The sequence below is a fragment of the Doryrhamphus excisus genome, linkage group LG12, assembly GCF_037039965.1.
Source record: "Doryrhamphus excisus strain RoL-2023G ecotype Guam linkage group LG12, RoL_Dexc_Guam_v1.1, whole genome shotgun sequence".
Taxonomy (NCBI): Eukaryota; Metazoa; Chordata; class Actinopteri; order Syngnathiformes; family Syngnathidae; genus Doryrhamphus; species Doryrhamphus excisus.
Genome location: NC_136368.1, coordinates 17,526,582 through 17,631,219, shown reverse-complemented (window position 1 = coordinate 17,631,219; position 104,638 = coordinate 17,526,582). Strand labels below are relative to the sequence as shown.

Below are 104,638 nucleotides of genomic sequence, written 5' to 3'. Positions count from 1 at the left end.
TTTTTCCTTGCAAAGATGGCCTATAATGGTGAAAAAAATTAAGTCACCAGTTCGATATATATATATATTTAGAAAAACACAAATTTAGGAATTTTTTTAAAACGTCCTGATGTGCTGGCTCTAACAAACAAATGAATGGCGAGGCCATCGTCTTATCACTTCGCCGCTAGCCCTAAAATACAAGAATAAAAAGCACAATTAAATCCCTGTGCCGAGTACGTGTGAGTATAATGTTGCAGGATAGTTTGGTTTCTGCCGCAGGTTGGCCGTGCTGGAATTTATCTCTGAATAAATTAAGCCATTATTGTGGCCAATCGTCTCACACACTCTGAAACTTCTGCCTTTAGGATACACGTTTTAAATAAAAAGGCGTTAAAAAAATATTTTTTAACGTTTTTTTTCTTCACCTGGTTCACTTCAATTAATTTCACTTTTGCTTTCGGCATTTTGAAATCCGAGTCCGGACACGACCCTGCTGTCTCATGCCCTTTTATGGGCATTGATAGGCTGTCAGCTTTGCTAATCACATGTCAATTCAGCTCACTTTCAGCTCACGGTGGACGAGTGGTTAGCGTAAAGACCTCACAGCTAGCAAACTAGGGTTCGATTCCACCCTCGGCCAATTCTGTGTGGAGTTTGCATGTTCTCTCCGGGTTTTCTCCGGGTACTCCGGTTTCCTCCCACATTCCAAAAACATGCTAGGTTAATTGGCGACTCCAAATTGTCCATAGGTATGAATGTGAGTGTGAATGGTTGTTTGTCTATATGCCAACCTATGAAAAAAGTGCAACTTATAGTCCAGAAAATATTATTTCTTATGGGAAAAATTTATTTGGTTAGCATCTGTTTTGGTTAGAGTCGGACCTTCTGGAGGAGATTAATGATGTTAACCAAGGTTCCACTGTATGTTCAAGCAAAAAACAGTCACAAGAACAGCCAACCTATGAAAAAAGTGCGACTTATAGTCCAGAAAATATTATTTCTTTTGGGAAAAATGTATTTGGTTAGCATCTGTTTTGGTTAGATTCGGACCTTCTGGAGGAGATTAATGATGTTAACCAAGGTTCCACTGTATGTTTAAGCAAAAAAAACAATCACAAGAACAGCCAACCTATGAAAAAAGTGCAACTTATAGTCCAGAAAATATTATTTCTTATGGGAATAATGTATTTGGTTAGCATCCGTTTTGGTTAGAGTCGGACCTTCTGGAGGAGATTAATGATGTTAACCAAGGTTCCACTGTATGTTTAAGCAAAAAACAGTCACAAGAACAGCCAACCTATGAAAAAAGTGCGACTTATAGTCCAGAAAATATTATTTCTTATGGGAAAAATGCATTTGGTTAGCATCCGTTTTGGTTAGAGTCGGACCTTCTGGAGGAGATTAATGATGTTAACCAAGGTTCCACTGTATGTTTAAGCAAAAAAAACAATCACAAGAACAGCCAACCTATGAAAAAAGTGCAACTTATAGTCCAGAAAATATTATTTCTTATGGGAATAATGTATTTGGTTAGCATCCGTTTTGGTTAGAGTCGGACCTTCTGGAGGAGATTAATGATGTTAACCAAGGTTCCACTGTATGTTTAAGCAAAAAAAACAATCACAAGAACAGCCAACCTATGAAAAAAGTGCAACTTATAGTCCAGAAAATATTATTTCTTATGGGAATAATGTATTTGGTTAGCATCCGTTTTGGTTAGAGTCGGACCTTCTGGAGGAGATTAATGATGTTAACCAAGGTTCCACTGTATGTTTAAGCAAAAAACAGTCACAAGAACAGCCAACCTGTGAAAAAAGTGCAACTTATAGTCCAGAAAATATGATTTCTTATGGGAAAAATTTATTTGGTTAGCATCAGTTTTGGTTAGAGTCGGACCTTCTGGAGGAGATTAATGATGTTAACCAAGGTTCCACTGTATGTTTAAGCAAAAAACAGTCACAAGAACAGCCAACCTATGAAAAAAGTGCAACTTATAGTCCAGAAAATATGATTTCTTATGGGAAAAATTTATTTGGTTAGCATCAGTTTTGGTTAGAGTCGGACCTTCTGGAGGAGATTAATGGTGTTAACCAAGGTTCGACTGTATGTTTAAGCAAAAAACAAACCGAAGTCACCTTTACTGGAATATTCCCACTGACGCAAACTCATGATTGTCTTGTACTACAGTTCAGTCCATAAAATTAATTAATTCAAGTCCTAGTAAAGACTAATTCCCTGTAGAATTGTGTTCCCAGACCAGTAACTAATTAAGCTGAAAACATTCTCACATTTCTACAAGATGACATTTTTTAGCTGCTTCGGTTTATCACCTTGTTTGTTTTCAGAAGAGTCAAGTGTCATTTCTCTGCCACTATGTCATCAAGGAAAGTTATTTCTGGTGCCTGCCAGCACATCCTCCTCTCACTGGAGGTTTCGTGCTGAAGTGTGGGAGGATCGCGTCCCTCCGTGTCACTCCTTATGTTTACCTAGGTAGTTTTTCACCATAAATAATATTTCTGACACATTATCCTGACTAGTGGCTTGGTGTGGATATCACTCTAATTGAGGTTTTAGTAAAAAAAAAACATCTTGTATGTGTTCCACTTGGTCTGTTTATCTGTTTTCTTATGGGTTCTAACGTTTTACTATTGTAGCTTTGATACCTTGTTTAATAGCATCTTATTTTCTGGTAGGATTTTGGGTCATAGCTTCCCCTGTGTGTTGTGCTGATTGTTTTCTTCTTTTCACCTAATCTCATTTGTCATGCTCTGTTTCATCCAATCAGCTCCTTACGTCCTCTTGGGTTTTGCTCGGCTGTTCCTCGTTTTGAAATTAGTCTTCGTATTTATTTGTTCTTTCTGTTCGCTTCTCGACGCTTTATTGTTGTTTCATGATGGTATGCTGTTGCAGTGCTGTTATAGGTTTCTTTGTTCTTGTTGACTCTGGTTTTTTTATTAGTGCATTATGCTATGAATAAATGTTGATACATTTTGGTTTTCTTCAATAACTAGGGTTGAAACTGTATTATTTGTGTTTGTACAACTCAAATACTTATTTTGCCCTTTTTATGTATATGGTTTTCATTATCAATTAATTCCAAAAGGTTAAATTTTTTTTAAAAAACATTAACAAAAAAACACATTTACATTCCTTTAAATGACAATTTAAACATCTATTTTACCTTTACTGAATACTCTTGTTGGAGTATTAGGCAAAAAACAAATAAAGAGAAAGGGACACCATCAATAGTAATTCTCACCTATTTTATCAATTTACCAGGACTCGCAATTTATTTATTTTTTGGCCCCATGGCAGGTCTAGTTAGCAGTCTCACTCAATAAAAATGCACAGACATTCACGCTGTAAGTTGTTGAGGCACACGATTCCACAGAATGAGAGTTGGTTTGTTTTGCACAATATTGTATCATAACAGAGGCAGCATATAAAAAATGGTGCAAAATTTGGGCAAAACTTTTCCTCCAAAACTGAATCACATGAAACAGGGGTGTTCAAAACAGGAGTATGACTATTTTGTTGGTTTATTTGTCATGGAAAACGCAATGTACAATATATAGGATTTTCCAGCCAAGGCTACTTAAGCTGATTACCGACTGTTCTTTAATAGCTATAATTGGACGATTAAATGGCCCCCGGGATTAATCCATTGGGCCCTACACATGCGATTTAAAAGTTTAAAAGTCCATCCATCATTCCAATTGTGCATATAGAACATCTGCAATCAGGTTCGGTTTGGTTTTAGCCAAGTTTTCACCTTTACAATAAATATTCATTATCCAATATTCATCTTTGTTGGCAACTCCAAATTGTCCATAGGTATGAATGTGAGTGTGAATGGTTGTTTGTCTATATGTGCCCTGTGATTGGCTGGCCACCAGTCCAGGGTGTACCCCGCCTCATTAGGATAAGCGGCAGAAAATTAACAAATTAATTTCTGTTGCAAAGATAATATCTAGTGTCATCGGTCATCTCTGTGTGGAGTTTGCATGTTTGCATGTGGGTTTTCTCCGGGTACTCCGGTTTCCTCCCACATTCCAAAAACATGCTAGGTTAATTGACGTCTCCAAATTGTCCATAGGTATGAATGTGAGTGTGAATGGTTGTTTGTCTATATATGTCCTGTGATTAGCTGGCCACCAGTCCAGGGTGTCTTCTCGCCCGAAGACAGCTGGGATAGGCTCCAGCACCCCCGTGACCATCGTGAGAATAAACAATAGAAAATGAATGTCCTCCCTTTGATAAAATGTCAATTTAATTGTATTTACTGTATTTTTACACACTATTTGTTACTTTTGATTATATTTTATTCACATTGCATTGCATTTTATTGTTTATTGTTATTGTTTATTTAGTGTCTGTCTTTTTCTTCTGCAATTGAACAACTATAACCAAACAATTTCCATTGTAGATCAAGAAATTGTATAAGTCTAAATCCTAAAAACCTTGTGAGGAAAAAGCGGTAGAAAATGAATGAATGAACATTACAGTTTTAAAATGTGGGTGAGTGAGAATTGTCAAGTACACACAAAAAGGAGAAAAACATGGTAAGAACAACAAGCTGTGCAATTCGTGATGATGATAGTGGATTATTACGATGAAGACTTTCTGTTTAAAGGTCAAATACGATGTTGGTGGCGGTATTGTGCTGCAGCACACAAAAGTGGTTCAGAACACTGCAAATGTCCTTGAGTTGTCCAGCAGGAGTCCTGACTTTGACATCTCTGGAGAGACCTAAAAATGTCCGTCCACTGTGTCCCCCACCCTACCTGACTGAGTACAGAGAAGAACGGACAACATATTATTGCAGTTTGCACCCGAGCCAAAACACGTTCCGTTATTAACCAGTAGGAGTAACAAATACAAAACACAGAATGGAAAACGTAAAAGAAAGTGGTGTGATTGTAGAAAGAAATACAATTACGGTCTGCTCCGTATTCACAGATCACTGCCTTAGATAATGCATAGGCTCACATACGGGGGTCACGGTTCAATGTCCGCTCCTTTCTCAAACACCCTAAGGTCATCATGTAATGAGACTTTTCTTGTTTTCATTAAAACAAACCATGTCACATTCCATTATTCCATTTTATCTTTTCAGTGTGTATTTTGTACCCTTACTGGTTTCTCTTTGTGTTTTTCTGCTTAGATGGTGGGGTGGAGCAACCACAAACACCCGCAGGCACTTTCCAATTATTGACATTCTTGGGCAGAGCGGCTGCAGTAGGAAGATGCTGGATTCTTCATCGTGTCTTCTTCTACAAGCTGCGATCGCTGTTAGTACTTCCATGATGTAGTATTGCTGTTTCTTCTTTATCCTTGCATCTTCGTTTTTAGTTTAGTCACTAGTGAGTTTGTGATTTTTGTACATTTTGCTTTGTGGACGACTGTGCTCTTAGAGAACCGAATATAAAATACTTAATACTCCAAAAATGATCTATGATCTCAGGGAAGAAGTACATTTGAAACGCTTATATGCTAGGACTACGTTAAAAAGCCATAGCATTTCAGTATGTGGAATCAAACTATGGAATGGATTGAGTAAGACCCTCAAACAATGCACAACGATGAGCCAATTCAAGAAACAATACAAGCAGTTGATGTTTGCTGAAGAGGATGAAGAGTCTTGAACCAGCCATGATGTGCTATACATATCACTATATTGACACTTACTATGGTACCCATTATGTCATTGGATGCTCATATCACCTCGTACTTCGCTATGGGAAGTATTTGTGATTTTAGAAATAAGGAGTTAGTATGTTCTCTGTAGGCGGCATTATGAATTATCCTTACTGACCTTTTTTGCAGTACATTTAGTGAGTGAAGATGGCTTTTATAGTTATTACCCCATATTTAGTCCGTTAAATGTTTTCATCCGGCTCGCTCAAATTCGAAGCTGATGGTCATATCACCTCGTACTTCGGTACGAGGTGTATTATTAAAAAAAAAAAACTTAAACTGTATTCGGAAAGCAGGAAGTGAGCAAATGTAACAGTTACTGATTGTAAAAGTACCAGATGGAGGGGTAGGATTTAATAAGCTTTGCTTCTTCCTACTCCTTTTGGACATGTGGAACTGTGAACTGATTATGTGATGCATTCAATTGTAATCTGATGCATGTTCAAATGGAATAAAACCATTACCATTACCAAAATCATTGCTATACATGCTATGATCATGCAAGAACAAGTACTTAAAAATGTAAATGTAGTATAAATAAATGTAGATTTGGTGTTTTTGCTGTAACTTAGTTAATATAGAAGTTTGTTATGTAAATGGGGCACTGTTGACGTTTTTTTTCGTTTTTTTAGTGAGGGCTTTAGCGTCTTTTCCCATGACGTGCATTGTGAGCTAGCTCATATTAACTTGTTTCTTGTTGGCACTAGAATGCACAGAAAAGAGAAATAAATATGTGTTCATGTTTCATATACGGATTGTGAATAATGGGCAAAATTCCCAAAAAGTGAAATTCCGCTTTAAACTTGTGGAACATGAGCTCCTCACCTGGCTGCGTGAAAGGTTTTTTTGCTATCTCTGTTTTTGCATCGAGTGACCAACCCAGAAAGGAAACATTGCAGCAACAGACAATAAGACTCAATAATAATAATTAAGCCGTGTATTAACGGAAAAGGCCATTTCGCAGGACGGCATGTCACCTGGTGCCTGAGAGACAAACCCACCTGAGGTAGCAATAAAGTTGATTACTGTGGAAAGAAGGAGTGAAAATACAAAGCTTCAGCTTTCACACTGTAGCAATTAGAGGTTGTTGTGTAACACTGTTTACTCCCCCCTGCTTCATTCCCGCAAGCAAGGTTCAAGCCGGTGGACAATTGAATGATGCAGTCGCTGGCTGGTAGATGAATAACTGCTCCCCCGAGGTGCGGTAGGATGTCCCTGCATTATAGCCCGGCAATCAGCAGATCAATCTCAACACATTCACACTTGCAGAACCAGAGGCGGCCTATCATTCCCATCCATCTCTACAGTCAGAATTTATAATGTCATCCATCACTTTACATAGATTAGGTCTGCTTCCAGTAGAATCCCTGATGTAATCAACGGTGCGTGTGTATTTGTGTACGTGAACACGTAGTATAATGACGATACCAAAGGCTGCTTATTCCTTGATGAAGAAATCAAACACAGTCCATCGTTATGTACTGTATATTATTTACACTATTTTACTTTCTTTTGGGAGTGTGTAACAACAACAACAAACCATTCACACTCACATTCATACCTATGGACAATTTGGAGTCGCAAATTAACATAGCATGTTTTTGGAATGTGGGAAAAAACAGGAGTACCCGGAGAAAACATGCCAACTCCACACAGAGATTGCCGAGGGTGTAATCGAACTTTTTGAAAAACCATGATACAGGAAGTAATGTCCCTCTGATGTACTCATTCATGATCCTATCCATCCTGGTCACTCTCAATGTGAACCTCAGCATCCTCGTCTCTGCTCCCTCCAGTTCTGCGTCCTGTCTTTTGAATGATACAATGCTAGTGATTGTCCAGTTTTTTTTTAACAACTCTGTTCTTGCCCAGAGGCTCGGTTGTATTTACCAATTCCATGAACGTATCATTTTCACTGCTGCTTACTCAGGGGGGTTAGGTTAAGGTCAATTTCATGACTGATTTGGTTCAAAATCTAATAATTTACTAAATATGAGATGAAAAACAGTACAACATTCAACTGCGTTTTATCCATGGGTTTTTAAGAAATCTGATTTTGAAAGTGTGTTCACATTTTTTGTAATGCACAAAAGTTTAAGAATATGTAGTATTTTTAAACCGTTGCCGTTTATGTCAGAAAGATAAGAGCCTGTTTATGGTTTGGACATAGTTTGTTTGAAAGATATACAAAACGATACACCTAAAATGGTAATGGTAATGGTTTAATTTCATTTGAACATGCATCAGATTGCAATTGAATGCATCGCATAATCAGTTCACAGTTCCACATGTCCAAAAGGAGTAGGAAGAAGCAAAGCTTATTAAATCCTACCCCTCCATCTGGTACTTTTACAATCAGTAACTGTTACATTTGTTCACTTCCTGCTTTCATAATATAATTTATTTTTTTTACTTTATTTTAATTTGTTATTTTATTTTATTTTATTTTATTTTATTTTATTTTATTTTATTTTATTTTATTTTATTATTATCATTACTATTATTGTTTTTCTTTTTTTGTCGAGTACAAGGTGATATGACCATACAATGACGTACGTAATGGGTACCAAAATAACTGTCAATATAGTTAAGCTTATTAAATCCTACCCCTCCATCTGGTACTTTTACAATCAGTAACTGTTAAATTTGTTCACTTCCTGCTTTCCTAATATAATTTTTTTTTAAACTTTATTTTAATTTTTTGTTTATTTTTTTACTTTATTTAATTTTATTTAATTGTATTTAATGTTATTATTATCATTGTTATTATCATTACTATTATTATTTTTCTTTTTTTGTCGAGTACAAGGTGATAAGACCATACAATGACATAATGGGTACCAAAATAACTGTCAATATAGTAATATATAGTAAAATAATCTACTAAAAGAGCATTCTATTCCTTCTTACGTCTGTGTCGCTCTCACTACATCTGGTATACAACCTTTTCTATCACACCCTTGAAGAAAATTGTGTTCTACAGAAAGACAAACCTGATACCTTTACCCTCAGACAAATGTTACCTCTGTGCAGAAAAGGTCAGAGCAAGATCCTTGACTCTTGTGTGTTCCTCCCAGACACAGACACACACAATTCACCAAGCGTTGGATTCTTCACCCACTAATAGGGAACGTGTGCTGGGATTAGGCTGTCATGAGACAGGTGAGGTCTACCCTTCTGATGATGTATTGTTGCTATAGTAATCCTGCTCTGTTATGCAATAGTTTAGGTGCACACAATATTGTGCTTCTGGTTATCTCTGTGTGTCATGTTTTGCTCGATTTTTCTGTTTTTCAAGAAAATACACAAAGCCGACTTTAGCTGGGGAGGTATTTTGTATTTTTTAAAGAGTGAGCTTACCATCATACAATACAAACTATTGTTGCAATTTTTTTTTTTTTAGCACCTTACTGTTAAATATAGAGCAGAACTTGTTTGTGTGTGTGAAAGTACTTGTGTGTGTGAAGTACTAGTTTGAAGACATTCAGTATTTATATTGAGATAGCCTGTAAGCGTCTGTTTGATTCCCAATTAACCTTTCTTTTGGTCACTTCCTGTTTTTTTGTCTGGTATTTCCAGTCCTCTATTCTGTTTGCAGGCATCTTGATCTGGTAACTTGGAGGCAGAGCAATTAGACGACTAAAAGCATTCATAAATCCTGCCCAAAGAAGGACTGGGCATCTGAAGAGAAGTGGTTCTTCTTCAGGGTCCTCAAGAAGAAGAGGCTTCTTTAAGTATGGCGGCAGCACCAGTTTTCAGATTGTACCTCACTGCTTCACCTGATCTCCACGCAGCCCAGCTTCTTACCTTGTCCTGGTGCCTCACTTTCTGGCTTTTAACTTTTGTGTGAGTGTGGAGTCCCACTTGGTTTCTCCAGCAGCGTTTTGTATTTTTGTGTTCCTGCTTGGATTTTCCAGTACTGCTTTTTCATCTTGTTCAGCCTTTTGCTGTCAGTTTTTTTTTTTGTATGTATTTTTGGACTCTGATTTTGTATTTTAGTGTATGTATATTTTTACCTACCTCCTTGTGAGACACCGTTTGTATTCAAGTATTTTTTTTGTTCCACGTTGGATTGTGTCTACTCTACTCATCCGTCCTGACAGACGACATTCTTGAGGTTCACTTCTTTCCAATAAGGAGGCTGTTGAGTCTAATTTGGCTTCATTGTTAAAAATAAGCATCACATGATTGTACTTGCATTCACAAAGAGTATGACAGTTATTTATGCTGATTATGATGCTAACGGTGCATGTCTTTCAAATCTCTGATACAAAAAATGATGAAAAATGTACTTATTTGGTACCTCTGTAACATCCTAGATGTATGATATATATAATCAATATATATGATGCTAGCTGCTTGTACAGAGTAAATAATTTTGTCAATTTTGTGGACAACAAAGAGACACCATAGAACCTGGTACTGCAGGTGGGCCATGAGAGGTCATTAAAAATATGATTCATTTTTGCAAATATTATTTTTAAAATTATTTTTAATGTAAAATATTTATCGGTTATATAAGTAATAACCTATTGAGTGTTATTGACCTGTCACGATATTTTAGGAACCTTATACAGTTTATGATTGGAACGTAGCAATAACGTAGCGTAACAACAATAATAATAATAATAATAATAATAATAATAATATAAACAATAATAATAATAATAATGGCGGCGCGGCAGTCGAGTGGTTAACAGCTGGGATAGGTTCCAGCACCCCCCGCGACTCTAGTGAAGAAAAAGCAGTAGAAAATGAATAATAATAATAATAATAATAATAATAATAATAATAATAATAATAATAATAATAATAATAATAATAATAATAATAATAATAATATCATGGCGGTCGAGTGGTTAACAGCTGGGATAGGTTCCAGCACCCCCCACGACTCTAGTGAGGAAAAAGCAGTAGAAAATGAATAATAATAATAGTAATAATAATAATAATAATAATAATAATAATATAGACAAACAACCATTCACACTCACATTCATACCTATGGACAATTTGGAGTCGCCAATTAACCTAGCATGTTTTTGGAATGTGGGAGGAAACCGGAGTACCCGGAGAAAACCCACGCATGCACGAGGAGAACATGCAAACTCCACACAGAGATGGCTGAGAGTGGAATTGAACCCTAGTCTCTGAGCTGTGAGGTCTGCGCGCTAACCACTCGACCGCCGTGCAGCCCAAATAATAATAATAAGCCATTTACTAGAATCAAACTAGAACGCTCATTTATTGTGTGCTTACAACAATTTCCGGACATCTCCCCAAAGATTGTCTCATTCCGTGACAAGTGGCCACCAACATGTTGTTTTTCTTTCGCCGGCCACACCAAGCAATTCCACTGTGACTACATCCGGGGGACACACCCACCAGAAACATAAATAGAACTTTATCAAAGTGAAGAAATTGCCCTTCTGGTTAAGATACTTTGGACTGACAAACCAACTGGCCTTCAGATGTTGGCTTGAGGAGGTGAGAAGAATAACATTAGAGCGTATTTCAAAGAACCCACTCCACTTAAAGCAATACTGGAACCCTCTCTACCTTGAAATGACATGAATGAAAGTCCTTCCAGTGATTATTAATAAGACAAGATCAAAAGTCGCAACTGCAGAGCATTTATATGCAAATATGATACAAGGCTACACAAAAATATTAAAATCCCTCTTGAGGAGTGTTTGTTCATGCCTGATTAATACAATAATTCATATCTAGATTTTGACGGTGGAGCATACATTAATCATGATTACGTAAAAAATATCAAAGACTTGCTCATTTTTCTTCTGCAAAATAAATTAAATATTTGGTTGGTGGTAACAAGAATAAATGATTGTACATTAAAAACGGGGCTGTGTTCATGCACTTTGGTGGTAATCCAGCCAAACAAGATGACAGCAACATTTGTCTTCAACTTTCATGAGAAAAATGCCAGCTTCGTGCAGACTGGAGCCAAAGTAGAAAGCTGACAAACCGAGACAGAGACGTGTCTGATATATGTGACTGTCTCAAATGATGCACTTCCTGTGCTTTCGCTTTAGTCTTTTCAACACACAAGTGTGTTCACACTGAAGTGCGGCAAGACAATGTGAGTACACGCTCGTTGCACTAAAAGCACTCAGTATGCAGTGCTGGGTACATAGTGTACCACCGTCAATAGTCACCATCTTGGACTAACTTGAGTATTGCAATTCACTATTTAATGGAAATGGTAATGGTAATGGTAATGGTTTTATTTCATTTGAACATGCATCAGATTACAATTGAATGCATCCCATAATCAGTTCACAGTTCCACATGTCCAAAAGGAGTAGGAAGAAGCAAAGCTTATTAAATCCTACCCCTCCATCTGGTATTTTTACAATCAGTAACTGTTACATTTGTTCACTTCCTGCTTTCCTAATACAGTTTAAGGTTTTTTTTTGTTTTTTGTTTTTTTTTTTAAATAATGCACCTCGTACCGAAGTACAAGGTGATATGACCATCCAACTGTTACATTTGTTCACTTCCTGCTTTCATAATACAATTTTAATTTTAATTTTAATTTTAATTTTAATTTTAATTTTAATTTTAATTTTAATTTTAATTTTAATTTTAATTTTAATTTTAATTTTAATTTTAATTTTAATTTTAATTTTAATTTTAATTATTACCGAACTACGAGGTGATATGACCATTTAATGGAGACCTATTGTGCTTTTTTCACTTTTCTGACCTCTAAATGTTGTTACAAAGTTGTATTCTGGTATTAAATTATGATTCATATCATGAGGTTTGTGCATTTGGAAGTGAGCCCTGAAAGAAGTTTAGGATGGCTCTGGACGCTCGGTTTCAAAGTGTGTTTTTTTTTTCAAACACTGGCTATACTGGAGTAATCAGAGGCGTTTAAGTACCTTGGAGTCTTGTTCATGAGTGAGGGAAGGATGGAACACAAGATCGAAAGACAAATTGATGCGGCATCTACGGTGATGCGGACTCTACGTCTGTCAGGGGTGGGTAAACTAGGGTCCACATGTGGCCCACCAATCATTTGAATCCGTCCTGCCAGTTTCTTAAGTATTTCAACTTTTAACCTACAAACTGGCAATGACTTGCAAGTCGGATGTCTTACTTAGTAAAAAAAACAAAATTGTAAAATTTAATTACGTATATAGTTTGATGTGGTCTGATGTTTAAAGTGCCCCTGAAAAAAGGGACACGATAACATACAACACTTTTACAGATAAAATTTGACAAATACTTATAATTTATAAATATAACCATAAAATAGTATGTTTGTGTTAAATTTATGTTCTGCCCCCCGGACAATTTTGTTAACTCAATGCGGCCCATAAGTCGAAAAAAAATTTGCCCACCCCTGGTCTACGTCTATGTTCCGACCCTCACCTATAGTCATGAGCTTTGGGTAGTGACCGGACGGACGAGAGAGACTGGGAGTGGAACCACTACTCTTCCGCATTAAGAGGTGGTTTGGGCGTCTGTTTCGGATGCCTCCCGGACGCCTCTTTGGTATTCAGGGCACGTCCAACCGGTAGAAGGCCTCGGGGAAGACCAAGGACACATTGGTGAGACTATGTTTTAACTGCCTGGGAGCGCCTCTGGATCCACCGGGAAGACCTGGACAAAGTGACTGAGGAGACTGAAGTCTGGGCCTTCCTGCTTGGGCTGCTAAAATGGAAAAAAAAAAAACTGCAGCGTCTCGGCTCTTCAATTGATAAGTTTGCTTTAAAAGTACTAAAATGTCAAACCAAGCTGGCGGATTTTTGAATTAGTGTTGCCAAACAGCAGGGAAAAACCAAAGTAAAAGCAAGACATGCACTAAATTAATCCACTGACACTTGCCGAGTTGAAGTCTCGTAAAATTGGGTCATGCACAACTTTTTTCGGAAATCCCGATTTTAATGAATATGCAGTATTTTCACTCTGATTTGACTTGACGTCTCACTATGATTGACTGCTGAGTACTACATTAAAAAGCCATAGCATTTCAGTATGTGGAATCAAACTATGGAATGGATTGAGTAAGACCCTCAAACAATGCACAACGATGAGCCAATTCAAGAAACAATACAAGCAGTTGATGTTTGCTTAATATAAGGATGAAGAGTCTTGAACCAGTCATGATGTGCTATACATATCACTATATTGACACTTACTATGGTACCCATTATGTCATTGGATGCTCATATCACCACGTACTTCGGTACGGGGTGCATTATTAAAAAAAACAAACAAAAAAAACAAACTGTATTATGGAAAGCAGGAAGTGAACAAATGTAACAGTTACTGATTGTAAAAGTACCAGATGGAGGGGTAGGATTTAATAAGTTTTGCTTCTTCCTACTCCTTTTGGACATGTGGAACTGTGAACTGATTATGGGATGTACTCAATTGTAATCTGATGCATGTTCAGTCCTAGCATAGAAGTGTTTCAAATGTACTTCTTCCCTGAGATCATATTTCTCCTCTCTTGTAGAGAAGTATTGGATGATATTTTTAGCTAATTGGTTATTTTTCGCCTTATGCATTATTTTTAGCTGTTTGAAGATGAACTATATCAGCAAGTTTAAGTATTTGTGGTTTTAGAAATAAGGAGTTAGTATGTTCTGTGTAGGCGGCATTATGAATTATCCTTACTGACCTTTTTTTGCAGTACATTTAGCGAGTGAAGATTGCTTTTTAAAGATTGTTCTTCCACCTCTGCTGTTACAAGGTGGGAAAATAACAGACCAATTAATTTTTTTGCAGGATTTCAAGCCAATCGCAGCTTATTAGCTTATCTTGATATGAGGCCATAGTGAAGATAAACACCTGTAAATACAGAATATTACACATTGAAATATTGTCTATATTATTTGAGCAAAACATGAACATATTAGCTTTGTGTTAGGCGACAAAGCAAATTAGTAGCATATCTAATAATGTATCGCATATAGCTTCAAAGTGAAGTAAAGACACACCAGTCTGTTTTTTTTTCCAGGCACAGATGAACACCGCAGGGGAGATTTTTCTAACAACGAGAATAAGATCTCGCTAGAACAGGTGCGACATGAAAACCACACTTCCTCTCCCTTTGGGCTGTGCCTACAAGTTAAACCATCTTCTTGTGAGAGTTTGTTGAAGCAGTGCAATCCAGACGCCACTTGGTCTTAAAAATGTGTCCCTTCAGCAACCCGGCATCTGGATTAATGAGAACCTGCAGTGCTGAGCCAAGCAAAGGCAGCTCATTTGTTTGGTTACTCATCTCCATTTAGCAACAATAAGAGCGGGGGGGTGGGGAAGTGTCGGCAGATCCTGCATGGAAGGATTTATATCACGGCTAAACTCTGGAAACCAGCGACAGAGGAGTGTACTACATTACCAGGACAGATTAGACAATCCGCCATACTGTGGATGGTCATGTGGATGTCTCCAGGACGTCTGATTGGTGAGATGTTCTTTGCATGCTTAACAGGGATAAGGCCTTGGGGGAGACTTCAGACAAATGTGTACACTACTAATTAATCACAAAATCACTTTAGCGAATGAAAATACCAAGATAAACATGACCATATTTATCATCCGGTACCACCCATAGTGTCTATAAAAGCAATTAGGTTTCATTGGCATTAATGAACACGAGATTAATGAAAACATTTAGGAAGAGCCTATATGTTTAAAATACAATTTTTCTTAATTCAATATTTTAAGAGCTTTAATCTTCCTTAGCGCTGCATAGTAGTTGAGCGGTTAGCACGCAGGTCTCACAGTTAGGAGACCCGAGTTCAATTCCACCCTCGGCCATCTCTGTGTGGAGTTTGCATGTTCTCCCCGTGCATGCGTGGGTTTTTTCCGGGTACTCCGGTTTCCTCCCACATTCCAAAAACACGCTAGGTTAATTGGCGACTCCAAATTGTCCATAGGTATGAATGTGAGTGTGAATGTGTCATAATGTGGTGTCCGAAGGCCAAACAATTCAGGGGGCAGACTTGCAGTTTGCCCAGTCTAGGCACATTTATTATCTTAGCAGAGAAACTTATGGAAAACACTAAAAATAAAAATAAAAATAAATTGGGAAAAAAAATAATCACTTGACTTCCCAAAACAACAAGAAGAAAAACATTTCTTCGCTCACATCACTGAAATCTAGTACTGCAGCCACCCCGCCACACATCCCCAGCTGCTCCTCTTATAGGGCTCCCAATCTGCCCAGAATGTCCCACTTTCATTCATAGGTTAGTCGACAAAACACATCTAATCATGAAACTCTTAAAACTGGATTTCAACACCATCATCTGATGCGACCCCACTGCTACTACAACTCTCCCTAAAACATTAACCCATAAACATATTTCCCTACCCAAACCAAAGATTAAATACCCATCCAACTTTACAACCCCCTCCCCCCATCCCCAGTACATGGTATGGGCTGATGATGTCACTAATGACGTCACCAAATCTATAAAAGCCAGAGTCTCATGGCAGCTCCTCCCCAAACATTCCCTTGGTAAGTATCCCCAGGTAAGACGAACTCTGTACACCTGTTCGAATCCCAATTTAGCTTGGATTAATACAGCACTATTATCAATGACATAACTCCACAAACAATGAAATCCTGAATACAATAATACAAGGGACAAGTGATGAGTTCTAACTCATTCACTTTCTCACAGAATTCGTCCGTCAATGAATTAAGTCTGTTAGCAAAGATTATAAACTTGTGTCAATATATCAACAAACACAAAGCTATTGATCAACTGTTAATAAATAAGGTATCCATTGATAGTGTATTTTCAAAGTAAAATATTTATAATGGGAGTTGAATCATTTCAACTTTCAGTAACCAGTAATTCAAGAAAAACATTTTACGCCAGAAAGCGAATTTAATGTTAAATACATACATACATGCTATGATACGCTGTGATGTTCTCCTCACTCTTTTCAGGCAGCTTGGTCTGGCGAATGACTCCAGAGCAACAAGGCAGGTGCATTTACAGGTTTTGACGCCATATTATTCGTCATCTACATACATTATTCTCCTGTCTGTACCACAATTTCCCCAAGTACCCCTTTTTCTGGCAAATTACTTGCATATTAAGTACTTATCCTGGTAGTTTTTTCCATGTTTCTTCGGTGTCTGTCATCTGTTTCGAATGAGTATGAATGGAATGACTAGGAAGGCTGAAAGTAAAGGAACTACAGCAAACTGAAGGTTTAAGAAACAAAAATGAGCCTTTATTGGAATGTTGCAAGGCGTTAAATACACAAATCCCATTTTTTTCCCCGCATCATTTGGTATTTAATTAAAATGGACTTTTAATCAAATAATACTGCTCATTCAGTCACTCTGATTCATTATATCATTTCTGCATCATCGTTTGGAGTAAAAGCAGATATGATTGATGCTTGTGACTGTGTTGACACAATGGGAAAAATGGGAGTTATATGGAAGTTGGGAAAATACGGTATGTCAAGGCTGCAACCTCAGTTCAAACAGTCACTTGCCCTCACGTTTAATAGTTTTTCAACCTCTGATTTCATCCTGGATATACATAAAAAAATGTGCACAAAATATACACAGGTGCTGTTGAGGTGCATTTAATACCAAAACTAGGATCACCTTGATTGTTCGCCATCACCACTCACTGCATGGAGTTTAGGGGGAACCGCCCCTCCAAAAAAAATATATATAGCAAATGGTTTTGTAAAACTTTAAAACCATTTGTCTCGGTTTTTTTTTCTCAAAAGAAACAAAAAGCAAGAAAAGATTTAGGAAAAAAATGCAGACATACTGGTTTCCTGTTCTCTCTATATACTGGGTTGGCTAAAGAGCATCACCTCTCAAAGCTCAAAACTTGACACAACCTGTACCCCCCCCCCGCTCTGAGACGGGTTAAGACATGACTCCAAACACAGGGTTGTGGCGACAGATGCTAGGCCCGATCTCTTCATAGTCCTTTTTGGTGTGGCATACCTGGTAGAACTCAGGCTGTGAAAAAACAGTTCAAGATAGGATGATTTAAAATACGTACTGAAAGGAATAACAGAATCATTGAAAAAAAAATTAGCATAATCAAGTGTGTGCTCTCCTGATTGTTGACATTTTGAATCAAACTGCTACAAACATGATTGGAGAAGTTTGAAAGTGCTGCTTCAGTTGTTTAAAATTCAAATGGATACCGAATGGATGAACTTTTAACACAAGGAATATGTTAGTGAGACATACAATAATCCCTGATAGCTGTTAATTGGTTCCAGATCCAACCTTAACAAATTGATTTCAGCCAAGTAAAACTCCTTATTTACAAATGGAATCTTGTTAGAGCATAAAAAAACTTGTTTAGAAGCTTTTTAGATATGGTTTTTAATATTATTATAGCCCTCTAGACATGAACCAACCACCCAATAGTCACCTTTAGTACCCAATGTAGTAGACATGAGTAAATAAGCCATTTAAGACAATGATCCACCTTTGTTGATGGCTTGTATTTAATTACATATGAGGTGTTATGAAATGGAACCTGCAATCATTGCTACTTGAAAGTTGGCTCTGTGTGATTAACTCATTCATTACCAAAGATGTATTGATAGTTTTTTTTCTAACCGCACGCCCAATCCCACAGACATATTGATACGTCTTTTACATTTTTGACGCAAGTGCACAATAGAAAAGATCATGTTTTTTGTTTGCTACTTACAGTTGATGCTAACATTGATCCTCCAAACCAGACCGCATATCTCTGCATATGATGAGTGATAACTTGGACATCAATTGGTTTGGGCTACGGAGAGAAGAATGTTACATTATGAAATGTTGTCTGTCCCTCTTGTATACAGTAGAAGATGATCCTTTCATCGATACCACTGCTCAAATAATATGTGCTTTGCAGTCTTTGCGGTGACGCTCACCTTCAGTTTGCCACCACTCAGCTCCTCGCTCATCTTCAGTCGGGCATCAACCGTCCTCTTTAGGTCTCTCTGCAAACGACGGCCAAAGTCCCTGAACATGGTGGAGCCTCCAGACAGAACAATGTTCTAACCAAGAAAAAGATCATGAATATGACTGGTATGTAATTGTGTGGTGTTTGTGAAGTATTTGCCCGCAGACCTTATAGAGAGGACGCCTGACATCAATAGGACAGTTCTGGATGACTTCATCAACAACTTCAGAGATGGGCTGGGTGAAGTCTGGGTTGGCAAACTAGGATAGTAGGAAACAAAGACGACAGCCAACATGCTGAAGAGATCTATAGACTAGATGGACAAAGCTGTCAAAAAGTATGAACATTTTTGGATTTAATTACACAATGTAGATGGAGGAAAAAAGTAATGGCTGATTTTTTTTAAGTATGGTGAAACCTTGGTTAGCATACGCCTCAGTTTTCCGGTTAACATGAAAAATGTTTTTGCGTAGGTTAGCATAAAATATGGCGCCAGTCTTGTAATTGTTATTGATACAGTGTGTGCTCAAATATTAACACTAAACATGTTTTGATAGTTCTACAATAATCATTTTTTTACACACATAATTCTAAAGGCATATCCATGATAAATGAAAAGAACGAATGAACTTTTAAGGTTACTTTTACCTTCACTGAAGAAAAACATGATGGTTGAAAAGACACCCAGTGGCAGCGGGATCAACATGGACACAACTTTTGTATTTTGCTTTAAATTGATTTCTTGAATTCAATAGTTCTCTTCTCTATCAAAATTCTGGCACTTGCAACTTTCTTTGGCACCATTTTTGGGTTATTTTACGGACGTGATCAAATAAAAGCAGAGACTTGAGGTGAGAAACACGACTTAATTAAAGGAATAAAGGCTCAAACATGAAGTTGGTGTCCAGGTTGATCGTGCTGCCACATTGCGTCTTTGACAAATATCTTCAGTAAAGGTGTTTATTTTCCCCTTTCATTCAACATTCATATGAATTTATATGCATTTTTAATTGTTTTTTTCATGTAAAACTATAATTGTATTATATTTTGTGTTTCTGTAATGGATTAATTGCATCAACATTATGCTTTGGTTAGAGTGCACCTTTTGGATCGGATTAATGATGCTAACCAAGGTTCCACTGTATTTGACTGTATTGTCCACATTATTAACACTAACCTCCGGGTGGAAGAAGATCTCAGGCCCCAGGAAGCGCTCATAGCCCACATCAATAGTGAACTCTTTCTTGCTGATGGTGTTGATGCCGGTGTACTGCTTGATCCACTTGGAGCCGTCTGTGTCGTATTTGTTGAACTCTTTGACCAGGTCTGGGCACACATAGCTGAAGCGCTCCTGAGAGGGGGTAAACATTTAGACTAGCCTTAAAATTTGGACAGGAAAACCAAGAAGACATGACTCATTTAATGAACACTATACACTACTACTACGCTATGTAGTACTATTTGAAACCTGCTGTCATAGAAGACCAATGTTTGTTAGTAGTCTATTGCCATTAAGGTTTCATTTGGACACAGCCATTAATGTCATGTCTCGTCTTGAGCCTTATGAAAGTGTGAGAAGATATTGATAAGATAATGAGAAGATATTAAAATATGGTTGCCTAAATGTCCATCCATCCATTTTCTATATCGCTTATACTCACTAGGACATGCTGGAGACTATCCCAGCTGTCTTCTGGCGAGATGCGGGGTACATATAGACAAACAACCATTCACACTCACATTCATACCTATGGACAATTTGGAGTCGCCAATTAACCTAGCATGTGGGAGGAAACTGGAGTCCCCGGAGAAAACCCACGCGTGCACGGGGAGAACATGCAAATTCCACAGTGGGGGAACCAAACCCAGGTCTCCTATCTGTGTGGCCTGTGCGCTAACAACTCGTTGCCGAAATGTGAGGGGTACAATCAATTTTGAGATGCTGTAGCTAGATAAAACCTTTCAAGTTTTCCAACAGAATATGAGTGCCACCTAGTGTTGTCAAAAGGAAACTACAGAAAACAAAAAATATGTACAAATTAGAGCTTTGTACATTGCATACCGTAAACAAATAAAAAAAAGGTCAGGTGAAAAAGATGAGGCCATACCTTGACTGCCTTGGCTGTCTCCAGTGATTGCTCTGGTGGGATGCCCACCTCCCGATCTCTTAGAAGCTGCTGCGTGAAGTAAGTAATGTCTCGTCCTGCGATGGGAATGTGCTTTATACAGCTGCCAATAACATAACCTTCAGCCTGAATTAAAAAGAAAAAAAACATCACTTTACAAGTATGATGCAACACAATACAATACAACATAGCAGCACAACATGGAATACTTGTCGGACACTGTTCTGGACAATGTTTCAACCCGCCAACATGGCAGAGGTGTTAAAAGGTCTCGATTCCAGATTTGATACCACTTTCAAAGCTGGAAAATTGCTCTACCTATTTCTTGGTTGGTGGCATTCACAGACACAACAGTGTGACAAGAAAAAAAATCAACTTTTAGAAGCAGTTTGAATGAACATGACTCACCACAGGGATGACATGGGTGACACCGTCCCCACTGTCGATAACTGTGCCTGTCAATGTTCTCTCTCCCACTTGTCTAGACGTCCAGGACGCTGCAAGAGCAAGCACGGCCTGACACATACAAATACTGCATAGTCAGTCAAACGGAAAAGGTTGCAAAACTTATTATTAAAGATGAAAAGTCAAGGTTATCATTCAAGTGAACAGCATCTTTATTAAACAAGCTTATAGATTGAAGCATATATGCCTGACCTGCACAGCAATGTACAGCCCTGGTACATTGAAGGATTCAAACATGATCTCGGCTGTGTATTCTCGGTTTTCTGGTGTGTTCAGAGGAGGCTCTGTCTGTAAATTGGGGGAGACACAAACATACAGACAATAATTACAAAACAATTATTAACAGTATCGACGGTGCAACTTTTCTTCTAGGTTTATTGTACATATTTGTGTAGTACCCATAAAAAAAAGAACATGTTCCGTGTACACATGTATAAATATATAAAAAATATATTCCTATACATTTGTACCACATATTAAGGATTAACATTGATATGCATTTTTTTTAAGTTGACACTGTTTTCCATGAGCAGAAAAGTGGTCTCACCAGGAGAAAGTAGTGGTCTTCAGGTTCGGCCCTCAGGTACTTGAAGATGATTTGTTCCATAAAGCGCTCCATTAGGTCCCAGTCTTCTACAATCCCATGGCGGATTGGCCACTGTTGATATGAACATATGGTTTCATAGAAATGTGCAATGGTTTTGGAGTCTTTGTATTGATTTCTATTATGACAGCTAACAAACGCAACAGGGTGTGAAGTACCTTTGTGGAATATGTAGGCTTATCTACAGCTTCATCTCCTATGTAGAAATCCAAATCATCCACCCCTTTCATCATTCTTCGCTGAGCTTGGTCTCCAACTTTAGCAGACTCTTTGATGGCAATACCTGACAAAAAATTGGAATTAATTAGAGTCTGCAAAAGGATACAAATGATTAGATTTATGTTCCTTCATTTTCTTGTTTATTTTAATGCCTGGTACAACTAAATGTACATTTGTTTGGACAAACATAATGAAGGCAACAAAATGATCTCAGTTTTTTTTTTTTTTTTACCACTGTGTGGTATGCTGAATAAATAGTGTTAGCTGAATCTAGCGGGTAAAACTCACATGATGGAACGATGAACTGTGGCTCTGTGTTCCCAGCATACCCCAGTTTGGTGTACCTGCAAGAGAACACAATTAGGAACAAAATGTGTGACTTTTTTTAGTTGGGGGTGCTTTAAGAGAAGCTACTGGGAAAAAAACTGCTTACATTGACTGTGTACCCTAAAAAACTATGATGTTAAAAAACACATTAATTATTCAACATCAGCCAGCAGGAGCAGACTCTCCTGTCGGGGTGTAATGTTACATGTATTAGTTACTAAATTTTTCAGTATAGAATATTCAGTTCTGTACACAAGCACACCAATTTCCCACACCAGTGGTTACCCAAATTGAGGAAATGTTTGAATGCAGACTTCTCAGATGCCTTATTGATAGTGTATTTATTTATATGTTACATTGAAAAAGGGACCATTTGCAACTGTTACACGGCTGCCTCGAGGCTGCTAACTTTTGAAGGTGTTGTAGGAATTATAGCCTACCCTCTTCCTGTTTTGAGCATGGAAGCTGTGCCCCAGGTAACACACACATGTGCAGCAGCCTTTGCTAAGAGCTGGCCATGTTATTTAGAGTTGCAACCAGTCCTTTTTGCAGTTAGAATTTGAGATTTGCAAAACAAACACAGAGGTACGCACACCGAACAATGATTATGACATTTCTTCAATCGCTGTGCATTAACGACTCAGGGTCAAACTTTATGAGAAATCTTGGCAATGCATTCAAAGACACCATTTTGACATGATGCAAGATGACTTGTATATAACACAAACACAGATGCACAGAAATCTTTAAATACCATTGAACAGTCCCGGCTTGCCCACTTTAACATGCCCCAACAGGCTTGAAATACACCCCAAGTCTGAGGGAACATATTTATGCACTGGATGGCTGAAGTTGAGTTAAGACGACTGAATTCCAATGCTAAACAACTGTTAACAAATTATAATTATAACAAGTCTTTGAAGACATTGTTGTGTATTAAGGTGATTAAGGTTCATAACATTATAGTGGGCCATCTCGTAAACTGAAGGTTGCCGGTTTGAACCCCGCTTCCTCCACACCGGTCAGCAGCTCAGACGGAAGTCATGTTACACTTGGCGTGTCCTTGTGTTGTTTACAATGAACTCACAAGCGCTACTAATGCTAGCTGAGCGGTTTGCACCTTACCATTGTTACAACACTGGTCCTACTGCTGCTGTGTTGTGCAATACCTTCTTAATAAATGACCCAGTCTTCAAAGAGAGCTACATTATTTTTTTCAATTTTCTCATACATGTAAAATTATTAATGTAAAAAAATGTACTGCAACAACTTTACATATTTATTTAAAATCTTTTTTGGAGTAGTGTTCTCATAGTAGAAGCATGGGATGCGAATGCAACACAGTATATGACCACACGTTCTGCTTTTTTTATTTAATAGGTATTGATATTGGGACAAATATTGTGCAACTTAAAAGTGTTTGACAGGTAAAAGCAACTTAATAAATTGCACTTTCTACTTAGCTTGTATACTTGAAAGTGCTTGAGGTATGTAACGTTAGGAGTGCCTCCTTCAAGTCTCTACATGAAAGCAAAATCTAAAAAAAAAGAGCTTGCAGATTCAGACTGTTACAAATAATAGCAAAGGTAGTATACAACATACTTCTAAAATGACAGTTCTGTCAATGCGATAACAAAATGTATGTATAAATCTGTGTACTTCTGTCTGATTTAAAACAATGTTTTCTGCAGGAAACAAGTTTGAAATCCAAAGGCGCACAATATGGAATCCAGAAAAAGAAGTGACTAGTCCAAAATACGTAACAAAATGTATAAAAACAATCCAAATGTTCCAAGATGCGATTAATAACCATATATGGACTAAAGAATGAATGAGGAAGAGTTGCACCGCGCATGCGCAGAGTAGTCTTGTCATTCATTTAAGACGGAGTAAGTGCGACATTAAATATACTGTCTGCAAGAACAAACTTATTTTAATTGACTGCTAAATTAATAATACCGATGACAGATAAGAAATAACTGACAGGTCTGCATCACAATCCGATCCAGTTTGGTGCTAAATCACTACCAAAGGCTGCTAAAGCTAGAATGTAATGGGTCCAAACACGAGAGCACCTATAACATACGAATATGTTTAAATCATGCTTTAAAGCTGCGCTGTTAGCTTGTCGCGAGCCTTTGCAGAAATACACACCCCGTTACGGTGACTGCTTTGTATCATTGTTAAACGTCTTACCCTGTACCACAGTCCACGACACACGCCGGTAGCCGTCCAGCCATATTTTCCCAAGTTTCTGTTGTATACAAACGTTGAAATTAAGTCTTAGACCGGCTGTGTCAGCTGGCGAGCTGTCGACAGGCGGAACCCAGAGCCCGCACAGTGACGTTTCCACTTCCGTACTCTGCTTCCGGTAGCATAGCGGAGGCAAGATGGCGGAGGCGGCTGTCAATCACCTGAGAAGACAACAACCAAGTCTTATTCCGAGTCTTATACCGACAATGTTGTGCATTTTGTGTAAATACTGATTATAATCACAATTAAACACAAGACAAAATAGCAGGCAAAAATATGTTGTATCAATAAGCTATTATTTGTGAATAATTGCACAATATACAAATACAAATGGGTATTTGCTAGGTATTCGCTGCTACTTCCGCTTGAATTATATAGTATAATTGATTAAAAGAAAGCCAACTGTTATTAAAAAAACGTAAAGAAAAACAATAATATTTACACAAACAAACTAACAATATCAACATACTGGGCCTATCCTCGCCGTCTATAAACAGGAGGCAGGAGCATTCCTCTTTAGAGTCGCAGCAGTTTAATTTCACTCAATTTGTAAATAATATGATTTTCGGTCATTTAGGTCATTTCCGCCCTACTCAACTACCAGCTGGGGGCAGTATTTCTTTTCTATGTTGAAGTCCAAAGAGCGAAGAAGTAGACCCAAGTAGATGAGTGTGTGAATTCATAATAATACTTTGACAAATATTTACACATAACGTACAGAATATGGCACATTTCCGAGGACAGATTCGTGGGCCACACTGGGGCGCTAAAAGGGACAACATATTGATAGATTTCTGGAAAAAGCACGAATGTCTGTTTAACTCCTCGTTGGAGTCTTTTTATGACAAGGAATTGAAGACGAAGCTGTGGTCCGAGTGCGCATTTTTGATTGGAAAATCTGGTAGGAATGAAGGTTGTATATATTTCTGGAACTTGTGTAATGTTCGTTGTTCTCATGTACAACATGTCTAGATAGACTGATAGATGGATGGACTTGTTGTTGTTATGCTAACGATTATAATGAGTACCATTAAGACATTAAATTGTCATGAACACTTAAAGGTTGAGGTAGCATTAACACTGTGTGCACTTTACAGCCCAGCAAGCAGAATAAAAATATAATAATAAAGTAAGAATAAAAACAGCCGTCAACGTAAAATAGCACTTTATCCATTTTAGAATGTACATACAAGACAATAATGATTAATGGAGGCTTACTGTTCATTCAATAGTGTGTCATGTATTGTAATTTAACTGTTCTTATTGTATATATATACATCATGTATATACATCATTTGCCTCTTCACTTCAGTATCTGATGTTGAGAGAAGATCCAGATCTCTGCGAACTCAGTATGGACGGGTGTTATGCCACCCAGAGAAGGTCAACACTTTTCAACAAAGGATGCTGAGAGAGAAATTGAACTTTCTGAGGCCGTACATTGTTCGTAGACGAAGTGATTGCTGTCCAGTAAGTACAGACTAATGTGTCATGGTTCTTCTGTAGATCCTGAAAGTTAATTTGAAAGTTCCCAAACAATTCTCTTGCAGGAAGATGAGCATGAGGAGGAGGACGGCGAGCTCGAGACTGAGGGGAGTGTTGATCACGAAACAGGAAGTACATTGGATGTTGATGAGACACTTAAGGACAGGTTTACATCTGGGGCATCCACCTCAAATCCTTCCAGCTGTCCATATACACAACATCATCCTGCAGATGGCACGTCCTTAAGCTTTGAGCCTCACGGTGACAAAGTTCCACCAGATGTTTGTGATCCATTAACAGCAGCAAATCTTTCTAAAGAACACATACTCCAGCAGTTTGTCAACATCATGCTAGCAGATATGCAACAGATTAAAAACCACATGGTGCTCATGAAACTTCGCCGAGATATCACTGACCTGGTGTTCAAAGCGGTGGAGGAGGACATGCAGGGACGTATTCAGGTGTACTTTACGCAGCAAGGAGAAACCGCACCGCTCCACAGCTCCTTCAGAACCCAAGCGTCAAGTTCGCACAGAATTTTTAGGAGAAAAAACAAGATGCCTGAGAAGCACATCGGGAGGATGGGTGGCAGTGTCCCTCAGGCTGTGGCACAAGTTTCTGAGATGAAATTAGAACTAGATCCACAGGTGATTAAAAACGAGGAGGAGACGCTTCCTGTGCTTTGAAGTTTTAATTTTTTTATCTAATTATGTTTTGGAACGCATGATTCTGACAGGACTCTCAAATGATATGCCATTACTGTGGTTTTAAGGTCACGGTTTGGTTCAAAAGGCGAAACTGTTGGTGATCCACCTCCACCTTCTCCTTGGCACTATTGCTAGCCATGACATCCCCTGGGAGGGTGCACACCTGCCAACATGTATGAATCTCTTGTACTCAGCATGCAATTTGACTCGTGAATGCGCTTGTATGCTTCACAGCTCTCCATTTTGTTGCATTTCACTGGTTTCAGTTTTGATTTCAGTCTGTCCAGTACAGATGAATAAATACATACAAGTTTCTCAAAACTATTTCAATTCCGGGGTGGTGCAAAAACATTTCTTTGACATTTTATGACAGAAAATAATTGAGAACCACACTCCTTTTCACAGCTTCACTAGACTTTCACTTTCATTTTGTTGGGAAACTCATTATCCAGTATGCTTGATGTATCCCTTTAAGATTACCAGCTCCATTAAGAATTTTTTTTTAATTTTAATTGATCTTTTATTGTTGGTTAGTTAAAATAATTGGAACTTCCTGTTTGATCCGCATACTGATTTTTGGCAAGTTGCATCACTCACAACAGAAAGACTGCAAAAAATGTAAAATGTATGGCAAGCATACTCATATCGATATAATGTTGATCATTGTCACTGGAGACAATTTATACTATAAATGATCCTGTCCAATGAATTTTATAAGATAGCTCGAAGCTATCATCTTCATGTATATTCATTTGCTGAGTATTTTAGTTGGGCAGTTGCGTCCCACGTTGTGGGGTCCTTGACATTTTAATTCAGGCAAATCTCAGGCCGCTTCTTGAGCTGGTCCTGAGTAGCACACGCATACACGTGTGGAGTGCAGTCAACATGGCGGACATGCAGATGAAGATAATCCGTAAGAAAATCCAGAAAAGAAACGCGAAAAATAAAGAGCGAAAGTTACTTAGGACGCAGACAGAAGATGAAGAGACTGGTAAGTGTCAAATACTAAAGTGTTTTGTTAGCTTTTTTTGTAGCGACATTCCGCTTTATTTGCTTCGTTAGCTTGTGACATTAGCATCAATTCTGGCTCGTACTGTTTCATATACAAACACAGAACGACAAACATTAAGCGTTTTTATGACTGTATTACATTTGTTATAAATTAAAGTAGTCGCTAATTTCCATAGAGTCGACTACAAACACAATAACATGAATAAACCGTCATATATTGTAAATACATAAGTATTGATATTGTTAATAATTATTGCGATGTTGCAACTTTTCGATTCCTCGCAGTGCAATCAGACGGATTGGGGGACAAATCTTCTCAAGAAGCAGAATCTCTTTGCACAGCAGAAACCGAACTATGCCAGGGCGAGCAGGGCAAAAACCCATCTGCTATTCAAACAAACGGAGAGCAAAGCTCTGTTAAACAAAAGAAGAAAAAGAAAAGAAAGGCGCCTCTTGCTATTGAATCACCAGGTAACACACAACCCTTCGACTGTAAATATCACAACATTTATTTGTGTTTACTCATTTGTATACCATCTCAACCTCCTTAGCTGACAAGAAACCCAAAAATCAAGACCAGGTCGATGAGGAAAAGGAAGATGGCAGTGAGCAACAGTCTTTAGATGTCCTGGAAGATGAGGAAGAGGAACAACCTGAACTACCATCTGGTTTGACAGGTACTTAAAAAGCGGCTATGTTGTAGTCTTTTTCTAAGGAAAAAACACATCATGGTTACAGGGAAGTGTCTTAATATAGCTGTTTCTTTCTGCAAAATATAAATAATACATAAGCATTGGCTTATTCAAAAATTTTTGCAGTACTACATGAATACCGTTGCCTTTAAGTGTTGCCCTTTCAATGTATCCATCATGAGAGGGGTGTCAAATAAGGCGCACATTGACTTCTTGTGGTTGTCTTTTTGAGGAGAGTCATCTCGGACCTCTCTGACATGACTTAACTGCAAGGACATGTTTTATTGAAGCTACTTGCGTAGCACATTGTAATTGTATTAATCTTATATGTACCATCCCAAATTACCGTATTTGGTAACCTCCGTTGTCTGCTGTCTGTCAGGAGCATTTGAGGACACCTCTTTTGTTTCTCTTGCTGGGCTGGTGAGTGAGAACACGCTGAAAGGAGTGAAGGAGATGGGCTTCGAGCATATGACCGAAATCCAGCACAAAAGCATTCGTCCTCTGCTGGAGGGAAGGTGGGGATTATATTAATTCACTGTTAATTAAACTTTGGAATGTGTGGATTCTGATTTGTTTTTGTTTTGATGAGCAGAGACGTGCTGGCTGCTGCCAAAACAGGAAGTGGTAAAACCTTGGCCTTCCTCATACCTTCCATAGAGCTCATCTATAAACTCAAGTTTATGCCCAGAAACGGTAATGACTATCCACTCATTATTTACTCTATTGGCTCCACATTATGCTCTTACATTTTGCATGAAAATGCCAGTTTACCTTTTAGTTATCTTCTGTCTTAACCATCTTCCTACAGGGACTGGTGTCGTGATTCTTTCCCCTACACGTGAATTGGCAATGCAGACATACGGTGTCCTGAAAGAACTGATGACGCACCACGTGCACACTTACGGCCTGATTATGGGTGGCAGCAACCGCTCAGCCGAGGCCCAAAAACTTGCCAACGGTGTCAACATTTTGGTAGCGACGCCCGGTCGTCTGCTGGACCACCTCCAGGTGAACGAACATCGACCTTCAGTGACATGAAGCTCTCATATATAAATATCAGAAATTCCTTTAGTAATGGTAATGGTTTTATTTCATTTGAACATGCATCAGATTACAATTGAATGCATCACATAATCAGTTCACAGTTCCACATGTCCTAAAGGAGTAGGAAGAAGCAAAGCTTATTATATCCTACCCCTCCATCTGGTACTTTTACAATCAGTAACTGTTTCATTTGTTCACTTCCTGCTTTCCTAATATGGTTAAAGGTTGTTTTTTTTTTTAATGTTTTAATTTTTTGTGAGTGATTTGCAATACAGCATGAGTGAGATGCTTAGGCCAAAATTAGCTGCCAAAAAATTGGAGCAGTACTTTTGCTGCATGTTTGCCTGAGAACAGACTTCCAAGTTCAATATCATTTACTTGCAGTGGTGACACTGCTTAACAATGTGATATTTATAATGACATGTATACCTTTTTTAGAACACACCTGGCTTCATGTTCAAGAACCTGCAGTGTTTGATTATTGATGAGGCGGACCGCATCTTGGAGGTGGGCTTCGAGGAGGAACTGAAACAGATCATCAAGCTGCTGCCTAGTATGTTTTCGTTTTTTTTTTTTAATTGTCTGTTTAGATTTTACTTGTTTTAACGTCTTGGAGATTTTCCACCCTACAAATGATTCTGCTGCAAAGATGTAGCTACTTCTCTTGGGTAGAGTATTGGTAATTTATGAGGGTGTGTACGTAACCATGAAATGTAACACAAGGCCAATATGCTACTTGGTTTGGTTTATTTAAGTACTAGGAGTACTAGTGGATTTATTGTAATGGTCTGCTGTTAATGACTGTGATTGATTGTGTGTGTGTGTGTTCCACAGAGAGGAGACAGACCATGCTGTTTTCCGCCACACAGACCCGCAAAGTGGAGGACTTGGCCCGTATCTCTCTAAAGAAAGAGCCGCTGTATGTGGGCGTGGATGACAACAAAGACAATGCCACGGTGGATGGCTTGGAGCAGGTAGCGTTGGCGCACCCACAATGCCCACACACGCCTGGTGTCTTCATACCCTCTCATGATGCCGACTCCTTCTCTACATCCAGGGCTACGTTGTGTGTCCTTCAGAGAAGCGTTTCCTGCTGCTCTTCACTTTCCTCAAGAAGAACCGCAAGAAGAAGCTGATGGTCTTTTTCTCCTCCTGCATGTCTGTCAAATTCCACTATGAGCTACTCAATTACATAGACCTTCCTGTGATGGCCATCCACGTAAGCTTCATCTTGCATGATCTATGACTCCCACGTGTTTCAGAAGGTCCATGTATCAATGCCAGCTTTGTTTGTCCATCACTTAGGGCAAACAGAAGCAGACCAAACGTACCACAACCTTCTTCCAGTTCTGCAACGCAGACACTGGCATTCTGCTGTGCACTGACGTGGCAGCTCGAGGTCTGGACATTCCTGAAGTGGACTGGATCGTCCAGTACGACCCCCCGGATGACCCCAAGGTCTCGTTTTGACTCTTTTATAATATGGGTCTTTTGAATAAATTCATATATTACATATATGGATGTGTCAAAGCTGGGTCTTCAACACTGAAGACCCTTTGATTGCAATTCCACTTAAAGCACGGTTTCTCTGGCCACATCATCAATCTACAGCAGATAAGAAGTCTTATTTCTTCACGCTTTATTTCCTCCCCAACAGGAGTACATCCACAGAGTGGGCCGAACGGCACGAGGCATCAACGGCCAAGGCCACGCACTGCTGATCCTCCGGCCACAGGAGCTCGGATTCCTACGCTTCCTCAAGCAGGCCAAGGTATTGTTGCTACTCTGGTAGGCGCTCTGCTTCATTGACTGTTAGACCCTTTCCCGCTGACACAGATGCGTAAAATACGAACACACCTTTACTAAGACTGGATGGCAGCACCGTGCAAGTTACGTCACCATATGCCTATGGGGACGTAATATGCCATATGTGTGCTTTATGGTGTGCGGAAAATTCAGTAATTAGCAATTTTAGCCACTATGATTGAATGCATAGCCTATACTGCTTTTGTGATGTGTTTGTGCTAAATCATGTATGTGTATACGAGCGCTGTGAACGCCAATTTACAATTTTTATGCACTTTAATTGGTAATTGTGAAAAATATCAACTTTTTGTACATTTTTTTTTAACCACTATTGGTAACATAGCCACTAGCCAGCTGAGACGGGCGGTATTAGGATTTAGAAAGTACCATAAAAGGTATCTTGTGTATTGCAGGTCCCCCTGAGTGAGTTTGAATTTTCCTGGAGTAAAATCTCAGATATTCAGTCCCAGGTAAGAAGTGCGATGAACGTCACTGAGATGTTCAACCGTTTGACTTGCACATAACACAAATGTGACCCAAATATCTGCTTCTTAGTTGGAGAAGCTTATCGAAAAGAACTACTATCTCCACAAGTCAGCCCAAGAGGCCTACAAGTCCTACGTGAGGGCTTACGACTCCCACTCACTCAAGCAGATCTACAGTGTCAACACGCTGGACCTCCTCATGGTGGCCTTGTCCTTTGGATTCAAAGTTCCTCCCTACGTCGATCTCAGTATCCTTTTTTGTGGTTTGATGCGTTGTTGTATGGAAAAGGCGTTGCTGTTATTTCCTTCACCGAAATCTCCCCCACTCAGACGTCAACAGCAGCAAAGGCGCAAAGCTGCAAAAGCGAGGCGGCGGCGGCGGATTTGGGTACCAGAAGTCCAAGAATGTGAACAAATCCAAAATCTTTAAGCATGTCAACAAAGGGAAGAATGACAGAAGACAGTTCTCTCGCTAAACCCGGACTCTAATTTGTTGTCAGCTTTTTTCCTGCTCACTCCTTGGAGGTGAGTTCAAGTCCAGTAAACCTGCAGGTCCTGGTGTGCTTCATGTGTATGAATTGTATTCTGTTGACAATATTTCCTGGATGTTTTTATATGGAAGTCTGCAGAATCACGAAACTCAAGTACTTTGCATTGAAATATGAAACACTGAAGAATCTAATTGACTTTATTTGAGATGTGCGTTTCCACCTGTGATAAGAAATACAACTTTTTATTCCACAAATAAAGTCTCCATTCCAGGAATCAATGCATTCTAGCATACTGCTCTAACTTGACTAGCTACATAGAATTTTTTTTAATCTTAAATATATGTAACTAAGAAATATTGATATTTGTAATTTATATTAAATATTTGCATTTACTTAATTATATGTTTTGAATAATTGTATGAGTTAAAACCTGCATATTGATACATTTTGAATCATGTAGTTTACTACATACACATTGGAGGCCAATGTATTTTCCTTGATTATTTTAAATATACAGTTTCACTTTACTAATACATTTCCTGATTATCCAAATGCTAAAAAAATGAATGTAACATTTTCAATATATTATCCTTGACTATCAATATTGGATTATTATAATTTATATATATTTCTTTTTTTTTATATGCCACAGGACAATGATGACCAGAAATAATGTCCGGTGTCTGCCATTGCCGCCACAGCTCCTCTTTAAGTATAACAGTCCAGCTCCTGACCATGTTTCCCTTTTTTAAATAAAGATGTCCACTAGTTGCTCCACAATTTCCACTCTTCATTTCCAGCTGCCACTTGGTAGACAATAAAGTCACTCAGTCTTTCTCCATGAAACATCCTGATGCCAATTTCCCCCATCATTGATGGTTATCTGTGGGCTTCACAAAATACATGAACAATGACCATGTTTCCATGCATACATTATTGGGTTAAAGTTGCATCCACATGCAATAAGAATATAGTAATGAAATCTGCTTATTGGTCACATTAGGCGCTTGTTCAGATTCAGAAAACTTTATTTATCCCCAAAGGGGGCAATTAATTTGTAGGTCGCCATAAGCCATGTTTATGTTTCACTGAATATTGAAGGAACATTACTGAAGAATACTCCATCTTTGAATGTCTATTTGGATTTTAGTTCATTTCACTATTTTTGTGTGTATAATTGCTATATTTAGGTAAAGAAAATATGTATAATTTGCTTACATGTGCATATTTTGTAACTAATAAGCTTCAACCATGAAACAGAATGATTTCTTAATCTGTTTTGGGGAAAACGGCGAATTTAGAATTGTGATGCAACTGTATTCCAATGTACGTGTTCGTCCCCACATGTTTCATATACTGGTATCAAAATCGTTCATAATGAATTCAATTTTATTGTGCTTTTTATCTTCATGATGAAGTGAGCCCATTATTCATCCACGGTAATCTACATCTGTAGTCTCAGCCGCCCTGGGGTAGCCTAAGGAGAAAATGTTGCTGCCAATTCGCACCTACAGCTTCCCTGACCAGTCTGTCTCAAATGTTTATCTTAAATGGTAAATGGCGGTACATACTAACATACCGTTGTCCGAGCAGCCTGGCTCTGTGGTCTCCCAATTCATGGATCTTTGGACAGCCTTCTTCCAGCGAGCAAAGCGGAAGTCGCTTTCTGTGACAAGATGACATTTCAGGAGAGTTGAAGCCTTTTTTGCTGATATTTTCTTACCATCACGGTTGATCTGAGGCTGGAATTTTTCACAAGCGATGCGAGGAAGATGATCGGGGCTCAAGCTCCACACGTTGACCCCCTCTGCGGCCCCTGCCGCCATTGCGGCCCCTAGAGCCGTTGTCTCTGACATGGAAGGTTTCACTGGGCCAAAAGAGTGAAAAGAAATTACTAATTTGATTAATAAAACATCTTAATAAATATTTTTTACTATGTGTGCATATTTGTAAATATTACATGTTTAATACTACAATGGGCGGCACGGCGGATGAGTGGTTAGTGCGCAGACCTCACAGCTAGGAGACCAGGGTTCAATTCCACCTGTGTGGGGTTTGCATGTTCTCCCCGTGCATGCGTGGGTTTTCTCCGGTTTCCTCCCACATTCCAAAAACACTCCAAATTGTCCATAGGTATGAATGTGAGTGTGAATGGTTGTTTGTCTATATGTGCCCTGTGATTGGCTGCCAACCAGTCGAGGGTGTGGGAGACAACTGGGATAGGCTCCAGCACCCCCGTGAGTTAAAAGTGGTAGAAAATGAATAATACTACAATGTTCAGGGTGTGTAAGTATGTTTTTTGTTCATATACTGTTTGGTACACACTGCTACTTCCTTTCTATGTGTGCCATGTTGACAACACTTAAAGCAACAACCTTTGAGAGTACTTCGATTGAATTATTTTTAACATTATGGGAAGGTGCACCGTTCCTGGAGGTACTGCAATACCAGGTCGATGCGTGGAGTGGACGGAGCAAGCCCCTATTCCATCTCCCTGTTCCAAAAATCAATTTAATATATGGTCTCCATATAGGAGACGTATCAGATATTAAACTGATAAGAACAGATACTACACTTGATCTTAGCCAAAAGGCCGAGAAGCGATAACTGCATTCGCTTAGACAGGAGGACCTGATTCCTGAAACTACAAACTAAAGTGATGGTTCCACTACCGCTAAGGTCAGCTAACGACGTCACTCATCAATACGCCAGACAAAGATGCATTTTAAAGCAGTAGTAATCTGAACTATTGATTTAAATACTTTAAATGACTGAAATACAGGCGAAATGCTTAGCTTGTTAAAGTCACGTGGTTACCTCCCATCCAATAGGAAGCGGTGGGAAATATATTTCATAGAACCGCACCACAGAGCTTACCCAAATAACAATACCAATAAACAGTGAATTCTAATCAAACTGTGTGATGTTGTTGCAAAGTTGCTGCGGGTTAATATTTAATAAACGTAATCAGCCGGCCTCGACATTACTAGTGATGTCTTTCTAGTGCCACCCGGTGACACGGAGTGCTAACTACATAATTCCTTTCAAATATTCCTGGATCCAGACTGTGATCCGGATCACTCCCAAAATTTAACCAGTTCTTCACATTCTTTAAAATTTCATCCAAATAGATTCATAACCTTTCAAGTTGTTTTGAACACAAACAAACAGATAAACACCAGCAACAAAATAACCTCATCGGCGAAGGTAAGAATAAAGAATAAACAGTGACATCTAGTGGTCAACATTACAAACAACATCAAGTAGTCGAGTAGTAGTTTTTGATTCAAGTTAAAATTCGTGAAATATACTGGAAACGACTGAAACGGGAGGGTAACATGCAAAGAAAGGAAATATCAGAGTTAGCAGGTATGAGTGTGTGTTGTCATACCAACACACACTCCGAGGATGTCAGCCTGTAGCTGCATCAGTAATCTGTTAGACGTCATGCCTCCATCCACTTGCAGCTGCACCAGAGGAACGCCGCTGTCCTGGTTCATTGCGTCGAGGATCTACAAGAGTACATGAAGAAGATTCGTACATGCACTGTTGGATAAACTGATGACTTGCAGTACAAGGTTCCCAAAGTCTGGACACAGGTAAAAATGCATATAGTACACAATTCTGTCATGAAGAAAAATATCCACACATACATATATGTTTAATTTGTTTCTCACTTGAAAGAAAATATTATAGTAAGAAACCAATTAAAGCAACAAAAATGTCTGAGTAGCAAAAACTTAATAAAAATAAAATGAACAGTTTCACACAAATAAACATACCATGACAGTAATTATGAATGAAAGACTATTTAATGTATACTATATATGCATACTTTATGTCCAGACCCTGTAGAGCCACAATGTGGACATTAGTCATGATGGAGACTAGATACCTCTCTGGTTTGGAAGCAGACGGCCTCCAGAGCAGCGAAAGCCAAATGGCTTTTGTTGGTAAACTGTGTGAGGCCACAGATGATGCTACAAAACACAAAGGAAGCTTGTTGACTTATGTGCTCACATTAGCATTGATATTTTGCACTAGTTATATGTATTGTATTTATATGTACTGTTTATGTTGTGATACATACACTATGCTGTTATTGTGCAACTGTCGCCATTTCAGGTTACTTGTAAAATGGACACTAGGCTTGTCATGATGATCTATAAATCAATTCAAGAGATATAATGTGGATGTAATGATGTCATTGTGAAGAGAAGGAACATTGGTGTGGGGAAGTATTTCCCCTTCACAGACACTAACCACCACCTCACCTCCTTTGTTTTTATTTATCGTGCAGTTAATTGATTACGGTGTCAGGTCTATGTTTGCGGGTATCAAACAAGAACATGTCTCACCCACGTGCACTGGGCTCCCAATATGGCGCATAGAGGCCGGAGAAAGCAGGCACAAAATAACAGCCATAAGACGTTCCTGCGGTGGCAGCCAATTGCTCTGGAATCACAAAGTAAGATAACTGAACACGCCTGCTTATGTGTACTGTAAATGACAAGCTCCTGTCAGAAGGAAGTTAAATTGGAAAATGCCTTGTGAGTACTGAATACCAATTTCCGAGGAAGACTGCAGGATGCCCATGTTGTCCTTCAGCCATCGAACCACAGCCCCAGCGATGGCCACAGAACCCTAGAAGAGAGCGTGTTGGCGTCTAATGATGGAGAACGTTTATGGATCACGACAATAGATGTTACATACCTCTAAAGCATAGCAAGTAGGCTGGTCTTTCCCCAGTTTGTAGGCCACAGTGGTCAGCAAACCGTGCTCCGATAACACGGGCTGGAAGAATCCCAAGAACGTTAAAAACAAGCGGGAACAACACAACACATGAGCTTACCTTGTGTCCTGTATTTCTGAGCATGAAGCAGCCTGTTCCGTATCTGTACATGACAATACAAGAATCCAAAGAAAAAACAATATTAGCAACATATTATAGACCAGGGATGGGCAAATGAAGGACAGGATGGAGACTTCCGTCAAAACAATAAACAAAACAACAAAAGTGGTCCGAAAACCCAAAGGTTTGCCCACCCCATTGTGACTGACGTACGTGTTTTTGGTCTGGCCTTCCTGGAAGCACATCTGACCAACCAGGGCTGCCGACTGATCGCCAAGACACTGAGAAAGACATTGTCATTCTAGCACACATTATTTCCAATTCATTGCAATTACTAAGAAGATAAAGAAGAAAAATTGAAGAAAGTTAATTTTAAAGCGCTGCACTGTGCTTTTTCACTGATATCAGCCGATACCAATCAATAGCTGATCGATCAGTCACCGATCGGTATAGTGTAATAAAAATAATTGTATACATTTTTTGTGAGCTATGTCAAAATGACAGAGCAACAGAACATTTAGTAAGGTAAATAAGAAAGAAAGGCGTTACCCCAGAGATTGGCACTCCTTCAAGTTTGCTTGTTTTCTGCCAAGAAGAGTAACAGAATGGTTAACATTTAGAATATATTTCTAAAATAGAAAAATGTGGAAAGAGTCACACAATGTGTAAACTATTGATTTGAAACTGTGCGTTGATGGTTTGTATTATGACGAACAGAACTTACCATCAAGCCGTATATTTCAGAAGAGCTTTTGACTTTGGGGAGAATTTCCATTGAGATATCAAAGTAACTAAAAGAAGCAAGAAAATTAATGAATGAATGAATATTCTTATTATTACATATACAGTGAAGAAAATAAGTATTTGAACACCCTGCTATTTTGCTATTTCTCCCACTTAGAAATCATGGAGGGGTCTGAAATTTTCATCGTAGGTGCATGTCCACTGTGAGAGAGATAAACTAAAAAGAAAAATCCAGAAATCACAATGCATGATTTTTTAACAATTTATTTGTGTGATACAGCTGCAAATAAGTATTTGAACACCTGAGAAAATGAATGTTAATATTTGGTACAGTAGCCTTTGTTTGCTATTACAGAGGTCAAACGTTTCCTGTAGTTTTTCACCAGGTTTGCACACACTGCAGGAGGGATCTTGGCCCACTCCTCCACACAGATCTTCTCTAGATCAGTCAGGTTTCTGGGCTGTCGCTGAGAAACACGGAGTTTGAGCTCCCTCCAAAGATTTTCGATTGGGTTCAGGTCTGGAGACTGGCTGGGCCATGCTAGAACCTTGATATGCTTCTTACGGAGCCACTCCTTGGTTTTCCTGGCTGTGTGCTTCGGGTCGTTGTCGTGTTGGAAGACCCAGCCACGACCCATCTTCAATGCTCTGACAGAGGGAAGGAGGTTGTTCCCCAAAATCTCACAATACACGGCCCCAGTCATCCTCTCTTTAATGCAGTGCACTCGTCCTGTCCCATGTGCAGAAAAACACCCCCAAAGCATGATGCTACCACCCCCATGCTTCACAGTAGGGATGGTGTTCTTCGGATTGTACTCTTCATTCTTCTTCCTCCAAACACGCTTATTGGAATTATGACCAAAAAGTTCTATTTTGGTCTCATCTGACCATAAAACTTTCTCCCATGACTCCTCTGTATCATCCAAATGGTCATATGCAAACTTAAGACGGGCCTTGACATGTGCTGGTTTAAGCAGGGGAACCTTTCGTGCCATGCATGATTTCACATCATGACATCTTAGTGTATTACCTACAGTAACCTTGGAAACGGTGGTCCCAGCTCTTTTCAGGTCATTGACCAAGTCCTGTCGTGTAGTTCTGGGCTGATTCCTCACCTTTCTTAGAATCATTGAGACCCCACGAGGTGATATCTTGCATGGGGGTCCACTCCGATTGAGATTGACCGTCATGTTTAGCTTCTTCCATTTTCTAATGATAGCTCCAACAGTGGACCTTTTTCACCAAGCTGCTTGGTAATTGCTCCGTAGCCCTTTCCAGCCTTGTGGAGGTGTACAATTTTGTCTCTGGTGTCTTTGGACAGCTCTTTGGTCTTCGCCATGTTACAAGTTAAAGTCTTACTGATTGTATGGGGTGGACAGGTGTCTTTATGCAGCTAACGACCTCAAACAGGTGCATCTGATTCAGGATGATACATGGAGTGCAGGTGGACTTCTAATGGGCAGACTAACAGGTCTTTCAGGGTCAGAATTCTAGATGATACACAGGTGTTCAAATACTTATTAGCAGCTGTATCACACAAATAAATTGTTAAAAAATCATGCATTGTGATTTCTGGATTTTTCTTTTTAGTTTATCTCTCTCACAGTGGACATGCACCTACGATGAAAATTTCAGACCCCTCCATGATTTCTAAGTGGGAGAAATAGCAAAATAGCAGGGTGTTCAAATACTTATTTTCTTCACTGTATCTTGTAGTGCAGATTAGGGTTAGGCATCACATATCGAATGGAAGCAGTTCTGATATTCAGATTCTCCCGGAATCGTTTTTTAAACGTTCGGTCTCTACGTTCAGTGATCGGCCAGCAGCATAACACCAAACAAAGAAGATGTGGCAGGAAGTGTTTGTGTTAATTCATTTTTTCATGTGGACAGTGTGCGACGGCGCTCACGAGGCTGGCTGAAATTGTTTGCATTTTCCACATACAAACATATGATTCAGTAGAATAATGAATGTACATTACAAGAAATATGGTCAAATGCATTCTGGCTACATTTTCTAATTACTTTTGTTTGTGTATGTTTGAGTGAGGTGGTTACCTGCAGAGCTGAGGATCCCAGGTCATAGTGTGAATGTTGAAGAGCATGGTGCGACTGGCATTAGAAACATCTGTGCAGTGGACTCCTCCATTCTTGCCACCTGTCAGGCACTGAGCAACCAAAATAACATGAAGTTAAACCTTTTAAACAACTATATTTTTTATGTTTCAGATGTTATTATTTCAGCAGGAATTTTCATTTAATTGAATACCATACCCAGATGATCCAGGAGTCCACAGTGCCAAACATGGCACGCCCACTTAATACCGCCTGGTGCACCTCGTCCACATTGTCCAGCAGCCAACGGACCTTCACTGCACTGAAGTAGGTGCTGATGGGAAGGCCTGTCTTGTGCTGCAGGAAGAAGAATTGATCAAAACTTGCCACATATACAGTATAGACACATTGTACCTAAAGTCTGGATAATTTGTATACATTTTACATAGCCTATATATACTGTATAACATAATATATATTGTATTTTTGATCCATCCCTCTCACCTTGAGGTGATTCTTGTTTTTGCCTGGTGCTTTATTAATGAGCCTCTCCACAGTAGACTGTGTGCGCAGGTCTAACCAAACTACAGAGTAAGAAAAAAAAGTTAACTGGCAGGAAAATGTAGAAATACTGACAATAAATATGGACAGGGAGAACATGCAAACTCCACACATAGATGGCCGAGGGTGGAATTGAACTCGGTTCTCCTCGCTACGTGCTAACCACTCGACCGCCGTGCAGCCCATGTTAAGACATATATGTCCAAAATTTGTGTACACCCTGTGTAACCATGTGAAGCAGCTGCTGATGTGATGTGTGGTAATGAAAGTGAAAATACACTTGAACTAACATACCGATAGCATTGTAGAGAGGTTCTCCTGTCTCTTTGTCCCAAACAAGCGTTGTCTCCCTCTGATTGGTTACTCCCACCGCTGACAAAACAGTAGTAGTAATAGTAGTAATAAACATCACAAAATTAGGCTTATTATTATTATTATTAAGTCCAACCTTTAATGTTGCTGATGTTGATGTTGAGCTGGTGAAGCTTTTCACAAGTCCTTTCGATACATTCATAGACTGACTGTATAATCTCCTTCGGGTCCTCCTCCACCCACCTACAGCATACAATGTAGCTTTAAGGTCTTTCTGAGACACACTTAAATTCTTGCTGGTTTTCTCATGCCTGAAGTCATTTTTCTCTAATGGTGTCCACAATGCACTAACATAGTGTGTAGCAGCATACGTTGAATCGGGACATATTGTGTTATATTTGAGGATATTTTGAATGCCAGCAATCCTTACCCCTCCTTTGGAAAACGCTGCTCGATTTCAACTTGGTGTTGGCTGATTAATTCTGCTGTCTTGGCATTGAACACCTGTGGGGAGAAACAAGAAGAAATCTTTTGAGATCGTGTGGAAAGACATCATCACCAGAAAATATTAGCATATTGGTCCAGTATTCAGGTCTCTGCACTGACATCTTGTCTGTCGTTCAGAGAATAGACATTAAAAGTCTTTACATGGTCTTGCACCAATGTACATGTATGACATGTTAGAGCCACATCAACTATCTTATCACATTAACTGTCTTCCAGTAAATGTGTGACAAAGATGAATCATTTTTTAAATGATTTTATAATGATCTATGTTTTTATGGAATGATTTTATGTCACCCTTCTTTTTCTGTAAAGCACCATGAATGACCTTGTGTAGGAATTATTTTATAAATAAGCTCGCTTTGCCTTATAATATAAATATTGACATACCAAAATCAGGTCGAAATGGCCCCTGGGCCGCACTTTGGACACCCCTATCTAAAGGTAAACTACATACTGCAGATGTCATTAGTCTTGAAGTAAGTGTGAAAACAACAAGTCTGTTTAAAGTTTAACCTTTTTATGAAAATGTTCTTTGCCTTTAAAACTTCCAGATGACCTACATTGGATCATTTTACTTTCATTTCATCATTTCTACTTCACAAATTTAAATGTAATTGTATTTTTTGTCATATTTTTCAAGCACATGAATGCATACTCAAAGCAATTTTTTCTTTCTTTTTTGTTTCCAACATTCCACAGACAAACTGGTTACTTGTTAACATGTGATAGCACCATAGTTGTGTTTTGTTATTGCCCTGCCTGTAGAACAGCCAACAGACAGAGCTAAATACTTACGTCTAAATAATAAAACACTTTTATTCATTTACTTCTCAGTCACCCATTGGTAGTGAGTGGTAATGTACAGCTGTAGTCACAGGTGCCATGGGATGGTCTGACAGAAACATGGCTGCCAATTTGTGCCTGCTGCCTCTCCGACCAACACTAAACATTCATTCACATTCATACACCAGTGTGGGCAGCGCTGGAGATGAGATGGGTGAAGTGTCTTGCCCAGGGACACAACAACAGTGATTGCCAACCTTACAGTTTCTGGACAACCTGCTCTACCTCCTGAGCCAAGTTATAGAATGACCCTAAAGTCAATAGTTATAAAAATGGAGGCTAACACCATGCTTGCTACACTTTGTTGTATACACCACCCTGTATACACTTTTGATGGCTTTGACGTGAAATCAGCATTGCATCATCCTTGCATTCCCCATTAATGCCAACCCTTATACTAACCAAAAGAGCACTGAAGAGGCTGTCCCACTACCTTCAGCACAGAGATGTCACAGCGTGGACAGTCAGGCGTGTTACAATGTCTTTACAAAAGCTGCAGGACCCACGGTAGATGTGATCAGTGAGATAATATCACGAACTTCCTAATGCGACTCAAAGTTAACTTCGCTCCGGTCACGTGACAGCAAAAGCCGGACAAATGATGGTGCACGAGCCCTTATTAAAGAAGCAGAAGATGGCGAGAAGGCAGTACAGGGAGCTAAAATTAAACACTCAGTAATTATAGTTTTCGTTTAGTGTCCTGAAGTGTTTATTACCCATTCCAACAATTTATTCTTATATATTTTTAATGATAATCCGAATTGTATACAAATATTGACCATAGCAGTCACAATGACTTGTAGTTTCAGAATTCCTGTAGACCGAGTGTTAAAAACCTACCTTTTTTCACAGTAAAAAGTTGCAATGTGACTTACCAGGAACCTTGTAGAACTCGTACCCTGGTCAATGGCACCCACGAGTGGATCCATGGCTGTATTTATGTCTTGTTGGTCTACTGAAAGTACAGCTATACATATAAAAATATACTTTTTCTCTTCACAAGTCACGTCTTGTTGGCATGAGGAGGAGGCGGGATTTCGGCGCGTGAATGGAGCAGTCAGACCTGTCCAAACGACGCTGCCATTGGCTCGTCCAACCAGGCGTCTGCTGCGTTGTACCCAATCAGATTTGGGGCGTGTTTGTCTCCTCATTGAAGACACGCACGTGGTGGATGGGCGTGGGGACTACCGTCATTATGTAAGTTGTGGCGAAGACCTTGTGATCAAATTGAAAAGCAGAAGATACCAAACAGAAGCACTGTGAGTTTTAAATGTGTCTCATACAACTTTGTGCTTGACTTGAACTCGTTAAGGATGAGGAAGACAGGGAAAAAATCTGACTGTGGTAAGCACTTATCACTTATTGACGTAGTGGATCAAACCAAACTGAGTAGTGGGGGTTAGAGGTTCGCTCAACTTCAGCACCCATAGGTTAATTACAAAGTGAATTGAAACAGTAACTGCTTAAAAAATAAAACATATGTCATTGTTAAGATAACAACATTGAAGAGCCTAAACTATATATTTTTTACAACAAAAATGTTAACGAGGGAATTGTGAGTTGGTATATCCTTGACTTTTTATTGATGCGTCAAGTCAACAGGGGGCTAACGTCCCACGATGCGTTGTTAAAGTTCATAGTTCAAGCTCAGTCGCTTTTCTGTGGTTAGCACACACAGAAAAGGTAAAGACAAGTTTTCATGTTTCACATAAGGATTGTGAATGATGGGCAAAATCCCCCCCAAAAGTGGAGTTTTTCTTTGAGACAGTTGTAAGAGTCATATTGCATGGAGGTGTGTTTGTATGGAGGACCAAAACTGCCAAAATAATACATAAATAAATAAATACAAGTGGAAATAAAAACAAAAATGAAAAAAATCAAAAAATTAAATACAAAAAAATAAATATAAATGGAAATAAAAACAAAAATATATTTTTTTTAATTTTTGAATCTTGTTTTTTATTTTTGTATTATTTTTGTAAAAAAAAGCCATGTGCCCCCAACAAGTAAGTATCAGAAGCACATAAATGATTACAGTAAGGTTCAGCTGTTACAACAGCACGCAATGTCAAAAACACTCCAGGCGCACACAGTAATGCCTTCTCTTCTTTCAGTCACACAGTTGCCCTTGAAAGATGATAAAACATAAAAATAGAACACATCCACCAGACAGATAACAGCTGGCCATAGGGTTAAGAAGTATTTCATCTCATGCTGATTTTTTAGGTCTACTCCCTTACAAAGATTGTTTGTATTTTTGTAGTTTTATGTACTTGTAATAAAGAGAGACAGAATATTAGATATTACACACTAGTCCATTGGCTATATGAAACATACAAATTAGTATTTTGGATAGTAGTACTAATCTCAACTCATTAAGTGGATAAAAGACAATATCGTAGACCTACATGAGCCTGAAATGGACAACAAGACAATCATCAAGAAGCTTGGTGTGAAGCGCTACTGGTGCAATAGTTCATAAAGAATGGAAAATCCAACATAATATTTGAGCTCCATGTAAGATTTCTCATGGTGGGTTCAGGGTGATTGTGACAAAGGTGAGGGATCAGCACAGACTTATAAAGGAGGAGCTGGTTAATGATGTCAAGGGAGTTGGGAGCGCAGTAAACTGCTGTCTATGGTACTGGTTTAAAATACGTCACATCATTCATTCTTTGTATACTACATCTACAGTTCATGGTTATGAGTGAGCTGGAGTCTATCCCATCTGACTGGAGTCTATCTCAACTGGTCACCAGTCAGTGACAGTGCAATTAAGTTTTAATTAATTTAATTAATTTAATTAATCAGTCATCAATATTTTAAAAAGATGGTTATTTATTAAATGTAGTTGTTCACAATAATATGCTCTTAGCAATCAATTGAGTATTTAATTATTGATAATTATTCCCATTGTTGGCCTATATGTGCAGCCCCATAAACAAAGTATTCATCACAAAACTGGCTTGGTTCAATTAGTTATAGTTAGTTGACTGTGTCTTTTTTCAAGGCCTGGTGCTCATCTGTGCTCTGCAGGTCGACTGGTATCTCCTTGTTCTTGACTGCTTTTTCACACTGAGCACGGTTCTGTTTTTCTCTTTCCAGTGCTTTCTCCATCTCGGTATAGTAGTCCAAGGCTTTCCGCACCGGGTCAATTATGTGTTGCTGCAGCATTTAAGAAAAAAATCAGAAATGTCAACTCAATATTGTATATAAGAAGACATATCGCACATTCCCCAAGACTTAGATCTAAATGGTTTGTGCTGGTAAATGTACAACAAGTAACCCTAACATGCATGCTTTTAGACTATGGCAGGTAAGTCTAAACCGATGCAGGTGGGATATCCAAGCAGGTCTAAGCCAACTTTTCTTGACACCATGCTCCACTGTGCTCCCTACTGTATCATCAATTTAGTGAAGGACTTAATTTACCTCAAGGCAGGGAAAAAGGTTGGCCAGCTCGATAAAAAGAGGCAACAATACAAATCGGATGAAGCCAGTTTGCGATGAGGGTTTGGTTATCTTGTCACGATCCATGAAGGGGGTGACGGGAAGACCCTCTAACTTCTCCACATCACTCTGAGAAACCCATCAAATGTCCATAATTAGGTCTATCATTCTTTTAGTAGGCAACAAAACATATATACGCAATACGCAAAAAGAGTCAGTGACCTGGTTGTAGAATTCCTGCAAAAGACAATCCAGCCAGGGTTCAGCCACCTCCATGGGCCGAGCTTCATTGGAAATGTCGCTCACTTTGATCAGAATCATCATGAGCTGCAAACACAAAGAATAAAAAACAATCACACAGTTCTTTTTGGGGGCTGCTTGTTGTTTATAAAAAATACGAAACTATTATAATACACCAGATTGTTTTTTTCTGGGTGCGGGGTGTCCTGTCGTTGGGTCTACCAACCTTCATCGTGTTATGTTGGTTTAAAATTCTTCTAAGCTTCTCAGATCGACCTGAGACACACAGGATGTTATTGCATCTGCTACTGTTTTATTCCTCATCCGCATTGCATTATGATAGTTACAGAACAAAATGCGTTTTTTTTTTTTTTTTACAAACAACCAGCTGGGATAACCACAGGTTTTTACTACTTATGCCTCTGTTGCCTCATCTTTCTTCCATCATCAAAATAAAGTCACTTTTGTTTAGTCATTTTGGTCTTGGTGCAACTCTGCATTCTAGTAATTGACATTGGAGTCACTTATGATCCATTGTTTTATGAAATTATGCATGACACATGCTGGCCTGCTTATTTTCACATTTGTCCAGTAAAACTGCTTGTGGATTGGATTGGATTGAGCTTTTAGCTGATATACCTACGCACATTATACTCAAAACAAATTGAGTATAGTAATGTAACATAACTTACCACATCTCTATGGTCCTTGTTGGTGAAGTCAAACGCAGAAAGAATGGACTTGAACTTGTTGAGGATCTCATTGTGTCTTGTCATGTCAGTGGCCAGAATACATCTGCAGTTTTAAAACAGTTTGCTGTTTCATCAAATCAAGACAGGATAGAACAAGGACATGTAACGCAAATAAAGTCATCAGAAAGATTATCTCACTTGATGATACCTTCCCTGATACGTTTGTACTGGTCCAAAGACACGTTTCTGAAGATGTTGCTTTCTGTCTACAAACAAGAACATCATCTTGTCACTATTACCACTTCACATTTTAATTGGTCATCTACTGGAAAAAAAAACAACTGCTGTACAAAAAGTACCTTCCAAAAGTTCAATGGCACCGTTGAAGAGTTTTACCTTCTCTAGTATCTCAAAAGCTACGGCGCAGTGGTGGTTCTCCAGTGGAGAGATGTCATTGTAGCGAAGAGCAAGTTCGGTCCGAGCATTGATCTACGACATGGTTATGTAGAATGGCGTGTTTAGACAATGTTTTTGTTGAGCATTTCTGTTGCATTACGCAATCTAAATACATAGTACACAGTCACACCATGCCTTCCATATCGCCATCCATCTGATCCTCAATAGGAAAGCATAGGCTTCCTGGTCTCTGGTCACCTCTTCCAGTTCCACCGGGAGAACACCAGGGTGTCCCCAGGCCAGCTGTGAGACATATTCTCGCCGGTGTGTCCAGCCCTCTTTTTCTGTCTTATTTTGATCTTATTGTTGATTTGTATGAAGGACTTTAACTTTAACTGGCTGTGGCCCCATGGATTTCATCCAAAATGGACTGAGTTCTTGCTGTTGGACCTCTGTCCAAATTGAAAACAAATAGTGGGTCCTTCGGGCATCCAGGCTTTACTTGAAGTAACCCTGTACCCCATTTCATTATGCAAATAGTTTGGCACTTTTGGAACCAGGGGAGAACCAAAATATTCAACCTTATAGTATACGACACCTTGATAATAGAAGACAAAAGCTCTGCTGGATTCTCGGAAACCTACTCTGAACCAGCCACAGTGGTAAGGTTTCAGCTTACGTGGGCAGTGGTTATGGGGTAAGCAGTCTAAGTAGGGAAGTCCAGACTTCCCAGTGGCCGGCCATCTCCTCCAGTTCCATCAGGGATACACTGAGACATAATCCCTCCAGGGTACTGGCTCTTCCCTGGGCCCTCCTTCTAGCTGGGCATGCCTTGAACATCTAATCAGATGTTCTAGAATCAACTGAGTGAACTCCAGTTTGAGTTTTTGGGCTGACCCAATTGTTACCCTTTGTATGACATAAAACTCTTGATTCATATCAGTTGTTTGCCAAACACGTTGAGTGTTGATTTCCAGAAAAATGTCAGATTGGGAAGAACACTTATATGTTATTTATCATTATTATTATTGTTGTTCAAGACCCTATGTAAGTGATTGTTCAATAAATTAGCTTGTTCCTTCACTTTCAACATCAGTTGCATCTAAGTGGAGTTATTTACCATTCTCACAAGTAGATATCTAGCTCCTCCCAGATGACTGAGCTCCTCAGCCTTTGAATTGTCTCAGTGGATTCACCTTCCTCCTCTTTGCAGCAAATGTGTACAATGTGTACTGCCAAATGTGTACAAACCATTCCAACACCAAAACATTTAGCTCATTCAGGACATTCGGGCCGACAATTTTCCACATCTCTAAAATCAAACTTATCCCGATATTCCAGATTTCCAGTCCATTATAATAAATATGTTGTAATACTGATGTCCTCCATCTTTGGATATTTTTGTGTGTTTTAATGGAAGAGAGTTTGTACCTGGTAGGCGTTATTGTAGCCAGTGTGGTCAAGGTCATGGCAAACTGCAGACGTCAACATGATGAGCAAGTCAATGCTGTCCATTTTACTTCTCAGATCCGTGAGCCATATTAAACCATACATCTGTACAAGATACAAAACACAGATTAAACCATATGTCTATACTATAAATTTTTCCATGTTTGAGTCTTATCGGCGTTTTCAGTGGTCCTGTTGGTCACTCTCCAGGAAGGCAGGGCGCTGATCTAATTCAAATTTTTTACAAGTCCCTAAGACCATCTGTGATCAACGTGTTGGCGATCCCTGATCTGCAGTTAGAAGTTATCCTTTGATGGATCTCTTGGTTTGGTTCCCAGTGGAATCTTGACCTCTTCCGAGTTTCCGCTTGACTTATACCTTGGAATCAGGATCTCGTTAAAAAGGTTTCAATGATGGTCTGACTCCACAGCTTGGATTATCTTATCTTATCACAGCTTATCTTGAATAAACAAATTCTCTAATGCCTAACTAATCTACTCTGTAAAACATATGATCTACTGCCGAGGTCCTGGTTTTCCAAAGCTTTTCATTTGGCCTGCCAAACCTCACCCAACAAATGTAAACCATTCAGCCTAACTAGAGAAGTACTCCTTCATGCAGTACTTCCTTCAAAGACGGGCAAAGAAAGAGCCCACCAAGAGCCACTCACCATCTGTGTGACACAGAAGCAGTGCTTGAAGTTGTGAAAAGGGATGTTGTTGTATCTGCGGTAGACTTCAAACAGGAACTGTTGTAATACTTCAGGCTCGATATTGTAGGCGGCAATGAAATCTAAGTCTGAGTACATGACTTGAAGGAGCACCATGATTTCTGCATCCTCCCACTGCCTGGAAATATGAAAAATATGAGACAGTGCTTAAGAAGAAGCAGTAAATATCTCATATTGACCACTAACATTAATGGTAATGACTTCACTCATCTGTCCAAAACATGCAGCCACAGGACTGTTGATACAACTCCAATTATACTGTATACTTGTGGCCTAAGGTGTTCTGGTCAAGGTGCACTTATGGATAGTGATGTTACAAGAGGTGCCGGGGCTTCGAAGCGTGTGTCGAGTAATCGAGTGGGCACTTTCGCTTGATTCATTGGGGGGAGGGGCCGGAATTGATGATGTCCGAAGCCTCGCTGCCCGGCTGTACCACATGACGTCTTCGGGAAAAGGTTCAGAATTTGCCGTGATGTTTGCCTGTCACTCAACGACATAAACCCCTCAGGCTTAAGCATTAAAATGTGGGATTTTGTGGTGAGAGTCAGTCGATGGTTTGGTTCCTATACGGTTACGTTAGTTTGGAGTTCAGAGAGAGAAGATATAGAGCCAGCTAGAAAGTACAGTATTACAGTATTACCAACACAACCATGATGAAGCTAGCCATATCACATGATACATGGCATTTATGGACAAGAAAACATTCATTTTATATATACTGTATATTTTATCTCACACTTTGTAGATTAATCATTTGGTTATACAATTTTTTGTAGTACATAATCATTTCCAAGAGCCAAAACGATAAAGATACATTCGCCTGTAATTGTATCCAAGGCCAGCAGATGGTTTCGTGTGCACATGAAGCTTCAAGAAATGAATCCATTCTCGAACCAGTTGACCGAAATGGTTTGAAGCCTCATGGGGCTTCATCTCGCCATCACAACTTATGGATATACTTGTGTTTGAACATTATGTTTGTTATGGACAAACTGTGGTTTACTCACAAGTCCACTAACTACACCGGATGGGATGTTACTCCATCCCGGTCACACTGTTGTTGCCAACATTGGCACTGAAACTTCCAAGTAGAACCACAGAGTCCGCAAAATGGGGACGCTGAACTGTCCAAGTATGTCTAGTCAAAACTAATTGGTAACTTATGCCAAGTGCTTTTAGATGTTTTGGTTTCAAGATGCAATCTATAATATGGAAGTCTATAAATCCAGGATATCATAGGCTCCAGTATATCTAGGATATCGATCATTACCATTCCAAGTCAAACAAATCCCTTAATCCTTTACCATCTGAGCAATGAGCATGCTCAAGTGCATGCATTGAAGTGGAGTTCTGAAGGGAATGTATAATGTAACAATGTCATGTGGTCGTTTGTTATTGTGTGGTAACTAAAAAGGATATTGGAATATTATACAAGGAGCGTTTGAGAACATGATCATTAAAAGCGCCCCCTCTTCAAACCTGGTGTGTTGATGAAACCTTTTCGGAAACCTTTTGATATGTGAGCACTCCTGCAAGCCTATTCATATTGAGATGAGCGTGGCAACCAAAAGAAAAGCACGAGGGACCGCGTGTCTTTTCTAACAAACATGTCAGGTACTTGCATGTAGCGCATGACTGACATTAGCAAATGCACATTGTGGATACTTACCAGTTGTCAAACGTTGGGGTCTTTAAGTACTGCCTTACTTCCTCCGATACCTCCAAAGAACTGTGAAGGTGAGATAAATATTAACCATCTGAACCATTTCTTCAATATATTTGATCAAACTCTCTCCCACAACTGCAGTCCTCCATTTTGATGACATCTAGACTAATCTAGTATTCCAGTTCATTCATTTTCTTTCTTTTTCTTCACGAGGGTCGCGGGGGTGCTGGAGCCTATCCCAGCTGTCTTTTACATCTTACACATAGTATGTTGAATGAACATGCTGAGCATTTTATGCTTTATTATCTCATTCATTCTTTCATTTTCTACTGCTTATCCTCATGAGGGTTGCGGTGGTGCTGGAGCCTATCCCAGCTGTCTTTTACATCTTACACATAGTATGTTGAATTAACATGCTGCGCATTTGATGCTTTATTATCTCATTCATTCATTCATTTTCTACTGCTTATCCTCATGAGGGTTGCGGGGGTGCTGGAGCCTATCCCAGCTGTCTTTTACATCTTATACATAGTATGTTGAATGAACATGCTGAGCATTTTATGCTTTATTATCTCATTCATTCATTCATTTTCTACTGCTTATCCTCATGAGGGTTGCAGTAGTGCTGGAGCCTATCCCAGCTGTCTTTTACATCTTACACATAGTATGTTGAATTAACATGCTGTGCATTTTATGCTTTATTATCTCATTTATTAATTCATTTTCTACTGCTTATCCTCGTGAGGGTTGCGGTAGTGCTGGAGCCTATCCCAGCTGTCTTTTACATCTTACACATAGTATGTTGAATTAACATGCTGTGCATTTTATGCTTTATTATCTCATTCATTCATTCATTTTCTACTGCTTATCTTCGTGAGGGTTGCGGTAGTGCTGGAGCCTATCCCAGCTGTCTTTTACATCTTACGCATAGTATGTTGAATTAACATGCTGTGCATTTTATGCTTTATTATCTCATTCATTTTCTACTGTTTATCCTCATGAGGGTTGCGGGGGTGCTGGAGCCTATCCCAGCTGTCTTTTACATCTTACACATAGTATGGTGAATTAACATGCTGTGCATTTGATGCTTTATTATCTCATTCATTCATTCATTTTCTACTGCTTATCCTCGTGAGGGTTGCAGTAGTGCTGGAGCCTATCCCAGCTGTCTTTTACATCTTACACATAGTATGTTGAATTAACATGCTGTGCATTTGATGCTTTATTATCTAATTCATTCATTTTCTACTGCTTATCCTCATGAGGGTTGCGGGGGGTGCTGGAGCCTATCCCAGCTGTCTTCGGGCGAGAGGCGGGGTACACCATGGGGTGGTCGCCAGCCAATCACAGGGCACATATAGACAAACAACCATTCACACTCACATTCATACCTATGGACAATTTGGAGTCGCCAATTAACCTAGCATGTGTTTGGAATGTGGGAGGAAACCCACGCATGCACGGGGAGAACATGCAAACTCCACACGGCGATGGCCAAGGGTGGAATTGAACCCCGGTCTCCTCGCTGTGAGGTCACTCGACCGCCGTGCCGCCTCTAGTATTCTAGTCTACTTTTTAAATGTATTGACACAAAAAAACGTGCTACTGTCACTGTTACTGTTATACAGTTTCACGTACCTCATTTGAAGGAACTTTTCCCGCACATGCTCACATTCTTCTTTGGTTTTATGTAAAGTTCTCTTGTGGTAGAATGGAGAAGGCTTGTGGGTTCCCTCTGACAAGTCCTTGAACAACCCAAGCCAGCTCAGATGCTCCACACTCTAAAAAAAGACTTCACATGAGATTTTCTGGTGGTAATTATTATAGCTAAAATAATAATAATAATGATAATAATTCTGCAGGTGTTTGCTGTATGTTTAGATCATTTCACTGAACCTCCAGTTTCTCCCGGAATGAATCCACCTGTTTCTTCATCTCATAGACGACCGCAGGCGTGTCTCCTGCTTCAATGAGTATTTTCTTTTCCAGGCCCTGAAGTCTGAAGTCACATAACATCTTCGTAGTCACAGTTCTTGTACAATAATATAATATATAAGTCACATTTGTTGCCAACAAAAGTGTTGTAAAATGGTTTTTCAATTCAATAAATGAGTGGACAGTTATTTTTGTTGTACTGTAATGTTGTACCGGCCCTTGGCCAGGGTCAGTTAATTAGACGTAATGGTAATTTGAACTATCATTTAATAATCATCCATGGACATCACCAAAGTCCAGTGGTGTATATTACTATAGTAATGAAGTATAAATACTTGACTTCTTTAAAATGGCTTTGGATTACGTACATAAAACTGCTATTAAGGCATTCAAATAGACTTATTCTCCATAAAGTATCTTACAAATCTTGAATTTTGTGTATACTTATTGAATTAAAACTGAAAATGTACACTTCAATGACTTGTTCATTATTCTAAGTCCTAAAATCTCTGGATAGACACTGAAATGCTTTATTTTTATACCTTTTCTCCATAGACGAGAGGTCAAATCCCAGTGCACCAGCAAGCTCCATGCCTGATTTGTTAGTGAAAAAGTAAATGTCAAACATTTGAGAAGGAAAACTAACATTTTTGCTTTGTTGTCGAGGTAAAAACGTACCTAACGGCTCACTGTTGCAGTCGGAAGCCACCACTTCCAGTTTGTAGCAAGAGTTGGGATTGTTAGGTTCCAGGTTAGGTGAGATGTTGATGATGTTGCCTTTGGGATTGTACAGCTTCAGGATGTCGTGTGGTCCGGCTTCAGCTGCTGAGCGGAATAGATCTGAAAACATGGCTTTGGTGTTCATTTGAGTGTTCTTAATGGCATTCTAAACATTTATTAGCATTCTATACTTTATACAGAACACATCACAGGTCATTAGATGGAATGCAGTCACAAATTTGATTGTGTCTGCCATTTCCCAAAATACAGGAAGCAGAACATGCTGAGGTTCTCAGTGGGAGTGACCAGGATGGATAGGATCAGGAACGAGTACATCATTACATGTTAGAGGCCTTGGAGATAAAGTCAGAGAGGCCAGACTGAGATCGTTCGGACATGTCCAGAGGAGAGATAGTGAAAAGATTGGGTAGAAGAATGCTGCCAGGTAGGAGGCGTAGAAGAAGACCAAAGAGGAGGTTTATGGATGTAGTAAAGGAGGACATGAGGATAGTTGGTGTGAGAGAGACAGAGGGTTGGATGGAGGAGATTGATTTGCTGTGGCGACCCCTGAAGGGAAAAGCCCAAAAAGAAAGAAGAAGAAGAAGTCTCTAATTTCCCAACACAAATATACAACTTGAACATTTGATTTTTTACAGTTTTTAAAACTTTGTACATCCTTGATGCAAGATTCTCCTACAGCGTGTATAGATTCTACTTTCATATCCAATGAGGATAAAAACCATCAATTTACAAGTGATTTAACGTGAAAGTTTGTCGGCCAGAGAGGTGAGGAGCTGTCAGTGGCAGCTGTTGAAAATGCAGCAGGCCATCATTGTGCCTGTTCAAATGTTTCGTTTCACTTTAAATCAAAACAAACACTTTCATTTAACAACGGTAACTCATTCATAGTCTGATGAATTTAAATCTTACCAAAGCAAAATGCATTCCGAATTATAAAAATGTCCACATGGAGACAATTCTCACCTTTGACATCCTGAGCAGGGCAGTCCAATGGGAACTCGGCCCGTTCTGGTCTTCCATTAACTGTGAAGTAAATCATTTTTGTCTCCATCTTCCTCATTTATGCCTGCTTATGTTTCAGTGTGTACTGTTGGTCTGAATCGTCTCACCTTCATTATCATACTGAAGCAACACTCCACCCCCATTTTTTTTCCTTCCTCTACTCCTCCTCCTCCTCCTCTTTCCTAACAACAAAACTAAATGCACACAAACAGCAGCATTTCATTTATGCGCTGCTCAGGATCTCCATACGAAACATATTTACATGAAAAGAAATCACTTTTGCGTTAAAACTAACTGCAAATTACCCCTGGGTTCCACTTTGGGCACCCCTGCCCTATAATGTGTGTGGCATAGTAACTGTTTTTTGTCTTTTGATCAATTATTATTAATGAAGAAAAAAATCAACAATGACACATTTCTCCTCCACACCGCATGGGGACGCTGTCTATTGTCACCGTTGTATGCAGAGACTTGTCTACTCTTGCAAACCTTCCTGATTCGTTGGTGTTCACCACGTGGTAACCCGGAAACTAATCCCAACGTGGTGAGAAGAAAGAGAAGCAGCTTGACTCTTCGCTTTTACCTGAACTGCATAAAAAATATATGTCACGCAAACTTTACTGATCGAAATGACTGAAAGTCAAGGAGAAGTACCCCCGAAGACGGCGAAAGAGCTGCTGGCATTGAATCCTCAACAAGAGTGTGAGTTCAAGAAGAAAGTACAGGCCGTAAAGAAGAAGTCGAACACGGTGAGTTCGGACACGCTTGCTTGCCTAACGATACATTTTTTTACTCGTGTGCTTAATTTTAATTTAACGTATTTTAATCTTATCTAGATGCCTGCATATCAAATAAGACCATTGCTAACATGCGTGTGTGAATGATGTGTGAATATATATATATATTCGATGAAAACTCTGTGGCCATTTTACTAATCAATTTTACCAGCGCTGTTCTTCAAAACAATTTAATTTGCTTAAAACGTCATAGCTTAATATCATTTGAACCTGGGGTGTTCAAAGTGTGGCTCGCTACTAGATTTAATTATCCCTCGACATTAGCCCATTGCACAGAAAACATAAAAAAACTAGAAATGACCAAAAGGTTCAACAAGTCTTGATGGACATGTGTTAAATTCATGGTACAGTATTGATCACTTTCTGGAGAGGGCGCTACTGAGCAACTGTCCCAAGACAATATTTTCATGTACAATATTTGTGTAGTTCAGCACTCAAATACTGCATAGTGCAATATAAGTGGATGTGCATTGAAAAGTTAACGTTAAGATTTAATTAGCGTAACTTCCACTATGTCAGTATGTTAATTTGCTGGACTGGGAATGCATGGATCACATTCAAAGACTGGTATTTTTTGTCTTTTTTGTCTCCTAGGGGAATTCTTTGACACCTGGGGTTCTTTATGTCGGCCATTTGCCACTTGGACTCTTTGAGCCACAGCTGAGAAACTACTTTCAACAGTTTGGGACAGTTTTAAGGCTGCGATTGTCCAGGAGTAAAAAGGTAAGGACCAAGTGGACAGCAGCCACTATGAAGTCCGTTTCCATTTAGATCACCCACAAGCTCATCGATCTGCTCAGCTTTTTTTATGTTAATATATGATTGGTTGTCCTTGCTGTCACTCCATGAACAGTGCAGGGAGTCTGTATTTGCCATTGTAAATTAACATGCTGGGTGTTTGGCCTGGGCTATGTCCACTAGACGGAATCAAAATTTCATCCTTGCTTTTATTAGGTTAGGTATTTTTGTACCTAATTGTACTGAATATGGTCAATTTCATATATCTAAAATATGCTTTTCTAAACTTGGTCTTTTCACTTGTATTCAGACAGGTGGAAGCAAAGGTTACGCGTTTGTCGAGTTTGATTGTGATGAGGTAGCCAAGATCGTAGCAGAAACCATGAACAATTACCTGATGGGAGAAAGACTCATTAAATGTGAGTATTGTGTGGGCATGCATAACAGTGGCGTAATGACATAGGTTGCAAGAACTCTACCTCTAGTGGGATGGAACCGACTACTCAGATGGATTGCGTCTCAATTCTATCACAGATCGAATTGTGCATGCACTGATTGGATGAATGTTCTGTCAATCAGATATTCAGTCTCTGTTCAATAAACCTAATATTAAAGTGATGTACTCTTCATATATTTGTAAGGGGGTGGTCAACTTAACAAAATCAGCAGAAGAGCCTGCTTTGCGTTTGGGAGATATAATGAAGTGCAATGAGATAACATAAGTGATGTCATCCTTACTCAATGAATCAGGCGCATACTGTAACACCCTAATAGTTATAATTCATTGCCGTCTTTGAATATAATTTACTGTTATTTGCAGGATACTTCAAATATTGACTTTACTTTCTCACTATCATTTGATAGGTCATGTGATTCCGCCAGAAAAAGTGCACGAGAAGCTTTTTGCTGACTGTCAACAGGCCTTTAAGAGGCCGTGGAATCCCGCTGTAGCACGCTACAACAAGGCGCACACAATTGAGGAGGCCGCCAAGATAACAGGGAAGCTGCTGCGTAAAGAGAGGAAACTCCGCAAGAGGCTTGCAGGACACGCCATTGATTATGACTTTCCAGGATTTGTAAGTACTTCCGATATCACTGCTTACAGTTTGCCATTTTAAAAGTAAAATGGATGCACTGTTTCTCACTACATTTTTGCTCCTTTGAATGTTAAGGTGCTTTCTGTGTAGTTATTTTCTTCTCTAAAAGCACACACAAGCAAACTGTACAGTAAATGTACCGCTGTATGATACTGTACCATGCATACATGGTGTTTTTTTTTCCGCCCCAGTCTGCCCAAGTGCCCAAGAAGAAGTCTGATTCCTTGAATGCATCGACATGCTCCTTGAGTACCTCCACATGTAGTGACGTAAGAGACCTGATCATGTATGTAGATTTGGCACAGACTGAAAATGAGCTCAGATCTTCTATGTGATCTGGGGTCAGATAACTGTGCCCAAAGTATTGTGGTGCATTGAGCTTATCCGACCTGTCTCTTAGTGGCAATGTGATAAAACCTATGCACCAACATTTTGTATGACCTTTTAGGCATTTTAACCACACCCCTACTTTACATTTCTGCAATGTGATTGGCATCCACTTAGTACCACAATGACCTGAACTTACTTCTTGCCTTTTAGGACACCACACCAATGTGCACGCCATCTTTCCTGGAGAGGAGGAAGTCCATGGTCAGTGATGACGATGAGATAGTCATCAAGATGCCTCCTGGAGAGCAAAATGAGCTAACCTCTGACGAAGAAGAGAACCATGAGGAGCCATCTGAAGGAGAAGAGACTGTCTGAGACTAAGTCTTAGTTTTATTGTGCGCTTCAGAGACTTCTACTTGGAGGGTTTGTTGTGAGAACCCCAAAAATGGGCCCTCTTAAAAAAACTAATTGAAGATTTTCATAATCATGCAGAAACCTGGTATGTATGTGAAGAGCATGCATGATGAGTTCATTGTGTGTTTACATCTGTGTCATCAGGTGAAACTGATCAGAGTGTATTGTTCAGACTTGCTTTATCCATTTTCACCTTAATGCCATATTATGCAGTCAAATGATAATCTGATATTAATTCAGGAAGTGACATGAATAATCTTCAGGTGTCTTCATAAGCACCAATTATGATATTACCTTGTGGAGTTGAGTTAACGGCCATCAAATTTTACCATACACCACCCACATCCTATGGTGTAGGCTAAAATCCTATAAACTATACAGTCATCTAGTATGTGTTGAGGTAGTGTTTTGTCCAAGTACGACTTGTTTTTTTGCCTGAAAATGACCCACTTGTGATATTTTCTTCACTTGTTGTATACCTATTCAGTGAGGAAATTGTATTACAATTGAATTGTAATATATTACGCCCGATTAAAGTATCACAGTTGTTTTAATGGCAAAAAGTTTTATATGATACTGCCGTTTTGGGGAACCCATACCTGGAATAGTCATATAACTCATGAGTCACTGTAAAGTATTTTCTATACATCAGAGTTTTTTTAAGTTCAAGCCAAGCACAAAGCTGTTTAGGACACATTTAAAGTGTTATGGGTTAATGTTTTTTTATGTGAACATGGAGGTAAATTCATTGATTAGTTTTAAATTTGGTAGTACAACAGTTGTCCAGCAGAGGTAGACAAAAGCTGAGCTTTTCCACTCACGGCCATGCGACAGTGTCCAAAGGAGCATCATCCTGCTCCTAAGTGCGCATGCGCACGACGATCCCATTCTTGTGCTGCAGGCAGCATTCCGGGTGGGGAGAAAAACACTTTTAGGCCGTCAACGTACATAAACTACATTAGCAGCGTTTGCGTGTGTAACAGCAGATGCCTTTCAACACAATATGGTAAGTGTGTATATTTCTATTTTTTATTATAACAGTGGATGGGCATTGCTCGCTTCCTACTCACATTTTGCTTCTTTGTGTTCTCTTTGACGTTTCATTGAAAGGAAGATCATTAGTTTTATTTGACCTCCTGTCAGGTGGAGACAAAGTAGATAAAGGATGAAAATGATACTTAAATGCTTTGTTTTACGTGTCAAGTGTTAGCAGGTTGTCAAGGCTTGCTAGCAACGATGTCTGCCTGGTAGCTAGCTAACATGACACAAAAGCACGCAGCCTTCCTTCCTGGAAACACCACATATATAAACAAATGTGATATATATTCTACGTACGCACATAAAGTGCAAATATCACATACTATATAACATGTCACATTATATATAAATCTACCATTGACATGTCTCGGATGCTTTTGTCATTTTATGCCATTCATTAAGTGTTTCACTTATAAATAACGAGAGAAGGAAATATGTGTAGAAAGTGTTCGTGAATGCGGAAAATGACTATTACTGGAAAAGTGGAAATTTTTGGGCGTGTGGGAAATTTATTGCCTGGATGTTTAGGTACTTGAATGGTTTGAGAAATATGGAAAAATGACATTCATTTCAATGGGAATTTTTGTCTTGGAAAATGTGGAATTCTGGGCGGAAGCTGAAATGTTGGGAATATGGGAAATAGATAGCCAGAATGCTATGAATGAGCTGAATTGCTTGGATGTTGGAATGGGTTGAGAAATGTGGATGTTTTAAGGTCAGATGGCATATGTGTTTGTAATAATGTGGACATTTGGGAAAACATGACATTTTTGACCTATAGATTTGAACATCCGGAATGTGGTGGTGTGGGAATTTTTTGAATCGGATGATAAATGTCATTGTAATTAGAAGGCTCAAAGAGAATTTGTGTTGTGGAATTTGTGTAATATTGGTTATATACTGGTTAAATATTACTAATATTGGTTAAAGAAGATGTAGGTGCAGATGCAATTGCAATCGTTCTATTAATGTATTTTATTATTTTTATATAAGACACCTGTATTATATTGCCACTATTGGACAGGATGTGTGCCGCTTTTGTTTTGTGTTGAAAATGTATTCTGACAGTTGCTAACTGTCGTCCTTATTTCAGTGGGCACCCTAAAATGCGAGGTTGCATTGCCTAAAAGACAGCCACTCACACAGTGGTACTAGCATGCTCTGCTAAACTAAGCTAACCCAGCATATTACACTGGAAATTGCTGTACGCTCTGAGACAAGACTGTTTTCACTTATTTACTTCAGGAGGGGGCTGGTTTTTGTTTGCAAAGACATGCCACTATGGCATATTAAATATTTCCGAAAAATAAACTTTCCTTCTCCTGATAACAGCATTTCATTCACAATATGTGAATATCCTAGCAATTCCGCATTAATTTGAATTACACACAAACATGGGAACAACTTAAAAAGGCCTTCATAGTTAAGTGTTTAAATTATTTAGTAGTAGGCCTCCGCATGTACTCTGCTCTTGTGTTGAATTCTGTTGTTGGAACCGGTACAATTAAAAAAAGACGGACTAAAAAGTGGTTTGGACCGTAACATAGCAGAAAATTATTTTCCAATTGCCTAAAACACAAAGATAATAGGTCTGCCGCTAAGGAAATTCAAACATATTAACATTTGAGAGGCTGAAATCTGAGGATATTCACATTTAAGTGGAATACCAAAATAGCTGTTGATTACCTGGATCATTGAGTAATCATCGATTCATTTTCGGGGTTTAATCTGAACAAAATATACTTCAAATAGGCAAAATGATCATATTTTTTTTCTGCCTCTGTAAATAAACGAAACAAATTAATAAATCTATGTATTATAATTCTATTTTAGCAAGCATTTTGACAATACAGTACATCCCCCACTATCTGCAGGGGCTACCTCCGAGACCACCTGCATAGAGCAAAACAGCGCAAGTAATTGAGACACCTCACTGTCTATTTTTGACATTCTAATAAAGCCTGGAATATGTTCCTGCATCGGGGCACTACTGTACGTGTACCAGTAATAGTGGCTGTTGTAATTGTTGATTCAGCTCCAATAACACTCGCTCGCTCTTTTTTTCCTTGCGACGAAGGAAGCTAACAAGCCAAATGCATAGGAACATAATCCAGCCTTAAGCCCTATAACATGGCCATTATTAATCCATCCATCCATTTTCTATGCCGCTTATCCTTACTAGGATCATTGGGGCCTGTCCCAGCTGAGAGGCGGTGTATACCCTAGACAACCATTCACACTCACATTCATAGCTATGGACAATTTCCAATGAACCTAACATGCATATTTATGAAATGTGTAAGGAAATGCACGCACACACGGGGGAAAGCATGCAAACATCACACAGAGAAACCCACATGTCTCCGATCTCCTGACTGTGTTGCCAGCCAATCACAGAGCACATATAGACAAACAACCATTCACACTCACATTCATACCTATGGACAATTTGGAGTCGCCAATTAACCTAGCATATTTTTGGAGTGTGGGAGGAAACCGGAGTACCCGGAGAAAACCCACGCATGCACAGGGAGAACATGCAAACTCCACACAGAGACACCCGAGAGTGGGATTGAACTCTTGTCTCCTAGCTGTGAGGTCTGCGCGCTAACCACTAGACCACCGCGCAGCCCTTTATTGACTCATATTTATAAATTATTACAAAAGTAGGGAATTTCACTGTTCTTTGTAGTAATATTTGATATGGTCTTAGGTGCAATATCATTCATTTCCAATTTTAAATGCTTTTCCTCATCTGTTTTTGCCTCTTTCAGGGCTCTCCAGGCCAGATCCCAGGAAAAGACATGGAGATGTAATCTGGCTTCCATCATCATCCTCCACTGGTTGCCTTGATTGCTGCTCCCCAAACCACCGTTTCCAACACTGCAGCAGTGGTTTGGCTCAGAGTGTAAAGTGAAGTCGAAGTCACTAGTAAAGTTTCCCCAGCTGCCGTCCAGACACACATGGTGCATAGCTACCATTCCCAAAGCCCGACTCCATCAGTCCCCAGGGCAAAGCCTCTAGCTTGCTAGTGAGCAAAAAAGAAGAACGGTTCACCTGGATAAAACTACAAACTTGTCTCTCACATTTTTTTTTTGGGTCACGTTGTGCCTCTTCATTTTAACGGAATTGACGAACAGAGGCAAAGGAAGTGATATTTCAAAGCCAGGTTGATGGAGGCCAACATGGAGAGCTGCCTGGCCCATGTTCTGCAGAAAGATGTAGGCCGACGTCTACAGATGGGTCAAGAGATCATTGACTACATCTTAGACAAAGACAAGTCCCGTGACCTTGAACAGGATCAGACTGCCCTTGATAAGATGGTTGATGGCATTGCAAGCTCATGGGTCAACTCCAGCAATTTCAAGGTAAGAACTGATCGTTGGGACATCTTACCATTTCCTGCTTGTAGTTGGCGTCTCTCCGGGCCAGTGGTGTTCAGGGCTTGTTTTTTTATTATAGTATTATTAATTGTATGCATTATTAAATGACACTAATTTGCACCTTGGGAAGATGTGAATGTTTTTGAGCATCCTTAAAGTTAACCCTAAAGCTGAAGTTATGAACACAAACAAATCTGACATCAGATAACAAAACACACTAAACATTGCCGAGTATGCGAGGTCACTAGTTCAATCCCTGCTTTATCTCGTCGTATTTTGCCAGACTTTGAACGAAAGTTTGAATGAGGTAACCAGTGTTCGGAGCTTGCAAAAGTGCACGTCATAATTTTAGTCTGTTAATCCTTACGTTGAAGACTGAATAGTGCTATCAGAAAGTCAGTGGTGTACCATCAGGGCCAGCAAAGTCTTCTCTGCTGGTCTAAGCACTACCAGAATCACTGGCCTACATTTACTTCCGTGTGTCTGCCATGTCATCTAATTTGCACAGTAGTCAATCAGCTTTGCAAAAAATACTTGATGGATGATGTGCTGGACTTTCAATGGGGTTCAAACAAATCCCCCTTTAAATATTATAGCACAATCCAAATGTGTGTCTCTGAGAGTGGCACTGTTTGTGTGGTTACATACGTACAGTATCCGCTAGCTGAGCTGGTCACTTGGCAACTAAAGTGGAAACTATTTAGTTTGACACAGTGCGATGGAGAAAGCACAACTGATTCATTAGCCTTACATAGTTGGTTTGAGTGAATACATTTTAAACGTATAGGACCTCGATACTGGCAGCTGCTGGATCGTGTCTGTGTTGCTATGGTAATCAATATAAACATGTTCATGTGACTAGAAGAATATCTGCAAAAACTGACAGGATTTACTGAAAACAGAAGACAATTGAAACGACAAGCTCTTTAATGGGCAAATCAGCACTCAGAGACCATCACCCAGCACTCCCCCACCCCCATTTTTGACCTTCTCGTAACTAGGGTATACACATGTCCAACCCTTTTGTAAAGTTTCAGTAGTTTTTGCACAACTCGCTGTTCTCTATCAAGGACACATCATTTTCTACTAGTGAGAGTGCTGACGCAGATTGAGAATACTTGCGTTTGTGGTCAGATCAGCAAAGTCAGGACTTATGTTGCTGGGTTAATCTCGTTCTAAATAAAGCAACATCATGTTTCCGATGTTCTTTTTAGACATGCATTTCAGACATTCATTGCAGTTGTCATTTTTTTTTGACAACTCTTTTTCTGCACAGTCTGCCAGAAGGTGCGGCAAGTCAGCTCGGCTCCCAAATGTGACGGCAACTGCTGACTTTGCACTGTTGAATAATGCACAAAGAATTGTAGTTCGTTTTCTGTTCATTCAAGCTCAACTGACGGACTTTGCATCCTTGGAATGATCTGGTTAATGTTAATCCTAAACCATGTAATATTCCTGGCCTTGGAGAGAAAGTGTGTGTGTGTGTAAAGAAGGATGACAAAGCTGTTTTTAGTCAGAGTGGCAGTGTGAAGATTTAGGTTGAATCCCAAATCTACCTCAACCCCTAGGGCCAATGGGAAGAGGCACTAAGAAATGGGACACCACTTGATTCTCAATACATCATCACCCTTTGCCGCTTGCTGGCTGTGACGTAGGCAGATGAGATAATTACGTTGTTCATAATAAATGTTTCCTATCATAAAGTACACTGTATACTTTTCTACATTATTTGAATGCTATATGTCCTACCTCAGAATGCCTTTTTTTAAATAGAAGGCACCCATTTTTACAAAAACAACAAACAACTATAATAAATAACAACTTATAACCAGCACTGCAACAACACTTCCAAATGTTTACGTGGAGTAGCAAATGATTGAAACTCAATAATTATGCCTAATGACTTACATTTATATGCTTCTTTTGGTCTCGCTCAGCCGCTGCAGTGTTGTATCTGCGTCGACTAAGCCTACCCCTTCAATTCAAGTGTGGTTCCCGACCGCATTTGGTTTTCTAGGGCTGTACATGACACCACTTGATGGTTATGAATGCGCAAAACCTAGAGGTAAGGGGTTAGATAAGTGGTAGAATTGGGATTCAGCCTTACTGTATGTTTATCCACATCTGTTCAGTATTCCCCACACTGCTGAATTCTAACTGTGGCGTCATTGTTTTATTTCTATAATTGACACATGTGCTTGTCATTTTTAGAAAACTCACACTGAAAACTCGCAATGACACACACTGGAATTGTAAGTGACATTAATAGTAACAGTAATAAGAGTCTCTGCATAAAGGTGCATAAATATAGATCATTCCTAAAAGGTAGCGTCAAATTGATCTGTGGCGGTAAAAATTAATTAGTAGCAGGCCGCCACAAACAAATGAATGTATGAGAAACACTGTTCAGCTCTTGATGTTTTGTAGTATCACACAGCAGACGCATTTTGAATGATATCAAACACAAGATGCTTAAGTAACAAAGGGCAAAGCTAGCAGATAATTGTGGTAATGTTGTAAATCGCAATATGAGCGGGAAATATGGCGCTGGATATGGACATAGTGAGAAGTAAGCATGCATACAGGAGAGCTTGTCTGAATGACAGCAGTCTTGTAGTGGGTGGAGGTTGGCGTAGTGGCCGTAGCTTTGCAGGATGCATTTGTTTGTCCAACAACACTGGAACCAGCTTGGCAACATCATGATGGAAATGCAAAGCAGGAGCAGAAGTGAAGTCTTAGACGGTGTAGCATTGAGCTGCTTAGGCTTAGACAGACTGAAAATCTGCTTATGTTTTGAAAGCCTGTTAAAGCACCCAGACGACAGTGATACTCTACCACCTCACTTTTCATCACTTTTTCTTCCGTACAGTCAAGTCAGCATTAGGACACCCCATACATCAAGACTAATATAAACTATTATTAATAATTGTTAGTCCACATAGAAGAATGCACAATAAGGACCCTTTTAAAAAGTGCCGTAAAAATAATATAACTAAGGCAATTTGTGTAGAAATTTCATGTGAATGCTGAAGCTCAACTTAAATGCTCTATGGAAAATGTGGACTTTTGTGACAACCAGCATTTTTAAAATTGAATATTAAAAATAGATAGCCTGAATGTTTTCAATGAGCCAAATGTTTTGTTAGAATTGATTGAATGGGTAGAGTAATATGAGGAAGAGCGGTAGAAAATGAATGAATGAATGATTTAATTATTGTAAGCATTTTTAGACCAAATAAATCACCAATTTTATATATATATATATATATATATAGTATACACTCTAATAATAATAAGTCATACAATTTCAATATTTTCTTTTGAATATGTCATCTTTCACTTTAAAATTGTGAGGAAAATGTTTTTAATCAAAAACTTCAATCAACAATGTAAAAATGCTGAGCTGTTAAATGAAGTTAGCTTGAGGGTTTCCTCTCTATAACAGATGCTACTGTAATTTGTCAATGTCATTCCTGATACCGCTGCCGTTTATAGTCCGCGCCTGGGGCACATAGGACTCACTGACGTCACAGCCCATTCCGTGGCTAACGTCTGATAGGCCTCCGGCCGGGACACGGCTTGTGGCTGTACTAAAACAGTTTCAGAACATGTATTCGTAACACAAGCCAAAGGAAAAACCTTGGTGCAAGTACAAATTAGTCCTGGTTGGTAAAATAAAAATGTGGTAAACTTGTACAACAGTAACCTGATTATATCACTAGGAAGTTTTAAGCGTTATTAGATGTGGAGTATAATCTTCTGCCAGTGAGGCGCTCATATTGTTTTGTTAGAAGCAATATGAGCTCCTTTAATGACACGTTCATACTTAAAATTATACATAAAAATGATGCACCGGTGACCACCAAGTTTAACACACTTGCTCCCCATTCACAACTGAGATTTTGTAATACAAGACATTAGTAGTTGTGTTGACTTGTTTTGTTTTCTGGAAATTCACACTTATCCAAGCTGTACGCTGACTACTTTATATTGTATCAAAGGGTCATTTCTAAAATAGCGCCAATCGCCATTACCTCAATATTAAGGAAATTGGCGCTGATTGATGTGTGCATGCTTCCCTCAATGTTCCATATTGAGTCCAACACTGCATTTATATTAGTGATATTGTACAGGCTGTAGGTGATGCTTGTATACACCTATATGTTGACGACACTATTATCCAGGGCTGCAACTAACAGTTATTTTCTTTATGATTAATCCAAAGTTTGTTGTTTTGATTAATCCAGCAATCGGTATCGGCTCTAAATGGATGAATGTGCATGTGAGTTTGTTAATATGTGCCCTGTGGTTGGCTGGCGACCAGTCCTGGATGTACCCCGCCTCTCGCCCGAAGAGAGCTGGGATAGGATGCAGTATTTGCATGAGTATGTATGGACAGAGTAGGCCTTTGTGTACAGAGATAAGTGAGCAGAACGTTCCTATTTAGTGGACATAATATGGACTTTCTTCATCACCTCAAAGATGCATAAACGTAGTTACACACATTATATAATATAATTCCTGAGCGCAACATTAACACTTCAAGACATTATTGTATAAAATATTAATATGATTTTACTTGGTGACTGCGGAGAGTATTCAGTTGTCACCATTTATGTTGCGGACTTGTCATAAAAATATGTAAATGATTAGACTGAGCTCCCATCTCATGGGTTTTTGTTTGGGCCTTGTCAAATTACCCCATGCAGTCAAAGAGCCTACTGTGATCATACGACATGCTGACAACAGGCTGGGAAACACGCTACATGTCCATCCAATGAATGAAGATTTGATTTAGAACAGGCTTGAAATGAAATTCTTGTCACCAAATGAGGTGACAAATGAGGTGCCCCAAATCTCTCACATCCCACGTGGTCGTGAAAGACTAAAGTCTGTTCATTCATCGCTCAAACATATTATTTGCTGTTGTGTGTAAATGTTAATAAACCAGAAAAAAAGTATTTTGTAAAAGGAAAAAAAAAGAAATAAATGTGTTATTATAATATGGAATGGCTGCTGAAGGAGTATTGTAAGCTATTTATGACAGTGATTATGTTCATGTTTTTAAATGGTTTGCTGATGTGATGTCAAAATGAAGTAAATCTCTTCATATACTTTTACTTCATCAGGTGGCTCTTCTCGGCTTGGATCTGCTCTCTGCTTTAGTGACGAGGTTACAAGAACGGTTTAGAGCCCAAGTGGGAACAGGTAGGTTTTGTCCCTTTGTGATTGTTTTTGAAAGTTAAGTTGAAGTTGAAGTGTGTTGCCTGTTGATACTTCCTGGATACTTCAGGAATATTCACCAATTTGATTATTGCAGGAGGTTTTCGGTCAATTTTCAGTCAAAGTAGTGTAAGCTGCCTGTGCTTTTGTCGCCGCTGGATTTGTTACCATTTCCCTTTATCAGCGCGCAATTCAGCAACTTCTGTCTTCTTCACATCCAGGCTGTTGCTGCCATCGAAGGAAAATAGAACCATAGAAAATACATATGACATCACAAATGCTCATTTTAACACCACAAAACAGCACAAACGGCACTATTTTTTTTTTTACTTTGGAGCAAATGGGTGAACTTGAATTAACCTATAAAATAAACCTCTTTATAACTGGTAATCTGAACTGAAGTTTGTCATAAAATTGCTCCTTCAGTTCTGCCTAGTCTTATTGATCGATTGGGGGATGCCAAAGACCAAGTAAGAGAACAAGACCAAGCACTGCTGCTGAAAATCATGGAACAAGCTGCAACTCCACAGGTACCAACAGACATGAACGTACTGTATTTGCTGTACACTAAACATTGTTGTTTCTCTGCTGTAGTAAATTCCTTTGTGGTCATTTAACAATTTAATGGCTTTGTAAATCACATATTTCTATGTTTTTGCAGTTTGTGTGGGACCGAATGCTGGGAGGCTTCAAGCATAAGAACAACAGGACAAGAGAAGGAGTGTGCCTTTGCCTTATTGCCACATTGAATATGTGAGTCTACATTTCATTTCTATTGTTTGCAATTGCTCATTCAAGTTTTGCAAATTCATCTCCTTGTTGTTTTAATTTGGACTCCTTTCCTCTATGGGCAACATACATTGAATTCTTAAGGCTCTCGATGACTCGATAAGTGCATCCACTCGTCCGGGGTGTACCCCCGCCTCTCACCCAAAGACAGCTGGGATAGGCTCCAGCATACCCCTGCGACCCTAGTGAGGATAAGCAACATAGAAAATGGATGGCTGTCTAGTTCATGGACCCAACCAGATGTAAACAAGCTATTGTCTCCATGCTTTTGTAATTGTTTTAATTCCATGCGAGTGTGGAACGAAGTCTGGTTCACCAGATTCAACTTCAGTGATACTGTGAAAATAGTTTACATCTTGAGAAAAATCACATTCAGCTATTTTTGAAGATATGTGGCTTGTATATTTATTTGACTCTAACCCTTTATAATACTCTGACATCTACACATTTCTGTGGTAGTATATTGACAGCTGACACACCAACTCAAGATAGGATTTGATGCAGATTGCCCCCAGGTCACATGGTTGGAATGAGCTGAAATGACCACAATCACCGCCTAGTGTTTTCAATTGTTGATGTTGAAAGCATGTTTTTCTGTAGTTTGCTCTGTCCAAAACCATATATTAAGTGATGCAATGTAATACAATTGTTTAACTAATTGACCCTATTTTGTCTTCAGGTATGGAGCTCATGGCCTGACTCTCAGTAAGATTGTCCCTCACATATGTAACCTGTTGGGGGATCCCACCAGCCAGGTATGGCTGCCGTGTCTTAAATGCATAAACCTGTTGAGTAAACTCTAAAATGTTATTTATGCAGCGTCATCATAGTTGAAAATACTGTCGATATAATGAAAGTTAAAATAAAAAGCAGCAGCAGCAGCGGTATTGCATAACTTGAGTCATGTTGAGGGGTAATCTAATGTCTTCAGGGGAGCACAATATTGTTGCATGGTTTGAACATAGTGTTCTTTTGTATGTCTATATTAAGCAAAGTTCATGCATACAAATAATACTGCAATAAGGAGAAAAGAAGGTATTGGATTGGTGTAGGTATCTGTATCAGACCTGAAAAAGTGGCATCAAGTCATCCATACATGTTATAACCTAAGTACTATATAGAGTAGTATTTAGTATAGTCAGAAATGTATACTAATTAAAAATGTGTTCTAGGTTCGAGATGGGGCTATGAGTAGTTTGGTGGAAATTTACAGACATGTGGGTGAGAGAGTGAGGATGGGTCTCAGCAAGAAAGGCCTGCCTCAATCACGGTACTTCCAAAAGTATTTCTTTCTTCCTGCTGTTTCTGTTTTCCTCAGGCATTTTTGCATCACACCTATTAGTTGCGACATGTGGAAACACATAAATGTCTGTCATTCTTATGTGATACGACATTAGAGTATAAATGATTTGTAAGGTTTGTTGCTGTTCAGATAAACATAGCTTCTTCAAATCTTGCAAAGGTTTGATTTCATGCTCACAAGTTGTTCCTCTGCCTCATGACATGTACACACCAAACCACATTGTTCTATTAATCAGTTGCTCTTTTTGAGGGCAGACTTTAGGCCTTTACTTTTTCTTCATATGCCTGCTTCTCACCAGTGCCAGATACTAATTTTAAATACCCATTTTGCTATTCTCGTATTCCTTTCTACATGCTCACACTAGGCCATTTGTTCCATGCTTGGGCCCACTTGACACTGTGATCCACGCTCATTTTCCTGCTCCTCTGGTACAACTGGAGGAAGTGGGCTCGGACACGGCATGATTCAAGTCATCAAATGACTGTAATGTAATCGCTCCTCGCTGGTCCTTTATGATAATCGAATCATTTTATGATAGAAATAAATAGAAACACTCAAAATCAGGGGTGTGCAAACATGACATGTAAAAACATGTTCTGTTGTCACTTTTTTCAGGGCTTTTTACAATTACTATATATGTTTTAAGGCAGAACACGAATGGTCAGTGAGAACGCAGCCCAGCAGGGTCCAAAGGACTTAGGGGGGGAATTGCAGGTGCAAGTCCATCCTGGTACAAATGACCTAGTGTGAGCACTTTCTTAAAGGTGACCTATTATGCAAATTTTGACCCTTTGTATTGAGTTGTGGTCTCCTTTAGAGTACCTACACACAATAACCCATACAGAAAACGTTTTAGATTTTGCAGAATCTGCACCGATTCCAGCTGTATTTCCTTTGATATGTGCTTCCTGCCAAAACGGTTTGTTCTAATTTATTCTGCCTATGGCCCGCCTCCAGGCATGCTGTGATTGGTCACACGCCAAAGCGGCAGTTTTACTTTCAGGGCTCTCTTCCAAATGAGCAAACCTCATTATCTGAAACTTTGGCATCGTTTAACACGAGAGTACAACATCCTAACTACATGTATAGGTTAGAAAAGTAATAGGTCCCCTTTATGTTCTGTGTATTTTGAATCCTCGCTGCTTATTTGTTCTATTTATATTTTAGATTCTGTGTTTTACTTATTCTTGTCCCCGTGCCTCCTTCATAGTTTGAATGTTATCTTCAGCAAGTTTGACGAAGTTCAAAGGTCTGGGAACATGATCCCATCATCCGGCTCAGGTGAGTGGTCCTTCTATTTTGACATTTTGTGTTTCTTAAATATGCTTAGATATAAATATATAATATATTTTGTAGACAAGAACTTCGAAGATGAGGACTCTGTTGATGGAGGCCGGTCCTCCTCCTCATCATCGTCTAAAGCACCTCCCGGTGGCAGGAGAACTACAATGACCACCGCGAGAAGACCCAGCTCTGCAACTACAGCAAAGGCCACAGGTGAGAGTGTCCCTAAACCAAACACGCGACTTTATACCTCTGAGTTCAACAAATAAACACTTAACAGTTCACCTTTTGTTAAAGGAGTTTTTGCTCCTACTGCTTCTTTTTGAATTTTTATGCTTTGCTTACAATCCAGAAGTTACAAACACTTGCAATTCTTGTATTTTGTTCAGAAGTGTTATATTGTGTGTTCTTCATGAAAACTGAATATTCTTTCCAAAGGTAAAGAAGCAGCAGCCGGTGCTGTCGATGAAGAGGATTTCATAAAAGCCTTTGAAGATGTGCCCTCAGTTCAGGTATTTCAACATATGACTACAGAATAACTGGTTCTGATAATAAGAACAAATCTGTCTCCAGATTTACTCCAACAGGGAGCTGGAGGATCAGCTGACTAAGATCCGAGAAGTTTTATCAGATGACAAACATGACTGGGAGCATCGTGTGGTGGCAGTAAGTCACACATCTACACGCTGAGCACACCTCTGATCTAAATTTATCAGAACTCCAGGGGGGGAGAACTACACACATTAAGTCCCAGCTCTTTGTCTCTGTGTCTTTTAGCTGAAAAAAGTTCGCTCGTTGATGTTGGCTGGGGCGGCAGAGTACGAGGGCTTCCCTCAGCAGCTCCGTCTGCTGGAGGTGCCACTCAAACTGTCAGCTAAAGATCTGCGCTCACAGGTGGTCCGTGAGGCCTGCATCACTCTAGGGTAAGATAAAAAAATAATAAATCAATCCCATCGGAACAGAAAGTAATGTACTTTTTTTTGTACCATGCCCAATGTTTCTCTCTCTCTGTCAACGAAAAATCTGTTGAGGAGCCAACAAATGGGATCTTGTACCATAGAAACCTGAATGAGAACTTCCTGGCCTTAGCCAGAACACTAAAGATTGGATGGATTGGTCTTTGAGTATCGCAATGACCCAAAACATCGATAAAGTAAATTCAGATCCTGGCCTCACAAGTTTTTGGACTTTAATCCCATAGATACATAAACTGCTTACAAAGAGTTTGGAACACAGCTTCAAGGGGAGACCGCATTCACAGCAGTCGTATTCCAGCCATCCCTCGTTTATCCCAGTTAATTGATTCCAGACCCGATTGCGATAAGTGAATATCCGCGAAGTAGAATTCAATATTAATAAATGGAATATTTTCATAGTTAGAGCATAGTAAACCTGTTTATGACTTTCTAAATATGTTTTCAATTTGGTTGCTGAAGAAGACTACTTGAGTGGTTTTAGTTCCTGGGAGGAGGAGGAAGCCAATAAATGACTTTTCTGTTGGCTACTGTTTAACTAGCCGCATTACATGCACTGTTCTGCTTATTTAATCAAATTAAAAAACTTTCTGTGTACTAATTATCCCATGTTACAATGTGGCTTATAGATAGGCGTATGTACTGTATGTACAAATCTGTTTTCTTTTTAAATTTAGTAGGTGTGGCTAAGTACATGCTGGTGTGCTCTGTAGTCGAAACAAACGTGATAGTGAGGGAGCAATGTTCATATCATGATGTACCATCTACTATGACATGTCGATACAAGTCAGACCCCAGTGAGCTTCTCCTGTTTCAAAGACCAGCACTGATGTGTCGGCATCTGAAACTTTTTCAAGCCACATCCACAAAACTTTGGAAAGTACCTGTAAAGTGAAATGGGCCAAATATATGAACCCTGGTGATCTCGCACAAGAAACCTTTGACCTCTGAATTGACTTATGGACCGTTAACAGTATATCTGTGTAGTAGGTTTGGTTAACTTGCTAAATTAACTTTGGAGTAAACCTTTACTTCCACACTGTAGTTCTAAAAGTTTACTGCATAAATATAAAATAACTTAAAGTATCTGATTCTGACTCCCAAATTAATGATCCACAACTGTAGGAAAGCCTCATATGATGTGCAAGTGCGGTGTCATCATTTCTTCTTTCACAGCCATTGCACGTATAGTCACATTTTTTTATAGCATGAATATATTCGTTTGATTGATACCAGATGATGATCTAGAACTGGTGAGGCTAAACAGTGCAATCATATGTAACATTTATCTGCTAAGATGAGCCCTGCTGAGATATGAATCAAGCATTAGGCTTCCTGACCAAAAACATTCCTCATGGACATTTTATTACAGATCTGATGGGATGGAACACAGTACAAATGAAGTGGAAAAGCTGAGATTTGATGAACGGACACAACTACGTATTCCAGGCCCAATGGCAAAGGCATCCACACAGTCAGTGGAGCTGACTGTTTTGCAATCGCGCCTTCATAGTTACATATCATGTATTTCTGTGTAGGGAGGTCAGGCTGATGAAACGGACACAAACACGTGCACACTTGCGCGCTTGCAGTGTAGCCATTTCCTATGTCATTGCCTCTCTCAGCCAAATATTTGCTGTGTGTGTGGCAAATTCCTGATGATGATTACAAAAAGGATTGTAACTTTAAGGAAAAACTTTGCTAGAGGCTCTGAAAAGGAGGCAAATGTTGGGATTGGTAGATACATTATTCATCTCTAACAGAAATGTACTAAATTCACATTGTTATTCAACAATTGTTTTTCAACACCATGTCCTCCCTTCTCTCTGTCAGACATTTATCATCACTGCTGGGTAACAAGTTTGACCACGGAGCAGAAAATGTCATGCCCATCTTGCTGAACCTTGTGCCCAACAGTGCCAAAGTCATGGCCACATCTGGAGTGGCTGCTATCCGCCTAATCCTCCGGGTAAGATTTGTTGATGAAAAACCAGTATTTCTATGTTGTGTGTATTACTCCTCCTACTCTGTTGCGGTTTGGTCAGGGGTCGAGGGTTGGCTCCACTTCCTCCTAAAGTCTGGCTTTTGACATCCCTGCTCTCTTTCCTCTTCCAGCATACACACTACCTACGTCTTATCCCCATCATTACAAGTAACTGCACCTCTAAATCAGTCGCAGTCAGACGGTAAGGGAGCCGGTTGGCTTTTTGGTTGTCAATTGAAGTGATTTGATTTGTTTTAAAACTATTTCAGCCATGTTTGTTTACTGATGCAGTAATTGTTGTGGAATGAATCGGGAAACACATTTGCACATACTGTACAGTGATTTTAGTTGTATTAGTAAACCCATACAGTGGATGCAGTTTTATAATAGCACAATATTAACAATATAACAATATTCAACAAATGTAAATGTTGTACCCTTTTCCAGACGCTGTTATGAGTTTTTAGACCTGATGCTACAAGAGTGGCACACAAACACACTAGAAAGGTAAGCAGCACATCCTGTTGAATATATTTATATAAGTTTTTTGTTTTTATCACAGTTGTCCAACAGTGTATTGTACTGCATATACAGTGGGGGAAATATAGTGTTTGATTGCACATCCTGCAGTGCCCACAAGGTCCCACAGCTCAAGAAGACACATGTACAGATCTTTCCTTAGACAATCAATTTCCTGTGTGACTCAGACAAGGCTTGGGAGAATTTGATGTGGTCACATGAGACCAGAATTGAGCTTTTTGTCATCAAGTGGACTGGAAGTGATTAGAGGCAGAGAAATTTGAGCCCAACAACACCATCCCTCAATCATTCATTTTCTACCGCTTATCCTCACGAGGTTCGAGGACGGAGCTGGAGCCTATCCCAGCTGTCTTCGGGCGAGAGGCGGGGTACACCCTGAACTGGTCGCCAGCCAATCACAGGGCACATATAGACAAACAACCATCCCTCAATCAATCAAGTTGATTTTTTTAATTTAATAGTATTATCATTATTATTTACATTCAGTCTCACTGTCACAATAAATATATAATTAATCATTATCAACATGATTGACTGTGCGTGTCATTAAATACTTATAATTTCTTCTGCCATTTATCCTCCTCTTCGTTGCCAGATGATGGCATTGGAGGTAACTAAGCGTTGGCTGGATGCACCAGTGATGATGTCCATTAAAGTGGGAAACGTTAATCATTCCAGTGAAATGGAAACTGCCCCCCTCTCTAATAGGGACTTTAAAATCATGTGAAACCTGTTAGAAGTGTTCACATTCCCTGCAGACCACCACGGGAACTACCGAAGAAGTACTCCTCACCATGTTTTGTTATTATCCTAGGCATGTTGCTGTTCTGACTGAAACCATCAGGAAGGGCATTCATGATGCTGATTCTGAAGCCAGATCAATTGCAAGGAAGTAAGTACAACATCAAGTACAAGTACAAGTGGCATTTGTGTTTGGGGAAAATATGGAATTTGGGAATATGGATTGTTAGTCTGAATGAGTTGAACATTTTGATGTGGGTTTGGTTTGAAATGTGGACCTTGTAAAAAAAAATGTCATGTTAATATTTAATGGGAATCTCGCTTTATTTATGGATTGTATCTGTAGATCCATCATGTCCTGAATGAGCTTTGATGAAATGGTTTGAATACTGTTTGAATCCATGGATGCCTTCACCTTTTACTTGTCCTGGTGTCTAGATGTTACTGGGGCTTCCATGGTCACTATAGCCGAGAGGCTGAGCATCTCTTCCAAGCCCTGGAATCCACATACCAGAAAGCATTGCAGACTCATCTGAAGGGCTCTGACAGCATCATGTCTCTTCCTCAATCTGATCGTTCCTCATCGTCTTCTCAGGAGAGTCTTAAGTACGAATTTTTTTTTTAATTTGTAGACATTTTTTTGATGTCTTGCTTTGAAAAAAAAAATGTTGGGCATTATTGGGAAGTAGGTTGTCAGGTTATCTATCTGAAAATGTATCAGTGAATTTCAACATAAGCACATGTAACCAGTACCCAATGTGTTTTATGTTTGGCTCTGCCGTGTGCACATTTTAATAATTCATATACTGTTTTTTTCACTTGTGTGAGATTGTGTGTGAGATTCTAAAACATGTTTTTATTTCTCTTCATTACAGTCGACCACTGTCTGTGAAAACTGTCATTGGAGGCAGCCTTGCAAGGAGTAAGCATATTTGGCATCCATTAAAAAAAGTCATTAATAAAATATTAATATAAAATTACCATTAAAAATGAAGGATCAAATATAGAATATTTGTGTTTTCCTTAATGTTGTACTTGTAGGTGTTTTCTGCCTCTCATTTAAACTCCAATAGAAGTAATTATTTTCCTCTCTGTTGTTTCAGCTAAATTAGTGAGCACCCGGTTACCGATGACAGCAGGTTCTCTTCAGCGTTCTCGTAGCGACGTCGATGTAAACGCCGCTTCCAGCGCCAAGTCAAGGGTGTCAACTGTTTCCGCATCCTCGCCATTCAACTCGGCAGCTGCCCTCCCACCAGGATCTTACGCATCATTAGGTAATCCATGACTTTGAATTGTTACAGTGAAACAAACATAATCAAAGGTACAATAGTCAATGTCGATAAGTACTCAATTTCAGCCTAACTCCTTACTTTTTTCACCCAATGGATTGACACAACCGTATGGCAACCACAATGAGGCTCACTTCCTACATAAACCATCACTAACTCTACCTCTTCTCTCACTCATTGCTGCACGTCCTTTCTTAAATATCCAAAAGACGGCACTCCTGGTAAAAGTGATGGTAAGACTTACTGGATGTGTTTATGTGTGTGTATATTTATACAAACTGTACTGACTATTTTGTATGTCTTTTTGTCAGCTGTGTTTACATCCTGCCTTGTCCTCCCTTTATTTGTCTGTTTATTTCTAATTGTAGTTTATTTGTCTAGTTCATTTAATGAAGCAATTTAAATACAAAAAGTTGTGTCGAACTGCATGGTCTGTCTGCATGGACTTGCACCTTCCAGTAAGCCAGACAACAGTATTGACTTTATTCCTTTCTTACACAAATGTCTGACACTGTTATATCATGATGAGTACTTGTGCCATCTTTTAGTAATTGTGTATCTGTCATTTTTGTTTCTCTCCTCCTCTTAGGTTGTCACTAAAGGGTTGGGTATATAAACACACATCCATAAATGAAACAAAAACACGCTAAATTATTATTTTTATTATTGCTAATTTTCAAATGGTCTTCAAATTCTGATCAGGACTGTCTATTAGCTATATTAAATAATTATTTGGTTGCAATTGTATAAAAATGCTATATGCATGTCCATAAGGGTGTAATGGTACATGTATTTTTATGGATTTTTCATTTCCGATTTCCCACACGATACACTTTACCTAACGTTTGTTTCATTTTAAGAATGATGAACGTTTTTCACACAAAAGCTAAGCAGTTTTCGTTACATTAAATTCGAGATATGTACTAAATTGTGATGATTATGTACTGTTACACCCTTAATAAAATAAATAAAATATAATGAAATATATCAAATAAAAGACACGTTTAAATATACTGTATAAGTGTCCAGACAAAGGGAAAGTTTCTTTACTAATTCCAGAGCCCACTCTGACTCTAAAATAAAAGTTTTCTGTTTTATTTTCAGCATATTTTTTAATAACATTTTCTAACAAACCATGTTTGTCCTCCAGGTTGTGTGTTTTTTGGGACCTAAAGCCCTCATCTAGGTCTTCTTCATTGTGGGTTGAACCATAAATAGACAGACATTGAAAGCAAGCTCACTTGTCTTCTTCTTCTTTTTACCCTCCCTTGTAATCCAGGTCGTGTTCGTACCAGAAGGCAAAGTTCTGGTAGTGTAAGCGGATCGAGCACATCAGTGGTGGACCGTAGAGGGCGCAGTCGAGCCAAAGTGGTTTCTCAGTCCCAGCGTACGTAAATGCTTACTTTTCTCATGAAACACTTGTATTCACAGTCACGGTTCGACCATCATCTCCCCTTGACATTGTTTTCGGACTCACACATTTCACCCCTGATGTGTGAGTGTTTTCTTTGCTGTGGTTTTGTGTACGCATGAGGTTTCTTGCTGTCGAAACACGTCTGCCACTAAAAAGTCTGTGGGTGTGTGCAGACATGCTTTTACGTCATGTGTGCGCTTGGAAGTAGAAATATGATTTTGTTTCTAAAAATATAGATAGTGTTTCTCCTAACTTTACAGCTCTGAGGGTGGGGATCACTCCTCACTCATATGTACACGTGTGCATCATGTGTGTTTGGGTTGAGGTTAGGGCTGATTATCACTAAAACAACACAAAGTGCAGCCGTGCACATATAGTATGTGCAGCATAGCCGTATGTAGTGCGATGTAGTTTTTGGGGGTTGGGTATGGAGTTAAAGGGATTTTTTGACACAAACTTGTATGACATCTGCATTAGCTGTGCAGTGTATCAACTGTGACTTTGCCCCCACTTTTTGGTGTTGAGGCAAGTAGTACCGGCTCGGTGGTGGGGTCAGTGAAGTAACCGTTTTGCTTCTCAAAACAATATGCATTCAAGAATATATATCGGCTGTGTATTCGCTACTGCCAAAATAATTTATCCAGTTTAAAAAAATCTTTCTCTAACATCTGGGCACTAAGTATATAAACAAATCGTTTTTTGTCTTTAAATTTAATAGGTGCGACTTATATTATATATTATAATAGTCTGGAAATGTTGGAAACTTGACCTTCTTGGTAGGTTGGGGTGCCTCCCTAATATAATGACAGGGGAAACACTATATTTTTTCCCTTTTGTCTGCGTTATCAAATTCACAGCCATTTAAAATACGGGCCCTATAATTTCTGTAATGCAGTCATTGTGAATATTTACGATTGCAGTACTACATTAGTACGTATTTGGTTTGATGGTTAAGCTTCAAGCCTTTTTCAAGCACTTTTGTCAAAATGCTTGTCAAACATACTTTCCATCTATCAGCTACAAGCAGAGGGAAAGTAGCAAAGGCGTAGTTTATCAATCCCTCTGCAAAGCGCATATTAGGAAGATATGGCTGTCAAAATGACAATGATTAAGAGTTAAATTGTTGCCTCATTAAAACAAATGGCTGCTAGATTTCATAGGGCCCAAAGAGTGCATGCTGCATAATAAACCCCTTATCTCATTTTGATCATTCTTGATGTCAAATTGTCTTGCCTATTGCTTCCATCACTCAGGATCCAGATCAGCCAATCCCATCAGTGGTAAGGTTCATCCAATCCACAAGCTGGATGGCTGTCACTGTCCCTGAGCCCAAACCACTTTGCACGTTGTCTTCTCCCTTTAGCAATTTCCTTTCAGTTCATGTCTTTGTTGCATGCTTTATTTGTGAATGTTTTTATCTTCACTAATGTAGAAATGTCCCTTCTCAGCAATTCTGTAGTTTGTTTTGTCTGTAACTGTTGTCTGCAAACAGTTGTGTTCCTTTTCAACATAATGTAACCTTTGGCCCTGTGTGTGTCCGCAGTGACTAATCTGCATTTATTTGTTCATTCCATCTTTGTTTCACATTCATTTGTTGCTAAAGTGGTATTAAATCTAGTTTTATATTCACTTGGAAAGATTTAATACAGTACAGGGGTGTCCAAACCTTTTCACTGAGGGCTGCATAGTGACCGTTGACCCTGGAGAAACCCTTTTGTTACTGAAAAGATAAGAAAAGCTATTGACATAAAAAGGACCAAAAGCATGACTGAAGGTTTTTCTTTCAAGAGATTTATTAAAACTAAGTATTCACACTTTTTTCCATGCTGAAAATGGTTATGACTTTGTTGAATTCTGAAATTGTCCATGCTACAATTTTTTTTAGCATTTTTTAAATTTGTCCACAGCTGGCAGTCGCTCCAGCTCCCCAGGCAAGCTGCTCGGACACAGCAGCCATGGTCGCGTACCTCGCGTTGCCGTGTCCGTGTCCAACACGCCGTCTGACAGGCGTAGCAGGATCCCTCGCAGCCAAGGATGCAGCCGAGAGACCAGCCCGAGCCGACTTGGCTTAGGTACGATCAGGACACTGACACGCACAACTTTCACAGGCATGAACTGTTATAAACTGTTATAACTGTTTTGTTGGTGTTTTAGATACGAGGAAAAATACAAACTTGGATCTGAAAGTCCAACAGCATTGACTTCGTGTGTAGCAGACAGGAGGCAATAGAGAGAGCAGCTTCTGGTTGTTAACTCATTCGCTACCAAAGACATATTTATACATTTTTTTCAACCCTTCCACCTTTTCCCAAAGACGTATTTATACGTCTTTATGTTTTTTTTTGCGCGAGAGACAAAAAAAGGTGATGACGCAACTGCAGAACAGAAAAGATCATGTATGGTGCAGTTTTAAGCCGCAAAAATGGCCACAATGGGCAGAAGTGCATTTTTTTTAGAGCTCAGCATGCATCTTTCCCACGTAATGGAGCACTGCCACAGCAAACAGGAAGAGCCGTGTAGCGTGTGCACGCGCAAACGCTTGCACATTCACAGTTTATTTCCAACTGTAAATTGCAGATAGTTCATGGTGTTAAATTTGTAAATAAATTGTTATTGTCATGTAAAACAACCATTTTTTGTGTTGTTTATGTTGTGGCATAGATATTTAGGTTAAATATATATGGCTAGGTTTGTGTCAGTGACACAAATTGTATAAAAAAATTATCTTCTTACAAAAAGCTGATTTTCTCCCTTTTTTGTTGAAAACTGAAATTGTGAAATGTATGAACGTAAAAAGGTAGAAACAAGCTTATTTTTTCTGATGAGAGTCTAATCTTTCTTTTGGTATGTCCCATGCTTACATAGCCCTAGAACACAATTTTCTGTGTGCCTTGAAAAATCAGTCAAAATAATCAAAAATGGCCGGTACTGTGAGGGATGTCTTGAAATATGGCTGTGATTAAGTTAAATGTGATTTAAAAGTCATTGTGTGAATATTGAAGATTTTATTCTGCACCAAAATGATTGCATTTCTTACTTTTATTCAATCGTTGTTTTTACACTCAATTCCTTCGACACTGATTCACAACATTCCCATGTCAAAATGTGCAGCATTTTCATTTACTGATAAATTGCACATATTTAATTTTTTAGTGTTGGCAGAAATTATATGGATGGGGGAGAAAGAAAATTTAAAAAATGTATAGATCATGGGTGTCAAAAATGCGTCCCAGAGGCCATTTTTGGCCCACAGCTTGCTTGTATAATTAAAAGAATTGATTGTTAATAAGATATATTATTAGATGTTGCACAAATTTTCTTAGTCACCTATGACACAAAATTAAGATTTTTTTTAGATGCTTAGCATATATCTGTCCACATTGGATTTATTTAAGCATCTTTAATGTGCAGAATTCATCAACGTGCCCTTGCAACACTAAATCAGGTAAAATTTGGATGCTCCTGCTATAGATCCTCCTATAGACTGAACTGCTGGTTGTTACCTTCCTTATGTTAGTGATACCAGCAGTAGTACTATCAGACCACCACGAAAACCTGGTTTTCATTCAGTTCTACATGTTCTTCCCATAATTGTTTCCCCTCCCCACCTCTTTTTAACATTCCTGAATGCACACTTACATTTCCACCTAACTGTGTTGTCCTCGCAGCTAGCCTTTATGGTAAAAACACTATTCTGCCTGCTGCTCTTCCCTACCGCACGCTAGCCCGGAGCCGCATTCCCCGTCCCAGCATGAGTCAGGGTTGCAGTCGCGATACTAGCCGCGAGAGCAGTCGCGACACCAGCCCTGCTCGAGGTTTTACTCCTCTGGGTGAGTACTTGTGTGCTACGTGCTGCTCCAACCCGTGATGTCCTAAATGTCTTCACATTAACGCCAAATGTTATTCAGTAAACTTGTGTTCAGAAGTTTACATACTCTCATCATGGGAAGATTTTGGACCCAGATGCAGACATGAGACATGAAAAACAGACAGTGGAGAAAACATACACACCAAATCGAATACAATTTAAATGTGGGAAAACAACACTAACTGGAAACTGAGCAACAAGACAGTCCAAGTGGAGAAATAATAGTAAAAAGTAAGAATCCAAAACTATTTGTAATAAGGATTTTAAAAAACAAACATAGACATTCAAACGCCAGAAACAAAGCATGAAAGCTAGTAACACACAAACAAGGGAACAAGGAAAAAGTGGCACAGAATAGAAAACTATGACAACAAAGGGACCCGTGAGGAATGATTTGGGGTTTCATGACATGGCTTTAGGGCTTATGAATCTAATTAACTGCAGATTGCATCCACTTGTCTCGTTGCTCCACACCCAGTCATTAACGTAAAGCTACCTGCAAAATCTACAAACAGGAAAAGCAGGCCGGAACAGGAAATAAGACAAAAGCATGACACAAAGTCATATCAGTTTTGGCCCCTTTGTGATTTATTTGAACTTATTTTAGGTTGGATTGATACCACATACATATTCAGATGTATGTTGTATTGACATCCCATCCTGAAAAAAAGGATGCTTCAAATGAGTCAAAGCCCAAAATTAATAAGACATTAATCCCGCGATGAGTTAAACTTCTGACCACAGCTGTTTGCACGTTGTCAGTTTCTGCTAACTCCAGTTGTCTGTGTTGAGAAAGTAGCTCTTTTGCTGCGGTGACGACCTCGCGGCTTGTCTAAAATGTTGTCAGCTCATGCAAGTGTATAATGCATACACTGTATACTATGCTGATGTTGCACCCCATAACCCATGGCTTTGTCACCATGGCATTACATTAGCTGTTTGATTTTTAACATTAAATAATTCATTTTACTTTCCAGTTCAAGTTAATTTTCTTTTTTATTTATATCCTGTGTAAAATATGTTTCTTTTTCACCCATAACATACCAACAGCAAAATTTAAAAGTGGTAAAATATGTAAAATATTATAATATAAAAAAAAAAAAAAATATATAAAAAAAGCCAAAAGAAAATGAATGTCAAGTAAAAGACATTAAAACAAGTGTGTGAATCCGGTGTGGATGTTGGCCATCTCTGCTGTCCCCTGCAGCCTCCCGACGTCACTCTCGTTCAACCAGTGCTCTCACAGCTGACCCCCATGGCCAGTCAGGTGACCTGCATGATGTCACAATCGCCCTCCCCCCTCTCCTCATAAGCCCTGCCTTGTCGCCACCTTGTGTCTTGTATCTGCATGCTTCTTCGCTTGCTGCAGCATGGCTAGGTTTTTGTTTTGGTGTTGCATTTGTTCAAAAAATTTATAATTGTGTGTTCTTTAGTTCCTTCCGCATTTTTTTTAAATTTTGTCACATATTCACACTGTTATCAGTTGTTTTATTTGGAGATTATGTCTTTTTAATTCTTTAGTGCATTGTTGCACTTGGGAAATCACTGCATAGGCAAAGGTTTTTCTCTCGTTTTGCATGTTAGTTTGATAGTCAGTATTTTATTTGGAAATGTGATTGATACATTTTTATTTACATATACAATGGAACCTTGGTTAGCATACACCACGGATAACATGTTATTAATACGCTGCGTGAGTCCAACTGTGTTCTTATTACATTTCTATCACAAAAAAAACTTCCTCGCTCTGTCACCTGTTTGTTGTCAGCAATAGTTGACTTTTGGGGCTCAGGAGGTAGAACAGGTCGCTCAGAAACCAGAAGGTTGGCAGTTTATTCGTTTCGAGTGTTTCTGTTTATTGTGGACTTTCTTAAATGGATTGATGATGATGACCAAGGTTCCACTGTATTAATGTATATAGAATGGGTCAAAAATACACTTGGTACAGTGTTCCCTTGTGGGGATAGGTTCCCAAAATGGCCGACAATAAGTGAAGTAGAACACAAAGTTTGGTCATTGAAGATGAGACAAAAAAGTGAAACATATACTGTATATCCTCTACACCATGATCTTACATTGTCATTCATGTAAATTGCGTTTAAGTGTTCATATTGAAGAAGAAACGGGGAGGGTTCTGGAGGTCATTCTTATTGCAAATGTTAATCTGAAATCAAAGGAACGGTAGAGTGTGTAGGGTAACGCGAGGCATGTGTAAAAAAACAGACATTATTATTGCCGTGTCAATTACTTGTCGAGTTTTGTCATTTGCTAGTGATATATACTTTTGACCCACTCTGTATATGAATTAATATTTCTATTTTTTTCATAATCAGGTATTCATGTACCCTAAGCATCATATTATGCATATGTATAGTGCCTAAGTATCATATCTATATATTTTTTATCTTTCCCTTGTAGATCGTTATGGGTTGATTCACCAAGCAAGAATCTCTGCATCAGTGAATGCAATGAGGGTCTTGAACACTGGCACAGAGGTGGAAGCAGCAGTTGCTGATGCTCTGGTGAGTTAGAAAGAAATCATTTTAGCTCTTATTGACATCTTTTAAAATGGTGATTCTCAACTTGTGGGTTGCTGATCTTGGCCAAAAATAGTGTGTACACGACCCATGTACGTATCTCATGTCTGTCTATGGCCCAAGAGGCCAGCTCGGGGAAAAGACATAGAGTGTGAACACAGCTGGATTGCCTTTTTATTACATGCTAGAGAAAAGCGTGCTATAAAGAGACGAGCGTCTCACTGCTCCTGCACACACTGTGTAAGAGGGGAATTCTGCCGACAATCAAGGCTTAAGTCTAGGTGCTGTCATTGAGCTCCTCTAATACAAAAAATGTATTGTTACTAAGCATTAAGCTGGCACAATATATACTGTAATGCTTGCAACATGTTAGACAGTAAGCACACTTTAAAATATAGGATATTTAACACGTTTTAACACGTTGCCATTTGTCATTAGGTGGTAACCAAACTAGTTGAGAACCTCTACCTTAAAACAGTTATATTATAATAGATAAATCATCATATACTCTTGTATAGTCACAACTGTGGTTGTTCTTCTTTTCCAATTCAAACCTTCTCTCTCTCTCTATTGTTTTTTTTTTTTTTCAATTTTCAGCTATTAGGAGACTCCAGGAATAAGGTAGTTGTTCGGATGACACAAATGTATGCATTTTCATACATATGTTGTGTACAACATATGCATTTGCAGCATTGAAGCTTAGAAAAATGTACCACAGCATCTTGTCTGTTCATTCTTTTTGTCTTTGTTTTTTTTTTTACTGCTTGTTTGCCATTGCATCCCCCATGTATGCAGCCGTGCAACATCTGCTGTTTTGTTTTTCATATTGTCACATTCCCATTTTTCAAAACACTTAAAAACATCTGTGTGAAGGTTTTAGTCAAAATTTCTACTTTTCCACTTGCTGTTGTCCCTTTTATTAATTTTTCACTTGTAGAGGATACATATGCTGAAGCATGACTGCATATGCATTATGTAATTAAAGCTATTAAAGCTCTCCAAGGAGAGTAGATGCAGCTAAAGTGTGAAAACAGCATGGCTGCCTGATGCTAATGTTTACCAGCACTGTTCGTGTATGCGAAATAGAGAGCAGATGACAAATTGTAAACAAAGTTGACATGCTGTCATGTTAATCACTGCTTGTATTATTATATATTATATAGAAACTAGTTCTTGGTGCCGTCTTCTCCCCAATATAATAGTAGATGAAACACTGTACTATGTCTCTCCTTTTTTTTTTAACCTGCAGAGGAAGCCGATGAGGCGGCGGTACGAATCACCAGGAATGTACTCTGATGATGATGCCAACAGCGATGCATCCAGTGCTTGCTCAGAGCGCTCGTACGGCTCAAGAAATGGTGGCATACCTCATTATCTTCGTCAGACGGAGGATGTGGCAGAGGTCCTGAACCACTGTGCCAGTTCCAATTGGTCAGAGAGGAAGGAGGGCCTTCTGGGATTGCAGAATCTCCTCAAGGGTCAAAGGATATTAAGGTGGGCTTGGAAGTGTCAAAGTTCATGTTGACATTGTGTGTTTTCTTGAGAGACATACTGTAAATAATGCTTTACTCCTTCAGTGCAGTTTCATAGCAAGTCCTTACAGTGGGGGCAATTAGCATTTTTTTAATTACATAATTTGATGGTAGTACAGTGAAGAAAATAAGTATTTGAACACCCTGCTATTTTGCTATTTCTCCCACTTAGAAATCATGGAGGGGTCTGAAATTTTCATCGTAGGTGCATGTCCACTGTGAGAGAGATAAACTAAAAAGAAAAATCCAGAAATCACAATGCATGATTTTTTAACAATTTATTTGTGTGATACAGCTGCAAATAAGTATTTGAACACCTGTGTATCATCTAGAATTCTGACCCTGAAAGACCTGTTAGTCTGCCCATTAGAAGTCCACCTGCACTCCATGTATCATCCTGAATCAGATGCACCTGTTTGAGGTCGTTAGCTGCATAAAGACACCTGTCCACCCCATACAATCAGTAAGACTTTAACTTGTAACATGGCGAAGACCAAAGAGCTGTCCAAAGACACCAGAGACAAAATTGTACACCTCCACAAGGCTGGAAAGGGCTACGGAGCAATTACCAAGCAGCTTGGTGAAAAAAGGTCCACTGTTGGAGCTATCATTAGAAAATGGAAGAAGCTAAACATGACGGTCAATCTCAATCGGAGTGGAGCCCCATGCAAGATATCACCTCGTGGGGTCTCAATGATTCTAAGAAAGGTGAGGAATCAGCCCAGAACTACACGACAGGACTTGGTCAATGACCTGAAAAGAGCTGGGACCACCGTTTCCAAGGTTACTGTAGGTAATACACTAAGACGTCATGATGTGAAATCATGCATGGCACGAAAGGTTCCCCTGCTTAAACCAGCACATGTCAAGGCCCGTCTTAAGTTTGCATATGACCATTTGGATGATACAGAGGAGTCATGGGAGAAAGTTTTATGGTCAGATGAGACCAAAATAGAACTTTTTGGTCATAATTCCAATAAGCGTGTTTGGAGGAAGAAGAATGAAGAGTACAATCCGAAGAACACCATCCCTACTGTGAAGCATGGGGGTGGTAGCATCATGCTTTGGGGGTGTTTTTCTGCACATGGGACAGGACGAGTGCACTGCATTAAAGAGAGGATGACTGGGGCCGTGTATTGTGAGATTTTGGGGAACAACCTCCTTCCCTCTGTCAGAGCATTGAAGATGGGTCGTGGCTGGGTCTTCCAACACGACAACGACCCGAAGCACACAGCCAGGAAAACCAAGGAGTGGCTCCGTAAGAAGCATACCAAGGTTCTAGCATGGCCCAGCCAGTCTCCAGACCTGAACCCAATCGAAAATCTTTGGAGGGAGCTCAAACTCCGTGTTTCTCAGCGACAGCCCAGAAACCTGACTGATCTAGAGAAGATCTGTGTGGAGGAGTGGGCCAAGATCCCTCCTGCAGTGTGTGCAAACCTGGTGAAAAACTACAGGAAACGTTTGACCTCTGTAATAGCAAACAAAGGCTACTGTACCAAATATTAACATTCATTTTCTCAGGTGTTCAAATACTTATTAGCAGCTGTATCACACTAATAAATTGTTAAAAAATCATGCATTGTGATTTCTGGATTTTTCTTTTTAGTTTATCTCTCTCACAGTGGACATGCACCTACGATGAAAATTTCAGACCCCTCCATGATTTCTAAGTGGGAGAAATAGCAAAATAGCAGGGTGTTCAAATACTTATTTTCTTCACTGTATATTGTGTATTTGTGTATGCAAAATAGTGCTGTCCACACTAAATAGTGACATTTTGGGTGTGCTCACTCTTGTTGCCAGGAGTTTAGATATTATTTGTTGTACTGAGTTATTTTGATGGGACAGAAAATGTATTATACTTACAACTTCACATTGTGTCAACGGGTCATTTCCACTGTTGTTGCATGGAAATATAGACTAAAGTATTTGCAGAAATGCTTGGTTTACTTGTACTTTGGTTAGTATTTTGTAAGGTGGGAAAGGAGTTTTAAATACTTACTTCCCTCAGGTAGAATGTGTGAACTTTTTCAAATGTAAAACCTTATTGTTAAAAAATAAACATGTTTTTTGTTTTGTGTCATGTAGCCGAGTGGAGCTGAAGAGACTTTGTGAGATTTTCACAAGAATGTTTGCAGATCCACACAGCAAGGTAAAAAAATGCTTTGAATGAATGAAATTAAAGTATTATTTTCACAATGTTAGTCATTGGAAAAATAATGTACTCTATGTCTCTTCCTGCATGGGCTGCTGTGCTGTGGATTTGATAACAGAGAGTAAGTGTCCTGTTACTTATTAACATTAATATTCAAGTCAAGGTTATCAATACTGTGTCATTTATTAATTTCACTCTGTGTTTGGCTTCAGGTGTTCAGCATGTTCCTGGAGACCCTGGTGGATTTCATCACGGTACACCGAGAGGACCTGCAGGATTGGCTTTTTGTCCTTCTCACACAATTGCTCAAAAAGATGGGGGCAGACCTGCTAGGCTCAGTACAGGCCAAAGTCCAAAAGGCCTTAGATATCACAAGGTCTCCATATCTTGTAATAATCATCTTCATCATATTAAGTTGCATGGCATCTGACTTCAATTGTGTTCATTTTTCAGGGAGTCTTTCCCGTTTGACCAACAGTTTAATATTTTGATGAGATTTATTGTCGATCAGACACAAACGCCAAACCTCAAGGTAGTGTCAAAATACAAACTTGAGATTGATGCACTTTATGAAGCCACCAATAATGTTGTCCCCATAGGTAAAGGTTGCAATTTTGAGGTACATCGAGTCTTTGGCAAGGCAAATGGATCCAACAGACTTTGTCAACTCCAGTGAGACTCGCCTGGCTGTGTCTCGCATCATCACCTGGACCACTGAACCCAAAAGTTCTGACGTCAGGAAGGTATATATCATATGTTCATATCAATATGAAGAAAATGTGCTGTTTCCTGCTGTTTTTTTTTACAATGCACAGAGTCTTTATTCAGGTTTTACTTGCTCCAGGATTACAGCAAAATCAGTGTTCCCCCTGGGTTTACAGCCTTGGGGGGGCAGCGGGATTGACTAGCACACATGCATGGACATGACTCCAAATACTCCATAAAGTCAGATTTAAGACCCATACATCCATCCATTTTCTATGCTGCTTATCCTCACTACAGTTCCTGGTTTGCTGGAGCCTACCCCAGCTGTCTTTGGGTGAGAGGCGGGGTCATGTAATGTCATGTAATTAAACATTTGTGAACCATTGCTACAATATTGTATTCACATATCATGGTGGATGGCCTGTGTCATTCTGTGATGCATTTCTGCCTTGCCACTGTTCCCCAGACTTTATATAACTGGGTGAGTGAAGAACTCGCTGGTGGCGTCAGTACTACAGCCTCACTGTCCATTGAGGGCAACCTGGAAGAGAGGTGTAAGCAGGTAGAGCGAGCTCCAGCTCTTGACAAATGTCCCGCCTGCCGTGTGCCTAACCACCGTCTCCAAAACTGCGTGAAACTGCGTTTGGCATCTACTGATGCTCTACCTTATATACATATATACAGGGTTATCCTTAAAGTCTGGACATATAACATTCATACATACATTACAACAGAGGTTTAGTTTAATTCATTCATTCATTCATTATTAAATACAAAATCTATAATTTAATTTACAATAATATTAAATATAATATTGCATGTGAAAATGTTTTGATATATTTATATACATTGTATATACTGTATTAACAATTTTAAATACAGGTATATATTTCTAAAATTATTTTACAACATTGCATTTTGTCCAGATTTTAGAGACACCTCTGTTTAAAAACGTCTTGGGACTTTGCTATGCATCTTTGCCTTGCGAATCGTTCACTAATCAAACATATTTTTTTGCTGCCATGAGGAGTGAAATTAGAACAAACACTTTCTCTTCATTAACCTCCCAAGTCCAAGACCAGACCAGGTCAGGTTTATTGCACAGCATTGCATGGAATGTAATGGTTATGGTAGTTTTGACTAACTGCACTCTTTTCTATGTCCTTTTCACGTTAACATCTCTATTCAGCCACATATTTGCATTTTGCAACATACCAAATACAGAGAAATCATTCATTTTTGTGGAGAACGTTTCGTGCAGTCTTGAGTCCCCTCCCTCTTTCCTTCAGACTGCGCAGACATACAGTGGCAAACCCCAAACAAACATGTCTGCCATTTGTGACTTTGTAACTGTGATTTGTGAGAGTGATGTAAATTAACAGTAGCGAATGCAGGGAAACACCTACCTACATGAGTGTGACAGCCAGAAGGCTAAGCAAATAACCATGGAAAATAATTGATGATAATTAATTGGACTAGATGACCAATGGTGACACCGGGTTCCACTGACTGCTCTTTCACTTGGAGCCCTGCGTCTGCTATCCGGTAGGAAAGATTACGTATTCCTGCCAGACCTTCACCCGATAGTGTCCTCTCACCTCGAAAATCGGAACCCAGCAAACACAAAGCATGCTGGGAAGCACTGCCGACTTCCTTTCCCCAACATACTACAGTTGCACTGTTGTCCCTTTTTCACTGTAGTGACTTTTAATGCTGGTGCTGGGTTCGTTTGATCATTTTCCATGATCTTCTGTAGCCCTCACAGGATTACGCCTCTCATTAGGAAATAACAAAAGGGAGAACAGGATGAAGCGTGCAGTGAAAGGCAATGCCACAAATTAAAAATGCTGCCATAACAAACCCCACAGGATAAAGACAATACACAACACAAATACTGGAAATGACAACAAACAAAAAACACTGAAAAAAAATCACTGAAAAAAATGGAAGTTAGCCTTTGAAAAATGGTACAGAAAAAAACATTTCATTTCAGTGTGAACACTCAATTCTTATCAATCAGTATTTTCTGGAATACACAATATTGTACTGTTCATTGGGGCAGAGGAGTTGGATGCTGTGTCTTATGTGTAATGGTAATGCTAATGGTTTGGTTTATTTTGCAACATGCTTAACAAACTTACTTGAAAGAATATCATATATTTACATATATATGTACTATATTACAGATATGTGTAGCACATGCATTGCTACACAAACATGCACGCATGTATGTGTTTGCAGCATAGCGGACTATAATCAGATCTGGTGACAAGATCTCAAGAAATGAAAACACAACAAGATTTGTTGTTCTGAAAAAAACTCTCTTGTGGGCAGTAGGTCTGGGTTGATAATAAATAAATGAATTCATCACAAAAATAATGGGAAATGAACATTATAATAATTTTGCCAGCCTTAATACATTGTAATGTGCATGTTTTCCTCATCTACTGCCCCCAAACAAGCAGGATGAAGGTTCACTGTGAACCTTCATGCCTTCAGAGGCATGATCTGTAGCATGACCGGTTGAGTTCTGAGTTTAATGAAGTAAAAATTATATTAGTAGATTGCAATATGTTATAATATAGTTTTTAATTGTACTTTTCTAAGTAAAGTTAAATCTCAACTTCTCATTCTCATTCTCATAGACCCAATTTCGTGACACAATGTGATTGCTCCTAAACAGTAACATTAGCGGTGCGCATGTGCACTTGCACAGTATGTGTGCCTGTATGCGTTTGAAGGTTTTCTGAATGGGAACTGGGTGTGCAAAGATGGACACACATGCACTATAAGCAATAAAAATAATCCACAAAGTCCAAATAAAGATGTGTTACTTAAAAAATTTAACGGCTCCTCCACAGTTGATACAGAGATGAGATGATGCATTCCCCCATTTATTTCTACTGCTGGTATTTGATTTCAGGCTGCCCAAGTGGTGCTGATTGCGTTGTTTGAGCTCAACACACCGGAGTTCACCATGCTGCTGGGAGCGTTGCCCAAAACATTCCAGGACGGTGCCACCAAATTACTGCACAACCACCTGAAGAACTCAAGTAATGCTGGTAGCAGCGTGGTAAGTTGAACACATAGATACTAAAATACAGCGATACCTATTAGAACACTTTTAAATGGGTCTTCTGATGGCACATTGTTGTGTAAATTTAAAAAAAAATACTCACTCGAACTTTTTTTCCTCTGTGCCTTACAGGGCTCTCCAAGTAACACTATTGGTCGCACCCCACCTCGCCACACCCCAAATAGAACCAGCCCACTCACCTCTCCAACAAACTGCTCACATGGAGGACTGTCGCCAAGGTAACTAACAGTCATCACTTAACAGTTATACGTATCATATGTGAATCAACTGCATTGATGCAGCTATATAATATAACAAAAAGATGTGAGCTCTTCTACTAGTTACTGTTAATGTAGTTACTAGTTACTAATAAATGTCTAATAACCCATCTATCCATACATCTATGGAGCCTATTCCAGTTGTACTGGTCACCAGCCAATCACAGGACACATATAGACAAACAACCATACACACTCACATTCATACCTATGGACAAGTTGGAGTCGCCAATTAACCTAGCATGCATTTTAGGGTAATTGTTAAGGTTGAGGTTTGTTAATGTTTGGGCACGCCTGTTTTGGAAATCCAGCTGGAGCGGAATTACTCTGCCCTCTGCTGGTTACTGCTAATTAGTGAAAATTTTAACACGCATAGACAATATTAAATATTACTGCAGCATTTATATTTTGTTTATGTGTAATGTACACTTCAGCTTTACAGTTGAAGTCTTTTCTCTTTCTGTACTATTGTTTTTCTCTCTTTCACTCTTCCTTATTTTGTTTTGCGCTTTCCCCCTTTTGTTCCATTTTTCATTCTCCCGCCCGTCTGTTTGTCCTTACCACCTGGCCGCGCTGTGCCAACAGTCGGTTATGGGGTTGGGGTGTCGACGGACTCTCAAAGCAACCCCCTGCCCCCGCTCCTCTTCCTCCGCCTAACTCCAACCCTGCCGCCCCTTCTTTCAGGGTCCTGCGCAGAGCACACTCACCCAGGTAATTAGATGGGATGAGGTCAAACATTTATTTTCCCCCCTTACAAGTTAAAACCAGGCCCTAATACATCTCTTCTTTCTTGTCAAAGGTTATTTATCTTTTCATGCTGATTTTCCCACTGAAGGAGACAGCTCTGTAGCTATGCTTTATTATGTGTGGGAAAAAAATGAACCACACAATCCATATCGTGGGGAAAATAAGTATTTGCTTTTCGTTTATCCGCCTTGCAATGATATAGGGGTCCATATATTGTCAAAAAATTACTTGCCTTTAATAAATTAATTGGTATTTGAGGGAGCAAACATTCTGACCCTAAAATACAGTAAGTTTTAATTATTTTTTCTGTTTAAAAATAATAATAATCTGCCTCTCTCCATAATAAACAAACCGTAAAACGATGGACTGTTAATACTCTTGTAAGGGGGATATATTAACAAAATCAGAAGGGGATAAAATACTTATTTTACACCGTGTATGTACTAGTTCTAAGCTTCCACTCTTGAAAAACTTGCCCTTTTCAGGCTTTGCTTAATCTGTTTGCATCATGAAAGACTTGTACTACACAACTTCTGCCAACTACTTCTCATTCACAAATGTATTTGTGTCTGTTAGCATGATGGAGTATGACACTGAGAACATGAACTCGGAGGACATTTACAGTTCACTGCGTGGTGTCACAGAGGCCATCCAGAGCTTCAGCTACCGCAGTCAGGAAGATCTGAATGAGTCCATCAAACGGGAGGGCAAGCGAGATGATGCGGTGAGTCAAGTTAAAGAAACAAATTGTGCTGTCGCTTTCTTAGTTATGATCTATCTTCTTCCGCAATGTTTATCACTTTGCATTTCCTCTTGGCAAGAACATTCGTAACCTGTCGATCGCAGACTCGCTCATATATGTGAGGTGTTTAGTTTAGGTAAAGAACTTTGCTGTGCTGTGTTATAGACTGGGAGAGAAGGTATATCATCAACCCCTGGCTCTGATGCCCGCCTCGGATTAGATGCATTGGAAGTGGGTCGAACTGCCTTGGACAACAAGACATCATTGCTCAACACACCATCACCACGCTCATTCTCCGGGCCAAGGGGTCGGGAGTTTGCTCCTTACGGTCACGGAGAAACAATCTGCACCTACGACAAGAGTGCCCTGAAGGAGGCGGTATTTGACGATGATGTGGAACAGTTCCGTGACTGTAAGTATTTTCATTCATATGAATATTAAAAGGTGTACTGCAGCAGCACTATATTAATACCACCTTTTTCCCCTACCATGATATTAAGGTGTACTCCTACACCCATTCAAGGCAACAAGCCTCATTAACTCTTGGCTTGTGCTAAAAGCCTAAAGAATGTCTTCATTGTTTTGCACTGACATTGTTGGTGACGCAGCAACAATTTTATATCGGTTTGTCCTTTCAGTCATTGTGAACCATGTTGAATGTTGTGTAGTGCTTCACGGCTAACTTATAATCAATGCATCTGTATTTGTAAATGTACTCCAAACCATTTGTATTCCACCATCATGTAGTGTTTTCTGAAAGCTCCCTGCTTTTAAATGTTGACTCGAACCAATAGGAAGCCACACACACACACACTTTAAATGTCCTAAAATGGGCCGTACACAGCTCTGGGCTTCACTTAAAAGTCATGAAGTGGCTTATAGGAAACGTGGTTGTCATGTGACTTATACCTGGGTATGGCTTACCCAACCTGGATGTGTGTCAGATAGGCTTATCTTATTTTAACAGCTTATTTGTTTTTACCATTGCTCATTTTAAAGCCATGTAATGTGGCTTTTAGCTTTAAAATTGTTATGAAAATCCTGAGGCGACATAATCCAGTCAATAAATGTCACTGTTTGATGCTTTTCAATGAATACATGATCTTTTGCTAATATCACACATCTTTGACATGAATTAGTATTATAAAAAAAAAAAATTCTGCATTATGTGGTATATCCCCATCATTTAACTTCAGGTGGCACTGTATTTGTATTAATGGATGTGGAATCTTTACTTCTTCACTGTTAAAGGCTAGTAAACATTAGTTTGAGTTATCAGAATGTGTTTCCCATCCTCCATCTTCATCTCTCCTCCACCCCTCTCCTTTTTAGGCCCACGTAAGGAAAGCGGTGAAAATACGATGAGACTCACTGGTAAAGATTCCATCACTTTCTGACTACTCGATGAAAACCTCTAGAGACTAATGAGATGTTATTCTCATTCCTATCAACTTTTTGCCCTGTTGCACTCATTTTCCTCCACTGCCATCACTCTTTTTTTTTTGCTTCTTCACCCTTTGACCCTGTCCTGCAGAAGGTTGTACATTACACTCATTACACACTAATATGTTTGATGTGTTAAATATGTGCTTAGTATAAAGTCAACTGCTCTACCGGTGCAATCATACATGTACATCTAAAATAGGGAGTTTTTTAAAAAAACCTACATATTTTCTTGGCTTATTCTGACTACCATTATTATTAGTTGCAAATGGATAAATTACTGAGTGGCAGTTGAAGCTGAAAACTCAGCTGGAAGACCAGTTGTTACACAGGATGTCTTTAAAGTCGTATACATATAATGTTATACAAAAAAGTTAGTTAGTTCATTCATGAAATTAAAAAAAAAAAAAAAGTTTTAAGACTGTCTATATGCTATCTTTCTTGCTGAACAGTCGGTCAGGACCACTCGGACCTGGTTGCTGATCTGCTTAAGGAACTGTCTAATCACAACGAGCGCTCTGAGGAACGTAAAGGTGCCCTGGTGGAATTGCTGAAGATCACACGAGATGATAGCCTTGCTGTCTGGGATGAACATTTTAAAACCATCCTCCTCCTTCTGCTTGAGACGCTGGGGGATAAAGATGTGAGTTTTATATGTATATATTGTTTTCTACTATATATATACACCTCTTCCTAATGGTTCATCTCATTGTTTTTGCCAGCATACAATCCGAGCCCTGGCACTGCGGGTGCTGAAAGAAATATTAAGGAATCAGCCGGCCCGGTTCAAGAATTATGCAGAACTAACAATCATGAAGACCTTGGAGGCTCATAAAGATTCTCACAAAGAGGTACATAAGAGCTTCACATTTTGTAATGTAATTGTCCATAGGTATGAATGTGAGTGTGAATGGTTGTTTGTCTATATGTGCGCTGTGATTGGCTGGCCACCAGTGAATGAATGAATTATACTTTACTATTGATACTCTTGAGGCAGTTGACATTTGAGCAACTCTTTGTTTTTGTTTTCTACTGTGATGTGCTTTTAGGTGGTACGTGCTGCTGAGGAGGCCGCATCAACCCTGGCTGGATCTATCCATCCAGAACAATGCATCAAGGTGCTGTGCCCAATTGTACAGACAGCTGATTATCCAATCAACCTCGCTGCCATCAAGATGCAAACAAAAGTGATTGAACGCATTGTGAAGGACTCTCTACTACAGCTGCTGGTTGACATCATTCCGGGTCTCCTGCAGGTTTGAGACATTTGTTCCCTGTTTTGATATATTTTTAATGCAATTAGTAATACTGCAGTTCTTTGAGTGAAGTGGAAAACTGTGCCAGATGGCAGTTTTTTTAACATAAGGAGTCAAAATGCACCTCCAAGTGGTCAGTGCTTTGTTGAGGAAACTGAAGGTGGAGGCGATGGATCGTCTCCAGACCTGAACCTAATTAAGCACCTGTGGGACATCCTCAAGCCGAATGTGAACGAGCACAAGGTGCACATCCACCAACAATAACCTGTACAACTCATTCCGGATTAAGGTCTTAAATAGTCACACCAAGAACACCCTTTAGACATTCGCTTGTGTTGCTGGCTGGTTGCGTTGACTCATTTTATAGTAAATTGACGAAGCTGTACACTGACTGCTCTAAACTATATACAAATGTTGCCTTTGAGAAGATATGCAAGGGTTGTTGATGTATTCGTTCATTTATTTTCTACCCGCTTACCCTCACGAGGGTCGCGAGGGTGCTGGAGCCTATCCCAGCTGTCTTCGGGCGAGAGGCGGGGTACAGCCAATCGCAGGGCACATATAGACAAACAACCATTCACACTCACATTCATACTGATGGACAATTTGGAGTCGCTAATTTACCTAGCATGTTTTTGGAATGTGGGAGGAAACCGGAGTACCCGGAGAAAACCCACACATACACAGGAAGAACATGCAAAATCCACACAGAAGTGCCCGAGGATGAAATTGAACTCGGATCTCCTAGCTGTGTGGCCTGTGCACTAACCACTTCACCGCCGTGCAGCAGTTGTTGATGTATGTTTTATGAATATGGACACTATCAGGTAGCATATTTAAGCAAAGTGGACATTTGGACTATTTTTGCCTTATTTGTCTATGGTTATGTTTTCGTGTGTGCTCTCTATTTGGCAACTCTTCCCACATGCCGTGCTGGCCGTGGGTTGGGTTGTGTTCATTTCATGATATCTTTGTCTCCTTTTTAGGGCTACGACAACACAGAGAGCAGCGTTCGCAAGGCCAGTGTGTTCTGTCTGGTGGCTATCTACTCCGTCATTGGCGAGGACCTCAAACCTCACCTGGCACAGCTCACAGGCAGCAAGGTACTGACCCCACCATCACCACCATCGTCAACAGACCCTGGGCCTTATCTGGGCCATTCAGTTTTCTAATAACTAGTTGAACTAGTTTAAAAATCTTGTTCTACGACAAGCTACAATAGAAGAAATGGGTGCAATATCTCCCCTTTCTCTTTTGTAAGAAGCCGGGTGTATGTTCCATCAAGTTGGTCCTGCAGAACCTTTTTCATGGTCCGTGTGTCAGATCCATATAAGAGTATGCTTACAACACAAGCTCTAAAAAGGCAAGTTTTGAAACGCTGGACTACATGATGGGATGCAGTCTGTTCCATGCATTCCAAGCTTGTGCTTTGCGAGTCATGAAATCCTTGGAGTAGAACCCAAACACATAAAAGCCTAGATAAGACCAAGCTTGGCAGAAGCATTCTCAAGAGAGGTTAGCAAGTCCACAGCATCCTTCAAAAGTGTACCTGTTAGTGCTACTGTATATCATCTGCGTAGTCAAGCTTGTCATCGCTTGTTGACAACCTCTTTCTCCTTAATGGTGTCAACTGATTGCCTGAGAATGGAGTCTACTGCTATGACAAAAAGATTAGGGACAATGATGTCTCCTTGGTGGATACTTGCTGTAGTGACAAATTCTCCAAAACTAGATATATGTTAGTCAATGGCTTCCACTTTCTTTTCTGGGAAGCCGTAGTTGTAGAGAATTTGGAAGCATAATGTTGTCTTAAATTCTTCAAATATCCTCTTCAAGGCAAGTATCTACCTGGTTCTGTCGCAGAATGGCAGCATAGAATCTTTGCACATATAGGAGATCTTGTTAGATCACCAAAATCGTTGTTTGATTTAAATATGATTTCAAGAACTTCCTTAGTCTTTTGTGAAAGCAGACTTATTGTTGTGTTTTAGCCAAAATATGATATACACAGGGTTGCATGGTGGTTAAGTGGTTAGCGCGCAGACCTCACAGCTACGAGATCAGGGTTCAATTCCACCCTCGGCCATGTCTGTGTGGAGTTTGCATGTTCTCCCCGTGCATGCGTGGGTTTCCTCCCACATTCCAAAAACATGCTAGGTTAATTGGCGACTCCAAATTGTCCATAGGTATGAATGTGAGTGTGAATGGTTGTTTGTGTATATGTGCCCTGTGATTGGCTGGCCACCAGTCCAGGGTGGACCCCGCCTCTCATCCAAAGACATCTGGGATAGGCTCCGCTAACCGCTAACCCTAAGCGGTATAAAATGAATGAATGAAGATATAACTAGCCTCCATGTTTTTTGTTTGTGTTTATTTCCAGATGAAGTTACTGAATCTGTACATCAAGCGGGCCCAGACCACCAACAGCAATAGCAGCAGTTCCTCGGATGTCTCCTCTCACAGTTAACAGCGGGATGTTGTTTGTGGAAAGCCTGCGAGATGAACAGCGCCACCTGTTTGAAACTTCACGCACTAATCTTTGCAAATCACACGCCGCATCTGTTTAGGGTTCAACTGCATGCTACTTTGCGCCACCCCTCCAACCGCCTTGTTCTGGAAATTCGGAATGCAACTCCGAGGACAGATTTCGGCTTAGATAACATGTTCATATACAGTACAATGAAATGTACAAAGCAATTTTTGGTGGCAGATGAAATATTTAATACACTGTATGTTTAAAAAAAAGCATCATTCCTGTATTATAATTTTCAAGTAGTTTTAAGTTAATTGTGACACAGATGACCTTTTTAAATTATTTTAAGTGAAAGAGTGGCTTAGACATTTTGGGAGATTTTCAGAAAGCATTTTTCTTCTGGTTTAAGACTGGGGAGACACCGACCATGTGAGGCACACACACACACACAAGTAATGCTTCTTGACTGGGACTGGCATGTATAAAATGTAAACTATTCGCTTACAAAAACTGTGAATCTATTGTGAAAAAGCAATGCTTGTGGTGATGCATACACAGTATTCTCCCATATGGAACCTCAGCCTCTAAATCCAGTAAAGTAGTTTGTAAATACACATGTAGGACTCTGCTTTGCAACATGTAACTTGCCTATGTCAATCATTTCCACGTTAGCCTGCCTGCAGCGCCTCATCTTTGTGCTGCTCTGAAGTTTTGTTTTTCTTTTTTGGCTGTTCAAGTGCACTTGTAACGTGGTATTACACTGCTTCATTGGTTCAGTTACCTGTTACATGGATGAAGAAGAGGAGCAACTCTTTGGTTGGGCAGGTTGTTTTCATACTAGTATCATTTTAAGACAGGGGTGTCCAAACTCTCAAGCAGATTTGTTTTTAATTTAATTCCTGGCTTTTTGAAATGTATAGGTATTTATAATTGTAGGTGTTTTAATTTGCATTTTTATTGACATTATTATAGAACAATGCTCGGGGTGCCGAGGGGGCAGGGAGGACTTCCAATATTATCCTATTAATAATCCTTGCCGTACAATTTTAACTCTTCAATACGCTTGTATGCTTCATTGCTCTACATTTTGTTGCATTTCACTGTTTTCCGTTTATTTTTCAGTCAAATAAATGAACTTTCTTAATAGTGTTTCAAATCAGGGGGGTTGTAAAATAATTTCTGTGTCTCCCAGTGGGGGGCACGGCAGAATATAGTTGAGAACCACTGCTCTCGAATATCCAAATCTGTTTTTTTTCCCTTATCAAAAATGTTAATATAAGTCATAATTATCCAAATATTTCTAAAAAAAAAAAAAAGACCAAATAATTCCTGGCGTGTGTGACTTATTTTCATTATTTAGTCTTTTTAGTCATATTATGTCATATCTAAATGCTTTTTTATTTAAGATTACACTTAAATATCCAAATCAAGACCAACAACTGTCTTAACTAACTAGTGTAGCGCCAATGTTCTGATGCAATTTAAGGTTTTCTTTTGCAATTGGCTCCCACACCAGAGTTTGGACACCACTGACTTAAAGTATCAGAAGGTATAAAGAAGCTTTGGAATGATTTTGTGTGTAATGGGATTACTTTGGGTCTACTTTGGTTGAGTAAAGTGTTGCTGTGACTGCAGCAAAAAGTGTTTTCTCTACTTGACATTTGACCATTTCCTTAAGCGTTGTTCGAATTAAATCAACGAATGTATATGTTTACTTTCCTCTATCGCATGTTAGGTTCTGTTGAATCAAATCTGATGAGTTGATCGGAAGCAACATGGAGCACCCTCTACCATGCCTGTTAGTAAATCTGTTAATATGTCAAAGGAAATCTATTGACACTAAGTCTGTTTTGACTATAGGTTTTCACCTACCATGTAATATTTGCCCTTGTATTTATTATTATTGATTTCTGTTTTAGTATTTCAGTCAAACTACAGTGTACAGAAGGATGACATCCATGATGGACTTGCAGCAATGGAAAGAAATTGAGTAATAAACAGATTGATGATTTTTTTGTGTGTTTATGTGACGTCACTCACTTGTTCATGATCTTCCCGTATTCATTATGTTTCCTATGTTCATATTACTTACGACATAAACTTTCCATGATTACACATTTCTATTTTATTTTAACACTACAAGTGAACAAAGCACCATTAAATGCTGATTTTGGATGAAATAACATCCGCGTCTTTCTACTCACGTTCAGACACGTTGAAGGGAGCAAGTGTACACGTGATCTAACTTCATTAGGAACTTTACTATAATCATAATGGTGCTATTCCGCTTTTATCCACAGGAGGCCGCTAAAGGCTGAGAAATCCGTAATGTCAACATAAGCTATATACAAGGGGTCTCAAACTCAGTTTACCTGGGGGCCACTGGAGCTAGGGTCGGGGTGAGGCTGGGCCGCATCAGGTAAAAAAAACAAAACAAAACAAAAAAATATATATATAAAAAATAAAAATATAATAAAATATTAATAAATATTAATTATATTAAATATATATTATATATATATATATAATAGTCTTCAATGCTTCTGCTATACCCTCCACTTTTTCAGTGCTTTGATTCTTTGCAAAAGCTCTGATAAAACATTAAATTATGATAAATTATTATAAATTAATTTTTATTTATTATTACATTATTAAGTAAATGTTTAATGTTCATTTTTATTTTTCGACACAAAATAAGATGGAAAAATAAATAAGCAAATCAAAAAACAAATGAAACATGTGAAACAAATACATTTTTATTTATTACTAAATAAATGTTTAATGTTATTTTTTTGACACAAAATAAGATGGAAAAATAAATAAGCAAATCAAAAAACAAATTAAACAAATTAATTTTTATTTATTGTTAAATTATTAAATAAATGTTTAATTTTAATTTTTATTTTTTGACACAAAATAAGATAGAAAAATAAATAAGCAAATCAAAAAAAACAAATTAAACAAATTAAACTTTCATATCAAGGCGGGGGCCTCAAACTAGTTTCAAATGAGTTTGGGACCCCTGCTATATACAAAATAATACTGTATAGTACAGTACCTGACTCAAGGGGCACAATTTAACACACCATACTTTACTAAACCCAATTAAGCCACTTTAAACCATTAAATCCAAACATGAACTAAATAATAAGATAATGGAAGTGAATGGTAAAAGTGTGTATGTATGCAACCAAAGTTGTGAGGATGACCTGCCGCATGTTCTCCAGTCTGGAGGGGCAGAAGGAGATTAATGAGTTGGCAGCTGACTCCCATCCACCACAGGTGATCCACATCGTCCAATCAGCCACCAGTACACTCAAGTGGACCATAATGAGGACCATAACGCATAATAAAAATAATGACAGTAACTCAATTCATTTAGGTATAACATTCACGGTATAATTAAGTTTTATTAAGTTAAGTCTTACATTTATTAAAATACAATAAGTAAGCAAGATTATAGCTCACGTTTTATACAGTGAATAAATATAAAAGTAAACAGCTTGACTACTTACCTAAAATATATGTTTTACATGGATCTTTTATTGAGATTTTTGCTTCAAAAGATGATAATAAAAATGTAACTAAAAGTGGGTCACAACATAACGACTCCTCTATAAGATTGTATATTTATGACATATAAAAAAATAATAATAATAAATGAGCCAAAAGGATTAACTCTAAGCCTCTAAACTGGTTCAATTTCAATCCGGAGAACAAGACGTACTTTGTTGGGATTGGAAACAGTCTCAGACCAAATGACCTGTGGGGGTTCCCAGGGGTCAATCCTGGGACCCTTATTGTTCAATCTGTATATGCTTCCATTAGGCTAGCTTAATACACAGCTACAATGTGTCCTACCACAACTATACAAATGACACAGTAAAACAGCTGCAGTGCGTCCAGAATGCTGCTGCTTGAGTCCGGACTAGAACCAGGAAATATGATTATATTAGTCCAGTCATCGGATCTCTACACTGACTTCCTGTTGCTCAGAGAATAAACTTAGGCTGAAAAGACTTCTATAACTACAACTATTTAGTTAGTTTTATGGAATGATTTCATAAAGTCAACACAACTCTAGTGGGGATAAGTGGAATAGAAAATAAAAATAAACGCTACTGATTGCATGTTTTTTTTTTTCTGGGCATGCCATGCTCTTCTCATCCATTCAAAAATAGGCAACATCGTCACTGACATTGACCCCACCCAGCCCCCTCCGGGTGACAACACAATGGGGTGACTGTGATGGTCAATTAATGGTGGATGGCGGACTGCAAAAGATGGCTTCCTCTGAAAATGGACCAGATTTATGGGCCCTGTCCTGGCCACTGGCCCCGTATCTTCTGATCTGCTTTTACACCCACGACCCCTTTGACCCTTGGGCGGTCATTAGAAACCCCCAGAATGGGCCACAGTGTTTGAAATAGTCCACATCAATGCCTCCGTTCCACTCCACTCATCTTATCCGTATTGGTTAGCATGGTTTCCCTAAGACTCCCAAAAACATGCATCATAGGTTAACTTTAGATTGAAAATTGTCCTGTGATTGGCTGGCAATCAGGCCAGGGTGTACTGGGATAGGCTCCAGCTTAACCGTGACCCTAATATCAGTCAGCAGTATAGACAATGCATGGATAACGGATTGTGTGTGTTGTATGTTGTATGTTTGATGCTTGAGTATTTACTGTCTGACAGTCCAAATGATGCCCCCACCACCCCCCCACCCAAGAATGTGTGATAAAGCTTTGTCACCTCAAATGGGACGTTTTGACACTTCAGAGTGCTAAAAGCCAAGTTATCAAGTCATGACTTCAAGTACTATATTGGACTTTTTGTCACTTTTCCTTTTATAAAATGTTGTCTTGTAAGTCATTTGCTTAGTTATTGTTATTTCATGTGTTGTATGTTGTCAGTAGGAATGTGATAACTATGGGTATCCATAATCATCGGCTCGATATCAGCATAAAAATGCAATATCGGTTGATATCGGTGTTAGATTTTTTTTCTGGATCATGAAAAATAATTTTAAAAAAATGATGTATAGAGCACATGTGTTCATTCCGCCACAGAAATTAAAAGTTGGACAAAATCGGGTGGAATTGAACCCTGGTCTCCTATCTGTGAGGTCTGTGCACTAACCACTAGACTGCTGTGCCACCCCAAACAATATATTCATTCATTTATTCATTTTTTTTACCGCTTTTTCCTCACGAGGTTCGCAGGGATGCTGGGGCCTATCCCAGCTGTCTTCGTGTGAGAGGTGGGGTACACCCTGGACTGGTGGCCAGCCAATCACAGGGCACATATAGACAAACAACCATTCACACTCACATTCATACCTATGGACAATTTGGAGTCGCTAATTAACCTAGCATGTTTTTGGAATGTGGGAGGAAACCGAACAACCGAGTCCAGCAAGTAAAGACTGAAAACATCCTGTCTCCCCCTCTCACCATCACTAAAGGGGTGCCGCAAGGCTCCATTTTAGGCCCAACGCTGTTTTCCATCTACATAAATGATGTAGCCTTATCTGCTGGTAATTTGTATGCACGGGAAGAACATGCAAACAGGGTGGAATTGAACCCTGGTCTCCTAGCTGTGAGGTTGGCGCGCTAACCGTGCCGCCCCCCAAGGTCAAAGGTTTTAACCCAAAAAAATATTTGGACATTTTTGCATGTAATTTTGTGTTTCTGTAATTGTTTCGGGAATCAACCATGCTCCTTTAATGACTAAGACGTAATATTTTCTAGTATTCTAGAACCTACGTTCCCTAGGTGGGCTACTCCACCCTTGGGGGTACAATAATCGTCATGGGGGTAGTGAATAAAAATGAAAAGCAGGTGACTAGTTACTGCATAACACTGCGAGTTACGTAATGTACTTGAATGCCTTATGTGAGCAGGCAGTGCCTGCACAGACGGGGGACAATAGAAGAAAGAAGACCTAGCACAAAGGTCTGAACGACAATAAAGTTTTGACAA

General features: G+C 39.2%; 7 protein-coding genes and 3 non-coding genes across 11 annotated transcripts; 6 read left to right on the top strand and 4 right to left on the bottom strand.

Annotated features, from left to right (window-relative positions):
- Nucleotides 1–16,883: 16,883 nt before the first annotated feature.
- On the bottom strand, nt 16,884–24,717 carry LOC131136150 (actin-related protein 3-like). Its single transcript, XM_058082719.2, has 12 exons — nt 24,549–24,717; nt 22,314–22,369; nt 21,965–22,089; nt 21,750–21,860; nt 21,395–21,490; nt 21,146–21,253; nt 20,720–20,863; nt 19,789–19,962; nt 18,779–18,871; nt 18,580–18,705; nt 18,369–18,452; nt 16,884–17,659 (listed from the first exon to the last, which is right to left on the bottom strand). Exons 1-12 carry the CDS (start codon nt 24,590–24,592, stop codon nt 17,564–17,566), a joined length of 1,257 nt encoding a protein of 418 aa, XP_057938702.1. The 5' UTR covers nt 24,593–24,717; the 3' UTR covers nt 16,884–17,563.
- A 293-nt stretch (nt 24,718–25,010) lies between these two features.
- Nucleotides 25,011–27,102, top strand: LOC131136151 (uncharacterized). Of its 2 annotated transcripts, none has more exons than XM_058082721.2 (3): nt 25,011–25,506; nt 25,918–26,075; nt 26,156–27,102. In XM_058082721.2, the coding sequence occupies exons 1-3, from the start codon at nt 25,329–25,331 to the stop codon at nt 26,774–26,776; spliced, it is 957 nt and encodes a 318-aa protein (XP_057938704.2). In that variant the 5' UTR covers nt 25,011–25,328; the 3' UTR covers nt 26,777–27,102. The 2 variants fall into 2 exon arrangements, with proteins under 2 accessions (XP_057938704.2, XP_057938703.2); XM_058082720.2 differs by having other exon boundaries at nt 25,011–25,518.
- A 505-nt stretch (nt 27,103–27,607) lies between these two features.
- Nucleotides 27,608–33,109, top strand: ddx18 (DEAD (Asp-Glu-Ala-Asp) box polypeptide 18). Its single transcript, XM_058082775.2, has 15 exons — nt 27,608–27,788; nt 28,094–28,279; nt 28,360–28,485; nt 28,883–29,018; nt 29,096–29,196; nt 29,312–29,511; nt 29,986–30,100; nt 30,382–30,521; nt 30,605–30,766; nt 30,853–31,005; nt 31,205–31,318; nt 31,767–31,823; nt 31,909–32,086; nt 32,169–32,363; nt 32,982–33,109. The coding sequence occupies exons 1-14, from the start codon at nt 27,683–27,685 to the stop codon at nt 32,312–32,314; spliced, it is 1,920 nt and encodes a 639-aa protein (XP_057938758.2). The 5' UTR covers nt 27,608–27,682; the 3' UTR covers nt 32,315–32,363; nt 32,982–33,109.
- LOC131136363 (small nucleolar RNA SNORA13) lies at nt 28,644–28,780 on the top strand. Its single transcript, XR_009131738.2, has one exon. It is a non-coding gene; the product is annotated as a small nucleolar RNA SNORA13 (small nucleolar RNA).
- On the bottom strand, nt 31,701–43,265 carry LOC131136187 (glycerol kinase-like). The gene is made up of 19 exons (XM_058082777.2): nt 43,079–43,265; nt 41,284–41,357; nt 40,990–41,096; nt 40,836–40,913; nt 40,485–40,564; nt 40,200–40,337; nt 39,984–40,093; nt 37,906–37,972; nt 37,731–37,766; nt 37,395–37,462; nt 37,182–37,224; nt 37,043–37,123; nt 36,895–36,973; nt 36,688–36,784; nt 36,225–36,309; nt 35,721–35,841; nt 34,053–34,196; nt 33,901–33,995; nt 31,701–33,219 (listed from the first exon to the last, which is right to left on the bottom strand). The coding sequence occupies exons 1-19, from the start codon at nt 43,130–43,132 to the stop codon at nt 33,199–33,201; spliced, it is 1,578 nt and encodes a 525-aa protein (XP_057938760.2). The 5' UTR covers nt 43,133–43,265; the 3' UTR covers nt 31,701–33,198.
- On the bottom strand, nt 34,744–34,934 carry LOC131136361 (U2 spliceosomal RNA). The gene has a single exon (XR_009131736.2). It is a non-coding gene; the product is annotated as a U2 spliceosomal RNA (small nuclear RNA).
- Nucleotides 43,266–45,016: 1,751 nt separating the features above from the next.
- LOC131135975 (high affinity cGMP-specific 3',5'-cyclic phosphodiesterase 9A) lies at nt 45,017–54,553 on the bottom strand. The gene is made up of 14 exons (XM_058082412.2): nt 54,466–54,553; nt 53,440–53,601; nt 53,304–53,355; nt 52,723–52,825; nt 52,465–52,607; nt 50,830–50,889; nt 49,101–49,278; nt 48,413–48,535; nt 46,982–47,074; nt 46,784–46,851; nt 46,586–46,688; nt 45,876–45,980; nt 45,636–45,782; nt 45,017–45,368 (listed from the first exon to the last, which is right to left on the bottom strand). The coding sequence occupies exons 1-14, from the start codon at nt 54,551–54,553 to the stop codon at nt 45,189–45,191; spliced, it is 1,605 nt and encodes a 534-aa protein (XP_057938395.2). The 3' UTR covers nt 45,017–45,188.
- A 442-nt stretch (nt 54,554–54,995) lies between these two features.
- nifk (nucleolar protein interacting with the FHA domain of MKI67) lies at nt 54,996–57,906 on the top strand. The gene is made up of 6 exons (XM_058082369.2): nt 54,996–55,253; nt 55,896–56,024; nt 56,350–56,458; nt 56,904–57,115; nt 57,328–57,405; nt 57,677–57,906. The coding sequence occupies exons 1-6, from the start codon at nt 55,134–55,136 to the stop codon at nt 57,839–57,841; spliced, it is 813 nt and encodes a 270-aa protein (XP_057938352.2). The 5' UTR covers nt 54,996–55,133; the 3' UTR covers nt 57,842–57,906.
- On the top strand, nt 57,438–57,569 carry LOC131136359 (small nucleolar RNA ACA64). Its single transcript, XR_009131735.2, has one exon. It is a non-coding gene; the product is annotated as a small nucleolar RNA ACA64 (small nucleolar RNA).
- A 644-nt stretch (nt 57,907–58,550) lies between the features above and the next one.
- clasp1a (cytoplasmic linker associated protein 1a) lies at nt 58,551–100,665 on the top strand. Its single transcript, XM_078795417.1, has 41 exons — nt 58,551–58,886; nt 61,693–62,286; nt 67,431–67,509; nt 67,951–68,054; nt 68,186–68,277; nt 68,993–69,068; nt 69,486–69,583; nt 70,827–70,897; nt 70,973–71,113; nt 71,339–71,412; nt 71,474–71,566; nt 71,678–71,823; nt 73,708–73,843; nt 73,990–74,060; nt 74,306–74,365; nt 75,213–75,290; nt 75,578–75,745; nt 76,015–76,061; nt 76,243–76,413; nt 77,708–77,815; nt 79,096–79,122; nt 79,750–79,914; nt 81,568–81,672; nt 82,918–82,977; nt 84,129–84,232; nt 85,497–85,741; nt 87,868–87,931; nt 88,053–88,055; nt 88,147–88,310; nt 88,388–88,466; nt 88,534–88,677; nt 91,563–91,712; nt 91,848–91,954; nt 92,579–92,704; nt 93,317–93,464; nt 93,648–93,894; nt 95,378–95,568; nt 95,648–95,776; nt 95,975–96,181; nt 97,168–97,284; nt 98,562–100,665. The coding sequence occupies exons 2-41, from the start codon at nt 62,092–62,094 to the stop codon at nt 98,646–98,648; spliced, it is 4,677 nt and encodes a 1,558-aa protein (XP_078651543.1). The 5' UTR covers nt 58,551–58,886; nt 61,693–62,091; the 3' UTR covers nt 98,649–100,665.
- The last annotated feature ends 3,973 nt before the right edge of the window (nt 100,666–104,638 follow it).

Excerpts from the sequence above, each read along its gene's own strand:
- LOC131136150 (XM_058082719.2), bottom strand. The coding sequence starts at position 24,592 with ATGGCTGGACGGCTACCGGCGTGTGTCGTGGACTGTGGTACAGG. Across the intron at positions 21,861-21,964 it reads AGCCTACATATTCCACAAAG|TGGCCAATCCGCCATGGGAT; the intron begins GTACTTCACACC and ends TCATATCAACAG. Across the intron at positions 18,706-18,778 it reads TCAGGCGTCCTCTCTATAAG|AACATTGTTCTGTCTGGAGG; the intron begins GTCTGCGGGCAA and ends TTTCTTGGTTAG.
- LOC131136151 (XM_058082720.2), top strand. The coding sequence starts at position 25,329 with ATGGCACATTTCCGAGGACAGATTCGTGGGCCACACTGGGGCGCTAAA. Across the intron at positions 25,519-25,917 it reads AAAATCTGGTAGGAATGAAG|TATCTGATGTTGAGAGAAGA; the intron begins GTTGTATATATT and ends TCTTCACTTCAG. Across the intron at positions 26,076-26,155 it reads GACGAAGTGATTGCTGTCCA|GAAGATGAGCATGAGGAGGA; the intron begins GTAAGTACAGAC and ends ATTCTCTTGCAG.
- ddx18 (XM_058082775.2), top strand. The coding sequence starts at position 27,683 with ATGGCGGACATGCAGATGAAGATAATCCGTAAGAAAATCCAGAAAAGA. Across the intron at positions 28,280-28,359 it reads TCTTGCTATTGAATCACCAG|CTGACAAGAAACCCAAAAAT; the intron begins GTAACACACAAC and ends CAACCTCCTTAG. Across the intron at positions 31,006-31,204 it reads ACCCCCCGGATGACCCCAAG|GAGTACATCCACAGAGTGGG; the intron begins GTCTCGTTTTGA and ends CCTCCCCAACAG.
- LOC131136187 (XM_058082777.2), bottom strand. The coding sequence starts at position 43,132 with ATGGATCCACTCGTGGGTGCCATTGACCAGGGTACGAGTTCTACAAGG. Across the intron at positions 40,338-40,484 it reads AAAACAAGAATCACCTCAAG|CACAAGACAGGCCTTCCCAT; the intron begins GTGAGAGGGATG and ends TTCTTCCTGCAG. Across the intron at positions 37,463-37,730 it reads AAGGAGTGCCAATCTCTGGG|TGTCTTGGCGATCAGTCGGC; the intron begins GTAACGCCTTTC and ends TGTCTTTCTCAG.
- LOC131135975 (XM_058082412.2), bottom strand. The coding sequence starts at position 54,553 with ATGGAGACAAAAATGATTTACTTCACAGTTAATGGAAGACCAGAACGG. Across the intron at positions 53,356-53,439 it reads CTGCAACAGTGAGCCGTTAG|GCATGGAGCTTGCTGGTGCA; the intron begins GTACGTTTTTAC and ends CTAACAAATCAG. Across the intron at positions 45,369-45,635 it reads ACCTTTTTCCCTGCCTTGAG|CAACACATAATTGACCCGGT; the intron begins GTAAATTAAGTC and ends TAAATGCTGCAG.
- nifk (XM_058082369.2), top strand. The coding sequence starts at position 55,134 with ATGACTGAAAGTCAAGGAGAAGTACCCCCGAAGACGGCGAAAGAGCTG. Across the intron at positions 56,025-56,349 it reads GATTGTCCAGGAGTAAAAAG|ACAGGTGGAAGCAAAGGTTA; the intron begins GTAAGGACCAAG and ends ACTTGTATTCAG. Across the intron at positions 57,116-57,327 it reads ATTATGACTTTCCAGGATTT|TCTGCCCAAGTGCCCAAGAA; the intron begins GTAAGTACTTCC and ends TTTCCGCCCCAG.
- clasp1a (XM_078795417.1), top strand. The coding sequence starts at position 62,092 with ATGGAGGCCAACATGGAGAGCTGCCTGGCCCATGTTCTGCAGAAAGAT. Across the intron at positions 70,898-70,972 it reads GATCCCATCATCCGGCTCAG|ACAAGAACTTCGAAGATGAG; the intron begins GTGAGTGGTCCT and ends TATATTTTGTAG. Across the intron at positions 71,567-71,677 it reads GGGAGCATCGTGTGGTGGCA|CTGAAAAAAGTTCGCTCGTT; the intron begins GTAAGTCACACA and ends TGTGTCTTTTAG.